Source organism: Lissotriton helveticus (genome assembly GCF_964261635.1).
Source record: "Lissotriton helveticus chromosome 1_1 unlocalized genomic scaffold, aLisHel1.1 SUPER_1_unloc_55, whole genome shotgun sequence".
NCBI lineage: Eukaryota > Metazoa > Chordata > Amphibia > Caudata > Salamandridae > Lissotriton > Lissotriton helveticus.
Window position 1 is genome coordinate 288,348 of NW_027611698.1, and position 144,179 is coordinate 432,526.

A 144,179-nucleotide genomic window follows, 5' to 3' on the forward strand; every position below is an offset into this window, starting at 1 on the left:
AGCGTGCTTGCGCTATATAGGAAAAAAACGTGCACGCGTTGCATTGCTTTCAATGGCAACGCGTGCACATTTGACGATTCCCTTGCGGGAGTGAGCTTTGACACCATATGTTTGTAATTAACTTGTAAACATATGGTATCCCTGCTCGCTCCCGCAAGGGAGGAAACCAGCGCAGGCCCCCTCCTCTCCCCCCTCCCCCTGCTGCCTCCTTTCAGCGCGAGGCACGCGTGCGCTTGTTTTTCTTGTACTGAATAAGTGTAAAACTTACACAAAGTCTGCCTGGGCACTGAAATGCGCTGTTCCCAACACTAGATGCAATAATTTGCACTTCAGAAGATTAGTGCTCATCTCTTACAGGCACATGCATCAAGCTAGGATTTTGTGAGTCCTTAATTGCGATTATTGAGGAATCGCAATTAAGGACTCGCAAAAGCCCATGCATGTAGAAATCGCTATAAAAATAGCGATTCCTACACATTCCTGATTTACGAGTCGCAAATTGCAATTCGCAAATAAGGAATAGCTTCCCATTCATTCCTATGGGCCTACAGGCCCATAGGAATGAATGGGAAATTGCATGCGCAATTTGCGAGTACCAAATTGCTCATCCAATTTCAAGGGTGCAAGGGTGTCAACAGGACACCCTGTTGCACCCCTGAAATTGATCTGTGCAGTGCACACACATGTCCCAAGGACATGAGTCTGTGTAACCTACAACTTTGAAAAATGCACCTAGGTGCATTTTTCAAAGTTTTTGCAAATTACCATGAAGTTCAACTTCATGGTAATTTGCGACCCGTAGTAGCGAAATCGCTACTTCAAAGTGGTTCTTACATTGCATTTAACGAATCGCATTCCTTAAATGCAATCACAATTTGAGAACTCACAATTAATTGCGAATTCTCAAATTGCGAGAGCCTTGACCCTTGATACATCGCAAAAGCGAATTTTGCGATCACAAACAGCTGATGTTTGCGAATCGTACCGTTTGCGATTGCAAAGAGCTTTGATGCATGTGCCTGTTAGTTCTCAGAGACTATTCTTATTGGACACCACCTCATGCGAGAACAGACAACCCTCTCTGTCCTGCCTGTATTTGTTTTTCCTCTTGTTAACTTTTTTCCAGTTGTAGTCCCCTGACAAGATCAATCCATATTGATTTCTTTATTTGTCTTCACAGTGACAGTCTGCGGTATCCGTCTTGCGGCGGCGTTTGTTTACACACAGTGCTACTGCAAATATCTGATGTAAATCTACCAAGCTCTGTATCCAGTTCCGTGGATTTCCCACTTACATGACCAAATGACTGTGATGCGAAACTTCCGCGAGGTAATAATTATGATGAACATATTTAAAAGCACAATAATTCTGATTGTCACAGTAGCTGCACTCTATTGCAAATTATTTGCAACTGCAGTTATGTAGCGCTGTTTAAACCATCTTGAAATGCCGAAGCGCTATGATGGACCACGACTAAGCTCACTGGGATTAACATGAACTTGATTCTCGGCCCAAGGCGGATAATAAACTTGCTCCTCAGGCCCCTCCTTGCCCAGTGGCATGCACACTGAAGTTTAAAAATGCAAACTTGAAAAATCCCCCAGATGCTGTACATACGAAAACATCAGCATTTCTAAATCACTTTAAAATATCCTATTAGCTCAATTAAATCTGCCCCCCCCAAAAGCTTGGTAAGGTAGAAACGCCAAAGTACAAGGCAAGAACATTGGCCAACTGTTGCCGAAAGTGTCCCCTCCTCCCCCGCTTTCCCTGTGGCACCACCGGACCCACTAGGGTGCTCCCCCCAGCTGTGCAGCTCAGCTGCCTCTCCCCTCTGTTGCTGCAGGAGGTTCATCCATCGCAGGCTAGAGAGGGGTGCCGGGTTCTCAGGGTGACATCTCCCGGCCTGACACCTTTGCACCTCCATCTCAAATGTACAACAACAGCCTCTATGTGCTAGGCTCTGCAGGTATGTGCATTGACAGGGGGTGCAGAAGAGGGGCTGAAGAGACCAGGGTAAGGTGGCACAGACCACTTTAATAGTAGCGGCACCGGTGTGGCACTTTATAAATCACAGCAGCACGGCTGCCCTCACTATCCTCCTCGCTTGACAAACGTGTGCGTGAGTGTGTGCATGGTGTCCTGAAACAGCATGAAGCTTGCAAGGTGCCCCACTCAAAACGACTCTCTTAAGAATACGATTCAAAAAGGGGGGTGGTGATGGACAGAGTATCTGAATTAAGCAGAACACTCCTACCCAGTCAAAAGATCAGGGCTTGATCCATCACCATTTTTTAGCTCACTGCACCATCCCAGCTCATAACCTGGCTACATGCAAATTAGTCTGGCCCTGGCCCAGTGCATCATGGGAACAGGGCAGACCAAACTACCAAGCCAATTCTTTACTGGAAAGGAAACAAGCTTCCGGGGACCGGTTTCTGGCATTGCAGCCGTCTTCGGCCCGGATTGCTTGAATCCTGATGGTGCAGTGAGCAAGGGACTCACATCTGAGCATACCCTTCCACACTTGTGGTGGCTAAAACGATTCAAAAAGGGGGGTGGTGATGGACAGAGTTAGACTAATTTGCATGTAGCCAGGTTCTGAACTGGGATGGTGCAGTGAGCTAAAAAACGGTGATGGATCAAGCCCTGATCTTTTGACTGGGTAGGAGTGCTCTGCTTAATTCAGACACTCTGTCCATCACCACCCCCTTTTCTGAATAGTTTTTGGCCACTATAGGTGTGGCAGGGTATGCTCAGACATGAGTCCCTTGCTCACTGCACCATCAGGATTCAAGCAAGCCGGGCCGACGACGGCTGAAATGCCAGAAACCGGTCCCCGGTAGCTTGTTTCCTTTCCAGTAAAGAATTGGCTTGGTAGTTTGGTCTGCCCTGTTCCCATGATGCACTGGGCCAGGGCTAGACTAATTTGCATGTAGCCAGGTTCTGAACTGGGATGGCGCAGTGAGCTAAAAAACGGTGATGGATCAAGCCCTGATCTTTTGACTGGGTAGGAGTGTTCTGCTTAATTCAGACACTCTGTCCATCACCACCCCCTTTTCTGAATCGCCTCTTAAGAATACGGCAGCACTTCTTTGGAATGTGATGCCAAAGGTACCCAGCTTCTAAGAGCTACACAGAACAGGCATTAGTTAAAGCTGCACCCAGTTTAACTCATTCCGCTGACCTCAGAAGGATGAAAGACGGAGCTCACTCTACCGGGGTTAGAATATGTGATGGCAGATTGCAGCAGTTGTGTCACCCACTTGTCTACCCTTCAGAGAGCAATACAAGAAGCCAAAGAAATAACAGCACCTACACAAACAGAGTTTAGGGGGCCTGCAAGCATGGTTTTCCATGATATTGTTTATTTAGCTTCCATAAATACATTTTATTGCACTGTAAAATATTTCTCTGCAAGGGCATTTTTCGCATCTGAGACCGGTTCTCAGTTCATCAATTTTATTTCAAATGGACTCGCAGCAGAGCATTTTATAGCAAAGCACCTAATGAAGCGGTATGCTTCAAGACATGCCGCCATCTTTGTCCTTTCAATTGCTCTAAAATGGCCTCCATCATCCCTGACCGGGACTCTTCTCTGTTTTATCTGCATCTCGGCACATTTTTTTGCTAACCATTCGTCGAGCTCTGAGCTCTAATAAAAGCGGTCAATATTTACTGGAACTTATAGTCCTGTTTGATAATGGAATACACAAGACTACAAGTCCCAGAATTCAAACCAAACAAGCATTGGCATAGTCAATAGGTCTCGCCTTTGAGACCTTATAAGTGTTTAGCCATGCAACAGTTGATGTTGTTGCACCAAGGATATTGTGCTGCATAACTAAATACTTATAAGGTCCCAAAAGCGAGACCTATTGGCTATGCCAATGCTTGTGTAAAGTGTGGTGAGGTGGGTCTGATGGGGCACCGGAATGGATGGCCTTCATGGTTGTGGCAGCCTCGTTTCTGGTGATGGCGTTCCACATGGCCAGGGTCCATTCTTTGGCTGAGATTAGAAGCCTGGCTGCGAGGTTCAAGGGGTCATGTCGAGGGTTGATGTTGTCATATATGGATGTGATCTTGCTCCAAAAGGATTTACAGAGATTGATGCGGGGGTCTTTGAATGAGGGATGTTGCTGGTGGTGGCAGCAGGCACCTTGAATTCTGTGATGATGGTGAGCATTTCTTGGCTGCTGCTGTTGTTGGCTTAGATGCGGTTGGCATGGGCTGTTCATTTGGCATTTCAGACTTACTGTTGTCTTGGCTCATTCACCACTTGCTTTCCAGTTGCTTAAAAACATCATGTGTGGTTGAAGACCTTGAACACAGACTCGAGTTTCTTGTGATCAGCAAAGGAAAGGGGATGGGAGCAAACAGCACGTAGGAGCAAGAAATGACAGAATGGCTAAACAATGTGGGACAAAGGTCAAATGTTTAGCTGCTGTTCACAATGCAGGTTACAGGTTAACAACTGAATGTTATTTGAGACCTCAGCTCATGCAGCTAAACATAATAAATGTTTTTGGCTTTGTATCTCTTCCTAAGATGGTATCAGCATCTTCTCTATCGTTTAGCTGCTCCTTTTTGTATCTCTTGGTGAAAGTCCAATTCCTATTTATCGTTGTATCTCTGGTTGAACATTTGCCTTATTGTGTCTTTTACTATGTTGTGCTGTGTCTGATTTCTAACCTGATCCAGCTCATGCCTTAACTGCTTGGCCTTACTACTTCAAGAGTCATTTACTCCAAGGAAGCAGCCTGGTCATTCGGTTGAAGTGCTGTAGCATTGGTGTCCCTGCGGAACACTGTACCTTCCAGTAATACTGCCCCATCACCACTGACTGATCACAAGACCTCAAGAAAAGGCATCTCCCGCCCCTGTATTTGACAGCTCCTGCCTGAGAGTACCCAGGTGGAGTGTCCAGTAGAGTGTTTTCAGCTGTTTTGGTCAGCACTTCCTCCTGTCAGAGCTGATGCACCATGTGATATATTTCCATCTTTGGGAGTCTCAGTCCCCCTGAAGTAGCGGCTTGGAGTTTGGACATGGCCAGTCCTGGGGTCTCACCTTGCCACAAGTATGTTTTAATGGCTGCGTCTATTAGGCATATTTCTGATGCCGGGACCAGTATAGGCAGCATTCTGAAAATGTAGTTAAACTTCGGGCTACCACCATGTTCGCAGTTTGGACTCGTCTCCCATAGCGAGAATTGCGGCTTGCTCCATTTAGTGAACTCCCTGTGCATTTGATCAGTCAGTGCAGTCATATTGTCTTTGATCATCGTTGGAACATCGGTAGTAATCAATACTCCATGATATTCCATCCTGGAGGGGATTTACTAAAATGTTTGTGCAAGGAGGGCTTCCCTTTTGGTATCAGATCATCAAGGGTAAGACTTCATTTTAGTCCAGTTCATTTTGTACCTAGAAAACGCTGTAAACTCTGATAGGGTGAACATCAGTGCTGGCAGTGAACGTTCTGAAGAAGCTAAACTGGGCATCTCCAACCACCCAGGCCCAAGTCAGGGCATTCCTTGGCTTGACTGGGTACCACAGGAGGGTTGTGAAGGGATATGGGTCCATTGTGTCTCCCCTCACAGAACTCACCTCCAAGAAAATGCCCATAAAGGTAAATTGGACAGTTAGTTGTCAAAAGGCTTTTGACACCCTGAAAGAAGCAATGTGCTCAGCACCAATTCTGAAGGCTCCAGATTATGCCAAGCAGTTCATAGTGCAGACTGATGCCTCTGAGCTAGGGATAGGAGCGGTCCTATCCCAGACCAATGATGAAGGCCAAGACCAACCGTTGATAAGTAGAAGGCGTCTCCCCACGGAGCAGCGTTGGAGTGCCTTTGAGAGGGAGGCCTTTGCTGTGGTTTGGTCCATGAAGAAGTTGAGACCATTCTTGTTTGGTACTCACTTCCTAGTTCAAACTGATCACAGACCTCTCGAATGGCTAATGCAAATAAAAGGAGAAAATCCTAAAATGTTGAGGTGGTCCATCTCCCTACAGGGAATGGACTTTGAAGTGGAACACAGACCTGGGACTGCCAATGCTAATGCTGATGGACTTTCCAGGTTCTTCCACTTACACAATGAAGACTCTCTAGGGAAAGGTTAGTCTAATCTTCTTTCGTTTGGGGGGGTTGTGTGAGAACATGCCCTCTTTCTTGCATGGTATGCCCCCACTGATGAATTGCTGATGTTCTTTGACTGAGTGTGCCCTGGGATCATGCTAATCAGGTTCCCAGGGCCTATGTTTCTTCCCTAAAACTGTTTTGAAGCCTAACCCCAATTGACATCTCTGGCCACATGTCAGCCCGTGGTAAATGGTACCACAGGTACCCAGGGCACTGTGACCAGAGAGGGCCACTAAGGGCTACAGCACTTATTGTGCCACCCTTAGAGGCCCTGTACCCTGACACTCACACACTGCCCTTGCAGGCTGCGTGTCTTGGTGTAGAACAAAGTGAAGAGTCGATATAGCACACATCCCTGTGTGCCATGCCCACAAACCACAACCCTGGCATAGATCAGTCACCCCTCTAGCTGGCTGCCCTATGCCAGTGGTGAGGGTACAAGTGCACAAGCCCTGTGCCCCTACAGTACCCAGGGCCATTCCTGGGCATTGTAAGTGCAGTGCTGCCATTAAGAGTATATGGTGCTAGGAGTTTGTCATCACGAAATCCACAACACCATAATGGCTACACTAAATACTGAGAGGTTTGTTACCAAACTTCTCAGCACATAAAACCCACACTGATGCCAGTGTGGGATTTAATGTAAAATGCACCAAAGAGGGAATCCTAGAGATGCCCCTGAAACTCAACCAACTCCTAGTGACCTGACTGAGTGGCTGCTTAGGCTGCCACCAACAGACATGTTTCGGGACCCTTGGGTCGAGAGCTTGCTGCTCTCGGGGACCTGAAACAATGCACATCATGGGACCAGGTACCAAGCCTCCTCCCCAGGATGGGCAGGGTTCACGAAGGAGAAGATTCAAAGGCATACCGCCTTTGTGAGCCTCTCCAGACAATTTGCTGCTATCAGCAACTGGTCCCTAGTGGTTCTAACCCCCACTTTGGGCAGGAAAAACAAGTGAGGAAGAGGGGTGTTGCCAACTCCACCCCTCAGGTGGGGGAAGCGGGTTGAAGCACCGCCTCGAGTCCTCGACATCTTGAGGATGGGGGACCCAGCCAACCAGGGACAGGCTCCAGCGGCCCTCCCTCTGGAGAGTGGCAGAATAGGGGGTGTACCCACCCCAGGGAATGGACCCAATGGTCCATGCCCTTTACCTACCTGTAATATCCCTAAATCTAGTATTAAGGGGGCACCCTGAACCTCGCTTCCTCAGATCTAGAAACGAGAAGAAAAGAAGATAAGAAGAAGGACCTATGAGACGTGTAGAGCTAACAAGAGGACAGCGCCCACTAACTTGCCCCAGTCCTACAGGCCTGTCTCCCCTCGAACCTGCTCCTGCAAAATCCCGGTGTGTCCTGCAGCCAGTAACCTCAAAAACACGGAGGACCTGCCTGCCTACACTTCAAAGACTGAATCTCCCGTGAACACTGGACTTGTTCAAACAGCAACCCCTGGCAGCAGTCAGGGACCGTAAATACAGCCCACTCTGCACCCGCCGAACCAGGCCCGAACTCGAGTGGAAAAATACCACAAGGAGGTCACCCCGTCAATCCTGACCCGAGATCCGGTGACCCCTGACCTGCCTCAAGCCTCCAGCTGACGAAAGCAGCCTAAATCCAGAAGGCCCCCTTAAACGCGACCAGGAGCTGGTAGAAGATCCGACCCCGGAATTCACCCCTGCACCCGACGCCCCGCGACCTTGTGTGCCCAAACCGACGGTGCCTAACCAATCCTTAACTTCCCAACTTACCTCTCCCAGTGGTGGACGCACCCAGAAGACCTTCGTCTCCCTGCCTGAGGTTCTCCATAGAAAAAACAGGGCGCCCAACGTCGAATCAGCACTCTGCACCCGGCCCCAGTGCCGCTGAGGGTGCACTTTTTGTGCTACTTTGTTTCCCCATTTGCCCTGACCTTAACCCTAGGAGCTTTGCTCTCACAACCCAGTGACCTGCTTGCCAGCAGCCACCATCCGGAGACCCCCTGTCCCCCTTTGGATAACAGTGGGCCTCAACACTCTGCACCCCGCTGCCCCAGTGCCGAGGGTGTAACAACAGTGCAACACTGACCATGGCGGACACCTGCGTCTAACCCCAGAACCTTAACTCCCACAGTCGATTACTTACCTATCGACTGTTAACCTGTTTTCTCTCCATAGGATAACATTGACACTTTTTCTCCAAAAAGTTTCTAAGTGTGGAGTTTTGAAACCTAAAAATATTCTTTAAAATTCATGTGAATAACCAAAACGTATTTACGTACCTGTTTCCAGGAAAAGTCCCAGTGCTGAATCTAGGTATCCAGCTTTGAGTAAGAAAAGTAACGTAAAAAGTAACTTACCTGTAATTTACTGAAAAAGCATATTCATTTCAATGTACTGTATTTGCTAACTGTTGCATCCTTCTGCATACCCTGCATACCCTGTAAATCAAACAAAGTACAATTTCTATTGCATTTTCAAACTGTTCTATATCCAGTAACTTATTACTGAAAAGTATTTAATGCATACCTGTGCCATGTTTATTTGTCATTTGCTGACTGAGTGTGTACATCAACTGCTTAACACTGTCCTCTGATACTGCCTTACTGCTCGACCAAGCTACCACTTTAGAGAGTAAGGTTCTATCTAACTTTAACCTCTGCCTACCTCTGGGTTCACTTAGTCTCTATACACACTATACCTCATTTTATTGTAGTATATATAGAGCCAGTTTACTACAATATGGCATTGAGTTTTTTTGCTACAAGTGATGGATGGCACGGAAGTCTCTGTAAGGTTCGCTTCCAGAAGCATGAAAGATTTGGAAATACAATATTCTGTAATAGAAAGTGAAATGTTGGAATGTTTGGGGTGTCGGCAAGTGTAAGACATATCTCTTGGGAAGAAAATTTAGCTTGCGGACCAATCACAGACCACTCGTTGCTATTTTGTATCCAAATTAAGATCCTCAGCCAGATTATCTATCAAATGATTGGAGATTTAGTGTGCTTCATATTACAGGAGGAAAGAACATTAGAATGGACTTTCTGTCTAGGTTACCATTAGATTTGTGTTAAGTAGATTTACAGGAAGAAATTGAGGCATGTATCATTGCATACGTTGAAAATTTGGTCATTTGTTCTAAAATATGATGGAATTGTGTGATCGGTTGAGGGTGGATACTGTATTGACCAAGGTCATGAATTTTGGGAAATTTGGGGAGCTGAGGGAAAAAACTTTGGAGACTTCTTTGCAATCTTATTACAAGGTGGCGGATGAGTTATCTTTGGAAGGAGGATTGTTGGTAAGAGGTGATAAGTTAATTCCACAAGGATGTTTCCAACAAAAGATTTAGGAGACAACTCATGTATGCCATCTGGGTATGAGTGCCACTAAGCGCAGGATAAGAAATGATTTCCGGTGGCCTGGAGTGGATGTGGAGGTAGAAGGATTAGTGAGAAATTTTGCACCATGCTGTTTGAGTGATAAACATTTGGTGACCTCTGTGCCTTCTGCTGTGCCTGTTTCATGTCCTGGTAAGGTGTGGCAGAGAGTTGTGGTTGATTTTTTTCCCCGACCCTTTTCATGTATTACCTTCCAATATAAGACACTTTATTGTCATGATGGATCATCTTTCCAGGCGGGTGGAAGTACGTGGTATAGCCGAACCCAACACAAACTCTGTGATTCCTTTTGTTTGTGAAGTGTTTGCTAAAGAACGGACTCCCGAGGAGCCGCTCACTGACAATGGATTTCAATTTACTTCTTCCACCATGACAGAGATTTTAGGCAAGTGGAGAGTGAAACATTTCCGCACGCCAATGTACCACCCACAGGCCAACTAAAAGTGGAGAGATTCAACAGGTTTCTAGTGGAGTGTATCCAGAGCGCAGTGACATCCAGAGTTGACTATAAAGTAACTACCAGAGATTTAGTGTGGGCTTATAGATCTACACTTCATTTGATCACTGGTAAAGCACTTTTTAAACTCATGACGGGGAGAAAAGAGATGTCCCCTATGTTTCCCTCATTTGATCTCTGGTAAAGCAGCTTTTACACTCATGAGGGGGAGGAAAGAGGTGTCCTCGTTGTGTCCTTTTTGAAGATGGAGGTGATGGGTCAAGGCTGTGATGAATGTCTACAGCAAGTGATGATGCCGGGAAATTGAGTGACAAACTGTGTTGGGCGGTGTCAGAGGGACGCGAGGTGTAAGGAAAAATATGTCCAGGAGGTCAAATTCGCAATGAATGATTTGGCACGTATCAGGAAGACCCCATTTTGTTAAGAAAGGCATCTTCGAAATTTCGAGATGCTGTTAGAGTCATCGAGGTTAGAGGCATTGCTGTTTGTGTTTCGAATGGGCAATGGTGAAATATGACAACAGTTGCTACAATTGGAAAATGTGATAATGAAAGTGAAAAAACATGTAAGTGACAAACAAGTATCTGTTGCAGAGAATGGTGCAGAGTTCTTGGTTAAGAAGGAGTTCTCATATTATCCAAGTACCTAAAAGATAGGCTCCTCTTACATGTTGAGTGGCATCTGGTTAGTTTTTCATATTTACTTTGGGTATTGCTTTTTTCTGGTTCTGTGGGTTGACTTCTTGTCCTGTTTTGTGTGCGGTAGTGTCTCTGTGGCTCTGTGCGTGTGTGAGGTGTTAAAAAGGGGAGAAGATGTGTAGCCTCTGCAGATAGGATGCCTTAACTGTCTATTGTTATATGATGTAATACGGCAGTGTACAGACATTGGTCTTGTTGGTGTTCTGTTATGGAATTTCTTATGTGATGGTTTGAATAGTGTTACAGATGCAAGGATTCACTGGGCCTTCTACAGCTGTGTAACTGGCTCTTCTGGAACTTCTCAGAACTCTAACCCCCACCCCGCCCCCCCACTTTGTGGATTGGAGTTATTTTCACATGGTTTCTACCCCTCTGTTTTGGGGGTTCTTGCCTGTCCTCCCCCATGGCCTCTGCCTGTTTGCCGCCACTGACCCATACAGTAAATAGTGGTGGGAGGGTAGAGTATATTTGTTTACGAGTTCCACAAAGTTCCTTTGTTTTCCACCTGTTACCAGCTCCATAGAACTTTCATACCCTTTCTCCCCAACGACCTAGATCAATATCCCTCATGCAAGAGTTGTAGTAATGCCGACAGTGTAAGGTACTTCGCACACGGAACACTCATTTGTATTCGCTTCAAGACCCAGGCCCAGTGAAATTGCTGGGTATCCAGCAAGAGACCTGAATATTTAACGCCTGTATGAGCATTAGGGCTAATCAATCTGGCCTATAGCATGGTACTGGCGGAGAGAAAGTGGACGACAGTCGCTATCACACCCCCCCATCGACAATGTCTTCAGTAAGCAGGCCATTTCAGGTGCGCCACCAGACAATAAAGCTCCAAGTCAGGGACCTCTAACCCACCTCCATCAGTGGGGAGCCGTAGTTTGGTTAATGCCAGTCTACGACTTCCTGTGCCTTATATGAGGTATATCAATAGGCTGTTCATCTCCCAAAAGATGAATTTTGTGAGCAAAATTGGGCGAGCTGCGAAGTAATGCAAGAGCCTGGGAAGGAAAACGATCTTTGCAGTGTGACCTGCCAGCGACTGATAGAGGAAGTGTTAGCCAGAAATTTATGGATATCTGTAAAAATCAGTGCCAGTTGAAGATTACTCAAGATCGGCCAAGCTGTGGTAAATACAAATGCCCAGGAAGCACAATGTGACTGGTTCCGAGCAGAGATCCTGCCTCATTTCTCGCAGAATAGCGGCTGTTTTCGGACCATGTATCGGGAATGCATTTGACTTATCCATATTCACCTGGACTCCCGACATCTGGCTAAAATCCTCCAAAGCTCTAAATGCGCGGTCCACATTTACATATTCCCCACGCTCTCCTTCTACATCCCCAACCGCCAGCTATGCTCCGCCAATCTCTCACTCGCCACCGTTCCGCGCATCCAAAGAACAACCACCAGTGGGAGATCCTTCTCCCACCTCGCCGCCAAGACATGGAACACCCTCCCACTGAGCCTATGACAGACCCAAGACCTGCTGACCTTCAGGAGGATACTCAAGACCTAGCTGTTCGATCAGTAGTGCCCCCCCCAGCGCCTTGAGACCCTCGCGGGCATGTAGTGCGCTTTACAAATGATTGATTGATTGATTGATTGGTACACTTGTAGATCATCCCCATATAGGTGGGGTGTTCATCAATCACTATTCCTCGATAATGATGGATGGTGTAGAGTATCAGGGCAAAAGGTTCAACAGTCAAGGCAAATGGCACTGGCGACAGCGGGAAACCCTGTGTGGCATCAGCCTCTACCCTACAGGGTGCTGATATCACACCCCATTTCGGACCGGAGACATCAGGGCCAAATATAGCAGACGTGTCCAGGTGTGGAAGCCATTCTGCAGTCCCATGCTGGCCAGTGTAGCATCAAGAAAGTGTCAGCGCCGATAGTCACATGCTGTCTCTGTGTCAGTGCTGATCACTAGTGCTTTAGGATAGTCCACTAATGGGGTATGGAGCATTAGGCAAATGTTAGGGATCAAACTGCGTTTAGGTATAAAACCCATTTGATCCGTGTGAATAAGATCACCTGTATGGTTGCCCAGTCCCCAACAATTTACTAAGTAGTTTATAATCTACATTTAATATGGAGAGCAGTCGGATGGTATCTTATCACTCTACCCTTTTTGTGGAGTGGAACAAACAGGGACTTTCCCTTCATTGATGGTAGTTCCCCCACTGTTTTTGCTGCATTATACAGTGTAGTCAAGACTGGGACAAGCGAGTCTGCACAAGATGCATAAAATTCCAGGGTCAAGTCATCTGAGCCTGGTACCTTGCCCAGGACTTTACTCACCCCCTCACCTCCTGGATTGTGATGTCACCTCCTAGGGATGCAGCCACTACCTGTGTCATTTGCTTCGTACTTGCCGATAGAACATAATCCTGCACTGGCTGGGTTGGGTCCACATCAGAGCACCCATAGATGTTAGAATAATAGACAGCAAAGGCCGTCTTAATCTCGGCTTACCTATAACGCTGGTCACCCTCCCCTTGTGTGTATCTGCAGTATTTGGGGACCCTGTCTATCAGGATTGAGCATCCACACTAGTAATCTGCTGGATTTATAACATTCTATGTGTGCCCTAGTTTTATATATGCTCACTATTCGTATGCCGTGAGTCTGTCCACTAGTTTTAGGAGTTTTTGGCTTTCTGCTCTCAGTCTGTCATGCAGCACCTGTTCTCCCTCTGTCGGTAGATCTGGTTTTATTAAGAGGTGCTCCAAGTGTTTGATCTCAGTATGAAGCGGAGACCGAGTCCCTACTGCTGCTGAGATGCTTCAACCAAGTACCGCTATTTTGAATGCCTCCCTCTCCGCTAGTGGGGAGGAAGTCGTACACGTATTTTCATTAAAGTAATAACTGATTACGTTCCCTAGGGTAGATCTGAAGACTAGGTCCTCAGCTTCGCAGTATTGAGCTTCCATGTAGCAGTGCGGGGTCTGGACATCTCCCAGGCCAGAATCAGTAATAACGGATGGTGGTCGCAGTATTTTTCACCAGATATTTGACCCTTCTAGCTCTTGCATGTACGCTAGCCGAGCATAGGAAAGCATTTAAGTGTACTGATAGCTTGTGTGTACCCAAGTAATAAGAATCGAAGCCGCCCTCCGAAGTTAAGGTTCTCCAGGTATCAACAAATCCTCAATCGTTAATCCAACATCGAAATGCGTGGGCAGTTTTATGTAGTGGAGATGTGAGCAGTGGGGTTGTGATCTTTCTAAAGTGACACCAGCCAAGCAGTTAAAATCTCTTCCAAGTAACATAGGGTAATGATGTATTCGGGTGACGAGAAAATTAGGGAGAATAGGAATGATAGTTTGGCCCACATTGGGGGCATAAATATTCACACAGGCTATGCCTTTGCCATCCAGTTTACCTGTTAATATTACGTAGTGACCTTCTGGGTCTATGATCTCGATCTGTGGGAGAAACAGTGAAAGAAGGAAACAAACCAGCACCCCCTAGTAAAGGCGGAGTACATGGTGGCAAAGATTTACCCCCCTTCATCGCTTTTGCAGCTCTTGGCCCACAAAGCAGTTCTGTTTGAGGTATCTGTGAGGGATGATGCAGATATACCACCTGCAGTCCCAGTGACCACCCACAGTTGTTGTTTCAGGAGTACCCAATTGATGCGTTCCAGATCTGTGGCAGAATGATATGCTTGATGTGAGAGCTAATGTGCCATATGATATATTTCCATCTTTGGAAGTCTCAGTCCGCCTGAAGTAGCGGCTTGGAGTTTCGACATGGCCAGTCCGCGTGTCTCACCTTGCCGGAAGTATGTTATAAGGGCCGTGTCTATTAGGCATAGTTCTGATGAAAATACCAGTATATTAAGCATGCTGCAAATGTAGTTAAACCTTGGACTACCACCATGTTCCCAGTTTAGACTCGTCCCCACAGCGACGATTGCCATTTGATCAATTTAGTGAAATCCCTGTGCATTTGATCAGTCAGTGCAGTCATATTGTCTTTGATCATCATTGGAAATCAATACTTCTAATATTTCATCTTTGTGTCGATTTACCGAAATGGATGTGCACGGAGGGCTTCCCTCGTGGTATAGACCATCAAGGGCCAGACTTCACTTTTGGTCCATTTCCTTCTGTACCTGGAAAATACTGTAAAGTCTGATATGGTGAACGTCGGTGCTGACAGCGAACGTTTTGGAGAGGGTAAAGTGAGGAGTATGATGTCCGCATACAGCTTAGTTTTCAGGTCGCCGGCTATGATTTCAGTTTCCCAAATGTCTTTTGTGCAGCATATGGTGAATGTGAGGGGCTCTATGGCTATCAGGAAGAGTGCCACGACCAATGTGCTTCTTTCTCTCCCTTTCCCTTTTGCCCTTCTCCACTTCTTTTCTTGCCTGCCATCTGTTTGTTCTCATCAAAGTGCGCACTTCACATTATATGTTGTATGCTTGCTCAGAATTGAGATTTCCCTAAGTGTAAATATTCAGAAAAGCTCAACTAGTATGCATTTCCTCCCTTGCTTTATCAGCATCCACATTAAACACAGTTATAAAAGGACTACACTTCCCAGAGACCATTGGAATTCATGACTACAGAAAACTGCACCTGGTGCACCGTCATGGCACACTAGATCTCTTAGTTAATCCTCCCATGCGTACAGCAAGTCCTCTTCTCTGATCATAGGCATTGAAAACAAGATGCATAGGCTTTTCTGTTTTCAGTTTCTATAGGTTCTAAATTGTGTTTTTTTCAGTACTTTGCTAACTTTAACTTTTTTTTGCTCTATAAAAAATCACAGGGCAAGTGAGTTTATTTCCATCTCTTGCTTGTCCCTAATTTCTAATATCCATCTATCTCCTCCTTACAATTATTTTTTAATTTGTTCTTTCAGGTAATGTTTCAGTGTTTTGCTCACCTCCAAACCTTTCGCATTTCCTATCGATCTCTTTCCAGCAGTCTTGTCCCAGGATGTGCAAGATGGAGGTATGTTTGCATCTTATTATCTCATAAATATTTGATTGCATGTTTTATTCTTGTCAAACGTCAACAAGAGAAAACTCTTTGACCAATATTGGTTGCAGGGACCATCAATTACATAATATATGTGGCAGATGTAGAGCACATCATGGTTGAGAAGCATTTCCAGTTACATCAGTGTCAGAGCTAGATCTACTAACCCCTTCCAAGCCTTGGACATAACGGTTACGTCCAAGGTTGTGGTGCTCCGGTGCCATGAATTGAACCATTACGTCCAAGGCCCACTATTTTGAAATCCAGCTGCCCAAGGCACTTTTTTCCAGTATACTGACAATCGGCATGCATGGCGTGCTGACTTCCTTATAGTGAAAGTGAAATTAGCTGATCGGTTCATTTCATTTTCACTGCCTATATGCTCTTGGCACCGCAAGAGGGCGATCCCCTAGCAGGGATCCACCACTAGACACCAGAGAGGGGGGATTGGCTCATTCGTCAAGGGCCTTTGCTCCCCCATAATAATTTGGCCATATTCAGTCTTTCTGCCCCCTCCCCCCGGGGAGGTGGGGCGGAAGGCACACTATACACCAAGGAATCTTTTTATTTTTTACTTAGGGGTGCGGACTTCCAAAAATGAGCATTATAATGCCCCCAACTGTCACAGAAAGCTAACTAGGCTCCGGGGATTATTGTCTTTTTTCTAATAATAGAGAGGTGAAGGCTGCCCACAATGGGCATGTCTATGCCCATACCCCAAACGCAACAGTGACAGTCTGCTTGTCCCTCTGGGAGGTAGATGGGGATTGTTAGACCTGCCATCCTTGGCGTGGGTCTCCCTTCCCATTTTCATTATGACTCCTACGTGTATGACCTATTTTTGTGCTGGACAAGATGCTCTGAGCACTGTGCAACTGCTGATCAGTGCCACAGTGCAAGTGCTCCTTCTGATAAATATGACATCTTATATTCGTATCTGACCCAGTGAAACTGGTAGAGATCCCAGACGAGTTTCCCTGAACTCAGGAGTTCGTAATGCATTCTTTTAGGGGAATGATTTTTAGACTCGGAGCTTGGAAATAGCACTTTTAGAAAGTGACTATTTTCTTACCCAAACCTTGCTGTGTGCTGCCGAAGATGTGTAGTCAGATGTCTGGGAAATGTGACAGGGTCTGGGCCGTCTCCAGAGCCTGGTGTTAGCTGGCTGCATTTAGATGGGAGGGGTGGCGTCGTTTCTGTTGAGCATCCTGCCTTCCACAGTGCCGGCCCCACTTCCCGCTGAGCGTCTGGCGACCCTGCCTCCCTTTTTCAAAGGAAAGAGGTGTCATCTGGCAGGAAACACCCACAACAAGGACCTAGGTACCGGGGAACCCCCTGCCGGATCAAACAACTTCAAAAGACCCCTATTGCCCTACATATAGGGGCCTTTTTGGCTGTAGATTAGATTGATTTGGACTAAGAAGAACCCTGCTGAATTCGTCACGGCTCACACCCTACGAACCGTACCTCCTGTACTCATCGCATCTTATCTGTTGAGCCCTGCTGACATTGTCGTGGCTCACACCCTACGAACCGTACCTCCTGTATGCATTGTATCGCATCTGACAAGCCCTGCTGACTTTGTCACGGCTCACACCCTACGAACCGTACCTCCTGCACGCATTGCAACGCATCTGACGAGCCCTGCTGACTTCGTCGCGGCTCACACCCTACGAACCGTACCCCCTGTACGCATTGCGTCACATCTGACGAGCCCTGATGACTGCGTTGCGGCTCACACTCTACGAACCGTACCCCCTGTATGCATTGCAACGCAACTGACGAGCCCTGCTGACTTCGTCGCGGCTCACACCCTACAAACCGTACCTCCTGTACACATTGCAACGCATCTGCGAGCTCTGCTGACTTCGTCGCGGCTCACACCCTATGAACCGTAACTCCTGTACGCATTGCATCGCATCTGACGAGCCCTGCTGACTTCGTCGCGGCTCTCACCCTACGAACCGTACCCCCTGTACGTATTGCATCGCATCTGACGAGCCCTGCTGACTGCGTTGCGGTTCACACTCTACGAACCGTACCTCCTGTATGCATTGCAACACAACTGACGAGCCCTGCTGACTTTGTCGCGGCTCACACCCTACAAACCGTACCTCCTGTACGCATTGCAACACATCTGCGAGCTTTGCTGACTTCGTCGCGGCTCACACCCTATGAACCGTACCTCCTGTACGCATCGCATTGCACATCTACAGCCCAGCAGTATTTCAGCGTGGCTCGTACGCCACCTACCGACATCTACAGCCCAGCAGTATTTCAGTGTGGCTCGTACGCCTCGAGCCGAACATCAAGTACGCCTCGTACCAACGTCTACAGTCCAGCAGCTTCTCATCGCGGTTCCCCAGAACCGACTCGTACTATCGAACACATCGTACCAGATGATTCCACATCGACTCCATGTCGACTGTGAGTATCCGAGTCGCCCCAGCCACTCGAAACCGAACTGAACTGAGTCTTGTTGCAACGCACTTACAATCATCTTTTTCTGCTAACTTATTGTAGATTCTTTTTTACAGTTATTGGCCTGAGGATAAAGATTTTATAAAGAACACTATATTTTCATATACAACTGGTGTGGTGTCCATTTGTAGAGTGTCAAGATATTACTGTACATGGTCATAAATGCGTCATGCCTTTCCTCGAAGATAAGTCTAACCGCTCGGTAACACTACTAAGGGGGTAACCTTCTACCCTAACTAGAGGAGGTGGGTCCCTGCTTGGACTGAAGTAACTACCTCTGCCAACCAGAGACAGCCAAATCTAACAGGGATTATTACCCCCGATCAGCCCCCCAGGAGGGCAGAAAGCCCACTAGACGCCAAGGTTTTTTTTCCCTCTCTGAAAGAGGAGTGGGGGCTTCCCAGAATGGGCATGCTAATGTCTGTACACCCCAAAACTAAAGGGACAGTCTTTCTGTCCCTCCCTGGGGCAGATGGGGGTTATTACCCCTGATCTCTGCCCCCCGGGGGAAGCCCACTAGACACCAGGGATTTCATTTTTATTAGAAAAGAGAGATGGGGGCTACCCAAAATGGGCAAAGCCATGCCCCCACCCACAATTATAAAAATGGAAGTCTTTCTGTCCCTCCTCAGGTTTAATTGAGGGTACTAGCCCCCGCTATGCCCCCATGGGGGCAGAAAGCCCACTAGGCCCCAGGGATTTCTTGTTTTTAATATGTATGCCAATGCCCCCACCTCCAAACAAAAAATGGGATAGTCTTTCTGCCCGCCTTCAGGGGCAGATGGGGGTAATTGCCCTTGATTTGCCCCCGGGGGCAGGAAGCCTATTAGACACCAGGATTTATTTTAATAAAAGATAGGTGTGATGCTAATGCCCCCTCCCCCAAAGGGGCAATAGCCCCTGATCTGCTCCCTGGGGGGCAGAAAGCCCACCAGGAACCAGAGAAATGTTTATAGGCTTAGGCTGGGCCGGTCCCCTTTTTGTGTGAACAAATCTTTGCTGCTTCTGTCCCCCTCCACACTCCTGGGGGCAGATCAGCAATATTTTTAGGCTAATCTGCTGAAAACCTCTAGACACTAGCTTCTGTGTGTGAACTGGAGTGCAGCTGATGGTCGGTGTTTTCTGGCGTTTGGCTGACTGTGTGTGAACCTGCATTTTGCTGGTGGTGTGTGTGGGCTTGCGCTTAGCTGGCAGTGTGTGTGCACTAATGCTTGGCTGGCAGTGTGCGTGGATTGTTGCTTGGCTATCGGTCTGCATGGATGGACCATGTCTTGAGGTGTGTGTGTGGACTACAGCTTTACTTGTGGTATGTGTGGGCTGTCGCTTGGCTGGCGATGTGCGTGGATGTTGTGTTGCTGGTGGTTTATATTGATGGTGTTTGGCTGCTGGTGTGCATGGATGCCGCATGGTTGGTGGTGTGCATGGATGGTCCTTGGCTGCTGGTGTGCATGGATGGCGCATGGTTGGTGGTGTGCATGGATGGTCCTTGGCTGGTGGTGTGCATGGATTGTGCTTGGTTGGTGGTGTGCATGGATGGTCCTTGGCTGGTGGTGTGCATGGATGGTGCTTGGCTGGTGGTGTGCATGGATGGTGCTTGGCTGGTGGTGTGCATGGATGGTGCTTGGCTGCTGGTGTGCATGGATGGTGCTTGGCTGGTGGTGTGCATGGATGGTGCTTGGTTGGTGGTGTGCATGGATGGTGCTTGGTTGGTGGTGTGCATGGATGGTGCTTGGTTGGTCGTGTGCATGGATGGTGCTTGGCTGGTGGTGTGCATGGATGGTGCTTGCCTGGTGGTGTGCATGGTTGGCGCTTGGCTGGTGGTGTGCAAGGATGGTCCTTGGCTGGTGATGTGCATGGATTGTGCTTGGCTGGTGGTGTGCATGGATGGTGCTTGGCTGGTGGTGTGCATGGATTGGCTCCGCTGGTGGTGTGCATGGATTGGCTTGGCTGGTGGTGTGCATGGATGGTGCTTGGCTGGTGGTGTGCATGGATGGCGCTTGGCTGGTGGTGTGCATGGATGGTGCTTGGCTGGTGGTGTGGGTTGCGTGAAACCTCCAGCGTTTTGCTACCCAGAAGCTCCTGCAAAACGTCAATTTAGATAAAAAGTCACACTTTCCTCACATTTCTGTGTGGAAAAGTTGTGGGATCACCGTGCCGGCACAAATTTCACACCACCCAGCGTACTCCTCAGTTTCCTGATAAAAATGATACCTCAATTGTGTCGGTGCCCAAAACAGAGAACCTAAAAACGTATAAAAATTAAAAGCTGAGGGGGTCCAAAGACCGTCCAAAAGGGCTGTTTTTTTATATAAGTTATTAGGCTGACTCTGCTTTGGGCACCCACACAAGTGAGGTATCATTTTTATCAGGAGACTGAGGAGAACGCTGGGTGGTGGGAAATGTGTGCCGGGCAGTGATCTCACAAACTTGGCACACAGAAATGGGAGGAAAATGTGACCTTTTGGCTAAATTTGAGATTTGCAGGGGATTCTGGATAAGACAACTTTGGGAGATCCATGCATGCCACACATCCCTGGACTCCACCAGGTGTCTAGTTTTCAGAAATGTCTATGTTTAGTAGGTTTCCATTGATGGCATGCAAGCCAGGGCCCAAAAACGCAGGTGCTACCAATCTATCACAAAACAACCTATTTTTGCGAAGGGAGTTTTTTACCAAGCCCTCACACACTTCCTACCACCCAAAGTTCTCCCAGCTCTCCTGATGAAACTGCTACCTCACTTGTGTGGGAAGGCTAAGGGCCTGCGACAGGGAGTGTCCCAAAACACATTGTGAAGACATCAAAATTATTTATCACAAAATTACCTTGTTTTGCAATGTGGGCATCTGCATTTTTGGTCCCTGGCTCTGTGGCTATTTAGGGAAACCTACCAAACTCAGACATTTCTGAAAACTAGACACCCAGGGAGTCCAAGGATGTGTGGTTTGCATGGGTTCCCCAAAGTTGCTTTACCCAGAATTCCCTGCAAATCTCAAATTTAGCTAAACAATTAAATTTTTCTCACAGTTCTGTGTGGGTACACCATGCTGGCACAAATTTCCTACCACCCGGCTTTCCTCTTGGTCTCCCAATAAAAATTATGCCTCACTTGTTTGGGTGGCCAAGGGTCTGCGACTTGGAAAGGACAAAAACGTAGAGACTGAGGAAATAGCACAGCAAGCTCTAAGCACCCTATTTAAAAAAAAAAAATTTTAGGCGATTGTGCATTGGATACCCAAACAAATGAGGTATCATTTTTATTTTTTAAGGGGCACTCTGGGTAGTAGGAAATTTGTACCGGCATGGTGATCTCAAACAGAAATGTGAAGATAATATAATTTTGATTAGCAAAATTTGAGGTTTGTAGGGGATTCTTGGTAAGAAAACATTGGGAGATCTACGTAAGCCATACCTCCCTGGACTCTCCCAGGTGTTTTTTTTTTTAGAAATGTCTGGGTTTGGTAGGTTTCCCTAGATGGCTGCCAAACCTGTGACCAAAAGCACAGGTGACTCCCTCGCGAAACCATATCTTTTTGTGATCAATCATTTTGAAGTCTCCACAGTATGTTTTGGGCAATTTCCTGTTGCCTTGTTTCCCTTCGTGCCGGCTGAACTAGGGTCTAAAATCCACAGGTAGGCACGTTGCGAAAGAAGGGTCTGTTTTCCTTGCAAAAGATTATGTGACCACATTTCTTTTATTTTGGGCCATTTCCTGTTGCGGGCTCTAAACCTACCCACATAAGTGGGGTAACAATTTTATCGAGACACTTGGTGGAATGCTGGGAGGTTGGAAGTTTGTGGCTCCCCACAGATTCCAGAACGTTCCATCACAGAAATGTGAGGGAAATGTTTTTTGTTTTACAAAGTTTGAGGTTTGCAAGGGATTCTGGGTAACAGAACCTGGTGATAGCCACACAAGTCACCCCATCCTGGATTCCCCTGGGTGTCTAGTTTTCAAAAAATATCCATGTTGCATTTTGACCCATTTCCTGTCACAGGCTTTAGGCCTACTCACACAAGTGAGGTACCGTTTTTATCGGTAGACTTAGGGGAACCCAGAATAGTAGAACAAGTGTTATTAGCAGCTGTTTTTCTAGGAATTTCTGCCTTCGAAAATATAACACAGTTGGTAAAAAAGACATTTTGAAAAATGCCCCTTAATTCACATGCTGGCATTGCTACCCACAAATTCAGAGATGTGCAAATAACCACTGCTTCAAAACTCCTTATCTTGTTCCCAATATGAGAAATATCTACGTTTCTTTGATACCTATTTTTCTCTCTTTATATTTTACCAAATGAATTGCTGTCTCCCCGGTACACAATGAATGACCATTGCAAGGTGCAGCTCATTTATTGGCTCTGGGTATCTCGGGTTCCTCGTGGACCTACAAGCCTGATATATCCCCGCTAACATAAGGGTCCTGCAAACATAACGGTATATTGCTTTAAAAAATCTAACATAGTTAGAAGTTACAGGTGAAAATGTAGGCACAAATGACTGTTGTTTTGAACTAATTTTCAATATATTTTAGTTCAACTGTTACTTTCTATAGGAAAACCTTGAAGGATCTACACAATTCACCCCTTGCTAAATTCAGAATTATGTCTTTTTTTCATAAATCTATAGCTTTCCGGGATCCATTATTGGTTTTACACCCATTTCTACCACTAACTGGAAGGCGGTTGAAAGCACAAAAAATAGGAAAATAGCTTATTTCCTAATAAAATGCCAAAACCTTATAGAACATTTTGGTTTTCTGACAAATATTTGCCTGTTCGTGAAAGCTGGGAAGATCATGATTTTAACCAAAAAAGGGAGTGGCACAGGGGGACAAAAGGCCTGGCAGCGAGGGGGCTAAGGTAAAGGGTGACCACAGGGCAAGGAGGATGGTGAGGACTATGAAACAGGCCAATCCTAATAGCAGACAGTGCGTCAATAAAACAATACATTATAAGGAAGTAGGATGTAAGGAGGAGGCTGCCGGGGACACTTAAGTGTAGAACAACATAATGTCTAATCCACGCAATCTGTCAGCCCGGCTCCCGGCCCCACTGTCCACAGGGGACCAGAGATCACATGAACAGGAGGGTATACATCATACTTGGGTACAATTGTACATGCACCAACTCACACAGGCTGCAATGTAGTCAGAGTTTGGAGGGTCCCTTATGGGTGGCATAACACATGGTGCAGCCTATGGGGGTCCCCTGGAGTTCCTTGGCCCCAGGTATCTAGTACCATATACTAGGGACGTACAAGGGTACATCAGCAGCCAATTAGGAATGTACCAAAGTACTCACCTTAGCCAATTTAGGAAGGAAGCACAGTGACTGGGGTCCTGATTAGCAGGATCTCAGTCAGACTAGTCAGGAAAAACTGTATGACACCAGGAAAAAGTGGGGGTAACAATGAAAGCAGATCCTACTTTCCCACCCCCTACCCCTTCTCCCCACCCCTCTAGAGAGTAGCATGGGTAGTGTGTTGGTCTCTGCTCGGGCACAGTGCAGGGGAGTATGCAGCCACCTCTTAGTGTCCGGCACAGAGGCCGCTTTCCAAGACATTGCTATTCGTCACTTGAAAAGTACGTATGCAAGGTCTTTGAACCTGTGTAAGTGTTTGCCCCCTCTTTGCTTTAGGGTGAAGGCCTAGCAGGCAGGATTCAGGGGTAGTTGACAGTGTATGGTCTGTGAGTTCTGCTATGGTGGCCGTAACCTCAAGCCATGACACCTGTAGTGGTGGGCACTCCCACACCATATGTTAGAAGCCAGCGTCAGCCAGTTTACAGCACGGACACTCTGGTGTCAAATCAGGAAACGCGCTCTTGATACGGTGGGGGTAGAGTTAACTGTAATGTGTAGTTAAATTGAGTGAATTGGAATCGAGGGTTCCAGGACACTTGGCTAACATGTTGTAGCGCCTGTATGCATGACTTGAGCGGTTGCGGGAGCATAGCGTTCATCTAGCCATTGCAGTCCCCCGTGTGCAGCTGGTGAAATGTTGATCGTCAGCATTTAAAACACCTTCTTGTTGCTCTGTTTTGGAAGTTTGTGGCTCCCCACAGATTCCAGAACTTTCCATCACAGAAATGTGAGGGAAATGTTTTTTGTTTTACAAAGTTTGAGGTTTGCAAGGGATTCTGGGTAACAGAACGTGGTGAGAGCCACACAAGTGCCCCATCCTGGAATCCCCTGGGTGTCTAGTTTTAAAAAAAATGCCCATGTTGCATTTTAACACATTATCTGTCTGGGGGCCTACTCACACAAGTGAGGTACCGTGTTTTTAAAAAAAAATATTTCTTTTTATTGAAGAAACAAGAAAAGAAGAAACAATAACAGGTGGCTTACAACGCGGAGTGAAAGGATCAATAATATACATACAGGGCATATAGACTGAGAATCATCAATAAAGTCTGTTCACGAGTTACATCAGGTATGCGGCCGTATTACAATCAGGATAGTCAAACCAACGCCTACCACCAACCCCACCTCCCCAGGAAAACAGGATAAACATTGAGTAACAGCCCAGAGTAGAAGGGAGGGGGAAGGGTGCAGTAATAAGAAGGTTACGAAGTTATAGCCGCATACCGAACACAATGATAAATTACGCAACAATTGGCTAACTCACGCAAGTGATCTCTCCATCAGAACCCGTCTACCCCATAACACAAATCCGCTACTCAATAAGACCACCTATACCAGGATTTTGAAGGATTTCAAACAGAAAAACTACATATACTAACTAAACAAACACCCCTCCCCCCACCCTGCACCCCTGCATATGGCTTGCACCCTATCCCCAACTAGCAGCGTGCCTGTCGCCCCATCTAACTAAGAACTAAATACAGACCTACATCTCAGTACGGCCCCCCGGTCCACCCCACCCCCCGCCAGAACCAGGAATCCCCGTAATAAAATACACAACTCCATTAAGAAGCAAATTTAAAGCTGGGAAAAATCCCGGGATCGCACCAAAGTACAACGTAGTGGTTCACACACCCGGAGGCAGGGTGGAAATTCAGGATCTGTAACAGGATTATCCGGCGGGGGACGGAGTTCGGCGGAGCCGGGAGCCTAAGCGGCCATCTTGGTTGCAGGCGTAGTTCCTCCTCCTGAGGTACCGTTTTTATTGGTAGACATAGGGGAACCCAGAATAGTAGAACAAGTGTTATTACCAGTTGTTTTTCTACACCTTTCTGCCTTCCAAATGTAAGACAGTGTGTAAAAAAAGAAGACATTTTGAAAAATGCCCCCTAATTCACATGCTGGCATTGCTACACACAAATTCCGAGATGTTCAAATAACCACTGCTTCTAAACTCCTTATCTTGTTCCCAATATGAGAAATACGTAAATTTCCTTGATACTTATTATTCACTCTTTATATTTCACCAAATGAATTGCTGTATACCTAGTACACAATGAATGACCATTGCAAGGTGCAGTTCAGTTATTGGCTCTGGGTATCTCGGGTTCCTCGTGGACCTACAAGCCCGATATATCCCCGCAACCAGAAGGGTCCTGCAAATATAACGGTATACTGCTTTAAAAAATCTAGCATAGTTTGAAGAAGTTACAGGTGAAAATGTAGGCACAAATGGCTGTTGTTTTGAACTCAAATTCAATATTTTTTTATTTGAACTGTTGCTTTCTATAGGAAAACCTTGAAGGATCTACACAATTGACCCCTTGCTAAATTCAGAATTATATATTTTTTTCATAAATCTATAGCTTTCCGGGATCCATTATTGGTTTTACACCCATTTCTACCACTAACTGGAAGGCGGTTGAAAGCGCAAAAAATAGGAAGATAGGCTATTTCCTAGTAAAATGCCAAAACTGTGTAGAAAATTTTTGTTTTCTGACAAATGTCTGCCTGTTCCTGAAAGCTGGGAAGAAGGTGATTTTAACACCACAGGCCCTTTGTTGATACCATTTGCAGGGAAAAAAACTGACGCTATCTTCTGCAGCACAATTTTCCCATGAAAGTTTTTTTTTTGCTGTATTTTGCCTAATTCTCTCTCTCCTCCAGGAGAATCCACAAACCCTGGGTACCTTTAGAATCCTCAGGATGTTGGAAGAAAAGGACGCTAATTTATGTGGACAAAAAGGTACGGGTGCCTAAGCGCAAACCCCCCGAAACACCCAAAAAAGGGAGTGGCACAGGGGGACAAAAGGCCTGGCAGCGAGTGTGCTAAGGTAATGGGTGATCACAGGGCAAGGAGGATGGTGAGGACTATAAAACAGGCCGATCCTAATAGCAGACAGTGCGTCAATAAAGCAATACATTATAAGGAAGTAGGATGTAAGGAGGAGGCTGCCTGGAACACGTAAGGGTAGATCAACATAATGTCTAATCCATGCAATCTGCCAGCGTGACTCCCGGCCCCACTGTCCACAGGGGAACAGAGATTGCATGAACAGGAGGATATACATCACACTTGGGTACAATTGTAGATGCACCAACTCACACAGGCTGCAATGGCATGCCTGTGGTCTGAGTTTGGAGGGTCCCTTATGGGTGGCATAACACATGGTGCAGCCCATGGGGGTCCCCTGGAGTACCTAGGCCCTAGGTACCTAGTACCATATACTAGGGACTTACTAGGGTACACCAGCAGCCAATTAGGAATGTACCAAGGTACTTACCATAGCCAATATATGGATGACTGGGGTCCTGATTAGCAGGATCACAATCAGACTAGTCAGAAAAACTGTATGACACCAGCAAAAAGTGGGGGTAGCCATGAAAGCAGATCCTACTTTCCCACCCCCCCACCCCTTCTCCCCACCCCTCTAGAGAGTAGCATGTGTACTGTGTTGGTCTCTGCTCGTGCACAGTGCAGGGGAGTATGCAGCCACCTCTTAGTGTCCGGCGCAGAGGCCGCTTTCCAAGACATTGCTATTCGTCACTTGAAAAGTATGTATGCAAGGTCTATGAACCTGTGTAAGTGTTTGCCCCTTTGCTTTAGGGTGAAGGCCTAGCCGGCAGGATTCAGGGGTAGTTGACAGTGTATGGTCTGTGAGTTCTGCTATGGTGGCTGTAACCTCGAGCCATGACACCTGTAGTGGTGGGCACTCCCACACCATATGTTAGAAGCCAGCATCAGCCAGTTTACAGCACGGACACTCTGGTGTCAAATCAGGAAACACGCTCTTGATACGGTGGGGGTAGAGTTAACTGTAATGTGTGTAGTTAAATTGAGTGAATTGGAATCGAGGGTTCCAGGACACTTGGCTAACATGTTGTACTGCCTGTATGCATGACTTGAGCAGTTGCGGGAGCACAGAGTTCATCTAGCCAATGCCGTCCCCTGTGTGCAGCTGGTGAAAGGTTGATTGTCGGCATTTAAAACACCTTCCTGTTGCTCTGTTCTTCAAACAATCGTTAAAGATTGGCTGAGGTGGAGTGCTCAGTGCTGTGTTATTGGAAGCCAGCATCCTAATTTCCGCTACTATATCTCTGAATATTACTGAGCTATAAATGTTTTATTTCTGTCTGATCTGGGCCTGCACCCGCTCTACATGTCATAGAGGTAAAGCTGCTGTGGAATTAGCACACATGCTGCTGGTTTCAGGCTTTTCGATCACAATGCAGTAACAATTTATCATTCCCACCGCCTCACCTATCACTCGTTGACTCTGTCCCTGCCTTGGACCCGATAGGGAGCTCTGTTTCTTTTTGGTTAGGTTTGTGCTGTACAAATACCACATGCATAGCACCTTTTTCAAAGGAAAAACACTTTGGTGACAGCAAACGTTGCTGCTGTAGAACGCAGTTGAGATAGTAAAGAACCTTGGTGGCATGCAGCACGCTTTGGATCATTTGGGGTTGCATTTCACACTGTGAAATACTTTTATTTACATTGTTGAGCTGTGCCAATGGCATTTTGTGTGTATTTGAAAAGCAATGCTAATCATCTGGCCCTTTGTAAAAGCTGTGTGGGGGCTGTGTACTTGCCGGGCATGTGTGAGAGTCGCAGAGGGCACTTTATCTTTATCTTATGTGCAAGCTGAACGGGAGGGGAGGTGGGGTTGGGGTAATTTTTAAAGATACCTTGAAGATGAGGACTATTGATATTGATGTGGTTACTGGACTGGAACTATTCGGCATGACCAGTACAAATGATTCTGGTCTTATTTCGACGGGGATTATCTGTTACAGACCCCCCGGGGCTTTTAGTGTTCAGCAGCAGCAATCACTATTGGATACCCTCACTAATATGGCAGCCACGCATCATAGATTAGTAATTTTGGGTGATTTTAATTTGTGGTTAAATGGCTCTCTCGACTCTGGTTTCTATAATGCACTTCACTCCTGTGAAGGTCTTGGCCTCTTTCAGCAGGTCTCCAAGGCCACTCATAACGCTGGGCATCTTCTTGATTTCATTTTCTCAGAAACCCATCTTCTGCACATTGGCGAAATTCTGCCTATGGAATGGACGGATCACTTTCTGATTAAATTCTTTGTTAACTTTAATACCCTTAATACTCAGGTATCTCACTCCGCAACAGAATATATCAGTAGAGATTGGAAGGCTCTCACAGGGATGAGGGGTTCTGATATTGTGTTCAAGGTCAGGGATTGTTTCTCATTAGACAAGCAAGTTGAGGAGAATTATGCCTCTCTGTGTCTGAGGTCACCTCGGCCTTGGACTCTTGTGCCCCCCTGAAAAAACATAGAAGTAGGGGCAGAGCCTCGGCCCCGTGGTTTAACGATACTTTGAAAGACCTGTAATTAGCGTGCAAACAGGCTGAGAGGAGATGGAGGAGAGGCTACAAGGAGATGGACAAGCTCCTGTGGAAACTCAAAATTATGGATTATAAGAAGGAGATCAGAAGGTCTAAGGCTGGCTATTTCTCTTCCTTAATCTGCAATGCCTCTAACAGCTCTAGAAACATTTTTCACATCCTGAGCAGTCTTACTAGCCCTGACTATTCTAAGAATGTGATACCCCCCTCTCAAGAACTCTGTGAGAACCTGGCCAGGTTCTTCCAGGAGAAAATCCAACTGATCATTGATGATCTGGAGGGTGGCCATCAGGCAGCAGGGAGTGTAGTCTCAGGCTATGAGCGTTGACGCCCCTGTGGTGAGTGACTCTGAAGGTGTGGATATTAGCACCGCTTGTCAGGCTGCTAAATATCTATCTGAGTTTGTGCTTCTGGCGGCGGAGGATTTCAGTAGGGTGGCATGGGGTATTTCCTCCGGTTCTCCCTTGGACCCAGTATCACACAAGATTTGGAAGGAGTTTGAGGAAGAACTGTTTCCAACTCTCCGCTTGATCTGTAATCAGTCTTTAGCCAGTGGTGTGGTCCCTCCCCAATGGAAGCAAGCTCTGGTGACACCTCTGCTGAAGAAGTCTTCTCTTGATCCAGAGTGTTGTAAGAACTATAGGCCTATTTCCTTGTTGCCGTTCCCGGCCAAGATTGTGGAACGTGTGGTCAGTAACACTCTTTCCAGGCACCTGGAGCAACATAACTTGCTGGAGGAGGTGCAGTTCGGATTTCGGCCAGTCCACGGTACCGAGACGGCCTTGGTGACCATTATGGATGACCTTCAGAGGTGGGCAGACAGGGGTCAGGCAGCAGTGCTGATCCTGCTCAACCTGTCTGACGCCTTTGATACGGTCAACCATGAGATCCTGCTAAGAAGATTGAGCGAGGTTGGGGTGAGGGGCTGTGCCTTACGATGGTTTCGGTCTTTTCTACAGGACAGACAGCAGGTGGTGTCACTCCCTCCTTTTCAATCTGCCTTCTCCAATGTGTATTATGGTGTGCCACAGGGTTCAGCAATTAGCCCTATTTTATTTAATATTTATTTGAAACCCCTGATTGCGGTCATCAAAGTATACAATATTGACATCGTAAACTATGCTGACGACACGCAGCTGATTCTCTCCTTTGAGGGAGAGGACTCGACGTCAGTGGATGTGTTTCACAACTGTCTGCGGGACACAGCCCGTTGGCTTAAGGACAACTCATTACAATTTAATGCAGGGAAGACTGAGGTGATTTCCTGCTCAGTGAGCAGGATTCATCATGTCATTCCTTGCAATTTTTGGCCCTCTGGTAATTCAACCGCAGTTCGGCCTGTAAAAACGGTCCGTAACCTGGGCATTATGTTTGACAACAAACTTACTATGGAAGCTCAGGTTACAAAAATGACAGCTTGCTGTTTTGTGATCATTAGATCCCTGCAGAAAATCTTCCCTTTGCTACCTCCTCAGGCGCGTGCGCTAGTGGTAAGGTGTCCGATTCTCAGTAGGTTAGACTACTGTAATGCCCTATTGCTTGACTCCCCGAAGTTCCTTTTGGACAGACTACAGAGGATCCAGTCAGCAGCAGCCAAGATAGTCCTAGGGCTGCCTAGAAAGTCCTCTACATCTACGGCCTTGGAAGAACTGCACCGGCTTCCTCTGAGACAGAGAGTTCAATTTAAATCTCTCTGCCTTGTCTTTAAAGCCCTTCATGGGATGGGTCCTGCGCTCACGCGGAAAAAAATTGATTGGTATATCCCTACAAGAAGGGTCTGCTCCTCATCAGCGAGACTGATGAAGGCACCGAGGTTTAGGAAAGTCAGGTCAGGGGGTAGATCCTTTGGTGTGGCAGCGGCCAAACTGTGGAACGAGCTCCCGTGGGAGATCAGACAAATTTGGGAGCTCCTCCCTTTTAGAAGAAGTTTAAAAACCTGGCTGTTCCCCAAGACTAAGGGCCAGATGTAGGAGCCCTAATACCGGTCGATAACGGCCAAATTCGGCCGTTACGACCGGTATTTGGGTTTTGCAATGGAGGGGGCTTAAAATTACAGAATCGGTATATTTACTGATTCGGTAAAATTACCGATTCGGTAAATTACCGAATCGGTAAATATACCGATTCTGTAATTCTAGATGTAGCTAGCACTTCAAAGAGTGCCACAGGCCCTTAAGAGTCGGTATTTTACCACACAATACTATTGTGTGGTAAAATACCGAATTCAGGTGTGCATGCACATAAGTGCATGCACACCTGTGCCATGTGACATACAGACATGCCCTTAGGGCCTGCATGTGTGCCACATGTCACACAAGCCTGTACTTGGGGTGCTAGAGTGTGTCAAAGTGACACCCCCTGCACCCTTGCAGGATTCGGTATTTACCGATTCGGTAAATACCGATTCGGTATTTCCAATTGATTCCTATGGGCTTCAAGGCCCATAGGAATCAATGGGCAATACCTACATCTGCCTCCTTCTAATTTACCGATTCATAAATACCGAATCGGTAAAATTGGGTATTTATGAATCGGTAAATTAGAATTACCTACATCTAGCCCTAAGTCGCCTGGCCATGTATCCGACACACCTGTACTCTGAGTTGCTTAGCACCAGGATGCCTGCAAGGTGACAGTGCTCTTTATAAGCTGTATAAATAAAAATAAATAATAAACAGTGTGTGCTGTTCTGGTGCATTCTCCATCTTGTGGAAAGAATGAGCGCACCTCAGTATTGTTCCATTAAATGTGGCAACGGTGGTTTGTACAGGTGATGTTGAAAAGCTTGAGTAGGAGGGGAGACCCATGAAAGGTCATGGGAATTGCATGGTTGTAAAATCTTGTTCGCAGGTTTTGTGCTGGAAAAGGAATGTTGAAAGCAGGTCTATGCATGTGAGGTGCAGGTGAATACATTTAAGAACAGGCCCTACCTTGTATGGAGGGCAGGAGAGGTGCAGGGTATATGAACAGAGCAGTTTGACGTAAGAGATGTTTTTAAGAGAGTGTTTGGGGTGCTTGGCATGGTCCAGGGGTGAAAGGGCGATAACAGGCTTGACTTTGGCGCACCATCTCTGCTCTTGCTACGCTGATGCACAACAGCTGTCTACTAGTAGGCCGCCAGGCTAGTGTGCTATCTCGAGCTCTAAAGTTAGAGGTGAGACAACTAAACAACAGAGCAGCCCAGCTCAATCTGCTAGTCCATCCGTGGAACTCCCTCCCCTGTAGATAATACTGACAAATATTTGAGAGAAGTAAAACCACAAATTAAGTTACAATCATTAAACTGCTGCTCTACTGCATATTGTGGGTGTAGTGGATGAAGCCAGGCACCTCTGCGAGCAGCAATATTTGATTTATGGCACAACATCCTGATGTCCACCCTGCTGTCGCAAGTCTTCCTGATCCATCTCACATCTCTTACTCAAAGAGCTGTTCTTGTTTTAACAAAACCTTGACCATATGCATCTACCTAAAGCTGTAACTAGTGTATGAGTGCTATGCGTGCGCCCTTTTTTTTTACTAACTTACTCATGAACACCTTTGCTGAAATAAGTAAGATGTGAAAGTCAAAGCACCTTTTATGTAAATTTCTGTGTATGGTTAAATATGCCTTCATAAGTTTCAGAAATGGTAATTAAGAGATATTTATACAATCAATTAAAAATTGTGTATGCACATTCCGTTATGTTTCCCTTTAAGTAATTTTAAATCTCTTTACATCCAACAGAAAACAATCTTTGATTGTACGAAATGTTTCAAAATGAGGAAGATAACACTGTAAATCTGCAAAGACGAAGTCCGAAATATTGAGTTCCAGTATTCAGGAAAACATAAGTGCCATCAGAGACAGCCGAACCTGAACATAAACTGAGACATCCTGAAAGAAGAGACAAGGGACACGAGAAATTCAGTGATTCCACGAGTCTCAGCTGTGCACCTACATGCCTCAAAACAAAGAAATAACCTCTAGGAAATTAAGACAACACTGATAAACCTCCTCTTGTGTAAACATGTCCAATAACAGCTTTGATCATGAGGTTAGTATGAGGTGGTTACAGCAGTGCTCTGCTTCCTTAAATAATACCAGGCCACCATTCAGTGCTAGAGGTGTATTGCAAACTGTTTCCGACCAATCCACAGCAACCATTGAAAAGCGCAACGGAGTGGAGTCAGACAAGTGAAGGTTAAAAGAAATAGGGGTTCAGCTGTCTAAAATACAGAGCACTGTTCCACTGTGCACCGGCCAGAAGGACAATGAATCTTTACCCGCAAGCATGCAGAACCATTATCCAGTCTAAAGACACAATCGCCCTCGAAGAAGCCTTACACACGTTATGTGATTGGAAAATAGTTGATGACCATTGCACTTTATTCTTTAATCGTAAAACAAACGTGCAAAATACGACTCATACAGGGAATGCAAGAATAACACAAGTGCTTTATCAGTCATGTTGGCCCTTCAGGATGTACAGTCAATGGATGTAAACAAGTATATACCAGAGCAAGAGACGCTAACCAAGAGAGAAGTCTCAGACACATGCAGTGAGAGCTTTAGTTTGTCATCAATATTAAAACCCCATCAGCAAGCACACACAGGGAAAAAACTATTCAAATTCACTGAATGTGTAAAGAGCTTTATTCAGTTATCAGGCCTAAAAAGACATCAACGAACACACCCAGGGGAAAAACCATATCATTGCACTGAATGTATGAAGAGGTTTAATCAATTATCACACCTAAAACAGCATCAGCGAACACACACTGGGGAAAAACCATTCCAGTGCAGTGAATGTGGAAGATGTTTTAGTGATTCATCAGCATTAAGGAGACATCTGCGAACACACACAGGGGGAAAACCATTCCAGTGCAGTGAATGTAAGAAGAGGTTTAATCAATTATCACACCTAAAACAGCATCAGCGAATACACACTGGGGAAAAAACCATTCCAGTGCAGTGAATGTGGAAGAAGTTTTAGTGATTCATCAGCATTAAGGAGACATCTGCGAACACACACTTGGGAAAAACCATTCCAGTGCAGTGAATGTGAGAAGAGGTTTATTCAATTATCAGACCTAAAACAGCATCAGAGAACACACACTGGGGAAAAACCATACCAGTGCAGTGAATGTGAGAAGAGGTTTATTCAATTATCAGACCTAAAACAGCATCAGAGAACACACACTGGGGAAAAACCATTCCAGTGCAGTGAATGTGGAAGAAGTTTTAGTGTTTCATCAGCATTAAGGAAACATCTGCGAACACACACAGGGGAAAACCCATTCCAGTGCAGTGAGTGTGGAAGAAGTTTTAGTGATTCATCAGCATTAAGGCAACATCTGCGAACACACACAGGGGAAAAACCATTCCAGTGCAGTGAATGTGGAAGATGTTTTAGTGAATCTTCAACATTAAGGATTCATCAGCAAACACACACAGGGGAAAAACCATTCAAGTGCAGTGAATGTTTGAAGAGCTTTAGTCGATTATCAGACCTAAAATACCATCTGAGAACACACACAGGAGAAAAACCATATAATTGCACTGAATGTGTGAAGAGGTTTAATCAATTATCACACCTAAAACAGCATCAGCGAACACACACAGGGGAAAAACCATTCCAGTGCAGTGAATGTGAAAGAAGTTTTAGTAATTCTTCAACATTAAGGATTCATCAGCGAACACACACAGGGGAAAAACCATTCAAGTGCAGTGAATGTTTGAAGAGCTTTAGTCAATCATCACACCTAAAACAGCATCAGAAAACACACACAGGAGAAAAACCATTCAAGTGCAGTGAATGTGAGAAGAGGTTTATTCGATTGTCAGACCTAAAACAGCATCAGAATACACACACTGGGGAAAACCCATTCAAGTGCAATGGGTGTAGGAAGAGCTTTATATATTTATCAAGCCTAAAACGGCACCAGAGAACTCACACTGGAGAAAAACCATGCCAGTGCAGTGAATCTGAAAGTAGTTTTAGTGAATCTTCAACATTAAGGATTCATCCGCGAACACACACAGGAAAAAACATTCAAGTGCAGTGAATGTATGAAGAGCTTTAGTCGATTATCAGACCGAAATCACCATCAAAGAACACACACAGGAGAAAAACCATATAATTGCAGAGAATGTTTGAAGAGGTTTAGTCGATTATCACAACTAAAACAGCATCAGAGGACACACACTAGGGAAAAACCATATCATTGCCATGAATGTAAAAGTAGCTTTAGTGAATCATTAACATTAAGAAAATATCAACGAATACACACTGTAAACACCATTCAAGTGCAAGGAATGTGACAATGGATATATACACATGTGAGCAAGGGCTTGCGTAGCCCGGAACGCGTAATGCACTTTTTCCAGCTGTATCTACCAAAATAAAGAAAACCTGTAACTGATCCTGTGGTCCGTCTCCTGTGTGAACGCCTCGCTGGTCCGTGTGGATTGGAAGTGGCGTGGAGGAGTTTTCGTGTGTATATATATATATATATATTCACTGAAAAAACCATAGGTTATAGACCATATATAGTTAGGAATTAGCATTTACAAAACCTTGAAAATTCACTGAAAAAAACCATAGGTTATAGACCATATATAGTTAGGAATTAGCATTTACAAAACCTTGAAAATTCACTGCAAAAACCATAGGTTAGAGACCATATATAGTTAGCTGGACATTTTATTGACATAAAACCAATGAAATTCCATATATAGTTAGTTGCACTAACTATATATCGCGCACCCGCAATCCACTGCTGATGATGTCACATATTACATCATTCATGACATGGTCAGTGACATCACTGATGACATCACTGATGACATCTCAAATGACATCACTGATGACATCACTGATAACAACATCCAGTGATTTTTTGTTTCTATAAAGTTTAAATATGTCTTACATATTGAAGAATGAGTGGATGTGTAAGTGTCTGGACGAAGGATTTAGTAGGTGCATGACTGACTGTATGAGTGAGTGATTAAATGTGTCTCACTGAGTGCATGGGTTAGTGACTAAACTGTCTTAATTTGTGCATCATTATGTCTGTTGTTCTGTAAACTGCTGCATGTGTTGATCAGTAGCTATATGAGTAACTATATGGGTTATTGATTGATTGCCCAAGTATTTGTATGGGAGACTGAGTGTGTGTGTGGCTAGCTGGGAGGTGTGTGACTCTGTGCAGATCAATCTGTACTTGTATCAATGATTGTATAAGAAGGTAAGTATGTGTTAGTATATGTTTGAAAATGTAAGGTGCTCTATGTTTAACTGTATAGACAAGAAAATGGAAGTCTCATTGATTCTTTACAGGACTGACTAGGTGTGTGAGTAACTCCATGGATGAGTGGCAGACTGTGAGTGTCTGTATAGGTGTATGAGTGCATATGATAGTGTTGTAAAGATGAGTGATTGTATGTATGAATGATTGTATGGGTGAATGAGTGAAGGTGTGTGTAGACGTAGCAATCAGTGAGTGCGTATGTAGTAACTAGTATTGGTGTGTCAATGGTTTCAAAAAATATACTCTTTTTAACACTGGGTGAAACAGAGGTTATATTAAAATGTGAGGAGATGCATTGTATTGTCACATGAATGATATCATCAGTGATGTGGTCATTGATGTCAAATGAGATGTCATCAGTGATGTCATCAGTGATGTCATTTGAGATGTCATCAGTGATGTCATCAGTGATGTCACTGACCATGTCATGAATGATGTAATATGTGACATCATCAGCAGTGGATTGCGGGTGCGCGATATATAGTTAGTGCAACTAACTATATATGGAATTTCATTGGTTTTATGTCAATAAAATGTCCAGCTAACTATATATGGTCTCTAACCTATGGTTTTTGCAGTGAATTTTCAAGGTTTTGTAAATGCTAATTCCTAACTATATATGGTCTATAACCTATGGTTTTTTCAGTGAATTTTCAAGGTTTTGTAAATGCTAATTCCTAACTATATATGGTCTATAACCTATGGTTTTTTCAGTGAATTTCAATGGTTTTTTAATAGCAAATATCATAAGCTGTCGAATGTCAAGTACGTGGTAAGTAAAAACATTTTCGTGTTTATGCACACTGATCTGCTTTGAATGCTGCCCCTCACCCCTCATTTCTATTAGGAGTACTCTCTCTGCAGATAGTGAAGGGTAGTTAACGCAGCCCTTTGCCCCCTTTGTAATCCGTCGTGCCTGCTTCTCTCTCCATTTGATTGATTGTTCTCTTTGGTTCATTCTCTATTTACAAACAAGCACAGAGTCGCAATACTCTGTTTAGTCTTTGCAGATAGCGAAAAATCGTGTAAAAAAACAAAAGGAATCGAACAAAATCAGTAGGCCACTAATGGGATCTCTTTTTGACCTCGCTAAAATAGAAACATTAGGAACAACCTGTTGAAAATAGCAATGCGTATGTACATAAGCGGCGTTCATTTGTGTTCACAGTACCCCTTGTTGATTGTTTCAATCGAGCATTGAATTGTTCGAAGTTGGTTCTCTTAAGGATCTTCTCTGCCTGCAAACGAGGAAGAATAGGAATATTCTCTCTCCCTTTGCAGATAGTGAAGGGTAGGTAACGCAAGCCTTTAACACGTCGTACCTATTTCATTCCTCATTGATTGATTGATTGTCCGAACATTGACTGTTTGGGAATTAGTTCTTTTTGGAGGTATTCCCTGTTTGCAAATAAACGTAGGAAAATCTTTGCAAGTAGTGAAAGGGTACGTAATGCAGACCTTTCTCCCCCGTTGTAATCTGTCATGCCTATCTACTCCCCACTGATTGATGCACCTGTTTCACCCGGACCATTTACTAGAGATACGTCATCTGGCCCGACCAGAGAGCACCCCTAGTGAAAAGGACATATGCAATAATAACGAAGTGATCACTGTATCCTGTTAACAGAAACTTTAGCATGAAACAACCTGGAAAGAAAAGAATAGGAAAACGAAAATCAGTAGGCCACTGATGAACATGAACTTTTATTAAACAACGAACAAAGAAACGATAACATAACGTAATGATAAAACCTATTAATGTCCTAGAAACAAGAAAACGTTAAAATATGCCAGTGGTGAGAGACCAGAAAAACAGTAAGAGAAACCAAATCACCCCTCGCTGTCCCACCGCCTGCCACGCCAAAAAAATCGATAGACTAGGGAAAATGCAAGTCAGTAGAACATCCGCCCCCACTCTGGAAACTTCCAAGGTGGGGCAGGGTTGCGGCTACGCCCAGCCGGGAGCAGCCCATATAAGGCAGGTCCTGCTGCCACGCCTCGGCCAGGATATCCTAACGTAGGGTGTAGCCGGAGGAGAGGCCGAGGCCAGCGGGACCCGGCCAGGGGATTGCCTTTACAACGCTGAACAGTTGCAGGGGGGGGGAATGTCTCCTCGACCCTCCCCTCTCTCTCCCAGTCCGGCCGCGGTGGCCCTTGAGAGTTGCAGGTACTCCCGCCACATGCTCTTCCGGTCCGGCCACCAACGGTCGGGGGGCCGAGGACGACGGGATCCGGCTGCAGCCAATAAACCAAGAAACCCGTTCATGGGGCCAGAGCCAGGGGCGTCCGGCCGACATCTACCGGAAGCCCGGCCCGAAGACGGACGGGACACTTCTTCTTTCATGAATAATGGCTGCGACAACACTGGGGGGGATGTCTTGCACATGCCTCCGACCCCCCCCCCCCCTCGTCCTCATCGCCTGGTCCGGCCATAACAAATCTCAAGCGAGACGCCGTGGGGTGCACTGGGAGGGAGAGACGGTGCGAACAGGCCTCTCCCGCCTCCCCAGGTGGAGGCTTCCCAGCTGCACCCTCAGCGCTCCAGGCGCCCGGAAAAGGGTTCTTCCACTGTGGCCATGCTGCAACGTCTCGCCCGGCAGGGTGGAGCCCGTCCGCTCATTTGACCCCGCGATCGCCAGTAGCTACCGAACTCTCAAAATGGCGGTCGACCTGGCAAGAGCGGGCCCAGCATAAAGAAATGGCCCGGTCACTGCTTGACTCCACCACCGTAGTCCTCCACGACCTTGAAGATTCTAGAGGAGCCGCGGGAGTCTCCGACCCCCGATGGGGAATGACTGCCATGATCGCCCGTGGAGTGACGAAACTGTATCCGCGGGACGTCGGCGCTCCCATGCTGGCGCCAGCCTCACTTTGAATTACTAGAATCCTGCAGACCTCAGTTCCGGTGAAAGCACAGTGTGACCCGGTAGGAAAAATTGTTGCACCCCCTCCCCTTTTTCACTGATAGTTCAAACCACCGATCCTTTCCTTTGCCCTTTTAACTGAACTTTGGACTGCCTCCCCCTCTTTTACATTTTCTAGAGAAAACAAAACTTTAACCACTACATTAGCATAGCAGTTGACACCAGAACTGTTTTCAAATTTAAAACCAACAACATCTTCAACAAAATCCTTTTTGTTTCTGCTGTGACCCTGCTACAGCACAGGCATTGTCCCCAGCAGTAATTCTGCGATGCCGGTAAGAATAGCTGTGGTGCCTACTGGACTCACTCACCCCCGCGGCGCCCCACGCCGTTATTTGCTGGGCGGCAACTTACTAGACATCACTTTCGTGCCATCTAGATTTCAGCGCGTTCTGCTGCCTTGGAACTATTCGCACAACAGACCGCTACTGACAAGAATATTTCATTATTGGTGCTGTCAATTTCAATAAATCTATTGGATAATTCAAAAGAAATTGCCACGGTCTCTTCGTTGTTTAAATGTTTTTACTGTTTTTGTTTTGTTGTATATATTTATATGTTATTAAAGTTTTATATTCCTACTACTTTGTTGGAGTGCTACATATTTTTAATGTGACACATAATTGTAAAAACTTTGATGTACCAAGAGTCATTCCTGGAATCTTCCGCTTCAGGCTCGGTCCCCTCCCCAATCACAATACAGGATGGTTTTCAGATAGTAGGAACACGTGTGGTGTGACGGATCTCATCGGGTGTGGGCCTTGATCTACTATAACTCCTTTGAAGAGGGGTGATTCTTTACAGCTGGGGCCATAAACTACATCTGCAGGGCTAGCTGATAGCCTGGACAATCGGACACAGAGGAAGAGGAGTGTCAGAGGGTGCGGTAGTGAATAGGGCGAAAGGGAGGTGTCGGGCGGGCACAGAGTGTGATTATCAGGGAAGAGCAGCGCAGATGGGGGGAGGTTTATTGCCCATGCATAAGACAGAGAGCGGGGGTGACCAGTGCCTGGGGAAGATGCTTGCGAGGGTGAGGAGCCATGCTACGAATCGACAGCGTGCAGAGAGTGGGTCTGGTCAAGACATCTAAAATGGCTGCCGTGCACCACAAAAGTGTGGCATTTCAAAAAAGGCAAGATGGCGCAAACAATGTTTTTCAACACTTCCTCATTTCCTTCGAATCGAACGTTAACAGACGTTGGGGCATATTACCAAAGTTAAGCGATATTTATCGCTAACGATGCTTACCAACGAATTTTTTACCGCTAAGCATCGTCAGAAATTATCGAAGATAAACCTTGCTATTATCAAGGTTTATCGCAAATGCGATAATAAACGGCCGCAATGCATCAATATCGCTAAAAACTCAGCGATATTCATGCATTACCGAGCTAATGCTCTTAGCCATTTTATCCACCTCCCATTGGATAACATGGCTAAGAACTGCTCAGGGCAGGTGTTACTTTTTGGAGATATTCGCGCTTAGCGCGAATATCTCCAAAAGGAGATAGATATCTTGCATGTTGTAATGCAAGTTATTGTGGTATATGGAACTCATACCATAATCTCTCAGGAAAGCAGAAACTGATCCTTTTGGGACCGCCTAAAAAGGCCTAGGGGGTGAGGAGTACTCTACTTTGCCCCCTTTTCACGTTCCGAACTATTTTATTTTACTCTCTTCTGTAATTACACAAAATAGCAGCGATAGGATGCATCGGAGACACACAGGGGCATATTACCAACAACTAGCGAAAATTTTTGTCTCTAACTTGTTTAGAGACAAAAATTATCGCCGCACATCGGCGATTTTTATCGCAGATAAACCTTGCTATTAGCAAGGTTTATCGCAAATGCGATAAAAAACGGCCGCAATGCATGAATATCGCTGAAAAGTCAGCGATATTCATGCATTATCGAGCAAATGCTCTTAGCCATGTTATCCACCTCCCATTGGATAACATGGTGAAGAACTGCTCAGGGCAGGTGTTAGCTTTTGGAGATATTCGCGCTTAGCGCGAATATCTCCAAAAGTTGGTAATAGGAGATAGCGATGTTAGCGACTGTTTCCAGTCGCTAACATCTTGGCACGCCCACTTTGCATGTCATTAGTGATAAATATCACTGACATGCAAAGCGGGGCCCAAGATGGTCGCTATCTCCTATTAGCTGTCACTAACTGGTGTTAGCGACAGCTTGGTAATAGGGAGATAATTTTATCTCCGCTTTCTTGGCTTTTAAAGCCAAAAAAGCGGAGATAAACCCCCTTGATAATATGCCCCACAGTGAGAGAAAGGAGGCCGGAGATGAAGAAGAGATGTCAAATACACATTGGAGATAATATAGTGGCAGAAGGGAAGTAAATATGAGTAAACTTACCATGTAACATAAAAATGTTGCACTCTATACTATAAGTCTCATTTTATACTACAATCACTTCGCTACAACCTCAAAAATTAAAAATAAAAATGAATAATGTCTCAAACAATTTTTGATTTCTAAATATAAATTTATTCTTCAGATTTTTCTAAATTTGAAAGAACTAGTAACATGTCCTCATCAGCAATGTCCTCATGAAAAGTCTGCAATGATGATTCTTGTAACTCTATGGTCTCCAAACATTCGATAAATTCGCCATCAAGAGATTGATCAAAAAAATCATTCAAGTCATCTCCTCCTTGTGACAATATTTCATTATTGGTGCTGTCAATTTCAATCAATGTAGTGGAATCATTCAAGTCATCTCCTCGTGACAATATTTCATTATTGGTGCTCTCAATTTCAATCAATGTAGTGGAATCATTCAAGTCATCTCCTCCTTGTGACAATATTTCATTATTGGTGCTGTCCATTTCAATCAATCTAATGGAATCATACAAGTCATCTCCTCCTTGTGACAATATTTCATTATTGGTGCTCTCAATTTCAATCAATGTAGTGGAATCATTCAAGTCATCTCCTTGTGCCAATATTTCATTATTGGTGCTGTCCATTTCAATCAATCTAATGGAATCATACAAGTCATCTCCTCCTTGTGACAATATTTCATTATTGGTGCTCTCAATTTCAATCAATGTAGTGGACAATTCAAAAGAAATTGCCACGGTCTCTTCGTCGTGAGCCATTTTATTTTGAAATTGCTTGCTGTAAATTGCAGAAAAAAAAAATCACTTTCATTTATCGTTTTTAGTAATACATAATATAAAACTAACTTTATCAAGTATTTAGTATAACAGAAGGACTGCAAATAAATAACAGAAAACATTTTTCAAATTATCTTCAAGTGTACAACATAGTTCCCCTTACAAATTAACAACTCACCTTTTTAAAAGTAGGAGAAGTGTTAGTACTGTGTAAATCAAACACCAGAAATTCACCACCAAAAATTCCTCACAAATGTACCTCAGACAGTAGTATCACAAAATGGCTGTGGTTTCCTCTCATTTGAAATATATACATAACCAATTAACTTTCATCACACACAAATACAAAACCAAACTAACACTTTAATTGGTTCTAAATTTCAACACTTTCAAATGTGTTTTCCCCATGCAATTTTCCATAGGACATTTACATACGTCTACAGCCTGAATGGCTGAACGGAATTACACCAAACTTGGCAAAATGGTACATCAAACCTAAGAGGTCAGGAAGGATCTACTATGCCCCCTTATGGTCATTTCCCCCTTCGCTTTGGCCTCCTCTTGTCTCTCAATCCTACCGAGAGACAAGATGGCGGCCGCTACGGACTGTTTGGAATGTTGACAGACGCCGGAGAACCAATCAGCTTCGCAAAGCTCCGTAACGCGAAAAGTACGCGAAGCGGAGCGCTGTTACAGATATATATCTTTTTTTGAACGTTAATTTCTCAAAATCCACTGGAGCACATATATTGAGACCTAGCAAAGGCACATCGGGCTACCAGTCCCTAATATTTTGCCAAGTTTCGTGCAAATCCATTCAGCCGTTCGATTATTATTATTATTTATTTTTTTGCCGCGCGGGGCCCTTTTAAAACCTCCACATCAAATGTAGGGGGTCAGCGAGGATCTACTATTCCCCCTTATGGTCATTTGCCCCTTCGCTTTGGCCTCCTCTTGTCTCTCGATCCTACCGAGAGACAAGATGGCGGCCGCTACGGACTGTTTGGAATGTTGACAGACGCCGGAGAACCAATCAGCTTCGCTTCACAAAGCTCCGTTGCGCGAAAAGTACGCGTCCTGGAGCACTGCCCGGTCCGCTGTTACAGATATATATCTTTTTTTAAACGTTAATTTCTCAAAATCCACTGTAGCACATATATTGAGACCTACAAAAGGCACATCGGGCTACCAGTCCCTACAATTTTGCCAAGTTTCGTGCAAATCCATTCAGCCGTTCGGGCTAAAAGTGAGGCCAACCGCCCTATGGAAAACTCAATGTTAAAAACACGTTTTGGGACCCCCCTTTTTTCTCAGCCCCCCCTTGACGAACCCCCCCCAAATTTTCAAGGGCTGCTCAGAAACAAAATGTGCCATTTTCCTGAAAATTTCAGCCAATTCCGTCCACAAACGCCAAAGTTATTAGACATAGAATTTTCAAAAATCCCATAGAGAAAAAATCCTAACTATATATACCTACTGGCGACCGCCAGTAGGTAATATATATATATATATATATATATATATATATATATATATATATATATATATATCCACTCGATCCTCCCGCTGAACGAAGGGACGACAAGCCACACCAGCCAGGTACGATTTAGAATTTCTTTATTGGGCACAAAAACAGACGCGTTTCGAGCACACGGGCTTTTGGTCACATGACCACCACGGACATTTTGCAAGCAATATAGTGAGCAAAATAATAACAAGGGAAGAGAGACTCTGTGTTTAACGCCACACAGAGTTCCCAAATGCGCCATTACAAAAATAAATTAATGTAAAAGGAACATTGTGTTTAACAGTGTAGGGCACATTTCCAAGGTGTGTGGTATAAAGCAGCAAATTACATTAATGTTTACATTTGAAGACAATGAAGGGTATAGTACCCCAATTCCATACTGCGTTCAAAGGAACTTAAAGAACATGGAGGAGACAATGTCCGACTGGTGAAGAAAACGATTCATAAGTGACAGACAGTAGATGCTGAGTAGTAGAACAAAAAGAATTATTAAGTGAAAAAGAATAGTAAGTGATAAGAAAGGAAGGAGAGAGAGCTCTAATCCGGTCAGGTATAGTACCCATGACGAACCCGTCTTGCATGCTATTTAGCTAGCCACTACTCCCATATCCTTATATATCCTAATTCCTTTCTACGGTCAGTACTCTGAGAGTGTCACATTTGAAAGCAGAGACTAAAGAGACTAGTGGTTGTAAACTCTACGGCCTTCGAAAATAATGTACTCTTTACCTACAGAGTATCACCCCTTCTACTCGTTTTACCGATGGGAAATCAATATTGAAATGTGGTATCTATATTAAGATTCGATATAGATCCGTGCTCATATCTCTAGTGTATATAGTTTTGTGGATTGCGTTGTGCTCGTAACAATATCTTCTATCCGTGATATACATTTGTGCTCCATTCACAGCCAAGTTTCTAAAAAAGATAAAGATAAGAAAAATAAGGGGGGGTTTTATTACTATTCATAAATATTTCAGGTCAAAAAAGGCATCAGAAAACACACACAGGAATCATTCAAATGCAGTGAATGTAGAAGTAGATGTTATGTATATATAAGTACTGACCAGCAAACACACACGTGAAAAGCCATGTCATTGCAGTAAATGTGTGAAGATCTTTTGTCAACTTTCAAAGCTACAAAGACGTCAGCCTCTCTTCAGAAGAGTGCAGGATCAATAATGACGGTTGCAGAGCTACAACTGTGTGACAGCCAGGCCGAGCACTTCACTTCAGAAGAGTACAGGATCAATTATGAAGGTCACGGAGCTGCAGCTGTGTGATAGCCAGGCCGAGTACTTCACTTCAGAAGAGTGCAGGATCAATTATGAAGGTCACGGAGCTGCAGCTGTGTGATAGCCAGGCCGAGCACACTTCAGAAGTGTGCAGGATCAATAATGAAGGTCACAGATCTGCCGCTGTTTGATAGGCAGGCCTAGTACTTCACCCCAGAAGAGTGCAGGATCATTAATAACGGTGACGGAGCTGCAGCTGTGTGATAGCCAGGCCGAGCACACTTCAGAAGAGTTCAAGATCAATAATGAAGGTCTCAGAGCTGCAGCTGTGTGATAGCCAGGCTGAGTACTTCACTTCAGAAGAGTGCAGGATCAATAATGAAGGTCTCAGAGCTGCAGCTGTGAGATAGCCAGGCTGAGCACACGGTGTCTGTTCACCAGATACAGAATATTAATGAAAGTCTCCAACCTGCATGCTGTGTGATAGACAGGGTGAGCACGCGGCTTCTCTTCAGGAGTGTGAGGAATCATTTATAAAAGTCACTGATAGTTGACACTGTTTGTGTGATAGTTAAGCAAAATCACCATTTTACATTCTTGGACGACGATTTGTTGATGGCTAATGGAGCTCAATTTTGACATGATTGTTCCACAAAAGAAATGAAAAAAAAAATTGATTGTATAAAAAATAATATAAAGGTAGAACCAATCACGATGCTATAAAATGTACACAATAATGAGTACGTTTTACATATTAAAAAGAAAGGCATGTGTTTAAGATATGTAATAGAATAAAAAAATGATTTGGATTTTGGCATTTTACTGCTGATTGTAAAGAAATGATATTGCGCCCCTAAACTCAAGATAATTTGTGTTGTTAGCATGGAGTCTAGCAGAGGTGGCATTAGAAGGGGGCCCTGTCTCGACAGTGTGACTGCTGTCAGCATGGAGTTTGGCATAGGTGGCATTAGAAGGGGGTCCTGTCTCGACAGTGTGACTGCTGTCAGCAGAGAGTCTGGCAGAGGTGGCATTAGAAGGGGGCCCTGTCTCGACAGTGTGACTGCTGTCAGCATGGAGTTTGGCAGAGGTGGCATTAGAAGGGGGTCCTGTCTCGACAGTGTGACTGCTGTCAGCAGAGAGTCTGGCAGAGGTGGCATTAGAGGGGGGTCCTGTCTCGACAGTGTGACTGTTGTCAGCAGGTAGTCTGGCAGAGGTGGCATTAGAAGGGGTTCACGTCTCGACAGTGTGACTGCTGTCAGCAGGGAGTCTGGCAGAGGTGGCATTAGAAGGGGGTCCTGTCTCGACAGCGTGATTGCTGTCAGCAGGGAGTCTGGCAGAGGTGCCATTAGAAAGGGGTCCTGTCTCAACAGTGTGACTGCTCTCAGAATGGCTCTGCTTTCGGTGTTCACATGACTGACAAGGTTTCTTTGAGATGGGACTAGCTCTTGTGTGTTAATAGAGAGATAAGTGCTACTTGTGATACAAAGACCTGGGCTTCACTTCTTTCAATTCAGTCATTTTTGTCCAACCAATGTATCATCTCTTAGGAAAGTTAAAAATATGTCTGTGGCTTGGCACTCCTCTTGTTAACAATTCATAAAAATGTCATAAAATGTTCAGTACTTGTAAGTATTCTGCTACAAGAGGGATGTAGACATAGATTTGTCATATTCCAAAGAGACTTTTTTTAAGGGTCTTATTTAGTGCAACTTTATATACTGGGTGTTAGATTGTGTTATATCTAGACCACCGTATCTGTGATGGACGTGGAATAAAGGAGCCAAAGTACAAAGAGTTTCTCAGAAAGCTGTGAGCACCTTGTAAGGGTGAACAGTTATAAAGCTATGGTTATTTAAGGGTTGGCTTTTTGTCGAAATCTTTATGCCACAATCATATCCAGAATGTCGGTCTTCCTGTGTCCAGGACTAACCGATTGTTTCAAGCTTTTTTCATAGTATGGAAGGAAGGCTGTTCCTCAAAGCCCCTATAAGAACATACGGTGCTAAAGTTCGAGCAAAAGCAATCTATGGCGCCCTCCGCTGGTGTTACTGAGCAGCACCTGCTTGAACTGTTGTCGTATGTAACTTGTAAAAGAGAATTATGTGGGTTCCTCTGGTGAATAATCATGCCATAGTCCTATGGAAGCTTAACTTTAAATGTATAATTGACTATAATGGAACTGAAAGCCCTCCTGGACTGGGCCAAGATAGGGATAAGTAAGTAGTCTGTACTGATGATTGTCTTTATTACCTGATGAGCTCGAGTGTGGATGATTGGCACAAGGATCGCTGTCATCACACAGTTTATCCAGCTCAAATCTGTGTAAGGAATTGTGTTAAAATGTCCTCATTTTGTGCACATATTCACTCCAGTACTTCTAAAGCCAGGACACCAATATCTAAATATTAATACAATTGAATATAATTACTAGGGAGGCCGAGTCATTTAGAAATTTTAGAGAACCAAAACATTTGACACAAAAAATTGTGATATGAAAATGATTGTATTTGGTTCTTTTGATTGCGTAAACCTTTTTCTGACCCTGGTTCACTTTAAAACAGGTGCTAGCTGATATACCTATAAAGCTGGTTTGAGATACAGGCTAGCACACTAGGTCAATGTCCGGTAGACTAGGACGAGGTCACTTTCAGAACTTGGAAATTAAACCTTTAGGTACTGTAAAATGCTAGAAAGAGCATAGCACAGCCACAGAGCCAGAGTTCCATCCACCATGGCACTTTTGGTATGGAAGGCTTTGCGAACCAATGATATTCAAGTAAAGAAAGATGACTCCCTACCTGTCCTGTATGACATGGTGGGTGTTCACCGAGAACTGGCTTCTCAATCTAGGTGGAGAGTACTGGGGATGCTCGAACTAATTTAACCCCTTGCATGCTGATGACGGCCCCCAGCCGTCATGCACTACAGTGCTCGTGTGCTGATGACGTCTGGGGGCCGTCATGACCGCACCCGTGCTGAAATCTTCAGCACAGGAGCAGAATTGCGGCAGCATGGAAGCGGTTAAAAGGTAGTTTGGTTGATGAACAAGACAGCTGTCCCTAGTTTTTACTGCAGTGTACAGAATAAAAAGGTCATACATATCTGAAACACCTAGTTGCTGACTCTGAGGGGACGGATAAAATGATAACAAAGCAACAATTTGCCAACAGTTATATATTGAGATACATTTTCACTGTATTAAAGCCCTTAAAATGAAAATTATTTTTTTAAGAAACCTAGTGTGAGACTCTAACTTTCCTCCTAACCTCAGATGATCTGGACGTTCTGTAGTAATTGGCAAACAGTATGACACAAACAAACTGTAGAGGTTTAAGTCAAAAAGTGACTTCATTAGCCGAAAAATTCCTATCACCCATAAGTTGGAGGATGCTGCTGGGAACGTATTTCCGCAGGTTTGATTTAACTAGCGGCGTGATTAACCTTGGAATCTTTTTAGTCAGTTTGTGTATCTTTGAATGTTTAATCAAACTTGTAATCAGTTTTAGATGTAGGATGTATCTTATACTTTTGATCCACCAGTTCCTTGTTTCCTACCAATGTTTATGAATTGATTAGTTGATTTTAAAATGCATTTCAGCTGTTTACTTGTTCTTCTGTGCTATTGCTGTAGCAATTTTGTGAAATATTATTTAATTCCTAAATAAATCTTGATTCATTCATTCATTCACATTCTGTCAGCTCTTATGTGATTTTTTTTAGGATCAGAGAATGCTTGAAATGTATGTCTAGGGCAGGGGGCCTCAAACTGGGGGTGGGCCCTCCTAGGGGGGCCGGAGATGATCCCAGGTGGAGCGCTAGACTCTGATCAAAGGAAGCATTATGCTGATAACAGTGCTTTGTTTTAAGCTGAAAATAATGAGCGGCAGTAAGCTTCTCTCCCATGGGTCATCACGAACATTTTTTGTCGTTTATATCCTAGCTAGGAGTATGTGTCAAAAGGGACGGGACTCCACTTCAAATAAACTCACTGTCGGTACTTGTATCCGTTATTAGAACATTGGAATGTCGGGAGTTCCATTGAAGCAGCTCCGGGCTTGTAATGGGTGGTATAAGTCCATAGCTCCAACATATGATGTTTGTCTTCATGTTTTCTCTTTTTAATTTAGAACATTCTATCCTTAGTGGGTGGAATGTTCTAATAGCCTTATAGCCCTTTTGCCTTGGGATATACCGCTTGTTAAAGGCCCTGAAACCGTTATAGTCCCAAGACGTAGGCCCTCGGCAGTGGGCCATAAGGCTATATTAAAGCCTTCCTGACCAGAATAGTATGTTTGGCAATCATGTGTTTGATTGCATTCTTAAAACAGTACTTAACTGCAATGTTTAAATAAGTCTAGACATATTTAAACACTGCCAACTGAATAGAATAATTTTGAAAAATTCTGAGGGGAGCCCGACGATCGCTGTGGGGATGGGGGCGTGGCATTAAAACATTTTAAGACCACTGGTCTAGGGTGTTCCTCATCGGAGAGGTGTGAGGGGCCTGATGTAACACTGTTGGTTAGTCAAATCTTAAAGGAGACGGCACAGAGACTCAAAGCCGATGGATTTCAATGTCGAACCTGTTCATCACCACTTAATCATCCCCACCATTGCAATAAGTGCCTAGATCAGGCCCCCTCCTCCCATGTCCAGATGTGCTGCCAGCTGGGTATATTCAGCACAGGTTTGGAAATCAAGGTTTGAGATGTAAAACATGAAAGTAATAGAAACGTGTAAACTTTACAAAGGCACGGTGATGGTGATGCCAAGCCCTGTGTGACACTGTTAGTACTGCTAGCAAGAGTGTGTACATTTATCTGCTAACAGCGCCGCTCCATGGCCAAGGTCAGCCGTCCCTCATCATATCTGCAAACCCACCCTATTCTAGACCCTCTCCAGCAGGCCCTGTAGGCAGCTGGTGAGTGAACACTAAACTCTCTCTCATAAACCCACTGTGAGAAGTTGGCCTGGTAGGGGATGTTTCCAATTCTGGAACCACCTACTACCTGACCAAACAATCCCCTTATGGTGTCTGGTTGTAAGTCAACCTTATTAGACAAGCTATCCTAGGGGTAGCATGGACTAAGCAGCCTAAAGGCTTAACTTAAGAGGTCGTGTTAAGCGAGCTGTTTTACCACATACAATCCTGTAATACCAAATGAAAGGACACCACACAAGTATATATTATAAAAATATATGTGTTTATTACTAAAAACAATCCCCAGTATTCTTTATGAATAAAGGGGCACAAGCGTTAAATCAAAAGCACTGTTTAAACATACAAGTTGCACAATTATGGATGAGGGCGGGTGGCCACTCAAACCATATACTAAACAAGTGGTATAAGAAAGGCCACTCGAGCAGTGGTTAGGCCTAGGGCCTAGGGAATCGCTGGGAGCAGTCAGGACAAGCAATGCTGAAGTCGGGAATGGCCCTCGGGATTCGGGAAATGTGCGGAAAGCGCACGCATGCACCAATGTTAACCAATGGTGCGTAAAAGTCAAAGAGTTAAAGTTTAAGGACACTTCCGCTGAACCTAGAGGAACAAAACTTAACACACAGACCCTAGAGGTGTGCACCAGTGTGGGAACACCGGCGGAGCAAAGTTACCTCACCCACAGGAAGTGGGTGCACAGGGTCGAAGTGGCGTCGGGTTTTGACACGCAGGCTCTTGGTGCTTGGAGCTGAAAGGGCTGCAGGCAGGGTGAAGACGAAGTGTCCGGTGGAGTCCAAGGGTGGACTCAAGTTGTAGAGTACCTGAAAGCAGAGGGGACAGAGTCTGGGTCACTCAGCAGTGACCAGGGTGGAACCAGGACGGAACCAGGCAATGTCGGGCGCAATCAGGTGGTCGTCGAGGAGCTTCTCTCCGCTGTCACGTGGGCTCTGGGGCATCTGCGACGTCCAGGAGCAGGTCACGATCTGTCCCACGCAGGCTCTCACCGTCGGTGCAGTCGGCTTCAAGTTTGGAGCAAACAAGCCTTGGTAAGAGCAATCCACGCAGGATCGGAAGATTGCTTCTCACTCGGACCAGGAAGGTCAGAGTCGGGGCTCCTTTTCAGGGGAGCTGGTGTGGATCTGGAGCAACCAGAATCACAAGTCTTCTTAGGTAGTTCGTCGGCACAGGGACCACAAGCCAGCTGGCAAGTGACCGGGCCAACGCGTTGAGCCAAATCGTGCCAAAGGGCCCCACGCAGCACTCGTCGAGTGTGGAGGGCTGAACTTCGGCTCAGGAGTAGCTCAGGGTGGGGGCTTCTCAAACCCCGGTGCACAGCTTCGAGGGTCACTCGTGGGCTGCACGGTCAGCGTCTCGTGGTCACTTCAAGATGGCGTGCCCCACGCTTTCGGTCACCTCCACGGGTCTCAGCTTTGCAGGGACTGTGGATCGGGCTGTTAGAAGCTGGGCAGGCTTGATCTCGTCGATCTCAGTCGCTCGAGTTCCGGCGGGAACTGCAACTAAGTAGACGTCGAGGGCTGGATGGTGCCTGCTGCTGCAGGGTGGTCACTCCTTGACCACAAGGGAGATTCTTCGGGCTTCCACGTTGAGATGGAGGGCGAAGGGTCCAGAATATCGTTTCAAATGTTTCTTCCAGGAAATCTGATGTGCATTGGCACTGCTCCCACTCTTATTCGAATCTGGTGGGCGTGATTACCTGCTAGGTCCCCTCCTATGGGTGGGACCCAGGAAGTGGGTGGATACACCCCCTTCCTTTGATCCAGGCCGCCCTGGCACGAGGGCTGGAGTGCCCCAGAACCGGTTTGGCCGGATTATGCAAGGGGCAGCCTTGTGCGCCCCAGGCAGTGTCTGGTTTCTTTCAAACCTCCCTGCTACAATACACTATCTCCTGTCTGGAGGGCGGTGACACCCTCCTGTGACAGGAAACCCTTTGTCCAGGACCCCCTTGACTGAGTTTCGGTCAGCTCCAGGGGTCCAGACATTTGTCTGTGGCAGAGGCATCCATTTTGTGGATCTTAAGGCCTTTGGAGAAATCAACCGCATTAAAGTGAAGTAACATGTCTTACCCCTCTAGAGGGGTGGAATGCCATCCCCGTCGCCAGAACTGGCGAGGGGATGGTATTCCAAAGCGTATGACACCTTACACGACATGTTTTGATAAAGCCAAACCAAAGTTGCTAAATAACCGCGAGGATTATAAGGCACTTAATAGTATATGGTATGGCATTATCCTGAAACAGCTTAGGGATTTGTTCCCGACGGCTGCAGACAGGCTCAGCTCATGCTAGAGCTCTATCTCACATAAAAACCATGCACCCAGCCTCCAGGATTGGTGAGGCCTGACTATAGGAGTGGCTCACAGGTTTACATGTGTCCAGATATAGGTTTAGACATAGGTATACTATATCTAAGCAAGGAGTGTGTACACCACCTTACCCCAGCTGAGTGATCAGCCAGTTGTGTCAATTTAAGAACCAGCCAGGGGTGGCAAAAGATATGCTGCAGCCCCTGGTAGGCCTTAGTGGCTCCTGTGCCCTGTGCACCTATAGTGCATTCTACAGGGGCTGACAAGAAGTCCATTTCCAATTGGTATGTGCCTATAGCACATGTGTCATTAATTTAGTGAGAGAACAGCAGGCTGGGGGTCTGATCAGCAGGCCCACAGCCTCAGTAGTCGAAAACCAGTGAAGCAAAAAGCAAAAATTTGGGGTGACCATAGGATAGCAGACCCTACTCTCCTACACAACCCCCCCCCAAACGCAGGGACATTAAACTAACCTTGACCAGATAAGTCTTCATGTTCTAAGTGGAAGTACCTGGAGAGACCATCTGCATTACCATGGTCAGTCCCTGGGCGGTGCTCCACTGTAAAGTCCATCCCCTGTAGGGAAATGGACCACCTGAGCAGTTTGGGATTTTCACCCTTCATCTGATTAAGCCATAAGAGGGGCTTATGGTCTGTTTGCACCAGGAAGTGAGTTCCAAACAAGTAGGACCTCAACTTCTTTAATGCCCAAACCACAGCAAAGGCCTCCCTCTCAATGGCTGACCAACGTTTTTCTCTTGGGGTTAGCCTCCTGCTAATGAAAGCAGTTGGCTGGTCTTGACCATCTTGATTAAGTTGTGAGAGTACAGCTCCCACCCCCAACTCAGAAGCATCTGTCTGAACAATGAACTGTTTGGAGTAGTCAGGACTCTTTAGGATAGGTGCAGAGCACATGGCCTTCTTCAGGTCTTCAAATGCCTTCTGACAGCTAACTGTCCACTGAACCTTTTTTGCATCTTCTTGGATGTCAAGTCATTTAATGGTGTCACTATAGACCCATAGTTTTTCACAAACTTTCTGTAATACCCAGTCAGGCCCAAGAAGGCTCTGACTTGTGTCTGGGTAACTGGAGGAGCCCAGTCCTGTATGGCCTGGATTTTGCTTTCCAGTGGCTGAACCTGGCCTCCACCTACTAGGTGGCCCAGGTATACAACCTTACTCTGCCCTATCTGGCACTTTGTGGCCTTGATAGTTAGGCCTGCCTTTTGCAGGGCCTCCAAAACTTTCTTCAGGTGGATCAGGTGATCCTCCCAGGTGGAGCTAAAGACAGCAATATCATCTAGATAAGCTGCACAAAAGTCATCCAACCCAGTAAGGACTTGGTTCACCAACCTTTGGAAAGTGGCAGGTGCATTCTTCAACCCAAAGGGCATTACCACAAACTGATAATGTCCACTAGGGGTAGAGAATGCTGTTTTGGCTTTTGACTCCTCAGCTAGTCTGATTTGCCAGTAGCCAGCTGTCAGATCAAATGTGCTCAGAAACTTGGCAGAAGCCAATCTGTCAATGAGCTCATCTGCTCTTGGAATGGGGTGAGCATCTGTCCTAGTGACAGCATTGAGACCCCTGTAATCCACGCAAAACCTCATTTCTCTCTTACCATCTTGGGTATGAGGTTTTGGCACCAGGACTACTGGGCTGGCCCATGGGCTCTCTGATGGCTCAATCACTCCAAGCTCCAACATCTTTTGCACCTCAGCCTTGATGCAATCCCTGACATGATCAGGTTGCCTGTAGATCTTATTCTTGACAGGCAGACTGTCACCAGTGTCCACAACATGGGTACACCAGTCAGTTTGGCTGGGTGTGAGTGAAAACATTTGCCTGTGAGCCTGCAAAACTTGTCTGCAGTCCCTCTGTTGCTGGTCAGTGAGGCTGCCTGCCAAGGCTACTCCATCAACTGAACCATCATCAGGGTTCTGAGAAAGCAGGTCTGGGAGAGGGTCACTCTCTTCCTCCTGTTCCCCATCTGTGGCCATGAGCAAGCTCATGTCCTCCCTGTCCACAAATGCTTTCAAGCGATTCACATGGATTACCCTGTGAGGGCTCCTGGGTGTTCCAAAGTCTACCAAGTAGGTGACTTCCCCTTTCTTCTCAATAATAGGATAGGGTCCACTCCATTTGTCTTGGAGTGCTGCTGGAGCCACTGGCTCCAGTACCCATACCTTCTGTCCTGGTTGGAACTCTACCAGTACAGCCTTTTGGTCATGCCAAGCTTTCTGCAATTCTTGGCTGGCCTCCAGGTTTTTGGATGCTCTTTCCATGTACTCAGCCATCCTGGAGCGGAGACCAAGTACATAGTCCACTATGTCTAGTTTGGGCTTTTTGAGAGGTAACTCCCATCCTTCCTTCACCAAACACAATGGACCTCTCACAGGGTGGCCAAACAAAAGTTCAAAAGGGCTGTAGCCAACCCCCTTCTGTGGGACCTCTCTGTAAGCAAAGAGCAGGCAGGGTAAAAGAATGTCCCATTTCCGCCTGAGCTTCTCTGGTAATCCTTTTATCATGCCTTTAAGGGTCTTGTTAAATCTCTCCACAAGCCCATTGCATTGTGGATGATATGGGGTGGTAAACTTATAGTTTACTCCACATTCCTTCCACATTGCTTTTAGATAGCTGGACATAAAATTTGTCCCTCTATCTGATAGTACCTCCTTAGGAAAGCCCACTCTTGAGAAAACTGCAATGAGGGCTTTTGCCACCACAGGTGCTGTGGTGGTCCTTAGGGGAATAGCCTCTGGGTACCTGGTGGCATGATCCACTACCACCAGTATGAATCTGTTCCCAGATGCTGTTTGGGGGTCCATTGGACCCACAATATCAATTCCAACTCTCTCAAAGGGGACCCCCACCACAGGTAGTGGTATTAGGGGGGCCTTTGTTGTGCCACCTGACTTACCACTGGCTTGGCAAGTGACACAGGAGCGACAAAACTCCTTGACATCCTCTGACATGTGAGGCCAGTGAAAGTGTGGAACAAGCCTGTCCCACGTCTTGTTCTGGCCTAAGTGTCCTGCAAGGGGAATATCATGGGCCAAGGTAAGAAGGAACCCCCTAAACTGCAGAGGTATGACCAACCTCCTGGTCATGCCAGGCTTGGGGTCTCTAGCCTCTGAGTAAAGGAGTCCCTCATCCCAATACACAGTATGGGTACCTTTAGCATCCCCAGCAGCCTCAGCAGCAGCCTGCTGTCTGAGGGGTTCAAGGGAAGGGCAATCTAATTGAGCCTGCCTCAGGTCTGCCCTTGAGGGTCCCCCTGTCCCCAGGAACTCAACCTGGTCAGGTTCAAGCTCCTCAGAGACAGTCTCCTCTTGGACTGCAGAATCAGTTTCCTCTGAAAGCTGATCCTCAACCTGGGGCAAGGTGGAAGGCGAGGCCTTTCCTCTCTTGCTCCTTCTCTTGGGTTGTGGCTGGTCTATTGTCTCAAGATCCACCACTGGTTCAGGAAGGCACTTCTTAGCCTGAGCCCTTGTCATGGCAAGGACATGCTCTGAAATCCCTAGCATTTCTGCATGAGTCCTGTACTCCACTTCTGACCATGCTGAGCTTTCAAGGTCATTGCCTAACAGACAGTCTACTGGTAGGTCTGCACTCACCACAACTTTCTTTAGGCCATCAACCCCTCCCCAGGAGAAGTTCACAACTGCCACACTATGGGAGGTAGTGGAGTTGCTTGCATTGGTTACTAGGTAGCTCTCTCCTAGTACAATCTGTCCAGGGTCCACAAAGCCAGGGGTCACCATGGTGACACTAGCACATGTGTCCCTGTAAGCTTGAGCCAGTTTCTCATTTATTAAGGGAGTCTGCCTGTATTTGCCCAGGTTAGTGGGGCTTACTGCAGTGGGCAACTCAATGTCCACATCATACAGGAGAACTGCCTGTGTAGGGACTCTGACTAGGCCAGATCCTACTTCAATACCCAGGGTCAACCCAGCTACACCCTTGGACTGTGTTCCACCACTGCTTACTGTACTTGGGGTTGCAGTTGCTTTAGGAGCTGTAGTGGTGGGAACTGGATTTGCCTTGGTGCACTCACTGCCCCAGTGTGAAACTGATTTGCAGGTATTACACCAAGGTGTCTTTGGACCTTTGTTCTTCTTCTTCTTGTTACCAGTTTGGGAACCACCCTCCTTACTATTAGTTTGGGGGCCTGAAGACTTCTGGTCTTTTTCTTTATCTTTCTGATTCTGATTACCACCCTTCTGGTCTGTTTTCTTCTGGTCACCACCTTGGTTCTGGGGTTTCTGCTTAATCCTTGTTCTGACCCATTTGTCTGCCTTCTTTCCCAATTCTTGGGGAGAGGTCAGATCAGAGTCAATAAGGTATTGATGCAACAGCTGGTTTGTACAGTTATTAAGGATCTGTTCTCTCATCATAAGATTGTACAATCCTGTATAGTCTGAAACTTTACTTCCCTGTAACCAACCCTTCAAAGCCTTAGTGGCACACTCCACAAAATCAGTTCAGTCTTGAGTCTGTGCTTTCTGGGTGTCTCTGAACAACAACCTGTATTGCTCAGTGGTTAGGCCATACCCTTCAATGAGAGCACTCTTCAAAACAGAGTAGTTTTTGGCATCCTCAGGTCTAACTGTGAGGAGCCTGTCCCTCCCTTTCTCAGAAAAGGAGTACCACAAAATTGCAGCCCACTGATTCTCAGGAACCTGCTGTACCATGCAGGCTCTCTCAAGAGCAGTCATCCATTTGTGGATGTCATCCCCTTCTTTAAAGGGGGGCACAATCTTGGTCAGGTTTCTATTGTCATAGGCCCTGTCTTTTTCTCTTGGAAAATTGCTGCCACCAGTGACATTTAAGCCACTTAATTTCTGCTCTCTTGCCAAGGCAAGTTTAGCTTGAGCTAAGGTAAGCTTAGCTTGACTCAGGGCTACCTCCTCTCTCTCTATCTGGAGTCTGACAGCCCTCATTCTAGTCCTATGCTCAGCTTTCTGAGAAGCACTCATGCCTCTCTCTGATTCTCTGGAGGCACTAGAAAGATGAGAGTCCCCTGAGGGAGATCTCACTCTTCTGTTGCCTGGGAGAATCACATGTTGGGTTCTGGGGAGGTGCTGGCCCTCTCCATTCCCCAGTAGGTCCAAGTTGGCCTGGCTAAGCCTACCAACTGGAACCTGGCTACCCTGATCCTGTACTTCTAAGTCCTCAACATCTGAGTCCTCATCCAAGTCATCATCATCCTCCTCTTCAGGGGGATCAACTACAGGGGGGTTCTCTCCATTTCCTGTGTCTAGGGAAGCTGCTTTAGCCTTCTCTAAGTCATCCTGTTCTAGGATTTCTACCAGGATTAGGCAGGTGGGGCTTCTGCCCCTTTTTAACCCTCTTGCTTTGCACAAGGCAATCAAGTCTCTGCGGGTTAGTTTGTCATATCCAAAAGTTGCCTGGGTAGGGTCAACTGTCACAGGAGCAGACCCTGAGGCTTTTCCTGTGTCAGACATGGTTACTAGTGAGGTGTAAGTGGTGCACTTACCTACACTAAGTGTTTTCCTACTGTACCTTGCTAGTTAGTTGTAGTCAGGGTGTGCTAATCCCTTCAACCTACAACTACTAAGTTCAGTAGAACTTAATATGCTAAGCTTTTGATTTTATATGTACCTAGAGGTACTTGATGTGATCTTTCAATTTGATATAAAGATTGCAATGGTAAAACAACAGCAAGCTCAAATCCCACCGCTGCCACCAATGTGAGAAGTTGGCCTGGTAGGGGATGTTTCCAATTCTGGAACCACCTACTACCTGACCAAACAATCCCCTTATGGTGTCTGGTTGTAAGTCAACCTTATTAGACAAGCTATCCTAGGGGTAGCATGGACTAAGCAGCCTAAAGGCTTAACTTAAGAGGTCGTGTTAAGCGAGCTGTTTTACCACATACAATCCTGTAATACCAAATGAAAGGACACCACACAAGTATATATTATAAAAATATATGTGTTTATTACTAAAAACAATCCCCAGTATTCTTTATGAATAAAGGGGCACAAGCGTTAAATCAAAAGCACTGTTTAATGAAATGAAATGAAATGATTACGCTCTTGTATAGCGCACGACTACCCGTAGGCATCTCGGCGCTTGCTTAGGGAACCCGTCCTGGTATTCCCCAGTGAGATACCCCGGCAGGGTGTCCACAAGGTGAAAGCCAGGCATCCCACCGCGAGGGGCCGAAGTGGAGATTAAGCAAGCTATTGCCCAGAGTCGCAGAGTGTGACCCCGTGAGCTGAGTAGGCACCGGAACGAGAATTATCGAGTCCGTGGAATTTTTGAGCCCGAGACCCGCCGAGGCGAGGAATCGAACCCTGGTCCACGGCTAATCTCAGCTTCCGGGTCTGCCGCCTCTAACCACTGAGCCACGCTTCTTCTTTAAACATACAAGTTGCACAATTATGGATGAGGGCGGGTGGCCACTCAAACCATATACTAAACAAGTGGTATAAGAAAGGCCACTCGAGCAGTGGTTAGGCCTAGGGCCTAGGGAATCGCTGGGAGCAGTCAGGACAAGCAATGCTGAAGTCGGGAATGGCCCTCGGGATTCGGGAAATGTGCGGAAAGCGCACGCATGCACCAATGTTAACCAATGGTGCGTAAAAGTCAAAGAGTTAAAGTTTAAGGACACTTCCGCTGAACCTAGAGGAACAAAACTTAACACACAGACCCTAGAGGTGTGCACCAGTGTGGGAACACCGGCGGAGCAAAGTTACCTCACCCACAGGAAGTGGGTGCACAGGGTCGAAGTGGCGTCGGGTTTTGACACGCAGGCTCTTGGTGCTTGGAGCTGAAAGGGCTGCAGGCAGGGTGAAGACGAAGTGTCCGGTGGAGTCCAAGGGTGGACTCAAGTTGTAGAGTACCTGAAAGCAGAGGGGACAGAGTCTGGGTCACTCAGCAGTGACCAGGGTGGAACCAGGACGGAACCAGGCAATGTTGGGCGCAATCAGGTGGTCGTCGAGGAGCTTCTCTCCGCTGTCACGTGGGCTCTGGGGCATCTGCGACGTCCAGGAGCAGGTCGCGATCTGTCCCACGCAGGCTCTCACCGTCGGTGCAGTTGGCTTCAAGTTTGGAGCAAACAAGCCTTGGTAAGAGCAATCCACGCGGGATCGGAAGATTGCTTCTCACTCGGACCAGGAAGGTCAGAGTCGGGGCTCCTTTTCAGGGGAGCTGGTGTGGATCTGGAGCAACCAGAATCACAAGTCTTCTTAGGTAGTTCGTCGGCACAGGGACCACAAGCCAGCTGGCAAGTGACCGGGCCAACGCGTTGAGCCAAATCGTGCCAAAGGGCCCCACGCAGCACTCGTCGAGTGTGGAGGGCTGAACTTCGGCTCAGGAGTAGCTCAGGGTGGGGGCTTCTCAAACCCCGGTGCACAGCTTCGAGGGTCACTCGTGGGCTGCACGGTCAGCGTCTCATGGTCACTTCAAGATGGCGTGCCCCACGCTTTCGGTCACCTCCACGGGTCTCAGCTTTGCAGGGACTGTGGATCGGGCTGTTAGAAGCTGGGCAGGCTTGATCTCGTCGATCTCAGTCGCTCGAGTTCCGGCGGGAACTGCAACTAAGTAGACGTCGAGGGCTGGATGGTGCCTGCTGCTGCAGGGTGGTCACTCCTTGACCACAAGGGAGATTCTTCGGGCTTCCACGTTGAGATGGAGGGCGAAGGGTCCAGAATATCGTTTCAAATGTTTCTTCCAGGAAATCTGATGTGCATTGGCACTGCTCCCACTCTTATTCGAATCTGGTGGGCGTGATTACCTGCTAGGTCCCCTCCTATGGGTGGGACCCAGGAAGTGGGTGGATACACCCCCTTCCTTTGATCCAGGCCGCCCTGGCACGAGGGCTGGAGTGCCCCAGAACCGGTTTGGCCGGATTATGCAAGGGGCAGCCTTGTGCGCCCCAGGCAGTGTCTGGTTTCTTTCAAACCTCCCTGCTACAATACACTATCTCCTGTCTGGAGGGCGGTGACACCCTCCTGTGACAGGAAACCCTTTGTCCAGGACCCCCTTGACTGAGTTTCGGTCAGCTCCAGGGGTCCAGACATTTGTCTGTGGCAGAGGCATCCATTTTGTGGATCTTAAGGCCTTTGGAGAAATCAACCGCATTAAAGTGAAGTAACATGTCTTACCCCTCTAGAGGGGTGGAATGCCATCCCCGTCGCCAGAACTGGCGAGGGGATGGTATTCCAAAGCGTATGACACCTTACACGACATGTTTTGATAAAGCCAAACCAAAGTTGCTAAATAACCGCGAGGATTATAAGGCACTTAATAGTATATGGTATGGCATTATCCTGAAACAGCTTAGGGATTTGTTCCCGACGGCTGCAGACAGGCTCAGCTCATGCTAGAGCTCTATCTCACATAAAAACCATGCACCCAGCCTCCAGGATTGGTGAGGCCTGACTATAGGAGTGGCTCACAGGTTTACATGTGTCCAGATATAGGTTTAGACATAGGTATACTATATCTAAGCAAGGGGTGTGTACACCACCTTACCCCAGCTGAGTGATCAGCCAGTTGTGTCAATTTAAGAACCAGCCAGGGGTGGCAAAAGATATGCTGCAGCCCCTGGTAGGCCTTAGTGGCTCCTGTGCCCTGTGCACCTATAGTGCATTCTACAGGGGCTGACAAGGAGTCCATTTCCAATTGGTATGTGCCTATAGCACATGTGTCATTAATTTAGTGAGAGAACAGCAGGCTGGGGGTCTGATCAGCAGGCCCACAGCCTCAGTAGTCGAAAACCAGTGAAGCAAAAAGCAAAAATTTGGGGTGACCATAGGATAGCAGACCCTACTCTCCTACACCCACCCTATTCTAGACCCTCTCCAGCAGCACCTGTAGGCGGCTGGTGAGTGAACACTAAACTCTCTCTCATAAACCCACCCTATTCTAGACTCTCTCCAGCAGGCCCTATAGGAGACTGGTAAGTAAACAACAGACAGTCCCTCTGTCAGTTCCAACTTATTACAACCCTCTTCAGCAACACCTGTAGCAGACATGGGGTGAACACTTCAGGATAACGCAACAAAACTAGGGCTGCTGATCGACCCTGATCGCAGGCACAGAGCTGATGGTCCCTGAGATCCACGAGGACTAGTTTGATCCCGCGTGGGGGCAGAAACTTCACCGGTTCCTGTCCAGAAATGCTGAGTGCTCACAAGGGACAGACAGACCTTCTTCTGGAAGATCATGGGCGTTGAATGCTTATGACCGATGGCCCTTCAAAATAATTTACTGACAGTACATATGCCACTAGTACAGCGGCTGGTGTCAAACTCTTGAATGGGGAAGAGTCATTTCCCCTAAACCGCTGCAGTTGAGGTGACCCTAGGAAACCTCTCAAACTTCACGCAACTTGGTTTCCACTGGTACTTTTGGTATGGCACCGCCAAAACCTCCTTTAGGCTTACTTCAGGAAGTAGTGGGTTTGAAACTCTAACTTGGATTACAGTCCCGCTTTGTGTAAGTATTTATTTATTTTGTTTTTATTTTGAAGGTTTTATATAGCGTGAACCAGACTCTTGCGAGTATCAGAGCGTTTTACAGGTCATCAATAGAAGGCAAGATATAGTATACAAAGACACAACCAATAAAAGATACAGTCATATATACAGGCAAAAATACAGTAAATAGTCATAGAGTTCACATGAATTTAGCCATGAGGATATCTTTCACTTCTCTTTTGAAGGAGGCAGTGGAAGGGTTCATTCTTGTTTCACTGGGCAAAGCGTTCCATATCCTCGGAGCCATACCAGAAAAGGACTGGTTATAAGTTTTGTTCTTGGCAAATCATTGAGTTGACAAATCTGAGACCGATCTCTCTTCTCCCTTTTATAGGGAAGCTTGCTGAGAGGCATGTGAATCAGCATCTGTCTAAATTTATTGAACACGCAGGTGTACTGGACCCCTCCCAGTCGGGCTTTAGGCCCAGGCACAGTACTGAGACTGCCTTGCTGTCTGTCGCTGACAATCTCCAGAGGCTACAGGACAAGGGCTATTCCGTTGTTCTGGTGCTTCTGGACTTGTCAGCGGCGTTTGACACTGTGTCACACGACATCATGACCTCCAGACTAGTTGACATCGGTCTGGAAGGCAAGGCCCTGGCTTGGCTTAGGAGTTTTTTCAGCGAACGCACCCAGAGAGTCATTTTGGGACCATATCAATCAGAGGAGGTGGTGATCTCAAAGGGGGTGCCACAGGGCTCTTGTTTGAGCCCCACGTTATTTAACATCTATGTGGCCCCCCTAGCTAACATCATGAGATCCCACGGATTCATTCCGGTATCATACGCGGATGATACCCAACTCCTCTTCCCTTTTAAAACAATGACTCCTGAGGTGCGGGACTCCTTCGCCCGAGGGATGAAGGAGGTGTCCCGCTGGATGGCAGCTAATTATTTGCAGTGCAACGTCTCCAAAACGGAGGTTATGCTATTTGGAGAGGCAAAAAGGTTGTGGACCCCGGACTGGTGGTCTCAAGATCTTGGCCCGGTCCCTGTGCCCAAAACCGTGGTAAAAGACCTGGGAGTCAAACTGGACCATGAGCTTAACCTCACACAACAAACTAATCAAGTGGTGGGCTCATGCTTCCATGTCATCGGGCTTCTCAGGAGAGTATTCCCCCTGCTACCAGATACCACCAGGAGAACGTTGGTCCAGTCGCTAGTTTTAAGCAGGCTGGACTACTGCAACGGGTTAATGTTAGCTGCCAACGAGGGCATCTTCGCTAGATTGCAGGTTGTGCAAAACACGGCTGCACGACTGGTTCTGAATGTCCCGCCCCGCACTCCCTCAAAACCACTGTTGGCCAAACTGCACTGGCTTCCGGTTAAGCAGAGGGTGATGTTTAAGATCTGCTGCGTCATCCACAAATGCTTGACTGGAACTGGTCCGGGTTACCTCACTGAGAAATTTATCCCTTATGTACCGTCCAGATTCCTGAGATCAGGAGATCAGGAACTACTATGTGTTCCCAGGGCCATGAAGGCAAGAAAGGGGGGAAGAGCCCTATCGGTAGCGGGTCCAAAGTTGTGGAACCTACTCCCGAAGGAAATTAGAGTATGTAGGGAACATTTCCCTTTTAGGAAAAAACTTAAAACATTCCTCTTCAAATCTCTAATTGACTGATCTCTTGCCGATTTCATTAAAATGTTGACGAGTTTTTCTGTTCTCTGGTTGTGGCCTAAGGCGCGGAGATATTCCTTCGGGAATCGATTCACAGCGCCATACAAACCTGAAAATAAAAAAAAAAATAAAAAAAAATAAATAAATAAATAAATTGAAGTTGTAGGAGAAGAGTCGTGGCACTCCTGGAGGCTCTGCTGCCCTCAGAGAGCACCAGTTTGTGAGCTAGGTATGGGGGGGCGTTGTGGCAGAGGGTCTTGTGCGTCATGGAAGAGATTTTTAGATGAATTCTGGCTTCAAACGGTAGCCAGTTGAGGGCTCTCAGGTCTTGGGAAATGGGAGCGTTTCTCTTAGAACCAGTGAGGAGTCTCGCAGCTGAGTTGATCGTGGCTCTTAGCGGGGCTGTTGATGACCTTGGGAGCTAACATAAGGTTACTGCTCCATATTCCACGCGGGGGATTACTAGGGCTTGAACTGCTTGTTTTAAGTCGTATGCGGGCAGAAAGGGATTCAGTTTTCGAAGGGTTTTTAGATGGAAGTTGGCTCCTTTTGTTGAGGCGCTAATGTGTTTCTGCATATTTAAGTTATTGTCCAGCGTTTCCCTAGAGATTTTGCTTAGTCGACTATGAATGGTTGTCCATTGAGAGCTGTTAGGTGCTTCATCCAATCCATGATAGTGTGAGTTTTGTTTGCGATTAAAATGAATTCCGTTTTGAGGGAGTTAAGTTTCAGATGGTTTTCAGCCAGCCAAGTTTTTTTTTTTTTGTAGTGTGGAGTTGAGGGGTTTGATGTCCTCCAGTGAGTGTATTTTTATGTATATTTGGGTGTCGTCTGCATACATGTGGAAGTGTATCTTAGTGAGGCTGAGGCGATCAGTAAGAGGTTTCATTAACAGGTTAAACAGGGTGGGAGAGAGGGAGGAGCCTTGTGGAACTCCCAGTGTGACGGGCATGGGGATAGACAGGAATTGGTTGACCTTGAATCTTTGGGATCTATTTTGGAGGAAGGAGGCGAACCAGTTAAATACATTTCCAGACATTCCCATTCTGTGTTTCAGGAGATCCAGCAGGTTGTCGTATTTGAGGGTGTCAAAAGCTGAAGACAGGTCGAGTGGGATTAGTAGACAGGCTTTATTTTGGTCGAGGATTTTTAGAGCGTCATCTAATATATGTGTCAGGGCTGATTCGGTGCTGTGATCTGCTCTGAAGCCTGATTGAAATTGGTTCAACAAGTTGAATCGATCAATGTGATTGTTCAGATGTATATTAATGCATTTTTCCAGGAGTTTGGCTAACATAAGGATGTTAGAGATCGGACGATAGTTATTAGGGTCCGAGGGGTCCGCTGTAGTTTTCTTAAGGATAGGCGAGGCCCGCCCAGTTTTCAGGATGTCTGGAATGGATCCTTGAAGGAGGGATGTGTTAATGATCTTGGTCCAGAGGGGTAGTAAGAGACGAATGAAGTTTTTTAGGTAGTTCGCAGGGAGCGGGTCAGTGAAGTGATTGGAGGGTTTCAGCGCGTTTAGTGTCTTTAATATGGTGTCTTCACAGTAACTGTTGAAGTGGGACCAAGTTGCCTTGTTTTTAGTTTAAATAATGGGAGGTTATTCGCAAGAGCACCAGCCAGGGGCAGTGATGGACTCTTTTTCAAGTCTGAGATGGATATTAGGTCCTTGAGTAGATCTGATTTAATGGATTCTGTCTTAGAGGCGAAGAAGGAGGCAAATTCATCACAGTTGGGAGGAGAGAGTGGGCTGGCTTTGAGGACATTAGGTAGGCTCTTAGTTGTGCTTTGATAAGATCGAATAGCTTTTTGGGGCGGTTCTTGGCTAGATCTAGTTGACATCTGAAGAAATCGGTTTTGGATTTTCTGATCTTTCTAAAATAAGCGTTTCTGGAAGTTCTTAGAAGTTTGAGGAGGTCGGCTGAGGGTGTAGCTCTCCAGCGTCATTCAATTACTCTAAGCGAGCGTCTGTCAACATTCAGTCTCCCATCATACCATGGTTTTGAGTCTTTTGCGGATGTTCTTTTCAGTTGCAAAGGGGCCATTTTGTCTAGCAGGTTGTTCATGGAGTGAATAGCCCTAAAGTTGTAGGGTGCATCACAGGGTTAGCATTAGAGTTGGAATAGGAATGTCCCTTGCATTTATTTCGGAGTTTAATTAAGCTCGCACTCGACCCAGAGGTATCGGGATCATAGTGCTTTATATGAGCACCAGTTGCATTACAGATGGACAGATTCATTTTTGTTAGGCACGGGGATATTGAATGATTTGCCCAGAATCACAGGATGTCTCATGTGATGGAAGGAGTACTGTGCCTGAATGTAGCTAAACCAGAACCCTTAAATGTACGAGATCAGGTTTGCTCAGTTTGACTTCTAATTATTATAGCAGCGCTCCAGCATTTGACAGCTCAGAAAGCTATGAAAATGTGTGACTGCATTTCATTACAGTGATGCAGACCACCACATTGAAATGCGTTAGTCTAACCCCTGATGCGTGGTACTTGGCAGGCCTGTTCCCCTCAACGCAGGAATCCTTGCACTATGGTACAAGGCTGCCTGCATTGGCGCTAGGCATCTAAATGTAGCATCAGCACAGGGAGATATGCAGGGCTGCACCGTATTCTTGTAAATACAGTACAGCCCTGTATTTCGGAAGAGGAGAGCGCGGCGTTAAGCCAAGGAGGCCAACACCGTGCTCCGCCACTTGATTCTAAATATGCCCCTTAATGTCACCAGCCTGACCTATTTCATCAAGAGACAGAAAATCCTCTTATTTCGGGGGATGCACCGCCTTGATGTAGCATTGCTCCAGGAAACGCACCTGTCACCTATTGAACATGATAAACTCTGAAGGGACTGGATGAGCACGGTACTACATGCCAGCAGGATCCTGACTACCCTTACACACCCACCTACTCCTTTGGAACATAGGGAGAGTGGGTTGGACATCTTATTACACATACCCCGGGGGGTTTGCATACTGCAGACATGGCAGGACCCCTGGGCAAATATATTTTTGCCAAGGTTCAGATGCTCAGTGTGTCTTTGTGTGTGGGCTTTATCTACGCCCCGGCGGCTGATCAAACTCCTGCTCTTTTTTGGGACAGCCGGGTATTCATGAGGGGGGTGCTGGAATATGGCACCTTGACAAGTCCAGAAACCATACGACCAGGTTCATCCTCTCTGACATTATTGATGATCATTCCTTGATGGATCCATGGTGATTGATGCACCTGAGGGACGCGGACTATACTTTCACCTCCTGCGTCCATTGTAAACGTTTACGCCTTGATCCTCCAAACAGTACCTCTGATCATGATCTTCTGGAACTCGACCATAAACTTCGATTGTTGCAAACCCCTCAGGCCCATTGGCATATGTATACAGCATGGTATAAAGCCCCTGAAAACAAGCACAGACGGTCCCAATATCTGAGCCAGTACTTGGAGGAGAACATTGGGTCCACGTCCTCTGCACAGGTGTAGTGAGAGGGCAGGAAGGCCTTTTAGAGGTAATTTGATTAATGATTTGGCTGCCTATAAGTGCCACTGTGAGGCATAATAGCGTTGGTTGACTGACCTTGCGTTTCACCTGGCTCAGACGTATAACGCATTGCTGACACCTGCTGTTCTCAAGGAGCTGCTTGGGGCTAAGTATGATCTGAACTCCGATTACACAGTGGAGGACCAGAGGGATACGATCTGCTGACGATATAGTAAGGGACGGTGAGTTGGCCCCCTTTGCTACTCTCATGCGTGATTATGGGCTGCCACAGTCGCATCACTGACAGTTCCGACAGCTCATGCAGAGCCTGCCACAAATGCTGGGTGCTCCCCCTTACGATCTAGAGACTGACCCAATGTTGCATTATATCGTGATGAGGAAAGGATTCAAGGACACCATGGTGGGATTGTATGTTACAGCTGTGGACAGCCTTTTGTCGAGCACCACTGCCCACACTTTATGCTGTTTGTGGGAGCAAAAGGCTGTGCCTCTCACTGTCTGAGCAGGACGGACACGACTTTTGGAAAGATCATGGCAGTTTCCTCCAGGAGGTCAGGTTGAAATTCAGTTATTTCAAGTTCCTACACCACTGGAACTGGACGCCGGAGTGGATCTATAAAGCACATACGGCAGACGATTCCAAGTGCTGGAGGTGCTGAAGGTGTGGTGCACTCGCCTGTGACATTTTACATTTCCTGCGGACTGTACAGTGCTTTGTTCTACTGGGGCTCCGTTTGGGATACCTTGATGACCAACCTAAGGGTGGCACCGCAATTGATGGCCCCTCTGACCTTGCTACACAAAATGTCAGCCTTCCAGGATTTAACCCACCACTGTAAGAGTTAGCTGGCTATGGCCTTCATAGTGGTAGTTGGCTTTTTGGGGGCGACCATGGGGCTTGGCACCCTGACATTTTTTTTTTCTGTTCCCATGTCCCTTCCCCTCGTGTTCTCCCTCATCCTCCTTCCCTGATCATCTGCGGGATCTCCTGAGCCACATCACCTCTATCTAGAGGGTTTATTTCATGTATTGTTTTTCCTGTTTTCAATGTCTTCTCACAAGTTCTAGTTTACACAGTATCTTGGACTCTGCTGGATTGATAAACTTCCATCCCTGTAATATGCTCATTGTATATGAAAAATCAATAGAGAATTGAGGTATTTAAAAAAGACACAGGGAGTGGTGTCACTTAACATTTGACTTTGACAATTCTAAAGGAAGAGACATTACTGAATTTATAGACATGATCAGCACACATGTAAAGTGATAATATTGACAACCAAGTCTCACTAAAATAGACATTCAATTTAACATTCTACTGAACTGTGTGCAGTACTCATGCTGAAATATGAGTAAAGGTTTGCCACCAAAATGTGGGACAGACGGTCTGCTCTGTGCCGAATAGTCATGTGTGAAGTTCTAGTTAATCCCCATAGTTTGGAAGAATGAGCCAGGTTTGAGTCAGACCTCAGTACGACCACCAAATGTGTTGGTGTCACTCGTGATGAGTGAGGCTTGAGGGCTCTGATATATGCACGTCCAAACTAATGTCATTGTCGAGGCACTCAAGGTTGCTTGCATGACAATGCTACAAAGAGATGATGCACTCACTAATCAGAGGTGTATTGATGACGAGTGTACTGTGATATAGGGTCCTATGTGAAGGAGTAGAATATTTTAGAGTATTGAAATGCCCCTTCCCTGTTCCTCAGACCAGTAATACCCACTCATTTTTATGATACAATGCAAACTGTGTGAGAAATTTCTGGTTCATACTTGGTTGCCCTATTTTAGGAATAATTGTTTCAAAGATAAATTGCTTCAATTTTTGTCAGTGAATCTTTGTTGAGAGAGGATGGTGGTTACTGTAAACAAAACTGCAAAGCCTGGAAGCGGCCGCTATCTTAATATTTTAGGAGACAGTTGTGCTCTTAAACCAGAAACTCAAAACCTACAATTCAGTCTTGTTTGAGGATATAAAACCGAATTAAATATAAGGAATAAGCCACAGACACAGGAACATTAGAAATAAGCTGTTCCTTCAATTGTCGCTTTGACACATGACCTATGCTCATTGTCACTGATCTGGTGTCTTAAACTCCATGGTATTTACCTCTGTTTACTTTGCTATCTAGCACGTTGGGGATTTGAAAAACTGCAAATACATTTTTTAAATGAATAAATAAGCTGCCTAGTTTAATTGGAAAACTGACTTATATTCTGATATATTCTTTGAAATACAGATATATTCTTTGAAATACAGACTGTCTCTTCCAGTTGTCGCCTTTCTGTAAATACTCTTAAGTTCTTTACATCAGTGTTTAGAAGATGCTCGTCTGAAGTGAAGCTATAAATACTTTTTTACAGCTGCAAAGTGTGAGGCCCTGTACTTGAACTGTCTGAGCCCTAAAAACATTCACATCAGTGACATCTGAAATCCCAGCTCTTTACAGGCACCAGTGCTTGTTTGTGTGAGCCTGGAGGCGCTGGTTCCTTCAGCGGCCACCAGAGGGCGCTCCTCATCTGCTGATGAAATCCACGGAGCTGCACATTGCATGAAACGGAGAAGGGTTTCCTCTTCCGGGTCAGCGGCGGCAGAGACAGCACCAGCAGCGACGGTGACATCACTTCCGGCCTCTCCTGGTGTGTCCAGCTTGCTGCAGAGGAGGAAGGAGCCCTGTCTGGTGGGCAGATACCTCCATCTACAGACCCCCACAGCCCGGACAGGTTTCTGCTCAGGTAGGAGAGCTGCTAACTCACTTAGCTGCAATTTATGAATCCATGGATCAGATTTCCTCCGACCTGGCATTCACGGTGACATCAGGAGAGCTCAGCAGGGGCAGAGGAAGTGAGGCCTGTCCCGGGGGTGCAGAGGAGGAGAGGCCTGTCCAGAGGTGCAGAGGAGGAGAGGCCTGTCCAGGGGTGTAGAGCAGGTGAGGCCTGTCCAGGGGTGCAGAGGAGGAGAGGCCTGTCCAGGGGTGCAGAGGAGGTGAGGCCTGTCCAGGAGTGCAGAGGAGGAGAGGCCTGTCCAGGGGTGCAGAGGAGGTAAGGCCTGTCCATGGGGTGCAGAAGAGGTGAGGCCTGTCCATGGGGTGCAAAGGAGGAGAGACCTCTCCAGGGGTGCAGAGGAGGTGAGGCCTGTCCAGGGGTGCAGAGGAGGCGAGGCCTGTCCAGGGGGTGCAGAGGAGGTGAGGCCTGTCCAGGGGTGCAGAGGAGGTAAGGCCTGTCCAGGGGTGCAGAGGAGGAGAGGCCAGTCCATGGGTGCAGAGGAGGAGAGGCCTGTCCAGGGAAGCAGAGGAGGAGAGTCCTGTCCAGGGGTGCAGAGGAGGTGAGGCCTGTCCAGGGGTGTAGAGCAGGTGAGGCCTGTCCAGGGGTGCAGAGGAGGAGAGGCCTGTCCAGGGGTGCAGAGGAGGTGAGGCCTGTCCAGGAGTGCAGAGGAGGAGAGGCCTGTCCAGGGGTGCAGAGGAGGTAAGGCCTGTCCATGGGGTGCAGAAGAGGTGAGGCCTGTCCATGGGGTGCAGAGGAGGAGAGACCTCTCCAGGGGTGCAGAGGAGGTGAGGCCTGTCCAGGGGTGCAGAGGAGGCGAGGCCTGTCCAGGGGGTGCAGAGGAGGTGAGGCCTGTCCAGGGGTGCAGAGGAGGTAAGGCCTGTCCAGGGGTGCAGAGGAGGTGAGGTCTGTCCAGAGGAGGTGAGGCCTGTCCAGGTGGGCAGAGGAGGTGAGGTCTGTCCAGAGGAGGTGAGGCCTGTCTAGGAGTGCAGAGGAGGTGAGGCCTGTCCAGGGGTGCAGAGGAGGTGAGGCCTGTCCAGGGGTGCAGAGGAGGTAAGGCCTGTCCAGGGGTGCAGAGGAGGTGAGGCCTGTCCAGGGGTGCAGAGGAGGTAAGGCCTGTCCAGGGGTGCAGAGGAGGTGAGGTCTGTCCAGAGGAGGTGAGGCCTGTCCAGGTGGGCAGAGGAGGTGAGGTCTGTCCAGGGGTGCAGAGGAGGTGAGGCCTGTCCAGGGGTGCAGAGGAGGTAAGGCCTGTCCAGGGGTGCAGAGGAGGTGAGGCCTGTCCAGGGTGCAGAGGAGGTAAGGCCTGTCCAGGGGTGCAGAGGAGGTGAGGTCTGTCCAGAGGAGGTGAGGCCTGTCCAGGTGGGCAGAGGAGGTGAGGTCTGTCCAGAGGAGGTGAGGTCTGTCCAGAGGAGGTGAGGCCTGTCTAGGAGTGCAGAGGAGGTGAGGCCTGTCTAGGGGTGCAGAGGAGGAGAGGCCTGTCCAGAGGTGCAGAGGAGGAGAGGCCTATTCAGGGGTGCAGAGAAGGCGAGGCCTGTCCAGGGGTACAGAGAAGGCGAGGCCTGTCCAGGGGTGCAGAGGAGGAGAGGCCTGTCCAGGGGTGCTGAGGAGGAGAGGCCTGTTCAGGGGTGCAGAGAAGGTGAGGCCTGTCCAGGGGTGCAGAGGAAGAGAGGCCTGTCCAGGGGTGGAGAGGATGAGAGGCCTGTCCAGGGGTGCAGAGGAGGAGAGACCTGTCTAGGGGTGCAGTGAAGGTGAGACCTGTCCAGGGCTGCAGAGGAGGTGCGGCCTCTCCAGGGGTGCAGTGGACGTGAGAAGAGGTGAGACCTGTCCAGGGGGTTGGAGAGGAGGTCAGGCCTGTCCAGGGGAACAGTGTCTCTCTTCGGGCCCTGTGCTAGCGCCCCGAGGCTCAGGGCGGAGTCAGAGGCGCTGTATGGGGGGGAATGAACTCTGGGCTCCTCTGTCCTTAATATGAATCCTTCACTGAGAGGCCTGTCCAGGGGAGGGGCAGAGGAGGAGAGGCCAGTCCAGGGGTACAGAGGAGGAGAGGCCTGTCCAGGGGTGCAGAGGAGGAGAGGCCTGTCCAGGGGTGCAGAGGAGGAGAGGCCTGTCCAGGGGTGCAGAGGAGGTGAGGCCTGTCCAGGGGTGCAGAGGCAGTGAGGCCTGTCCAGGGATGCAGAGGAGTTGAGTCCTGTCCAGGGGTGCAGAGGAGGAGAGGCCTGTCCAGGGGTGCAGAGGAGGAGAGGCCTGTCCAGGAGTGCAGAGGAGGTGAGGCCTGTCCAGGGGGTGCAGAGGAGGTGAGGCCTGTCCAGGGGTGCAGAGGAGGTAAGGCCTGTCCAGGGGTGCAGAGGAGGAGAGGCCTGTCCAGGAGTGCAGAGGTGGTGAGGCCTGTCCAGGGATGCAGAGGAGGAGAGGCCTGTCCAGAGGTGCAGAGGAGGAGAGGCCTATTCAGGAGTGCAGAGAAGGTGAGGCCTGTCCAGGGGTACAGAGAAGGCGAGGCCTGTCCAGGGGTGCAGAGGAGGAGAGGCCTGTCCAGGGGTGCTGAGGAGGAGAGGCCTGTTCAGGGGTGCAGAGAAGGTGAGGCCTGTCCAGGGGTGCAGAGGATGAGAGGCCTGTCCAGGGGTGGAGAGGATGAGAGGCCTGTCCAGGGGTGCAGAGGAGGAGAGACCTGTCTAGGGGTGCAGTGAAGGTGAGACCTGTCCAGGGCTGCAGAGGAGGTGCGGCCTCTCCAGGGGTGCAGTGGACGTGAGAAGAGGTGAGACCTGTCCAGGGGGTTGGAGAGGAGGTCAGGCCTGTCCAGGGGAACAGTGTCTCTCTTCGGGCCCTGTGCTAGCGCCCCGAGGCTCAGGGCGGAGTCAGAGGCGCTGTATGGGGGGGAATGAACTCTGGGCTCCTCTGTCCTTAATATGAATCCTTCACTGAGAGGCCTGTCCAGGGGAGGGGCAGAGGAGGAGAGGCCTGTCCAGGGGTGCAGAGGAGGTGATGCTTGTCCAGGGGCAAAGGAGGAGAGGCCTGTCCAGGGGTGCAGAGGAGGAGAGGTCTGTCCAGGGAGCAGAGGAGTTGAGGCCCGTCCAGCAGGGCAGAGGAGGAGAGGCCTGTCCAGGGGCAAAGGAGGAGAGGCCTGTCCATGGGGCAGTGGAGGTGAGGAATGTCCAGGGGACAGAGGAGGTGAGGCATGTACAGGGGGCAGAGGAGAGGAGACCTGTCCAGGGGCAGAGTAGGTGAGGCTTGTCCAGTGGGTACAGAGGAGGTGAGGCCTGTCCAGGGGTGCAGAGGAGGTGAGGCCTGTCCAGGGGTGCAGAGGAGGTAAGGCCTGTCCAGGGGTGCAGAGGAGGTGAGGTCTGTCCAGAGGAGGTGAGGCCTGTCCAGGTGGGCAGAGGAGGTGAGGTCTGTCCAGAGGAGGTGAGGCCTGTCCAGGTGGGCAGAGGAGGTGAGGTCTGTCCAGAGGAGGTGAGGCCTGTCTAGGAGTGCAGAAGAGGTGAGGCCTGTCTAGGGGTGCAGAGGAGGAGAGGCCTGTCCAGAGGTGCAGAGGAGGAGAGGCCTATTCAGGGGTGCAGAGAAGGCGAGGCCTGTCCAGGGGTGCAGAGGAGGAGAGGCCTGTCCAGGGGTGCTGAGGAGGAGAGGCCTGTTCAGGGGTGCAGAGAAGGTGAGGCCTGTCCAGGGGTGCAGAGGATGAGAGGCCTGTCCAGGGGTGGAGAGGATGAGAGGCCTGTCCAGGGGTGCAGAGGAGGAGAGACCTGTCTAGGGGTGCAGTGAAGGTGAGACCTGTCCAGGGCTGCAGAGGAGGTGCGGCCTCTCCAGGGGTGCAGTGGACGTGAGAAGAGGTGAGACCTGTCCAGGGGGTTGGAGAGGAGGTCAGGCCTGTCCAGGGGAACAGTGTCTCTCTTCGGGCCCTGTGCTAGCGCCCCGAGGCTCAGGGCGGAGTCAGAGGCGCTGTATGGGGGGGAATGAACTCTGGGCTCCTCTGTCCTTAATATGAATCCTTCACTGAGAGGCCTGTCCAGGGGAGGGGCAGAGGAGGAGAGGCCAGTCCATGGGTGCAGAGGAGGTGAGGCCTGTCCAGGGGTTCAGAGGACGTGAGGCCTGTCCAGGGGAGTAGAGGAGGTGAAGACTGTCTAGGGGTGCAGAGGAGGAGAGGCCTGTCCAGGGGTGCAGAGGAGGAGAGGCCTGTCCAGGGGTGCAGAGGAGCAGAGGCCTGTCCAGGGGTGCAGAGGAGGAGAGGCCTGTCCAGGGGTGCAGAGGAGGTGAGGCCTGTCCAGGGGTGCAGAGGCAGTGAGGCCTGTCCAGGGATGCAGAGGAGTTGAGTCCTGTCCAGGGGTGCAGAGGAGGAGAGGCCTGTCCAGGAGTGCAGAGGAGGTGAGGCCTGTCCAGGGGGTGCAGAGGAGGTGAGGCCTGTCCAGGGGTGCAGAGGAGGTAAGGCCTGTCCAGGGGTGCAGAGGAGGAGAGGCCTGTCCAGGAGTGCAGAGGAGGTGAGGCCTGTCCAGGGGTGCAGAGGAGGAGAGGCCTGTCCAGAGGTGCAGAGGAGGAGAGGCCTATTCAGGGGTGCAGAGAAGGTGAGGCCTGTCCAGGGGTACAGAGAAGGCGAGGCCTGTCCAGGGGTGCAGAGGAGGAGAGGCCTGTCCAGGGGTGCTGAGGAGGAGAGGCCTGTTCAGGGGTGCAGAGAAGGTGAGGCCTGTCCAGGGGTGCAGAGGATGAGAGGCCTGTCCAGGGGTGGAGAGGATGAGAGGCCTGTCCAGGGGTGCAGAGGAGGAGAGACCTGTCTAGGGGTGCAGTGAAGGTGAGACCTGTCCAGGGCTGCAGAGGAGGTGCGGCCTCTCCAGGGGTGCAGTGGACGTGAGAAGAGGTGAGACCTGTCCAGGGGGTTGGAAAGGAGGTCAGGCCTGTCCAGGGGAACAGTGTCTCTCTTCGGGCCCTGTGCTAGCGCCCCGAGGCTCAGGGCGGAGTCAGAGGCGCTGTATGGGGGGGAATGAACTCTGGGCTCCTCTGTCCTTAATATGAATCCTTCACTGAGAGGCCTGTCCAGGGGAGGGGCAGAGGAGGAGAGGCCTGTCCAGGGGTGCAGAGGAGGTGATGCTTGTCCAGGGGCAAAGGAGGAGAGGCCTGTCCAGGGGTGCAGAGGAGGAGAGGTCTATCCAGGGAGCAGAGGAGTTGAGGCCCGTCCAGCAGGGCAGAGGAGGAGAGGCCTGTCCAGGGGCAAAGGAGGAGAGGCCTGTCCATGGGGCAGTGGAGGTGAGGAATGTCCAGGGGACAGAGGAGGTGAGGCATGTACAGGGGGCAGAGGAGGTGAGGCCTGTCCAGGGTTGCAGAGGAGGTGAGGCCTGTCCAGGGGGCAGAGGAGAGTAGGCCTGTCCAGGGGCAGAGTAGGTGAGGTTTGCCCAGGGGTGCAGAGGAGGTGAGGCCTGTTCAGCGGTGCAGAGGAGGAGAGGCCTGTCCAGGGCAAAGGAGGAGAGGCCTGTCCATGGGTCAGAGGAGGGGAGGCCTGTCCAGGGGGCAGAGGAGGTGAGGAATGTCCAGGGGCAGAGGAGATGAGGCCTGTCCAGGAGTGCACAGGAGGAGAGGCCTGTACAGGGAGCAGAGGAAGAGAGGCCTGTCCAGGGGACAGATGAGGTGAGGCCAGTCCAGGGGGGCAGAGGAGGTGAGGCCTGTCCAGGAGGCAGAGGAGAGGAGGTCTGTCCAGGGGCAGAGTAGGTGAGGCTTGTCCAGTGGGTACAGAGGAGGTGAGGCCTGTCCAGGGGGCAGAGCAGGTGAAACATGTCCAGGGGTGCCGAGGAGGTGAGGCCTGACCAGGGGGCAGAGCAGGTGAAACATGTCCAGGGGTGCAGAGGAGGTGAGGCCTGTCCAGGGGTGCAGAGGAGGTGAGGTCCGTCCAGGGGGGCAGAGGAGGTAAAGCATGTCCAGGGGTGCAGAGGAGGTGAGTGTGAGAAGTTGGCCTGGCATATGCTGTCCACTAGTTATAGTGGGACCCATGGACCAGTCCAAACAACCCTTATTGATGATAGATTAAAGAAAACCTTTATTGAAAGCTGTCCTAGTGGTAGCTATGGAAAGCAGCCTTCAGGCTAAGTCTTGAAGGAATATAAAGCAGCTTGTTTTACCAGTCTATAATCTCTTAAATGACCAAATGAGAGCTACACCAGGTATATATATAAAATACATGTATTTATTCTAAAACACACCCCTTAGTCTCTTTATGAGGCTATAAGTCAAAGTACACAAGTTACAAGTCAAATATTCACAGTAAATAGCACAGTTTTCGATAGGCCCCGGGGGGGACCAAACCATATACTAAAATAGTGGTATAGGAACCACGACTTGACTGTACACAAGGCCTAGAGCCTGTAGAATCGCTGGGCCCCTTCAGAACCACCCAAGGTAGTGACACAGGGAACCCACGGGGAATGCGTTCAGTGTGGGAACACAGCCGCAAACGCCGTTAGCTTCTATTGGGAAAGTCACTGTTGGAAATTAAAAGTTTAAGGACACTTAGGAGTTGACTAGGAACAAACCCTTTTGACTTAGATGGTTCTAGGGCTAATACCCACGGGAGCACCGGAGTACTCGAGTTACCTAACCCAGGAAAGCCGGGAGCATAGGTGCCAAATGGTGTTGGGTCGCGTCGTTGTTTTCAATGACGAGTTGCTGCAAAGTGCTGCTGCAGGGAAGAGGAGAAGTGTCGGAGAGATCCAAGCCTGAATCGAAGATTATAAGAACCTGAAAGCAGAGGGGACAGAGTCTGGGTCACTTGCCAGTGACCAGGGGCACGATAGTCGAATGTCCACCGAAGTCGGATGCTTTAGGTGAGAGAGGGAAGTTTTACTCTTCAGCCACGAGGACCAGGAGGTGTCGATGACAAACAGGAGCTGGATTCGAGCTGTCCTACAAGGTATTGGTGCCCGGATTGGACACAACAAGCCTTGGCAACAGCAACCCATGCAGGAAGAGAAAAATGGCTTCGGAGTGGACCAGCAAAGTCCAGGGGACTCACCAAGCTATGGAGAGTAAGGGCACATCTGGAGCAATCAGGGAAGCCCAAAGAAAGTTACAGCTGCCTTCTCAGGGACCCACAAATCAACGGACAGGGGATCGCGAAGGTACCTCGAGAGGAACCAAAAAATAGTCTTAGTTTAACGTCGTATCGCAACCATAAGTTGGTGGTTGTGAAGCGCCGATTTAGTTAGAATGTTAAACACTCTGAGAGCTACATCTTGTTAATGTTAGAACAAGAGGTGACACGTAAAATTAAACATTCTTCCTAATGTACTTATGTATGCGGCTCAAAAACACCAACTGGCTATAGTATGCCCCCTTAAAAAACAAAATATTTAAAAGTTGTCATGAAGACATATAACGATGTTAATGTTATCGCAAACTCAACATTAGAAGAATCTAGAATTCCTGAGTCGTGCTACCACCTCAGCATTAGCATTATTTTTTACCTTGTTCCACTCTTAAGAGAATCTTTCACGATGCCACCATGTATCTTCGATGCCGAGTATGCTTGTGCGAAGAAGTTTCCCAAACTAGTTTAAATACTGGAAGTGTAAACAGCGGGTTCACGTTGTTTGTGAATTCACTCCCTACTCTCATGGTGTAAACAGAGAGGAAGGACTAGCGTTCTATTCTAACTTGGCGGCCATTCTAACTACACCGGCTCTTCACATCCACCAACTTATGGTTGCGATACAACGGTAAACTAAGACTATGATGCTCACAATATGCTTCTTTTCACGTAGCATAAGAAGGCAGATTTTGGTAAGTATGGCCCAAATATGCAGATATTCATTACAAACAGTATACTGCATGGGTTTTCGTGGCATGGCTTTTGGGCTAGGATACTTCATTTCGATTGAGTTGTCAATCTGCATGTTCATTAAGCAAACTATAATATTTAAACAACAAGTCAGTTGCTCTGAAGCCTTTTTAATAAAGAATAGCAAGGACTTTGTTGCTAGCAATGATCAGTGACTTAAGTAGGAAATACGTTTCCAAATAAGCATTATTTAGTGATTTCACATTTTTGCAGCACTAAGAAGATTCTTACTGGAAGAAATAGAAACCAGTGAAATCCGTTCGGAATCATAGACGCTACCACACCTGAAACCCATTGCGGTTTGGAATTATCACCGCATATTAAGTAGGTCCATTTTAAAGGCACTTGTCTTAAACCTAGTCTCAAACATTGAATTTGAAATTATGGATTGATATATACAAATCTTTCTGCTTGTTTTACAGAATCAGTTCTCATACAGGAGATAGGTATTTATATAACCTCAAATAAGACTTGCTTTTAGTGTCTAAATTTCACTTACTCACATCACTATTTTATTTTACCTATTCAGTGCACGCTTCAGATTTCTTTTAATATGACCCTTAGCCCTCGTAATGATTCACACTTCTCACGATCACTCTAACAGCGGAAAGTTCTCACTTCGTTTTGTATTGAGAGTTTTAGCTGGCTCTTACTATCCTAAGCGCACTTACTTGGTCTCTCCATCGTTATTAGGTTCAGAGACCTACTGTTTCACAGAGGTATATTCTGTGTTATTGTGTTGTTGGATTTTTGTATTGATTTCTTATCCCACCACAAGCATGAGTTACACTTGATTGGTGACTTTCCCAATACTGATATAGTATGGTTTGTTTGTTATCAATGGGACAGTTTTTTCCCAATATATAAACTGGTCTTTTTGTGTCTTTTTTCTAAAACACACAGCCTTGATAAAGTCGCGGGACGACCTCCCGTTTGCGACGAAACACGTGTTGGCTGTAGATAATTTCTGGGAAGACTTGCACATAATAAAGTGACCAACAACGAAGAAAGAAGACTAATCTTTTGCGCATTATTTAATGTTGAATTTGTGGAAACGTGTTACATACTTATGTTACTTTATAAGTGAGACGTGTGCTAAGGAGTGTCATTTGTTCTAGAAGCCAGAGGCCTATCCTGAGGAGTGGGGTGGTTCTCCTCACCTTTTAGCACCGTCAAACACTGGGTTCCTTTAAATAATGTGTGTAATTATTTTATGTGGCGCTTTGTTACCTAAATCAAATACCACTGCCTGGCTTTATCTACTCTTAAGTGCATTATAACTTTGCGGTAAATGCTAACTTTGGACTGGCTGCATGGAAATATGTCGTGTTTGGTGTCAAACACCTTGGAATCATACCCCCACTCCAGCAACTGGTGTGGGAGTTTGATCCCACCCTTCTAGAGGGAGAGACATGACATCACAGATATACCCTGTGCCAGCTTAAAAGACCCCTGGCATCACAAAATGGATGCTGCAGCCACAGACACAGGTCTGACCTCCTGCTGCTGACCGAAACTCCAGCAGGGGAGGCATTGACAATAGTTTTCCTGTCACAGGGAGGTGTAACCACCTCCCAGACAGGCTTTTGTGTATTGGGGCTGGGTGGGAGCACTGCAAGAGTGCTTTGAAGTCTGCACTGGGGGCACATTTGGTGTCCCTGTGCATTGTCCAGTTCAAACTAGCACCAGGGGGTACCCGCCCCTGCTCTGGTGCAAAACTGAACAAAGGAAATTGGTGTAGCCCCCCCTCTTTCCAAACCCTTCCAGAGGTGGGTCCCTAGAGCTAGTCCAACCCATTCCTTGGGTATAGTTAAGGAACCTCTGTAACCAGAACTTTAGATATCCCTGGACGACACACTGAAACTGAATCCTGGACCTTACGATGATCTGTTCAATGCCAGATGATTGAAGAATCTCCCTTGGAGTAAAGGAGTTACTCCCCTGCTTGGCAGGCACTAAAGACGCATCTGACCGGTCTGCATCTCTGAAGCTCCCGCCAGACGCCAAAGACTTTGCAACACCAGAGGTGGATTTCTAGACTTCCCCGAGGCTGATCTGAGTCCCCAGAAAAGCCGAGACCTGTAGCCATCGTGGGTAATGTGGAACCGGAACCCCTTTACACCATGCACATTTGCAAGTACATCAGTTTCTCGACGTTCTTCGAAGCTGTGCTTTGGATTACTTGTAGCCCGACCCCAAGCAGAGGATCCACTGAAGATTTCTGGCCTACCCACTCTGAGTGAAACGAGGACTGCCATTTTGTGATTCAGCTCGAGGTACCTTTACGATCCCTTGTCCGTTGACTTGTGGGTACCTGAGAAGGCAATTCTGGTTTTCCTTGGGCTTCCCTGGTTGCTTCAGACGTGCTCTGACTCTCCATTGCTTGGTGAGTTGCCTGGACCTTACTGGTCCACTCCGAAGCCATTGTTTCCTTTCTGCATCGGTTGCTGTTGCCAAGGCTTGTTGTGTCCAATCCGGGCACCAACGCTGCAGCGTTTGACATCCTTTGTGGGTGAGCTTGAATCCTGCTTCTGGTTGTCGTCGATGCCTCCTGGTCCTCGTGACTGAAGAGTCAAGCTTACCCTCATCTCACCTGAAGTACCCGGCATCGGTGGGCATTCGACTATCGTGCCCCTGGTCACTGACTAGTGACCGAGACTCTGTCCCCTCTGCTTTCAGGTTCTTCTCATCTTCGATCCAGACTTGGATCTCTTCGGACACTTCTCCTCTTCATGTCAGCAGCATTTTGCAGCAACTCGCCATTGAAAACGACGATGGGACGTAACACCATTTGGCACCTATGCTCCCGGCTTTCCTGGGTTAGGTAACACGAGTACTCCAGTGCTCCCATGGGTGTTGGCCCTAGAACCATCTAATTCCAAAAGGGTTTGTTCGTAGTCCTCTCCTAAGTATCCTGAAACTTTAAATTTCCAACCACGACTTTCCCAATAGAAGCTAACGGCGCTTGCGGCTGTGTTCCCACACTGCGCTCGTCCCCCGTGGGTCCCCTGTGTCACTACGTTGGGTGGTTCCGAAGGGGCCCAGTGATTCTACAGGCTCTAGGCCTTGTGTCGAGTCAAGTTGTGGTTCTTATATCACTATTTTAGAATATGGTTTGGTCCCTTCTGGGGCCTATTGTGCTATTTACTGTGAGTATTTGACTTGTAACTTGTGTACTTTGAGTTCTAGCCTCATAAAGAGACTAGGGGGTGCGTTTTAGAATAAATACATATATTTTATATATATACCTGGTGTGGATCCCATTAATTCACGAGATTATAGACTGGTAAGAAAGCTGCTTTACATTCCTTCAAGACGTAGCCTGAAGGCTGCTCTCCATAGCTATCATCAATAAAGGTTGTTTGGACTGGTACAAGGTGCCCATTATAACTAGTGGACAGCATATACCAGGCCAACTTCTCACATTGTCCCTGTGGCGGCAGAGGAGATGAGGCATGTCCTGCAAGGGTTGGGGTTGCAGAGGAGATGAGGTCTGTCCTGAGGGAGTGCAGATGAGGTGAGGCCTGTCCGGGGGTGCAGAGGAGGTGAGGCCTGTCCAGGGGGAAGAGGAGGAGAGGCCTGTCCAGGGGTGCAGAGGAGGTGAGGCCTGTCCATGGGTGCAGAGGAGGTGATGCTCTTCTGGTGGGTGGTTGCAGAAGAGGCCTGTTCTGTGGTGTGGTGCCGTGCCGTGCCGTGCAGAGGAGGTGAGGCCTGTCAGGGAAGGGGGAGCTGCAGACGAGGCCTGTCCAAGGTAGCGCAGAGGAGGTGAGGCCTGTTCAGAGCTGGGGGTGCAGAATAGTTGAGGCCTGTACAGGGGGGTGCAGAGGAAGTGAGGCATGTCTAGTGGGGTGCAGAGGAGGTTAGGAATGTCGAAGGGGTGCAAAGGAGGAGAGGTCTGTCCAGGGGTGCAGAGGAGGTGAGGTCTGTCCAGGGGAGTGCAGTGGAGGAGAGGCCTGTCCAGGGGGGTGTAGAGGAGGTGAGGCCTGTCCAGAGCGGGGGGTGCAGAATAGTTGAGGCCTGTACAGGGGGGTGCAGAGGAAGTGAGGCATGACTAGTGGGTGCAGGGGAGGTTAGGAATGTCGAAGGGGTGCAAAGGAGGAGAGGTCTGTCCAGGGGTGCAGAGGAGGTGAGGTCTGTCCAGGGGAGTGCAGTGGAGGAGAGGCCTGTTCAGGAAGGTGTTGAGGAGGTGAGGCCTGTCCTGTGTTTGGGTGGTTCAAAGGAGGTGGGGCCTCTCCAGGAGGGATGCAGTGGAGATGTGGCCTGTTCGGCCAGGCGGGGGGGTCGAGAGCTGAGTTTAAGTTTCTTAATTGTTGTCCCAAGAGATTTGTGGAATGATTGTAAGTTGCTTGTAAACTGGCCAATTGAAGATCCACAGAGTTAAGTCCCTCAAAATATTTTATTATATAGTATAAGAGATTAATGCAGAGTTACAGACAAAATTGCAAAGGCAAAGACCGGGTAAAAGAGGTCGCATCTTTTAGCGTTACATCCAGAGGTTAGTTCACATATCCAGCAAAATGTGAGGGGCTGCAGACCAACATTCCGGTAGCGATTTTGTTTTACGCAAAGTTCTGTAGTGAGAATTTTGTTACTAAGCTGAAAAATATCTAAGAAAAAATAATGAGCGCTCAGACAAAAATGTTCTAAACGGGTGACGAAAGTGGTTCTCACGGATTGTATTCTCGTTTTGATTCTGGGTTTGTTACTGGTGTGAATTTGGATATACACGGCGTTGGTGTGCAGAATAATGATGTTCAGTATGTGCAAGGAGGAAATGTTGTTCCCCTGGTCAGGGCCAGATTGGGAACCCAAACCAGGCCTGACAATTTTGCCGGACCAGCTCCCTGCCTCTTTGGTTGCTGGGGGTGAAATATCAGCAACCAGAACAAAACCAGCCCCCAGTAACAAATACGTTTCCCAGCACTGAAGAATCAGCCCCCACTCTTCCAGCCTCCCGGGGAAACACCCGAAGCCCGTTACGGCCAGTCTGGCCCTGCTCAGGGTGTAGGTTTTACTGACAGTGGCAATTTAAATACCTCAAACACAAATAGTGTGCAGAATAAGATACGCTTCTTGCGATGTGTAGTAAATAGGTCCACGCTTGAAGGTAGTTTTCATGTAGTTTTATTGAGCAGATAAGTTAAGTCAGGTACAAGCTCAATAGGAGACTTAAGGGACCTAGGGGAGACCCCACCAGGAGCTCCTATCCAGGTGCTCCCATACAAACTGTCACTCTCCAGTCAGAGTACTAACATTCTGACTGCTGCATTTATGAACATTCTAAAGATGGTAGAAATGCATCACATTGGGAATTATAGGATATTACATATCCCCCTTTCTTATATAAAATTTAAAAGTTAGAAACATTATTTTAGAAACAGAGAAATGAAATCAAGAAAAGTGAGCACAAGAAAGAAAGAATTAGTGAAATAGGAATATTCGTCAGGAGTAAAACAACAAGAGGAAAGTAATAAGAGAATTGAAGAAATATGTGAGAATTAGGAATTTAACAAAAGAATGGATTTAATTATTCTAACCATCCTCCTTTCTTAAATAGCAGAAAAGAAAAGAATAGATTAAATATGAAAAGCAACTCCATGCACACTTACTGGCCAGAATAGGAATGAATGGAGAATGAACATTTTTGAAATTATAGAATTCAGAAAAGCAGAAAAGAAGAATAAGTATAAAAGAAGATGAGGAACAAAAGGAAGAAACCTCATCTAAACACCATTAATCTAAAACAAAATACAAATTAGTAATGTAAAGGTAATAGTGCAAGAAAAATTTTCAAAATACGATAACACAGAACATATTTAGCAATAAGTGCATGGGAGCACCTAAATAGAACTAAACTCAAGCTAAATATGATATTAATACAAAATCTCATTTGCACAGTGCATGAGAATAGAACTTACAAGTGTTGCAAGTATTAAGACACTAAACTGTGAAAATACACAGCAGAAATGAGTAGAATTTAAAACAAGAAAAGTAAATAAAACTTTAAACTTTTCAATAAATTCCATCAAAATAAACACCAACAAAATCTATATGAGGTCCATGTGTGGACTAATGTAGTGCTGTTAGAAATTAAAGGACTATAATCCTTAGCAAAACACAGAGAAACAAAATTTGGAGCAATCTTTGTATAGACACTATACTTATATGTGCACAGTTATGAACTAAAGGGAAAATAACTCTATACAAACCACAGACAAACTAGGACCAGTGGAATCTGTGTATTGACAACTGACGTGCACAACAGAAAACTAAAGGGACTAAAACCCTACCTAAGACAGAAAATTTATTTTAGCGAGGTATGTGTGTGCAAACCTAAACTAAAGGGACAGGTAGGGACCTTTAGCAAACAAAAGAACTTGTCCTCTCAAAATGACATGTTGTATTACAAGTACAGCCTGAAGTGTAAGAGATACACAGCTGTATGTTTAAACTTGGATTGGATACTACTTTAAGTTACACTAATTAAAGTGCACTGAAAATAAAGTCATTGCAGTCACAAAACAATTGCCTATAAGAATAAAAGTCACACTGTGAAATGTATAAATTACAAAGACCAGGCACATAAAGGGAGGGACTAGTGAAGGAGTGTGCGCATCACCCTTCACAAAGAATGAACCAAGGTAAGGAGACCAGCTCCCACATACCACTACCCATAAAACTATTGTGCCACAACTGGACAAAAAAAAAACGACATTTCACCTAACGACTATATACACAGGCTATTGATGACAGTGAACATAATAAACAAATACATCACCAACCTAGAATGATAATGAATTAAAGCTAAAATGTTGTGAAATAAAATAAGAATGACACCTGCAAAAAAATGAACATGTTAAAAGTAAGCCGGTGAGTGAACTCTCTCACCCGAAATGATAATTGTCTCCTACGTCGATCTTTCAGTTTAGGAATGTCAAACACCCACGGTAGAAAACATGTGCTCTGAGTCAATTTTAATGTAAATGTTAATGTCTTCGTTTGTTAAATTAAACTGCTTAATGTACAGAAGGTATCTCCGTGCTCTCGATGACTCCACAGACATCCAAGTGTAAATATTGAAAACTTGACATTCAAAGATGGTGGCACGTTTTCTGACGTTAGGTCGGATGGCTCCCAGTGCGTCAGCGCAGCAGAGCGTCTGACATCAGTCCGAAGAATGCAGTGACATCCAGAGGGATCCGAAAAACTGTGCTGCATGGCTCGAGGACAGGTAAAGATACGCAGTGTTTATTTTTGAAAATAGCAATTAAACTGTCAAAGTTGCATGTGACTGGCAAAGCTATTAAAAAATGCTAAATATCACTGAAAGTCTCGATAATAAGTACAAACTTGTACCTTGTTTAGTTTTAAATGTCTCGGACAAAATAAACTCAGGGTTGATTTCAATCTTAACAGACCTTGACGAAAATAGAATATAAAGTTCTGCATAGACGTCGTGAATGAATATAACTTGCCGCTAATGACATTAGTGAAAACAACTGAAAGAATTCTTGTAGTCTTTAAAGTAGCACATATCATCTGGGTGAAAGTGCGCAGCTGGTAAAGTGGAAGTCTGACTAAGATTTAAAGCGTCCATTAATCTGATTCACGAGTGGCACATCCATCGTGACTGCTTAATTTCAGTTACTAAAAGTAGGAGCATTACAAATAGACAGTCAGTAGCCTTCCCACTTAGCCACTTATTCCTTGCATGTTTGCTCGAGGGTTGTTTAGTAAAATGTTCAATCTTTAAACACTCGACTGTTAATTATACCAATATTCCATTGATGTTGAAAAACGCTGCTGGAAGAGCTACAGTCAGAGAAGAGACTCACCAGACACTTGAATAACTGGCAGATTGATGCAAGCGACCGGTTATTTTACACATATCCTTCTTACTTTGAAAACGCTGCCAGTTATTATTAAGAGCAAAGGCATGTTGCTAGAAAGGCTTACAGAGAATAGACTCACCAGACGCTTGAACAACTGGCTGCTGTGGGTGACGGTGTCAGGTCACTGGTGGGGTCTCAATGCCAGTTGTGGTGCTTTGTTCAACTTCAGAAATTCTTGTGCTATAAACTTGCTTGTAGTCCTTGTAGAGGTGAGGTGACAAAGAGGTAGGTTCGTAATTAGGATCGTCGCCAAAATAATGTAGTAAATAGGTCCACGCTTGAAGGTAGTTTTCATGTAGTTTTATTGAGCAGATAAGTTAAGTCAGGTACAAGCTCAATAGGAGACTTAAGGGACCTAGGGGAGACCCCACCAGGAGCTCCTATCCAGGTGCTCAGCCCATCCAAACTGTCACTCTCCAGTCAGAGTACTAACATTCTGACTGCTGCATTTATGAACATTCTAAAGATGGTAGAAATGCATCACATTGGGAATTATAGGATATTACACGATGTTTGCTGGAATCTGGGAAAATGGAACATGAATCAGATGGCACAGAATGGGATGTCACCATCAATGGTCCCAGCCCAACTGGCCTCTGTGTCGAGCATGCAGAATCAAAGGCAGATATATTGGAACATGCCTTCAGTCCCGATGGTCCCACAGCCCAGTGCAGAATAGAACGCCAAATTCTCAACAAATTCAGTATTTCAACAAAATCCTTCAGTGAATAATAAGGATTTCCCACAACTTCCTCCTGCACTAGGAGTTTCTACTGGACTGAATCAGACACAATGACGATGCCTGAGATGGGAGAAGGATTGCATGCTTGGTGCAGTCCTAGAGGTCACCCAGAGTGGCTCTTTTGTAGAAGAAGTAAATGGGAATCCAGCATCACTTTTAATCAATGAATGTGCCTCCCGTTCCACAGTCAGACTGACGGGAGCTCCCAACTCACCCCTCTTGGGAAAGGAGTCCAAGTTGTAGGCATTTCTAACAAACAACTAATAAGCTGTCAGCAAATATTCCTGTACAAATTGGGTCAATGATGAATGGCCAGAAATGTATACTGTGATTAAGATCCAGTTATTATGTTAGGGAATTACCTTGTAAAATGACTTGTGGCTTTTTAGGGAAGAGTCACAATTAATTATTCATTTTGTAGGTGTGGTTTATTAAATTACATTTTGTTGTGCCATGTTTTCATGAACATTCATTGATTGCTGTCATTTTTACCTCATCGTGAACCATGTCAATAATGTGTTCTCTCCGTCTAAAAACTTAAGAACTTTTCCTTAATTCCTAAATGAACAGATTCTATATCAGTTTGCTATTTGATATTATAAAAAAAGTTTTCTTATATCTTAGCACACATTTGTTGTGTGTGGTCTGTCTGTTGACTTTACAGCTAGAGTTATTTCTGAGTCTGGCTTTTCATATACTTTAGAGGTTACCTTTATGTGATCCTCCTGCAAATATTATGATAATTATTTCTCTGACTGAGTAACCATGTTTATGCCTTCATTAATTATTTGAAACCTTTAATATAGCTTTGAAGCTTGTTGTAGCTCCAAAGGCAAGGGCCTTTACCAGGGAGCGGTCCTTTAATGGGCAGTATTGCCTGCTACGGCTGACTATAAGGTCATTACGCCGTTTGCCCCATGAGGGCAGAATGTGTTAATCAATAAAACAACGGTGTCCCAGACACCGAGGGGGTTGAAACACCTCCTGTACTCTGAAACCTTTGTTTCAAAGCTATTGCTGTGAATGTTGAACAGTTAACAGCCGCATGCGGGACCACGCTGGTTAATTGTTGAACATTCACAGCAATAGCTGTTAATGGAGGCTGAAGTCAGACTCTGGTTCTCCCTGTGCTCGGTTGTTTTGTAAATCCAGGACGGTTATTTGTAAAACGTGATGAAGTGTGATTGTCGTCTGATGCAAAATTATTTCTTTACTTCCTTTCAAGGTATTCTGTGATGACAGGCAGTGCAGCGTGGCTGCCACCCTTGGGGGAACAAAAAAAATAATTGTCAGGTAAGGATTCCTATAAATCTATGTTTCCTTTTCCCCTGTTTCTTCTTTCTCTCTTCCCTTTCTTGATCTCTGTTTTTTTTGTCTCTTTACTTCAACTTTTGACTCCCTCAGTGCACTATTCTTGTTGTTATCAAACTTCTGATAATAATATGATGGAGCCACATTCCACTCTTGGAACATGTTGGGGGTGCAGTGCAGGCCCAGTTCCTTTTTAGGTCAGTTTTGCCCAGCAGTTCCTTAACTATTATCACATTTTTCTCCTCCTCTACACCACGTGATGGTGGTTCACCCTGATTAGAGGTGCCGCACTGTTGCGCTGTTACTGCGTTTAGAAAGTGACTGTGATTTTTAAATTTTATTGAATCATTGTGTGCGTTCTAATGGGGGGAATGTTTTTAAAACTATTATAATTGCTTACTTGTGTGGGGTTACTGCATTCTTTCCAGGCACTCTTCTGCTTTTTTCTTCATCTCGGAGAGAGGGGTGGGGGACTTGTGGGGGTCTTTTGCTCCTTCCCCGGTCCACCACGGCTCGCCAATTGTATGGAGGGAAGTGAGTGTTTCACTCTTGCTGCTCTATTCCACTTCCTGTCCCAGATCGATGGGCAGCGCTCTAGTTGTTCCTGACTGTCCCAGCTATTTAATCTGAATGCCAGGCCGAACGCGCAGTGAACGCACGCAGCAGGCGCGCCAAAGGCACGCCTGTCTGTGTCAAGTTTATGCCTTGTGCCAGGGACGCTGTCCTTTTTGTTGTAGACCATGGTAAGCCCCTTGTTTACCCTGAGAGGAAAGCTCTTGGAGCTTCAAGGATAGAAAGATAGAAGGATGTGCACTGCAGGTCGATGAACTGTGAGCATTAGGCTATATGAGTGTGTTAACTGTAAGACAGTCATTCCATTGGGGGTAGCTAAAAAACCCAAGGGGAAACGTGTCAGCTCTACCCTTACCCATGAAACAGTCCTTTTCGGGCCTACTCCTGAACGCCAGATCTCTGATTAAACATAGAGCAGAATTTAATGATTTTGTCTCCTTCCGTAGGCCTGATTGGGTATTTATTACTGAAACCTGGTCTAGAGATTGCTCAGGGCCTGACCTAGTGGAGGCCATCCCCTCAGGGTATGCTCTGTCCAGACTTGATAGAGGGGTTTGGGAGTCCTTTATATAGACACCTTCTCGTGCTTCACTGAGGCCCTCACCACTCCCTCAGATCCCTAGCAGGCCCTATATTTCTCCTTGAAGATCCTACCCACTGATAGTTTTGTGGGAGTGGTCACCTACCGGCCTCCCGGACCCAGAGGAATGTTTAATCAGGACTTCAGCAATCAGATTGAGCCTTATTTGGCTAGATCCAATGGCACTCTTTTGGGTGATTTTAACTTCCATTTGGAAAAAACACTGTGCTATGGAAACTATGCACTCCTGTGGCCTTCCTCAGCTGGCGAGGAGGCCCTCATACGGCGGGACACATTATGGACGGGATATTCTCTAAGGATCCGAGGATAGAGGTGAATGATCCCATCCCACTCTCTTGGTCTGATCATTACGCCATTCCATTTTTTCTGCCAATTGTAGAATGCCACCCAGATCCCAATTTTAAAAACAGGGTGGAGATGAAGAGAAACTGTAGCCACGTAAATAAGAAGGGTCTTCTAATTAAGCTTTGCAATTATTGCTGTCTCCACCACCTGGATGTTAACTCAATCTATGATGATTTTTCCAACTGGCTCTTAGCGGCTCTGGGCTCTCTTGCCTCTCTTAAGGAGCATTATGTGGCCAGAAAATGCCCTTCGGCGCCCTGGTTCACCGAAAGGTTGAGAAACCTTAGGCAGGAATGGTGACAGCAGGAAAGAATATGGTGCTGTGAGCTTATCCCAGCCGAAAGGGACCTGCATAAACTCAGATTGAAGGAATATAGGCTAGCTATTAATGAGAAAAAGGTTATCTACTATTCCAAGATGACGGAATCCATCAAATCCCAGAGGGAACTCTTCACTGTGATTAATTCGCTCCTAGCCCCCTCGGCCTCTGACAACACCGAGGTCTCCCAGGAGCTATGTGATAAAAAGGCATGTTTTTATACTGACAAAATCAAGGACATATATTCCTCCCTGGAGATATCCAATGTCGGAGGGTCAAAGGCCGATCGTCCTTCAGATTCTCTGGTAGCTCCTCCAAAGGATTGCCGCTTGAGCGCCTTTCCCCCTATCCTTCAAGAAGACACGGAGCGGATGGTAAGGGGAATTAGATCTGGCTCCCCTATGGAGCCCTGTCCCCTGAAGATCCTGAATCTAGGAATGGAGGCTATTGTTCCTACTTTGACCGTAGTTCTTAATGCCATTATTACTTCTGGCCAGTATCTCACTGCCTGGAAAACGGCCGTGGTTAAACCTCTCTTAAAGAAGCTCTCTCTGGATCCGGCAGAACTAAAGGACTACAGTTCAATTTCCTGTTGCCTGTCCCAGCTAAAATCTTGGAAAAACACCTGAACCACCATCTTAGCACCTATCTGGAGGACCATCAGTTGCTCGATGGCTCACAACATGGGTTCAGAAGTGAGCACAGTACCGAGACAGCGTTAACCGTTGTTTTTAACAACATTCGACAACAGGTCGATGCAGGTCACACCACCTTACTGACCCTTCTGTACCTAACGGCAGCCTTCGATACCATCTCTCCCCTTAGATTGGCTGGGAGGCTCTGGGAAATAGGGATTGAGTGCTCCGCCCATAATTTGCTTACATCTTTCCTTACGGAACAGGCTCAAAGAGTTACGATGGGTCAATTCCTTTCTGCTCCTAAACGGCTGTTCTGTGGAGTTCCCCAGGGATCCTCATTGAGTCCCACCCTTTTAACCTTTATGTAGCCCCGCTTGCCAGGGTTGTACGATCTTTTGGTCTAGAAGTGTTGTCCTATGCTGATGACACTCAGATCATGATTAGCATCACTGAGAGTGTTGAAGCTTCAGCAGCAAATTTTAAAGGCTGCATGCAGGCCGTAGCTGCATGGATGGCAGAGAACTATCGAAGACTCAATGATTAAACCCAGAAAGCAGGTTGAGGCTGCCTGTTAGACTGCAATTTAACGAGTTCAAACTGTTTTTTAGGTCTATTCCTGGCATTGTTTAGCTATTTCCTAAAGTCGTTTGCTTTTGAGCTATGTGTGTGTTTGTTGTAAATGATTCTTAGAGATCTCAGGTGCTGGAGGTGTTCAAGCGAGGAGGAGAATCTCCATGACCCTTCACTCAATGTTAGATTGCATCTTTCAGCGTTGAGACTACCATTGTACCAAGGCTCGGAGTCTTTGGTGGATACTCTTTTTGGTTGGATGGGTTCCATAGAGTCTAGAATGTTTGTCATTGAATTAGTGTAATGATCAGTAAGGTCCTGGACATCTGACATGTCGTCGGAGGGGGAAGGATAGATGTCAGTTCATTCAGGTTTATGTTTCGAGGGTTCTTTTTCCAGTGTCTGTTTTCTTTTATTTTAACCTTTTATTAGGACAGCGATTCAGCGATGAGCAAAGTGATGCAGTGATGGTCTGTCCAATCACATGGAATGATAGATTCAAGTTGAATGGAATTAGCTTTAGAGATAATTAGATCCATGGTCGCTCCATGGTTCTGGGTAGGACTTTTGCATATTTGGATCAAGTTTAGATCAGCTAGGAAGGTTTTTAAGCCAATCACTGATTGGTCATCGGGTCATTCCAGTAGAGGTTGAAGTCACCAAGGAAGATTTGGGCGCAGTATACACCGGAGTTGGTTGTGATGATTTCCATAATTTGTTCATCGGATGGGAGGTTATCTCCTGGAGGGTGGTAAAACACATGCAGTTTGTATCGAGGCCTATCTTTACTCAGGATATCGATGCCTAGATATTCACAGAAGATGAGAGTAACGGTTTGTGCTTGCTTCACAGAGAGATTATTGCAGTGAGTACAGGGGTTACCTCCACCAGGTCTGTTTGGGCGATCTAATCTGATGATGTCATAGCTGGGCGGTGCTAGAATGTTGAGCGTTGATGTGGAGGAGTCATTTAGACAAGTTTCAGTCAGGACTATATGGTTAAGATCATAAGTAAGGATAAGGTCAGCAATATCCACTGCGTGTTTAGATGCCGATCTGCAATTGAGTATCGTACGTTTCAGGTGGGGTATGACGACAGCGGAGGCAGCCTGAGTGATGGGAATTTGCTTGAAGTTGGAATTGTTACCTGCTCTGAGATTGGGCCTAGCATCTCAATGTCGATTCGACTGAAGGAGGAGGGAGTAAATATTGTTGCCCGATTGGGTATCTTTCATCCTGATGGGTCGGGGGGAGGTGTGGGGGTGGGGAAACGTCTTCCAGGTCAAATGAGGAGACGTTGCGATTGCTGAGATCCCATTGGATGTGCAGGGTGACATCCGTCTAACGTGATTGGTAATGGATTGTTAAAGGGAGTGTCTATTCTTACTTGTCGGACAGGTGGGACACCAACAATTAGCGAGCTCGGATGTTAGGGATATTAGGCTTTAAACCTCAGCCTTAAGTTGATGAAGCTCCTGAGATATCTGTGAGTTTGGTGTCATTAGTAATGTGGGAACAGGAGGTCTTGATGTGGGCCAGGAGGCCAGGTGAGACTGCTCCGGTTTATGGTGTTAGGGAGAAGCTGAGTTGAGAGAACCCGGCGAGGGTGGAATAGAGATGGAGTCATGATTGAAGAGTGGGGGTGTGGGACTCATAAGCTGATTGATAAGTAGATAGGCACCATGTTATTGATCATGTTAGGGGGTTCCGAGATAGCAAGTATAGGAGAGTAGGATCTGCTTACTATGGTTACCCCTACTTTTTGCTGGTGTTTCACTGTTTTTCGACTTTAGTCTGGCTGGGGCCCTGCTAACCAGGACCACAGCCTAGCTGCTTCCTCTCTACAATGATTGCATGTACTTTAGGTACACTCTAGATTGGTTACTGGGTTACCCTTGTGAGTCCCTAGTATATGGTACCTTAGGTACTAATGGCATAGGTACCCCAGAGGCCTACCAGGTGCTGAAGCATGTATTATGCCACCCCTGGGAGCCTTCCAAAATGGTACCACAGGTCTGCTACTGCAGCCTGGGTAAGGTGGTGCATGCACCCATGACTAAGATATAGGTTACCCATTTCTACCTTTAAACACTGACGCATATAAAACTCCTATGGCAGGCCTTATCAATCCTAAAGACAGAGTGCTTGGTTTTGTGTGAGAGGGTGCCCATGCATGATCAGGACCCCTCCCGCAGCTTTCGGAATGTTTTCCTTGAAGCTGTTCTGTGATGCAGCCAGGCCATATACTCTTGAATGCATTATAACCTCGCTTGAAATGCTAACTTTGGAATGGCTGCATGGAAACAGCCATACAAACCCTTTGGAATCCTACCTCCCTCCACCAGTCCTGGTGGTGGGGGTTGAATTCCACATTTATAGAAGGAGAGACATGTACACACTAACCTAACCGGTAATAGTTTAAAAGAGCCCCAGCATCACAAAATGGATGCTGCAGCTACAGGCACGGGTCTGACCTCCTGATGCTGGATGAAACACTGGTATGGGAGGCCTGGACTATAGGTTTCCTGTCACAGGGAGGTGTAACCACCTCCCAGACAGACTTTAGTATATTGGGGCTGGGTGGGTGCATTAATATAATGCTTTTCGGACTGTGATGGGGGCACACTTGGTGTCCCTGTGCATATCCCAGTTCAAACCGGTTGCAGGGGCACTCAGCACCTGCTGTGGCACGAAACTGGACAAAGGGAAAGGGGTGTAGCCACCCCCCTCCCTGGATCCTCCCATAGATGGTTCCCCAGAGTATGTCCAACGCCCTAACTTAGTATAAATATAGGAGCCAAGTCCTTAGGACTACAGATTACACCTGGACGAAACTCTGCAACATATATCCTGGACTTCGACATTCTACACGACTAGAAGACGGAAGAATCTCCCTTGGGGTCAAGGAGTGACTCCCCTGCTCAAGAAGGCACCAAAGAAGCAACTTGCTGGTCTGCATTTCTGAGGCTCCCGCTGGACCCTGAAGTATTTGCAACTCAGGACATGGACTTCCTGACTTCTCAGAGGCCGACACGAGATCCCAGCAAAGCTGAGACCTGCATCCCTCACGAGTGACGTGGGACCGGAACTCCTGGACACTGTGCACATTTGCTAGTGCATCCACTTCCCAAGCTTTCCCGAAGTTGTGCATCGGGCTACTTGTGGTCCAAGCCCCGAGAACCATTTGCACCGAAGATTGTGAGCCTACACTCCACGAGTGTTCCGTGAGCCCGCTGCTAGCATTTCTGCTCGAGGCCCCATAGCGATCCCTGGTCCATCGACTGGTGGGTCCCCACGAAGGTAACTCTTCTTTTCCTTGGGCTTCCCTGATTGCTCCAGACTTGCCCTGATTCCCCTCCAAAGAATAAGTCTGCACCAAAGCCAATCTCTACTTTCTGCATGGGTTTCTGTTTCCAAGGCTTGTTGGGTCCAATTCGGAAACCGACACCACAGTACTCAACATCCTTTGTGGGACAGCTCGAATCCAGCTCCTGGTTGTCCTCGATGCCTCCTGGTCCTCATGGCTGAAGAGTCAAGCTTCTCTTCCTTTACCTGAAATCAGCAGACATCGGTTGGCATCTTCTCATCGCCTTCCTGGTCATAGGCAAGTGTCCCAGACTCTGTCCTCTCTGCTTTCAGGTTCTACACATCTCTGATCCACCCTTGGATCCACCCGGACACTTCGTACTTGGTCGCCTGCAGCATTTTTAAGCAGCTCACCATTGAAATCAACAACGAAACCCGACACAAAAAGACACCTATGCACCCGGCTTCCCTGGGTGAGGTAACGCAAGTACTCCGGTGCTCCCGTGAGTGTTGACTCTAGAACCTCCTAGTTCTAAAGGGGTTTGCTCCAAGCCCTCTTCTAAGTGTCCTTAACCTTTAAATTTCCAACCGCGACTTTCCCCATAGAAACTAATGGTGATTCGCGGCTGTGTTTAGAGACTGCACTCTTCCCCCGTGGGACCCCTGTGTCACTACCTTGGGTGGTTCCTGGTGGCCTCAGTGATTCTAAAGGCTCTAGGCCTTGTATCTATGTCAGTCGTGGTTCTTATACCACTTTCTTAATATATGGTTTGGTACGCCCCTAGGGCTCAACGAATATTGTGCTAATTTACTGTGTGCTAAATAAGTTTACTGAATCTACTTTTGCCTCTAGCCTCATAAAGAGACTAGAGGGATGTGTTTAGAATAAATACATATATTTTATATATATACCTGGTGTGGTTCTCCTTTCATTTGGCCATTCATGAGATTATAGACTGGTAAAACAAGCTGCCTTACATTCCTTCAAGACTTAGCCTGAAGGCTGCTCGCCACAGCTACCACTAGGATAGCTTTCTATATAGGTTGTCTTTAAACCTACCATCAATAAGGGTCATTTGGACTGGTGCAAGGTGCCCACTAGAATAGTGGACAGCATATGCCAGGCCAACTTCTCACAGCAGGTGTCATGGTTTGGTCCAGAAAGGGTATCACAGATGCATCAGTGCTGACAGCGGGGGCATGTTCAGAGGTCAGGGGCAGAGATGAGGTGAAGGTGTTAGTATCGAGTCAGTGTATTTCAGTGGTCGCTGCTCTGGGGGTGTGATGAGGGCTCAGGCTATTATGACGAAAAATGTTGGTTGAAACAAGCTGCAAGGGTAATGGTAAATGAATGCTGTTGGGTAATCTGATGAAGGTGGATAGGGAGGAGGGGAAAGGGGTGAAGCAATACAATTAGTGGGGAGAGGGGAGGATACACAATGAGGTACCCATGGGATGACTAAAGGGATAGGATGAGCTTGGGTCAGAGAGGAAACCTACTTTATCACAGAGAGTTTGAGAGGAAAATTTCATCAAGTAATTCTAGGCTGCATTCAGATGCTTGGATGAGGATAATCCAATTATTATAAATGTAGACGGTTGCCTCTGTTCGGAAAACGATAGAGGGAGTTAGAGAGAGTCTGAGACCGTGGGGGGCTTTAGTGGATGCAGTGATCCAGAGCAGATAGCAAAGGGCTTTCCTTCATTGTGCTGGTCTTTTAGTGTAAAAGATAAGGTCACTTATGGTAGCTCCTTTATTCGTGCAGACATAGAGGTTTGAAATAAGGGTTTCTGGGTGAAATTTGAGAAGCCTGTGTTTGAAGTTCTTGAAAACGCTTTTAGGTAGTTTAGGGGAGGTATATGATAGTGTAGGAATTACAGCCGTCTGGAACCAGTTTGGAGACTAGTGATCTTCGAGAAAGGGAATCCGTGGCTAAGGACACCAAATTTCCAGAGTGGAAAGAGGGGAGGGACCGGAGTACTACATGCTCACATGGGGGGAAGCCGAGGGGAGTTGAGGAGAAGGGGGTATGGTCAGATGAAGGAAGGAAGGGATGGAGCAAATCATGGGGTGGCTGGAGGAGAGTTCCATGTCACTGTTCTACAAAGACAGCCCATTAACCCCTTCGACGCTCATGACGAGCCCAGCTCGTCATGTAGGGCCCATTGATTTCAATGGAAAGTCAATGGACCTACATGCATACCCCTTAGCAGCCAAGTGGTTAAACAGCAGCATCAGACAGAAGATGTCAAGACTGAAGAAGATACTCTTTCTGTTTTGGGCTTCCCAACGTTATATGCATGCAATTTCTAGGTGGAAATCAGCAAATCCTGAAGAGAGTGCCCAGATGCGAATATAAAAAAGGGAAGTTGAAATATATTAGGTCAAACTAGATTTTGCAATTAGGAAGATAGAATCCTGATTAGCGGGATAGGGGGGATGAGGTGAACAGTGGCCTAGGATGAACCTAGAAATTCGATAGACCGAGCCAGTCTGGAAATCTCAGCAGAATTAGTAAACAACATCATTCTATAATGGCCGCCACCTTGGAAATATTTATAAGCTATAGAACATGATAGTCCTTCTTACATGTCCATAAGAAGGACATGCTAAGTCCTATGTCAATATCTAGATTTCTAGAGGCAGCGCCATTTTAGATTGGGCAGGAACGATATATGGGGAGAGGGTCGATACATGATGCAGGGCCTACAAGGGCCAGATAGAGCCCCTTTACGCCACAAGGGCCCAAACACAATCAGCGCACAAAAGGCCCCCTTAATCAGGCCTCGAGTAAACAGCGAGGGGAATCCTCCTGAAAAAAAGTTAGTAGTGAATGAAACCAGTCACCTCCATGAACAAAATATAGATTCCTGTCGAGCAATCAAAATTCTATTGCTGTTTATCTCAGCAACAGCAAAACAAATATAAAAATCAGTAGATCAAGAGTATGAAAAATTGTGAACACTTCCTCAACTCGTAAAGTGTTAAAGCACCAGGATCAATGTCTGTACAGGGGCTTTCATGCACCAAATTCAAAGTACATCAATCCAAAGTCAAATAGAAAATGTCAATCCAAAGTTCTGTTCTGTCTCACGAGTTCTTTATTCACTCGAAGAATTCCAAAGTTCCACGTTAATAAATTTCAAAGCAAAATTTCAAGATTTCACAACTTCCAATGTGCATCAGCACCAGCCAACACGTGTTTCGTTGGGCATTTATCAATGCCAACCAACTTCATCAGGGCTGCAAGCCAAAATAATACAGTATGATAATCAAGTATATGCTCAAGATTATAGGTTCAATTTAAGAGAAGTTAATTCAGGTTACAAAAATTCACCACCTAGGTGAGAGCATAAACACAGCACCCTCTTAATAGTGACACATCTGATGTACATTAAGTGGATCCCAGTGAAAAAACATAACACACAGAAAAAACATTCTGTCCTTGTGCCAAATTCATTCCACCTAATTTAATTACCTTATTCCATTAATATTTGTCCTTAAATCTTTAGCAGTTTCGAGCTCTAATCTGGCTCTGCAAGCAACAATTCCTGGAATGACATAGGGAGGCTCTAAACAATGTCACCACAATCAGCAAGAACCATATTACTTAGGTCCATCTACATCTGTTAGGCCATGCACGACCAAGAAATTAAATAGTGAAACTAATCTCAATATCTCGAGTGAATATGTTCACAACTTAAAAAACGATAAATATCAAGGTATACCTCTCTCCGTTCTCACTCGCGTTAATATCTGATGCCACAAGTTATCTCACGTTAGTCAGTCTGTCAGAATAAATCAGAACATGCCTCTGTTATTTATCTTGCTATATATAAGAAACAATAGCGGTAATATTAGTTCGCCATACTCTGTCTTACCTAATCTTGCACCCGTTAAACATCCCGCACTCTCGTTCCGAGATGAGTCCGGTATACAGGGTCTATCAAAGAAGAGCCATTAATTATGAATCTCCTGTCAGTAAATATACTTAGTGTAAATAGCGGTACAGAGGATAACTCTTACCTATATCCCTCTGTCGTGATATATTTAGTAATGACTCCTCATGTATCAACAACCGGCGTGTGTGGTAGCCGCCATCTTTCTAAAGTAGTACCAGTGAGGTACTATCGGGCCAACTTAAATTGTCAAATGGCAGCCGCCATCTTGAAGCATGTTCGTTAAACACGTTAATCTATTTTAATATAATGTATTTGCCCCATTGTATTTAGGCATAAAAACCTATCAATATATCAAGAATAACGACATTATTGCTCCATATGTCGAATATCCCATTTGCTCAATGTCTATTATATTCGATCGCGGTAGCCAGTTTCTTACCGCCATCTTGTGACGGGTAGTATTTGTAAGAGGGAAGTATACGGTCGCTAGGCTACTGTTCTCCATCCACAAAATTCATATCAAACTACTTATTCAAAAGTATTGGTATTTATGTGAATAGACTAAATAGTTATTAAAACCATATGCCGAATTTATCACAACGCTATAATAAGGATCACATAGGTCAGATTTCCGCCGCCATCTTGGAATGGTTGGGATTATCACTAATCTATAGAACGAGATACCTATCACTAACTACTGTAATCCAATTCATAAAAAGGGGGGTCACGATTCCGTATATTTTGGAAGTATCATCAAATTCAGTTAATAGGTCATAAATTCTGCAAAGTGTACAAATAACTTGTAACTTGTGGGGATACCACAAATACTAACAATTTTTTAGTAGAGGTTCAGAGGTTCAAAAGAGGAATCCGAGATACAGGAGGGAGATTTGGCAATGCACAAACAGGAAGACAAGGAGAGGGAGCCGTGGCAAACGCAGGAGAAGCGGTCCCGGGGATGAGGGAGAGACTGAGGTCATGGAGGAAATAGATACCAGTTCTAAAGAAATTGAAGTGATTAACCTTTCATCTGTTGAATTGTCTGACAGTATGAGTAATGTATTAAAGAAAGGTTTGGGGTATTGTCCTACCAAGAATATTGATTGGTATTCAACTAAAATTGATGTGTATAAGTTTGTACGTTTACTAAAACTAAAAAAGTTCTTTTCTTTGAAAGATAACGTAAGGACAAAAACACCAAATAAACCATTATTGACTGAGATTACTATTCAAGACCTGTGTGACACGAAACTATTATTGTCCCTGACTGAATCAGAAGATGACCCTGTAACTATGAACTCTCTTTTTAGAGATCTTGAGATTAATCCTGGTTTAACATCTCCTAGTGGGTTTAAAGATAAATCTAAATGGACGCCACAACTGTCTTCCGGTAATGTTATCGATGCCTTTTACAAAGCAGTTACTCTGGATATAGACAATTTAATTAAAAGAGAAGGACAACAAAATAAGAAATTTCAACGTGACAATTTGAAAACAGATGAAAGGGAGGCACTACGTCAACTTACTGATCACCCTGAATTAATAATACGCAGTGCTGATAAGGGTGGCAACATTGTTGTTATGAATCGTATTGACTACAACAATGAAGTTTTGTCCCAACTTGGAAATGATAAATATTATGAGAAGGTAGCTGTTAACCCATTGGAAAGGATTAAAGGTACAATCAATACAAAACTGAAAGAGTGGTATGATAAAGGTCTTTTGGATAACGATGAATTTCAGTATCTTAAGATACAATCCCCTAGGGCCCCTTGTATGTATTGTTTACCCAAAATACATAAGGACAGACAGAAACCACCGGGTAGACCGATAATTTCGGGTATTGGGGGGCCCACGGAGAGATTATCCCAATTTGTTGATTCATATTTAAGACCTTTTGTTTATAATTTACCGTCACACATTGAAGACACAAAACATGTCCTGAACATTATGAGTGATGTAGTGTGGGATGATGATATGATTCTAGTAACTCTGGATGTGGTATCTTTATATTCAAATATAGACCACGAACAGGGCATCCTAGCAATTGAGAGTTTCCTGAATAAAAGACCAGCCGAATATTTAGATCACACCTCTATGTTATTAGAGATGACCAGAATGGTTCTAGTAAACAACTACTTTCTCTTTGAATCCTCCTGGTACAAGCAAAAGACTGGGACTGCGATGGGTTCTAAATTTGCTCCGTCCTTCGCGAACCTCTTCATGGGGAGGTTGGAGGCGGAGTGGATTTGGGGCCCTAGGGGCAGTCAATGGATAGACCATATATACTACTGGGGAAGGTTCATTGACGACTGTTTATTATTTTGGAGAGGCACTACTGATGAATTGAAGATGTTTCTGGAATTTTTAAATACTAATGACCTTAATATGTCATTTACCACACAGTATGATAAAGTGAAGCTAACCTTCCTTGATATTGAATTATTTGTGGAGGGTAAGAAACTTAACAGTCGCATGTTTCGTAAAGAGACTAGTTGTAACTCTCTTTTACGAGCGGACAGCTGCCACCCTAAGAGCCAGATCAATTCAATCCCATATGGGGAAATGATTAGAGCTAGACGAAACTGCTCTAGTGATACTGATTTTGACAAAAATATTAGGGATATGAAGATGAGGTTTAAGAACAGAGGTTACTCGAATAGGGTCATTAATCAGGCTGTGAATAGGGTACATAAACTTGAACGATCGGTGACTCTTAAACCTAAAATTAAGAGGGATACGGTTACTGATAACCAGACTATCAGGATGATAACTAATTTTGGTGTGGGGAGTAATAAGATTTTTGGTATCATGAAAAAATACTGGCATATGCTCTATGCTGATAAAGATCTTAAACCTTACCTTAAAGATAACCCAAGTATTACTTTTAGAAAAGGAATGACGATTGCTAATATTGTCAGCCCGAGTTACCCTAAACCCAGTGTTCACCCAGGATACAGTGAATGGTTACGTGCCCGTCCCAAAGGCTTCCATTACTGTGGCAACTGTAGTTCATGTTGGTGGGCACGGAGGAAAGTTTTGACATTCGAATACAACGATACAGGTACTCATCACATTGATACTTTTATTAACTGTGATTCTAATTTTGTTATCTATGTCATTGCCTGTGCCTGCGGAAAAATTTACGTAGGGAGTACTGTAAGGAGGCTTAAAGATAGGATGGTGGAGCACTATCGGGCACTCAAGAATGGAGATACGAGATACCCGATAGCGTCACATTCTATACAAAACAGCAATGATAAGGAGAATCATAAATTCTCATTCCATGGTATTGAACAGGTGGTACTTGATAAACGTGGAGGAGATAGAACACTGAAATTAAGACGGAGAGAGGCACGCTGGATTATGGTCCTTCGGGCTGTAGAAGAAGGACTTAATATCGACACAGAACTGCAATATTTCTTAGGAGATTAATCAAGTTCATTGTGTAACAGTATTTGATTTGGCTCTTGTTTGTTTACGTATGGCATTAATACAGTGTTACAACTGAAAATTTTATTACCTAATGAAACCCGGGTACTTCAAATGTTTATGCCATGACCCCTTTAGATTGATAATGTTTGAATTCTATCAGGTTTTAACATAGGAGTGACGCGGGACGCTCAACACTCTGTCACCACATAACCAAACAAGTTATTTGTACACTTTGCAGAATTTATGACCTATTAACTGAATTTGATGATACTTCCAAAATATACGGAATCGTGACCCCCCTTTTTATGAATTGGATTACAGTAGTTAGTGATAGGTATCTCGTTCTATAGATTAGTGATAATCCCAACCATTCCAAGATGGCGGCGGAAATCTGACCTATGTGATCCTTATTATAGCGTTGTGATAAATTCGGCATATGGTTTTAATAACTATTTAGTCTATTCACATAAATACCAATACTTTTGAATAAGTAGTTTGATATGAATTTTGTGGATGGAGAACAGTAGCCTAGCGACCGTATACTTCCCTCTTACAAATACTACCCGTCACAAGATGGCGGTAAGAAACTGGCTACCGCGATCGAATATAATAGACATTGAGCAAATGGGATATTCGACATATGGAGCAATAATGTCGTTATTCTTGATATATTGATAGGTTTTTATGCCTAAATACAATGGGGCAAATACATTATATTAAAATAGATTAACGTGTTTAACGAACATGCTTCAAGATGGCGGCTGCCATTTGACAATTTAAGTTGGCCCGATAGTACCTCACTGGTACTACTTTAGAAAGATGGCGGCTACCACACACGCCGGTTGTTGATACATGAGGAGTCATTACTAAATATATCACGACAGAGGGATATAGGTAAGAGTTATCCTCTGTACCGCTATTTACACTAAGTATATTTACTGACAGGAGATTCATAATTAATGGCTCTTCTTTGATAGACCCTGTATACCGGACTCATCTCGGAACGAGAGTGCGGGATGTTTAACGGGTGCAAGATTAGGTAAGACAGAGTATGGCGAACTAATATTACCGCTATTGTTTCTTATATATAGCAAGATAAATAACAGAGGCATGTTCTGATTTATTCTGACAGACTGACTAACGTGAGATAACTTGTGGCATCAGATATTAACGCGAGTGAGAACGGAGAGAGGTATACCTTGATATTTATCGTTTTTTAAGTTGTGAACATATTCACTCGAGATATTGAGATTAGTTTCACTATTTAATTTCTTGGTCGTGCATGGCCTAACAGATGTAGATGGACCTAAGTAATATGGTTCTTGCTGATTGTGGTGACATTGTTTAGAGCCTCCCTATGTCATTCCAGGAATTGTTGCTTGCAGAGCCAGATTAGAGCTCGAAACTGCTAACGATTTAAGGACAAATATTAATGGAATAAGGTAATTAAATTAGGTGGAATGAATTTGGCACAAGGACAGAATGTTTTTTCTGTGTGTTATGTTTTTTCACTGGGATCCACTTAATGTACATCAGATGTGTCACTATTAAGAGGGTGCTGTGTTTATGCTCTCACCTAGGTGGTGAATTTTTGTAACCTGAATTAACTTCTCTTAAATTGAACCTATAATCTTGAGCATATACTTGATTATCATACTGTATTATTTTGGCTTGCAGCCCTGATGAAGTTGGTTGGCATTGATAAATGCCCAACGAAACACGTGTTGGCTGGTGCTGATGCACATTGGAAGTTGTGAAATCTTGAAATTTTGCTTTGAAATTTATTAACGTGGAACTTTGGAATTCTTCGAGTGAATAAAGAACTCGTGAGACAGAACAGAACTTTGGATTGACATTTTCTATTTGACTTTGGATTGATGTACTTTGAATTTGGTGCATGAAAGCCCCTGTACAGACATTGATCCTGGTGCTTTAACACTTTACGAGTTGAGGAAGTGTTCACAATTTTTCATACTCTTGATCTACTGATTTTTATATTTGTTTTGCTGTTGCTGAGATAAACAGCAATAGAATTTTGATTGCTCGACAGGAATCTATATTTAGTTTCTATCTTGGAGTCTCCAAGATTACTTAAGGAAGTTTGGTAACCTTCCTTCCAGTCTTGTAGCAGTCTGTTGGATAACTTTGTGATTACAATTTAGCCTTACTTATAGCTGAGCGCCCTTTGTCCTTGTTGCCTCCCCTTTTGTTAGCACCTCCATGAACAATATGATTTGCTGTATGGCACAACATCCTGATGCCCACCGTGCTGTCTTGCGTCTTCCTGATCCATCGCTTACTCCAAGAGCTGTTCTTGTTTTAACAAAACCTTGACCATATGCATCTACCCAAAGCTTTAACTAGTATATGACTGCTATGCAAGCACACTTTTTTTTGCTAAGTTACTCTATGAACACCTTTGCTGACATAAATAAGATTGTGGCATGTTCAAAGGAACTTTTATGTAAATATCTCTGTATGGTTAAATATGTCTTAAAATGTCTTCATAAGTTTCAACAATAGTAATAAATGAGATGCTTTTACAATCAATTAAAAATTGTATATGCACATTCCGTTATTTTCCATTTAAGTAATTTAAAACTCTTTACATCCGACAGAAAACAATCCTTGATTGCACAAAATGTTTAAGAATGATGAAGATAATACTGTAAATCTGCAAAGCAAAGTCTGAAACATTGAGTTCCAGTATTCAGGAAAACATAAGTGCCGACAGAGGCAGCCGACCCTGAACATAAACTGACAGATCTTGGAAGTACCGTCAAGGGCAATTCAGTGATTCTACGAGTCTCAGCTGTGCACCTCCGTGTCTCAAGATGAAGAAATGACCTCTAGAAAATTATGACAACACTGATCAACCACTTCTTGTGTAAACATGTCCAGTACCAGCTTTGATCATGAGGTGGTTACAGCAGAGCTCTGCTTCGTAACGTGATATCAGACAACCATTCAGTGCTAGAGGTGTATTGTAAACTCTTTCAAGCGATTCCAAAGCAACCAGCGAAAATCAGAGTTAACTGAAAGTTAAAAGAAATGGGGGTCTGCGATATAAAATACAGAGTACTGTCCCAGTGTGCACCGACCGGAAGGACAATGGATCTTTACTCACAAGCTTGCAGAACCATTATCCATTCTAAAGACACAAGTGCCCACAAAGAAGCCTTACACACGTTATAAGTGTGGCAAGTATTTTGTGATCTTTGCACTTTAGGAAAGCAAACGTGCAAATACCACACACATACATGGAGTGTGAGAATAACACAAGTGCTTTATCTGTCATGTTGGCTGCTCAGAAAGCACAGTCAAGAGATGTAGAAAAATACATACCTGACTCAGAGACACCAACCAAGAAAGAAAAAACACACACTTGCAGTGAATGTGGAAGTAGTTTTACGGAATCATCTAAACTCAGGAGTCATCAGCGAACACACACAGGGGAAAAGCCATTCAAGTGGAGTGAATGTGGGAAGAGCTTTATATATTTACAGAGTCTAAAAAGGCATCAGCGAACACACACTGGAGAAAAACAATATCATGGCAGTGAATGTCTAAAGAGCTGTAGTCAATTATCATAACTTAAAAAGCATCTGAGAACACACACAGCGGAAAAAGCATATAATGGCAGTGAATGTGGAAGTAGTTTGAGTTCCTCTTCAGGATTAAAGCATTATCAACAAACACACACGGGGGATAAACCATATCATTGCAGTGAATGTCTGAAGATCTTTAGTCAATCATCACACCTAAAAAAGCATCAGAGAACACACACAGGAGAAACACCATATCACTGCAGTGAATGTGGAAGTCGTTTTAGGAATTCCTCAACATTAAGGAATCATCAGCGAACACACACAGGGGAAAAACCATACCATTGCAGGGAATGTGGAAGTAGTTTTAGGAATTTGTCAACATTAAGGTATCATCAGCAAACACACACAGGGGAAAAAATGTTTAAGTGCAGTGAATGTGTGAAGAGCTTTAGTCGATTAACAGACTTAAAATACCATCAGAGAAATCACACAGGGGAAAAACCATACAAGTGCAGTGAATGTGTGAAGAGCTTTTGTCGATTAACACACCTCAAACAGCATCAGAAAACACACACTGGGGAAAAACCACACCATTGCAGTGAATGTGGAAGTAGTTTTAGTGAATTTTCAAGATTGAGGATTCATCAGAGAACACACACTGGAGAAAAACCATTCAAGTGCAGTGAATGTGGAAGTAGGTTTAGTTACTCTTCAGGATTAATGTATCATCAACGAATGCACACAGGGGAAAACCCATTTAAGTGCAATGAATGTGGGAAGAGCTTTAGTCAATCTGCACACCTAAAACAGCATCAGAAAACACACACAGGGGAAAAACCGTTCAAGTGCAGCAATTGTGGGAAGAGCTTTATATATTTATCAGCCCTAAAACACCATCAGAGAATAAACACGGGAGAAAAACCATATAATTGCAGCGAATGTGTGAAGAGGTTTGGTCATTTATCAAGCTTAAAAGTGCATCAGCGAACACACACAGGGGAAAAACCATTCAAGTGCAGTGAATGTGGGAAGAGCTTTATGTATTTATCCGCCCTAAAACTCCATCAGAGAACACACACAGGAGAAAAACCATATCATTGCAGTGAATGTGTGAAGAGGTTTAGTCAATTATCAAGCCTTAAACTGCATCAGCGAACACACACTGGGGAAAAACCATTCCAGTGCAGTGAATGTGTGAAGAGGTTTAATCGATTATCAAACCTAAAACAGCATCAAAGAACACACACAGGGGAAAAACCATTCAAGTGCAATGAATGTGGGAAGAGCTTTATGAAGTTATGGAACCTAAAACTCCATCAGAGAACACACACAGGAGAAAAACAATATCATTGCAGTGAATGTGTGAAGAGGTTTAGTCAATTATCAAACCTAAAACAGCATCAGAGAACACACACAGGGGATAAACCATTCAAGTGTAATGAATGTGGGAAGAGCTTTATGTATTTATCCGACCTAAAACTCCATCAGAGAACACACACAGGAGAAAAAATATATAATTGCAGTGAATGTGTGAAGAGGTTTACTCAATTATCAAGCTTTAAACTGCATCAGCGAACACACACTGGGGAAAAACCATTCCAGTGCAGTGAATGTGTGAAGAGGTTTAATCGATTATCAAACCTAAAACAGCATCAGAGAACACACACTGGGGAAAAACCATTCCAGTGCAGTGAATGTGTGAAGAGGTTTAATCAATTATCACACCTAAAACTGCATCAGCGAACACACAAGGGAAAAGCCATTCCAGTGCAGTGAATGTGTGAAGAGCTTCAGTCAATCTTCAAACCTACAAAGACATCAGCGAGTACTCCACCATCACTGAACACACAAAGAAATAAACATAGAGCTTCAGTGAATTTGGTACTAATTTAAGTACATCAACAACAAAACTGACCCATCTGTGGATGTACACTGAAGGAAAAAAAGTGCAGTTATTGTGAGATGAAGGAATTACAGAAAATTATAAAATTACAATAATGCGGGACATTCAAATACCAGCTCATAAAAAGCAGTTGATAGAAGACAAACCTAGTATGAAAGAAGAAAAACCTACATATTTGAAAAATATCAAATTGTCTATTCTCTGCTATCGTTTATTTCCCTACATTTAGGAAAAACATGAAATATCTGGAAACCCATTGGGAGCCTAGCACTGTAGTGTAGTTCCTATATTCCCAATAGGCTCTGCGCATTGGGATAATATATCCTATAGGTTAGACGTAGGACTGAGGTCGACTAGGTCTCTATTAAATATTAAACTTAATTGTGAGTGCCAGCTAGCTCAGAGGTCACTAGAAACTTTCTCGAACAAACAAGAAGGGATTAGTTTATGACAACCGCTTAAAACATGACAACTTTGTTTCCAAAGAATAAGAAACGTATCTCTAGAGTTGCGGAAACAATCGATAGTTATTTCACTCAGTCAATCGTGCATGCTTCGTTTCACCAGAGGTGCAGAGAAATAGAGGGACGGGCGTTTTCAATAAAAAGGTATTTATTGAACAGTCTTCTTTCTCAAGCAGAAGAAATGAACTGCTACAATCGTAAGACTGGTTGCAAAGTACAATGCGTACAGTACGAAGAGTATTATGAAATAATACTGTAGAAGCATGGTATGGTTTCTAAGCCATAAAATACATACATTAATAAATAAAGACTAAATGTTCTCAACTGGTGCTTCTAAAATACGCCTACCCCTGTGTACCTAACTTAGGTCTAGTACAAGGGAAGAAGTAAGTAAGGTGTAGCCTAAGTTTTAGTATTCTCTGGAAAGAATCTATCCAAGAATTCTCTAAGGGTCTAATCAGCTCCGTACCTTGGTTTAGAATGTAGGAGACAGGGTATCTCTCTCTCTCAGGACTCGATTTACCAGCAACCCGCAAGAGTAGCCTGGAAACACTGGGGCTGGATTTCTCGGCAGGAGAAAAGACAGAGTGTCTCAGTGCGCCCGCTGGAGGGTCGATTTCCTTCGGCACTTGCTGTAGCGAGCTGCGTCGGGCAAGTAGATAGTCGAACTGCTCCGTGTGTTTGCTAAGGCAAATGTGGGCATATTTATACCTTGAAGGTGCTGAGCTTTGCCGTAAGGTTGGACATAATAACGTCATCAAAGACTCGGTTCTTTGAAAACTCCATGATTTCTAGGATAAATTAATATTCAAGCAAGGGGAAGTCCCTGACTGCTGAAGGTGGGTTTCTCCAGGAAATCGTTGTGGATTTTCAGAATTAGTGGAAGTAGCCCTGCCGTATTTGGACTGCATGAGCTATGTCTAAATATGGTTAGTATTTCTATGCCTATATAAGGATAGGGTGATTTACACCTATATAAGGGCATGAATCGGGAAAATTACGCTAGGGTCCTAAAATGCTCCACAACAGCACAAAGTGGACTAAAAGTAAAGAAATATTGTTTGTTTTTATTCTGTGAGAGAGTTTTAACTAAAGAAATGCAAGCACACCTGACCATGCTACCTGTAAAATCAACACCATGAACAATTCTTGGACTAAAAAGGGTATTTTCAGCTAATTATGGAGATTAGTGATAACACATAAACCCATCACACTCAAAACAATTTAACAAGCACAAAATGAAGATTCATCAGAGCTGACTGTGGTTTTGGTCATTTTATGCATCATTAATGGTTCTGGGACAGTGGCCAGAGAACTGTGTAGAAAAGCAGAAGTGAAAGCAGGTGAATGTGAGCTGCAGCTCTCTGGGTTAACCCTCGCAGTGCATGACATTTACCTCTGAAGCAGGAGAATGTGAGCTGCAGCTCCCTGGGTTAACCCTCGCAGTGCATGACATTTACCTCTGAAGCAGGAGAATGTGAGCTGCAGCTCTCTGGGTTAACCCTCGCAGTGCATGACATTTACCTCTGAAGCAGGAGAATGTGAGCTGAAGCTCTCTGGGTTAACCCTCGCAGTGCATGACATTTACCTCTGAAGCAGGAGAATGTGAGCTGCAGCTCTCTGAGTTAACCCTCGCAGTGCATGACATTTACCTCTGAAGCAGGAGAATGTGAGCTGCAGCTCTCTGGGTTAACCCTCGCAGTGCATGGCATTTACCTCTGAAGCAGGAGAATGTGAGCTGCAGCTCTCTGGGTTAACCCTCGCAGTGCATGACATTTACCTCTGAAGCAGGAGAATGTGAGCTGAAGCTCTCTGGGTTAACCCTTGCAGTGCCTGACATTTACCTCTGAAGCAGGAGAATGTGAGCTGAAGCTCTCTGGGTTAACCCTCGCAGTGCATGACATTTACCACTGAAGCAGGAGAATGTGAGCTGCAGCTCTCTGGGTTAACCCTTGCAGTGCCTGACATTTACCTCTGAAGCAGGAGAATGTGAGCTGAAGCTCTCTGGGTTAACCATTGCAGTGCTGACATTTACCTCTGAAGCAGGAGAATGTGAGCTGCAGCTCTCTGGGTTAACCCTTGCAGTGCCTGACATTTACCTCTGAAGCAGGAGAATGTGAGCTGAAGCTCTCTGGGTTAACCATTGCAGTGCTGACATTTACCTCTGAAGCAGGAGAATGTGAGCTGCAGCTCTCTGGGTTAACCCTTGCAGTGCCTGACATTTACCTCTGAAGCAGGAGAATGTGATCTGCAGCTCTCTGGGTTAACCCTCGCAGTGCATGACATTTACCTCTGAAGCAGGAGAATGTGAGCTGCAGCTCTCCGGGTTAACCCTCGCAGTGCATGACATTTACCTCTGAAGCAGGAGAATGTGAGCTGCAGCTCTCTGGGTTAACCCTCGCAGTGCATGGCATTTACCTCTGAAGCAGGAGAATGTGAGCTGAAGCTCTCTGGGTTAACCATTGCAGTGCTGACATTTACCTCTGAAGCAGGAGAATGTGAGCTGCAGCTCTCTGGGTTAACCCTTGCAGTGCCTGACATTTACCTCTGAAGCAGGAGAATGTGAGCTGCAGCTCTCCGGGTTAACCCTTGCAGTGCTTACATTTACCTCTGAAGCAGGAGAATGTGAGCTGCAGCTCTCTGGGTTAACCCTCGCAGTGCGTGACATTTACCTCTGCAGCATGAGAATGTGAGCTGCAGCTCTCTAGGTTAACCCTCGCAGTGCATGACATTTACCTCTGAAGCAGTAGAATGTGAGCTGCAGCTCTCTGGGTTAACCCTCGCAGTGCTGACATTTACCTCTGAAGCAGGAGAATGTGAGCTGCAGCTCTCTGGGTTAACCCTTGCAGTGCTGACATTTACCTCTGAAGCAGGAGAATGTGAGCTGCAGCTCTGTGGGTTAACCCTTGCAGTGCATGACATTTACCTCTGAAGCAGGAGAATGTGAGCTGCAGCTCTCGGGTTAACCCTCGCAGTGCATGACGTTTACCTCTGAAGCTGGAGATGTGAGCTGCAGCTCTCTGGGTTAACCCTCGCAGTGCATGACATTTACCTCTGAAGCAGGAGAATGTGAGCTGCAGCTCTCTGGGTTAACTCACAGTGCATAACATTTACCTCTGAAGCAGGAGAATGTGAGCTGCAGCTCTCGGGTTAACCCTCGCAGTGCATGACGTTTACCTCTGAAGCTGGAGATGTGAGCTGCAGCTCTCTGGGTTAACCCTCGCAGTGCATGACATTTACCTCTGAAGCAGGAGAATGTGAGCTGCAGCTCTCTGGGTTAACTCACAGTGCATAACATTTACCTCTGAAGCAGGAGAATGTGAGCTGCAGCTCTCTGGGTTAACCCTCGCAGTGCATGACATTTACCTCTGAAGCAGGAGAATGTGAGCTGCAGCTCTCTGGGTTAACCCTCGCAGTGCTGACATTTACCTCTGAAGCAGGAGAATGTGAGCTGCAGCTCTCTGGGTTAACCCTCCCAGTGCGTGACATTTACCTCTGAAGCAGGAGAATGTGAGCTTCAGCTCTCTGGGTTAACCCTCACAGTGCATGACATTTACCTCTGAAGCAGGAGAATGTGAGCTGCAGCTCTCGGGTTAACCCTCGCAGTGCATGACGTTTACCTCTGAAGCTGGAGATGTGAGCTGCAGCTCTCTGGGTTAACCCTCGCAGTGCATGATATTTACCTCTGAAGCAGGAGAATGTGAGCTGCAGCTCTCCGGGTTAACCCTCGCAGTGCATGACATTTACCTCTGAAGCAGGAGAATGTGAGCTGCAGCTCTCGGGTTAACCCTCGCAGTGCATGGCATTTACCTCTGAAGCAGGAGAATGTGAGCTGCAGCTCTCTGGGTTAACCCTCGCAGTGCATGATATTTACCTCTGAAGCAGGAGAATGTGAGCTGCAGCTCTCGGGTTAACCCTCGCAGTGCATGACATTTACCTCTGAAGCAGGAGAATGTGAGCTGCAGCTCTCGGGTTAACCCTCGCAGTGCATGACATTTACCTCTGAAGCAGGAGAATGTGAGCTGCAGCTCTCTGGGTTAACCCTCGCAGTGCATGATATTTACCTCTGAAGCAGGAGAATGTGAGCTGCAGCTCTCTGGGTTAACCCTCGCAGTGCGTGACATTTACCTCTGAAGCAGGAGAATGTGAGCTGCAGCTCTCCGGGTTAACCCTCACAGTGCTGGCATTTACCTCTGAAGCAGGAGAATGTGAGCTGCAGCTCGCTGGGTTAACCCTCGCAGTGCTGACATTTACCTCTGAAGCAGGAGAATGTGAGCGGCAGCTCTCTGGGTTAACCCTCGCAGTGCATGACATTTACCACTGAAGCAGGAGAATGTGAGCTGCAGCTCTCTGGGTTAACCCTCCCAGTGCGTGACATTTACCTCTGAAGCAGGAGAATGTGAGCTGCAGCTCTCTGGGTTAACCCTCGCAGTGCATGACATTTACCTCTGAAGCAGTAGAATGTGAGCTGCAGCTCTCTGGGTTAACCCTCGCAGTGCATGATATTTACCTCTGAAGCAGGAGAATGTGAGCTGCAGCTCTCTGGGTTAACCCTCCCAGTGCGTGACATTTACCTCTGAAGCAGGAGAATGTGAGCTGCAGCTCTCTGGGTTAACCCTCGCAGTGCTGACATTTACCTCTGAAGCAGGAGAATGTGAGCTGCAGCTCTCTGGGTTAACCCTCGCAGTGCATGACATTTACCTCTGAAGCAGGAGAATGTGAGCTGCAGCTCTCTGGGTTAACCCTCACAGTGCATGACATTTACCTCTGAAGCAGGAGAATGTGAGCTGCAGCTCTCTGTGTTAACCCTCGCAGTGCATGACATTTACCTCTGAAGCAGGAGAATGTGAGCTGCAGCTCTCTACGTTAACCCTCGCAGTGCATGGCATTTACCTCTGAAGCAGGAGAATGTGAGCTGCAGCTCTCTGGGTTAACCCTTGCAGTGCATGACATTTACCTCTGAAGCAGGAGAATGTGAGCTGCAGCTCTCCGGGTTAACCCTTGCAGTGCTGACATTTACCTCTGAAACAGGAGAATGTGAGCTGCAGCTCTCTGGGTTAACCCTCGCAGTGCATGACATTTACCTCTGAAGCAGTAGAATGTGAGCTGCAGCTCTCTGGGTTAACCCTTGCAGTGCGTGACATTTACCTCTGAAGCAGGAGAATGTGAGCTGCAGCTCTCTGGGTTAACCCTCGCAGTGCATTACATTTACCTCTGAAGCAGGAGAATGTGAGCTGCAGCTCTCTGGGTTAACCCTCGCAGTGCATGACATTTACCTCTGAAGCAGGAGAATGTGAGCTGCAGCTCTCTGGGTTAACCCTCGCAGTGCATGACATTTACCTCTGAAGCAGGAGAATGTGAGCTGCAGCTCTCTGTGTTAACCCTCGCAGTGCATGACATTTACCTCTGAAGCAGGAGAATGTGAGCTGCAGCTCTCTGGGTTAACCCTCGCAGTGCATGACATTTACCTCTGAAGTAGGAGAATGTGAGTGGCAGCTCTCTGGGTTAACCCTCGCAGTGCATGACATTTACCTCTGAAGCAGTAGAATGTGAGCTGCAGCTCTCCGGGTTAACCCTCGCAGCGCATGACATTTACCTCTGAAGCAGGAGAATGTGAGCTGCAGCTCTCTGGGTTAACCCTCGCAGTGCTGACATTTACCTCTGAAGCAGGAGAATGTGAGCTGCAGCTCTCCGGGTTAACCCTCGCAGCGCATGCCATTTACCTCTGAAGCAGGAGAATGTGAGCTGCAGTTCGACGGGTTAACCCTCGCAGTGCATTACATTTACCTCTGAAGCAGGAGAATGTGAGCTGCAGCTCTCCGGGTTAACCCTTGCAGTGCATGACATTTACCTCTGAAGCAGAAGAATGTGAGCTGCAGCTCTCTGGGTTAACCCTCGCAGTGCTGACATTTACCTCTGAAGCAGGAGAATGTGAGCTGCAGCTCTCTGGGTTAACCCTCGCAGTGCATGACATTTACCTCTGAAGCAGGAGAATGTGAGCTGCAGCTCTCTGGGTTAACCCTCACAGTGCATGACATTTACCTCTGAAGCAGGAGAATGTGAGCTGCAGCTCTCTGTGTTAACCCTCGCAGTGCATGACATTTACCTCTGAAGCAGGAGAATGTGAGCTGCAGCTCTCTACGTTAACCCTCGCAGTGCATGGCATTTACCTCTGAAGCAGGAGAATGTGAGCTGCAGCTCTCTGGGTTAACCCTTGCAGTGCATGACATTTACCTCTGAAGCAGGAGAATGTGAGCTGCAGCTCTCTGTGTTAACCCTCGCAGTGCATGACATTTACCTCTGAAGCAGGAGAATGTGAGCTGCAGCTCTCTGTGTTAACCCTCGCAGTGCGTGACATTTACCTCTGAAGCAGGAGAATGTGAGCTGCAGCTCTCTGGGTTAACCCTCGCAGTGCATGACATTTACCTCTGAAGCAGGAGAATGTGAGCTGCAGCTCTCTGGGTTAACCCTTGCAGTGCATGACATTTACCTCTGAAGCAGGAGAATGTGAGCTGCAGCTCTCTGTGTTAACCCTCGCAGTGCATGACATTTACCTCTGAAGCAGGAGAATGTGAGCTGCAGCTCTCTGTGTTAACCCTCGCAGTGCGTGACATTTACCTCTGAAGCAGGAGAATGTGAGCTGCAGCTCTCTGGGTTAACCCTCGCAGTGCATGACATTTACCTCTGAAGCAGGAGAATGTGAGCTGCAGCTCTCTGTGTTAACCCTCGCAGTGCGTGACATTTACCTCTGAAGCAGGAGAATGTGAGCTGCAGCTCTCTGGGTTAACCCTCGCAGTGCTGACATTTACCTCTGAAGCAGGAGAATGTGAGCTGCAGCTCTCTGGGTTAACCCTCGCAGTGCATGACATTTACCTCTGAAGCAGAAGAATGTGAGCTGCAGCTCCCTGGGTTAACCCTCGCAGTACTGACATTTACCTCTGAAGCAGGAGAATGTGAGCTGCAGCTCCCTGGGTTAACCCTTGCAGTGCATGACATTTACCTCTGAAGCAGGAGAATGTGAGCTGCAGCTCTCTGGGTTAACCCTCGCAGTGCGTGACATTTACCTCTGAAGCAGGAGAATGTGAGCTGCAGCTCTCCGGGTTAACCCTCGCAGTGCTGACATTTACCTCTGAAGCAGGAGAATGTGAGCTGCAGCTCTCTGGGTTAACCCTCGCAGTGCATGACATTTACCTCTGAAGCAGGAGAATGTGAGCTGCAGCTCTCCGGGTTAACCCTCGCAGTGCTGACATTTACCTCTGAAGCAGGAGAATGTGAGCTGCAGCTCTCTGGGTTAACCCTCGCAGTGCTGGCATTTACCTCTGAAGCAGGAGAATGTGAGCTGCAGCTCTCTGGGTTAACCCTTGCAGTGCATGACATTTACCTCTGAAGCAGGAGAATGTGAGCTGCAGCTCTCTGGGTTAACCCTTGCAGTGCTGACATTTACCACTGAAGCAGGAGAATGTGAGCTGCAGCTCTCTGGGTTAACCCTTGCAGTGCATGACATTTACTTCTGAAGCAGGAGAATGTGAGCTGCAGCTCTCTGGGTTAACCCTTGCAGTGCTGACATTTACCACTGAAGCAGGAGAATGTGAGCTGCAGCTCTCTGGGTTAACCCTTGCAGTGCATGACATTTACTTCTGAAGCAGGAGAATGTGAGCTGCAGCTCTCTGGGTTAACCCTTGCAGTGCTGACATTTACATCTGAAGCAGGAGAATGTGAGCTGCAGCTCTCTGGGTTAACCCTTGCAGTGCTGACATTTACCACTGAAGCAGGAGAATGTGAGCTGCAGCTCTCTGGGTTAACCCTCGCAGTGCGTGACATTTACCTCTGAAGCAGGAGAATGTGAGCTGCAGCTCTCTGGGTTAACCCTCGCAGTGCATGACATTTACCTCTGAAGCAGGAGAATGTGAGCTGCAGCTCTCTCGGTTAACCCTTGCAGTGCATGACATTTACCTCTGAAGCAGGAGAATGTGAGCTGCAGCTCTCTGGGTTAACCCTCGCAGTGCATGACATTTACCTCTGAAGCAGGAGAATGTGAGCTGCAGCTCTCTGGGTTAACCCTCGCAGTGCATGACATTTACATCTGAAGCAGGAGAATGTGAGCTGCAGCTCTCTGGGTTAACCCTTGCAGTGCTGACATTTACCTCTGAAGCAGGAGAATGTGAGCTGCAGCTCTCTGGGTTAACCCTTGCAGTGCTGACATTTACCTCTGAAGCAGGAGAATGTGAGCTGCAGCTCTCTGGGTTAACCCTCGCAGTGCATGACATTTACCTCTGAAGCAGGAGAATGTGAGCTGCAGCTCGCTGGGTTAACCCTCGCAGTGCATGACATTTACCTCTGAAGCAGGAGAATGTGAGCTGCAGCTCTCCGGGTTAACCCTCGCAGTGCATGGCATTTACCTCTGAAGCAGGAGAATGTGAGCTGCAGCTCTCTGTTAACCCTTGCAGTGCTGACATTTACCTCTGAAGCAGGAGAATGTGAGCTGCAGCTCTCTGGGTTAACCCTCGCAGTGCATGACATTTACCTCTGAAGCAGGAGAATGTGAGCTGCAGCTCTCTGGGTTAACCCTCGCAGTGCTGGCATTTACCTCTGAAGCAGGAGAATGTGAGCTGCAGCTCACTGGGTTAACCCTCGCAGTGCATGACATTTACCTCTGAAGCAGGAGACTGTGAGCTGCAGCTCTCTGGGTTAACCCTCGCAGTGCTGACATTTACCTCTGAAGCAGGAGAATGTGAGCTGCAGCTCTCCGGGTTAACCCTTGCAGTGCATGACATTTACCTCTGAAGCAGTAGAATGTGAGCTGCAGCTCCCTGGGTTAACCCTTGCAGTGCATGACATTTACCTCGGAAGCAGGAGAATGTGAGCTCCGGCTCCCTGGGTTAACCCTTGCAGTGCTGACATTTACCTCTGAAGCAGGAGAATGTGAGCTGCAGCTCTCTGGGTTAACCCTCACAGTGCATGACATTTACCTCTGAAGCAGGAGAATGTGAGCTGCAGCTCTCTGGGTTAACCCTCGCAGTGCATGACTTTTACCTCTGAAGCAGGAGAATGTGAGCTGCAGCTCTCTGGGTTAACCCTCACAGTGCATGACATTTACCTCTGAAGCAGGAGAATGTGAGCTGCAGCTCTCTGGGTTAACCCTCACAGTGCATGACTTTTACCTCTGAAGCAGGAGAATGTGAGCTGCAGCTCTCCGGGTTAACCCTCGCAGTGCATTACATTTACCTCTGAAGCAGGAGAATGTGAGCTGCAGCTCTCTGGGTTAACCCTCACAGTGCATGACTTTTACCTCTGAAGCAGGAGAATGTGAGCTGCAGCTCTCTGGGTTAACCCTCGCAGTGCATGACATTTACCTCTGAAGCAGGAGAATGTGAGCTGCAGCTCTATGGGTTAACCCTCGCAGTGCTGACATTTACCTCTGGAGCAGCAGCATGTGAGCTGCAGCTCTCCGGGTTAACCCTCGCAGTGCTGACATTTACCTCTGAAGCAGGAGAATGTGAGCTGCAGCTCTCCGCGTTAACCCTCGCAGTGCTGACATTTACCTCTGAAGCAGGAGAATGTGAACTGCAGCTCTCTGGGTTAACCCTCGCAGTGCTGACATTTACCTCTGATGCAGAAGAATGTGAGCTGCAGTTCTGTGGGTTAACCCTTGCAGTGCTGACATTTACCTCTGAAGCAGGAGAATGTGAGCTGCAGCTCTCTGGGTTAACCCTCGCAGTGCTGACATTTACCTCTGAAGCAGGAGAATGTGAGCTGCAGCTCTCTGGGTTAACCCTCGCAGTGCTGACATTTACCTCTGAAGCAGAACAATGTGAGCTGCAGCTCTCTGGGTTAACCCTCGCAGTGCTGACATTTACCTCTGAAGCAGGAGAATGTGAGCTGCAGCTCTCCGGGTTAACCCTCGCAGTGCTGACATTTACCTCTGAAGCATGAGAATGTGAGCTGCAGCTCTCCGGGTTAACCCTTGCAGTGCTGACATTTACCTCTGAAGCAGGAGAATGTGAGCTGCCGCTCTCTGGGTTAACCCTCGCAGTGCATGACATTTACCTCTGAAGCAGAAGAATGTGAGCTGCCGCTCTCTGGGTTAACCCTTGCAGTGCGTGACATTTACCACTGAAGCAGGAGAATGTGAGCTGCAGCTCGCTGGGTTAACCCTCGCAGTGCTGACATTTACCTCAGAAGCAGGAGAATGTGAGCTGCAGCTCCCTGGGTTAACCCTTGCAATGCATGACATTTACCTCTGAAGTAAGAGAATGTGAGCTGCAGCTCTTTGAGTTAACCCTCGCAGTGCTGACATTTACCACTGAAGCAGGAGAATGTGAGCTGCAGCTCTCCGGGTTAACCCTCGCAGTGCTGACATTTACCTCTGAAGCAGGAGAATGTGAGCTGCAGCTCTCCGGGTTAACCCTTGCAGTGCATGACATTTACCTCTGAAGCTGGAGAATGTGAACTGCAGCTCTCTGGGTTAACCCTCGCAGTGCTGACATTTACCTCTGAAGCAGGAGAATGTGAGCTGCAGCTCTCCGGGTTAACCCTCGCAGTGCATGACATTTACCACTGAAGCAGGAGAATGTGAGCTGCAGCTCTCCGGGTTAACCCTCGCAGTGCTGACATTTACCTCTGAAGCAGGAGAATGTGAGCTGCAGCTCTCCGGGTTAACCCTTGCAGTGCATGACATTTACCTCTGAAGCTGGAGAATGTGAACTGCAGCTCTCTGGGTTAACCCTCGCAGTGCTGACATTTACCTCTGAAGCAGGAGAATGTGAGCTGCAGCTCTCTGGGTTAACCCTCGCAGTGCATGACATTTACCTCTGAAGCAGGAGAATGTGAGCTGCAGCTCTCTGGATTAACCCTTGCAGTGCATGACATTTACCTCTGTAGCAGGAGAATGTGAGCGGCAGCTCTCTGGGTTAACCCTCGCAGTGCATGACATTTACCACTGAAGCAGGAGAATATGAGCTGCAGCTCTCCGGGTTAACCCTCGCAGTGCATGACATTTACCACTGAAGCAGGAGAATGTGAGCTGCAGCTTTCTCCGGTTAAACCCTTGCAGTGCATGACATTTACCTCTGAAGCAGGAGAATGTGAGCTGCAGCTCTTTGAGTTACCCCTCGCAGTGCATGACATTTACCTCTGAAGCAGGAGAATGTGAGCTGCAGCTCTCTGGGTTAACCCTCGCAGTGCTGACATTTACCACTAAAGCAGGAGGATGTGAGCTGCAGCTCTCCGGGTTAACCCTCGCAGTGCATGGCATTTACCTCTGAAGCAGGAGAATGTGAGCTGCAGCTCTCTGGGTTAACCCTCGCAGTGCTGACATTTACCACTAAAGCAGGAGAATGTGAGCTGCAGCTCTCCGGGTTAACCCTCGCAGTGCATGGCATTTACCTCTGAAGCAGGAGAATGTGAGCTGCAGCTCTCCGGGTTAACCCTTGCAGTGCATGACATTTACCTCTGAAGCAGGAGAATGTGAGCTGCAGCTCTCTGGGTTAACCCTCGCAGTGCTGACATTTACCACTAAAGCAGGAGAATGTGAGCTGCAGCTCTCCGGGTTAACCCTCGCAGTGCATGGCATTTACCTCTGAAGCAGGAGAATGTGAGCTGCAGCTCTCCGGGTTAACCCTCGCAGTGCATGACATTTACCTCTGAAGCAGGAGAATGTGAGCTGCAGCTCTCCGGGTTAACCCTTGCAGTGCATGACATTTACCTCTGAAGCAGGAGAATGTGAGCTGCAGCTCTCTGGGTTAACCCTCGCAGTGCTGACATTTACCACTAAAGCAGGAGAATGTGAGCTGCAGCTCTCCGGGTTAACCCTCGCAGTGCATGACATTTACCTCTGAAGCAGGAGAATGTGAGCTGCAGCTCTCTGGGTTAACCCTCGCAGTGCATGACATTTACCTCTGAAGCAGGAGAATGTGAGCTGCAGCTCTCTGGGTTAACCCTCGCAGTGCTGACATTTACCACTAAAGCAGGAGAATGTGAGCTGCAGCTCTCCGGGTTAACCCTCGCAGTGCATGACATTTACCTCTGAAGCAGGAGAATGTGAGCTGCAGCTCTCCGGGTTAACCCTTGCAGTGCATGAAATTTACCTCTGAAGCAGGAGAATGTGAGCTGCAGCTCTCTGGGTTAACCCTCGCAGTGCTGACATTTACCTCTGAAGCAGGAGAATGTGAGCGGCAGCTCTCTGGTTTAACCCTCGCAGTGCATGACATTTACCTCTGAAGCAGGAGCATGTGAGCTGCAGCTCTCTGGGTTAACCCTCGCAGTGCTGACATTTACCACTGAAGCAGGAGAATGTGAGCTGCAGCTCTCCGGGTTAACCCTCGCAGAGCTGACATTTACCTCTGAAGCAGGAGAATGTGAGCTGCAGCTCTCTGGGTTAACCCTCGCAGTGCATGACATTTACCTCTGAAGCAGGAGAATGTGAGCTGCAGCTCTCTGGGTTAACCCTCGCAGTGCATGACATTTACCTCTGAAGCAGGAGAATGTGAGCTGCAGCTCTCTGGGTTAACCCTCGCAGTGCATGACATTTACCTCTGAAGCAGGAGAATGTGAGCTGCAGCTCTCTGGGTTAACCCTTGCAGTGCTGACATTTACCTCTGAAGCAGGAGAATGTGAGCTGCAGCTCTCTGGGTTAACGTTCGCAGTGCATGACATTTACCTCTGAAGCAGGAGAATGTGAGCTGCAGCTCCTGGGTTGACCCTCGCAGTGCATGACATTTACCTCTGAAGCAGGAGAATGTGAGCTGCAGCTCTCTGGGTTAACCCTCGCAGTGCTGACATTTACCTCTGAAGCTCTGATGTAGAACAAATGAGGACACGAAATTCTTCAGCCATGAAAATTATGATTACGTTTTAACTGTGAAACTATGTGACAACAATTGAATTGATGTTACTCTTTTGGTCTGTCCTTACGATGTAGCAATTCTTATACAATTATGTTAAAAATTAGACAGTGCATCTATATAGAAATAGGCACTGGATGAATGTGGAAGTATGCCTGTATATCTTCAGTAGGAACCATGTACCAACTATGTGCTGAATATTGATCATCTCCTTCGCAATTGCATTGCAAATGCTTTTTTGATAAACGGTTGGTGCAAATAAACATATATTTTTGAAAACTCATTATACTTGGCTGTTCACAATTTGTCTTTTCCTAATTTAAAGGTCCACTTTGTTATTAAATTTCCTAAATGTTTTTTTCACACTTGAAGAAAAAATGATGATCATAGTCCGAATTTCCGTCGACGAGCCGTACTCGTCAGCACATTACACAACCTCGCATTTCATTAGCGACAAAAAAGTTAAAATCTCAAAGAAACCTGGTCCTACGCTTGGCTAGGAAAAACCCAGGCAACAACTCGTCTCTCGGCAGGTCGGGTAGGATCTCCTTTTACGCCGATGATATTCTCCTGTACCTAGCCAACCCTCGATCCTCAATTCACAGGTTATTGCATATTCTTGCCCTCTTTCGACAGTACTCGGGTTATATAATTAACTGGGACAAGTCATTGATTTATGTCCTCAGTGGAGAGCCCCCACGTCTTCCCCCAGGCTGCAGCGCCGATATAATCACAGGCGGTTTCCGCTATCTGGGCATTTGTGTCACGAGGAATGAGGACATTTTCTATCAGAAGAAACTCCTAACTCCCCTGCATCGCCTCTGGGCTGACGTGAAGCACTGGAAGACACTGTCCCTTACTCTATTGGATAGAGCTGCCCTATTTAAAATGAAGTGGTATGCTCAGACGTGAGTCTCTTGCTCACTTTGCCACTGGATTCAAGCAAGCCGGGCTGAAGACGGCTGAAATGCCAGAAACCGCTCCTCGGAAGCTTGTTTCCGTCCAGGGAAGGCATGGCTTGGCAGTTCGGGCTGGACTGTTCCCATGAGGCACATGGTCAGACTGATTTGCATATGGCCATGTCTGAACTGGGGTGGCAAAGTGGGCTAAAGAACGGTGATGGATTAAACCCAGATCTGTTGACTGGGTGTGAGTGTTTGATTGGTTCAGATGCTCCGTCCATCACCACCCCCATTTGTACCACTTTGTTCGCCATATGTTTCCAGGGTATGCTCAGACGTGAGTCCCTTGCTCACTTTGCAACTGGATTCAAGCAAGCCGGGCTGAAGACGGCTGAAATGCCAGAAACCGGTCCTCGGAAGCTTGTTTCCGGTCCAGGGAAGGCATGGCTTGGCAGTTCGGGCTCGACTGTTCCCATGAGGCACAGGGTCAGACTGATTTGCATATGGCCATGTCTGAACTGGGGTGGCAGAGTGGGCTAAAGAATGGTGATGGATTAAACCCAGATCTGTTGACTGGGTGTGAGTGTTTGATTGGTTCAGAGGCTCCGTCCATCACCACCCCCTTTTATACCACTTTGTTTGCCATAAGTTTAAAGGGTATGCTCAGACGTGAGTCCCTTGCTCACTTTGCAACTGGATTCAAGCAAGCCGGGCTGAAGACGGCTGAAATGCCAGAAACCGGTCCTCGGAGGCTTGTTTCCGGTCCAGCGAAGGCATGGCTTGGCAGTTTGGGCTAGACTGTTCCCATGAGGCACAGGGTCAGACTGATTTGCATATGGCCATGTCTGAACTGGGGTGGCAGAGTAGGCTAAAGAACGGTGATGGATTAAACCCAGATCTGTTGACTGGGTGTGAGTGTTTGATTGGTTCAGATGCTACGTCCATCACCACTCTTATGGATTCAGCATACAGGATGGACGGTCTTAATATATCTGCGGGCAATTACGTACGAGCATTGTATGGAGTGCTCGGACATCTACCCAACTATACTCTGACCTCTACCACAGTTTCGACCTGGCATGCGGCAACCGCCACGCTGTGTTGGAAGGGGAAAATTACGCTGGTTATTTAATTTCTGGAATCGTGCAAATTGGGTATGCTCTAGAGTCATCCAGGGTTTGAAAAGTGGGATTTGATTGGTCTCTCCACGTTTGGGGACCTGTGGGCCAAAGGTGCGGTGGTTCCATTTGGCGAGCTACAATTAAAATACCAACTGCTTGAGGGGGAAACGTTTGGTTATCTTCAGGCAGGTAGTGCATTGTGTAAGGCAATTCCCGAGGGCTCCGATCTACCCGTCTCCTCGCCTCTGGAAGATAGCCTTCTAGACAATTATCTCCCGCATAAGGCCATCGCCCTGACCTACCGTAAAATACTTAATAATTCACCGGAGACTCTCGACAAACTACGCACAAAATGGTGCGATGACGTGGGAGACTTAAGTGACGAAGATTGGAGGAAGGCCCTGGCTTCTCCCCGGGAGGTGGCTGTCTGTTCCTGTTTCAAGCTCATACAGCTTAAAATACTTCACAGGGCCTATTATACCAGCGCGGTACTTGTTAAAATGGGTCTCTCTGATTCCCCACTCTGTTCCCGAGGCTGCGGTTCCACGGGCACCTTCTTACACCAGTGGTGGGACTGTCCTGTTCTTCAACAGTACTGGAGTGCGATTTTGTCCACCATGTCCCAAATATGCCATAAACCTATAGAAACCTCTCTTTGACTTTGTCTCCTAAATATTTGGTACGCAACTGACCTCTCTCGAACTGAACAAAAATGGGTTTTGCTGGGCTCTATAATAGCAAAACTCAACATAGCCAGAACCATTCCTCCAATGGTGCCCCAAAACAGGGACTGGGCGGCCGACATGGACTGGTGCATGCAGGCTGAAAGAGTGGTATAAGAGAGCAAGGGATGCCCAGGTAAATAGACAAAAATATGGGGCCCCTGGAACGAAAGCAGAGGTCTTCTGTGCACTCCCTTTGGTGATGGTTCCCCATTTAATATTGATAACGAGACACTTTAAGGTTTAATACCAGTGTGTGACCGAAATATTATTATATTGATTATAGTTACCTTATGTTTATTTCATGTGATTCGACTATCTTGACAACTGCTGTCTTTTTATGTTTTTGTATTCTTTTTATATTGTTTTTCGTTGCTTCTCTCAATAAAAAAGATTTATCAAAAACATAATAATGAAGGTCGTCGAGGTGCAGCCCTGTGAGAGGCAGGCCGTGCACGCAGCTTTATTTCAGAAGAGTGCGGGATCAATAAGGAAGCAGCAGCTGTGTGATAGCCAGGCCGAGCACACTTCAGGAGAGTGCAGGATCAGTAATGAAGGTCGCAGAACTGCTGCTGTGTGATAGCCAGGCCGAGTAATTCACTTCAGAAGAGTGCAGGATCAATAATGAAGGTCACAGAGCTGCAGCTGTGTGACAGACATACCGAGTACTTCACCCCCGAAGAGTGCAGGATCAATAATAAAGGTACAGAGCTGCAGCTGTGTGATAGCCAGGCCGAGCACACTTTAGAAGAGTGCAGGATCAATAATGAAGGTTGCAGCGCTGCAGCTGTGTGATAGCCAGGCCGAGTACTTCACTACAGGAGAGTGCAGGACCAGTAATGAAGGTCACAGAGCTGCAGCTGTGAGATAGCCAGGCCGAGCACACTTCAGAAGAGTGCAGGATCAATAATGAAGGCCACGAAGCTGCAGCTGTGAGATAGCCAGGCCGAGCACAAGGCTCCACTTCAGAAGAGAGCAGGATCAATAATGAAGGTCGCAGAGCTGCAGCTGTGTGATAGCCAGGCCGAGCACACTTCAGAAGAGTGCCGGATCAATAATGAAGGTCTGAGATCTCCAGCTGTGTGACAGCCAGGCAGAGTACTTCACTACAGAAGAGTGCAGGATCAATAATGAAGGTCACAGAGCTGCAGCTGTGTGATAGCCTGGCCGAGCGCACTTCAGAAGAGTGCCGGATCAATAATGAAGGTCTGAGATCTCCAGCTGTGTGACAGCCAGGCAGAGTACTTCACTACAGAAGAGTGCAGGATCAATAATGAAGGTCACAGAGCTGCAGCTGTGTGATAGCCAGGTCGAGCACGAGGCTTCACTTCAGAAGAGTGCAGGATCAATACTGAAGGTCACAGAGCTGCTGCAGCTGTGTGATAGCCAGACAGACTTCTGTTCACCATAGATGAATTATTAACAAAGTCTCCGACCCACATGCTGTGTGATTGCCGGGCTGAGCACAGGGCTTCTCTGCAGAAGAGTGACGGATCATTAACAAAAGTCAGAGCCTCCCAATGTCTGATAGCAAGGCCGAGCACAAAGTGAACAAAATCACCATTGTACATTCGTGAGTGACAGTTGTAGATGGTAGATGGCAGATGGCTGATGGAGCTGCATTTTGAAATGATTGTTCTAAAAGGAAATTAAAGGAAGCATTGGCATAGCCAATAGATCTCGCCCTTGGGACCTTATAAGTGTTTAGCCATGCAACAGTTGATGTTGTTGCACCAAGGATATTGTGCTGCATACCTAAATACTTATAAGGTCTCAAAGGTGAGACCTATTGGCTATGCGATTGGATGCAATTAATTGATTACTCAAACCCACAGATTAATAAGTATTATAAACATCCATTTTACATAAATGCACATCCTGGATAAACAGAAATGCGGCAGCGAACGTGATATGTCCGTGCTATGTTTGCCAGAGGCTGGAGTTTGGGTGTGCTGGGGTCCATGCACAGCTTCGTGGTACGGACTCATTGCACCTGACATTATCTGTTTACTTGTGTTCACAATAGTTGTACTTCAGAGAGCCAACCTGCCTTCAGGCTTCTGTCATGCCTGCATAGTCAAATCTTTCATTCAAGGCCAAACTCCCCTCATAAAGCACAGCACACTTCAACAAGTACGTCTTTAGAAGAGGAAATCACAAAATCCCACGTGTGTAATGAGTTCTGGAAATCTAAAATGTTGATAGCAATTGTTCCCCCTTGACAAAAAATAAAGAAAAAGAATGCTAAAATCCATCACCCACATTAAAGATAATCGCAAGGCTGCATTGCTGGTAGTGATATTTTAAACACACTATGGCCAACCAGCGTCTTTCCGGTTCCTACTTATAGAAAGTAGATTTATTTCAAGAAAACACTTCCAAGCTGTGTTTATCGGAAGCATTGCTAAGTGGTGCTATTCGTTTAGAGTATTTTCAAGCTGTGAACAGGCCCCAGACGTGAAGAGAGAGGGAGCAAGTGTGAACTGGAGGAGGCACAAGAGATGGGGGTGGAGAGAGAGGGAAGGGATTGCAATAGAGGAGAAGGGAAGTGGAACACAGGATGAGAGGGAGAGTGTGGATGAGTGACATCTGGGCACACACCTAGCGCCTCGAAGCCAGCAGCGGTGCAGTGCTTGGTGATGGCTGCACTCCCACGAGTGCTCAGCTGATACAGTGTGCTGTACGTGTGCTGCCTCTAGGCACTATATCTAGTGAGTGTTGCAGCTTCCATTGCAAACCGTGGTAATAAGGCTTTGTGCAGCGCCGAGAGAGCAGCTGTTATTACTGCAAGGCGCTGTCCAAACCTCAGTGGGGTCTGTGAGAGGGTACGACGAAGACTGCCTTCCATGCACTGCACGACTGTAACCGATGCCAGCATAGTGAGCTCTGCTGCAGCCTTTGTGCACATGAACACACATGACCTCCACTGACCCTCTTCACAGGTCGCCCGCTGTTCTTTAACTCCAAAGACAGCGTAGATACATTCTCACACACAGCAAGAGTTAGAAAGAGCGCACCGACTCAGCCCTCACAGCGCTACAGGCTGGCAGCCTGATTCCGAGTTTGCTGGAGGTGGATCATGCGCCAAGCAGCAGTGACTGGGCCTTTGAGCGCTATACATAGAGCAGACAGGACGTCCGCTGCCGTTTGGCAGACGCCCAGGTCCCTGCTTTCTGCAGTCTCCGCCTAGAAGACAGACCGTCGCTTTCTAAAGTTTATACCAGAGAGGAAAGGGGAACAGCCCTACGCTCAGTGTTCTGCTGAATCCAGAGAGACATGCAAAAACGGAAAAGAGAACATTGAAGGAGCAGGGAGAGATTTACACAAGGAGAACTAGGAAGAGGAAGAATAAATGGTAGATGGAACAAGCAATAGCCGCCTGGCCATGAAAGTGACACGGCCGTGCGGCGTGAAAGGGAAATGAAGAGCTGACGAGGAGGGAGAGGGAGGGGGTAGGCAGCAGCGCGGCGCAAAAGTGAAAGGGAAATGAACAGCTGACAAAGAGGGAGTGGGATGGGGAGGGGTTAGGCGACCGCGCAAAAGTGAAAGGGAAATGAAGAGCTGACGAGGAGGGGGGTTAGGGGAGGGGAATCACGCACGCACTGTAAGGCTTAATGAGCCATTACAGAAAGCCACATGGCAGCTGTGCACGCCGCACGCGCTTGTGCGTGTGACAGCAAGCTGGTGGCTGGCAAAAGAAGCACTTTTAAAAGCCAGCTTCTAAATGTCTCGCTGACAGCGCATGTGCGCTGGCTCAGCGAGACCTAAAAAGAGATTGATTGCACCATACAATTATATAGTTGGAATTGACACTATAGAATGTACATAATAATTAATAGATTTTACATGGTAACAAAATTGTATGTTTTTGGATATGTAATAAAACAAAAACTAATTTGGGTTTATAGTATTTGACTGCTGATTGTAAAGAATGAGATTGCTCCCCTACACTATCAAGATACTTTGTGCTGTCTGCAGGGAGTCTACAGAAGACACTCAAATGATGGAGAGAATGCAGAACAAATCAAACATTCATCCACAGTCAGGAGATCTGATTCAAATCCATCGTTCCTTTGCTCATCATGCCATCCCAGTTTAGATCCAGCCATATGCAAATCTGTCTTGACCCTGCTCCTCATTGGGAACAGTCCAGCCCGAACTGCCAAACCAGGTCCTCCCTGGACCAGAAACGAGCATCCTGAGAACGGTTTCAGCGTATCCCCACTCATCAGCCAGGTCAGGTTCAATTCAGTGGCAAAGTAAGCCCGGGACTCATGTCTGACCAAACCACTTAGGGCAAGAAAGCAAAAGACACACAAATGATGGACGGAATGAGGAACAAATCAAACATTCACCCCCAGTCAAGAGATCTGGGTTCAATCCATCCTTCTTTAGCTCACCATGCTATCCAAGATTAGACCCAGCCATATGCATAGTAGTCTTGACCCTGCTCCTCATGGGAACAGTCCATCTCGAACTGCCAAGCAAGGTCGGTCCTCCCTGGTCTAGAAATAAACATTCTAGGACCAGTTTTGGGGTATCACCCGCCATCAGCCAGGCTAGATTAAAACAGTGGCACAGTGAGCCCGGGACCCAAATCTGGGCATACCCGGTGCACTTAGAGCGAGAAAGCAAAAGACACACAATTGCTGGATGGAATGAGGAACAAATCAAACATTGACCCCCATTCAAGAGATATGGGTTTAATCCATTGTTCTTTTGCTCACTATGCCACCCCAATTTAGAGCCAGCCATATGCAAATCAGTCTTGACCCTGCTCCTCATTGGAAGCAATCCAGCCCTAGCTGCCAAGGCAGGTCCTCCCTGGACTAGAAACAAGCATCCTAAGATCAGTTTTGAGGTATCACTCCTCATCAGCCAGGCTAGCTTGAATACTGTGGCACAGTGAGCCTAAGACCAATATCTGTGCATACCCGGTATAATTAGGGCGAGTCTGCCACAGATGGCAGATGAAGGGGGTCCAACTTGACAGTGTGTCCCTGGACTGACAAGGCTTCTTTGGTTGGGATGGTACTAGCTCTCCTGTGTTGCTGGAAAGAGAAGTGCTACTGGTAATTCAGAGATCTGTACTACACTACTTTTAATTCATACATTGTTACCCAACCAATGCATTATTTTTTAGGAACGATAACAATATGCCTGTCGCCTGGCAATCCCCTTGTTAATAATCCATATAAATGCCACAAAATGTTCAGTACTTGAATGTATTTTGCTACAAGAGGGATGTAAATATTCAAAAAATACTTTTTTGTAAGTTTCCTATTTAGTGCAGCTTTATATACTGGGTGTTCGATCGTGATACAGCTAGACCAACGGTATCTGTGATGGATGTGGAATGAAGGAGCCGAGTACAAAGAGTTTCTCAGAAAGCTATGAGCACCTTGGAAGGGTGAAACAGATATAAAGCTAAGGTTATTTAAGGATTGAGTTTCATACCTAGAATGTTGGTCTACCCATGTCCCAGACTAACCGGTCATTTTAAACTTTTTTCATAGTATGTAAGGCTGTTTTTCAATGTCCTTGTGAGAACATACAGTGCTAAAAGTCTAGCAAAAGCAATCCATGGCGCCCTCCACTGGTGTTTCTGAGTAGGACCTGCTTGAGCTTCTGTTGTATAGAAAATTCTGTGGGTTGCTCTGGGGGATAATAATTCCATAGTCCTATGGGAGCTTATCTTTAAATGTTAATTGAGTAGAATGGAACTAAAAGCCCTGCTAGACTGGGCCAAGATATGGGTAGGTAAGTAGTCCATACGGAAGTATGTCTTTGTTATTGACAAGATCTGCTGAGATTCCAAGGAGATCATTTTGATAATCTTGTTGTCATGAGTGTAGATGATTAGAACATGGATCACTGACATCTCACTGTTTATTCGGCTCAAATATGTGTATGGAATTGTGTTAAAATGTCCTAATTTCGTGTGCATTTTCACACCAATACTTCTGAAGTCAGGGGACCATATTTATAAATTAATGCAGTTGAATACAATTACTAGAGTGAGGCTGAGTCATTTGGTAATTTTAGAGAGCCAAAACATTTGCCACCAATAATTGTGAGATTAAAATGATTATATTTGGTTTTTTTAATGGGTAAACCGTTTTCTGCCCCTGGTTCTCTTTAAAACAGATGCCAGCCGATATGCGTATAAAGCTGGTTTGATATACAGCCGAGCACACTAGGTCAAGGTCTGGAAGCCTAGGACGAGGTCACTTTCAGAACTAGGAAATAAAACATTTAGTTGGTGTTAAATGCTAGAAAGAGCATAGCTCTCCCATGGAGCCAGAGTTCCGTCCACCATGGCACTTTTGGTGTGGAAGGCTTTGTGAACCAATGACATTCAATTAAAGAAATACGACTTCCTGTCGACTTGGCTGCCTGTCCTGTATGACATGGTGGGTGTTCATAGAGAACTGGCTTCTCAAGCTAGGCGGAGGGCACTGGGGATGTTACAACTAATTTAAGAGATAGTTTGGTTAATAAACAAGACATCTGTCCCTAGCCTTCATTGCAGGGTACAGAATAAGGAGGTCATCAATTTCTGAAACACCTAGTAGCTGACATCGAGGCGACAGATCAAATTATAACAGAGCAGCAATTTGCCAACAGTTATGTGTTGAGATACATTTTCATTGTATTAGGGCCCTTAAAATGAAAACACAATTTTTTAAGAAAGCTACTCTGAGTGTAACTTCCCTCAGATGATCTGGACGTTCTGTAGTCATTAGCCAAAAGTATGAAACAAAAGTGAAACTACAGAGTTTTAGATCAGAACGTGACTGAATTAGCTAAAGAATTCCCATCACCCATAGATTGGAGGATGCTGCTGGTAACATATCTCCGCAGGTTTCATTTAGCGATCGGATTCTTTTAGTTAGTCTGTTTGTGTATCTTTAAATGTTTAATCAAACGTATAATCATTTTTAGACGTGGATGTGTGTAATCCTTTTGACGCACCAGTTCCTTGTTCCCTACCACTGTTTATAAATTGATTAGTTGATGTTAAAATACATTTTAGTCATTGATGTTTTCTTCTGTGCTATTGTTGTATCAATATCATGGAATATTCATTAATTCCGAAATAAATATGGTTTGAATCATTCACTCACATTCTGTCAGCTCTTCTGTGATTTTTTTATTTAGGAACAATGAATGCTAGAAATGTATGTCTAGGGTGGAGGTGTTCAAACTGGCGGTGTGCCCCCTTAGAGAGGCCTCGGGTGATCCTAGATGCGGCGCCAGGCTCTGGCCCAAAAAAACATTATACTGATAACAGTGCTTTATTTTACCTGGAAATAATGAGCGGCAGTAAGCTGCTCTCCAATGGGCCATCACTAACATGTTTTGTTGTTTATATCCTAACTGGGAGTATGTGTCAAAAGGGACGGGACAGCAAATGTTCTTCAAAACCCCCACCCCCACTTCAAATAAAGTCACTGTGGGTACTGTGAGAAGTTAGCCTGGCATATGATGTCCACTAGTTCTAGTGGGCACCTTGCACCAGTCTAATCAACCCTTATTGATGGTGGTTGTAAAGTCAACCTTATAGAAAGCAATCCTAGTGGTAGCAAGGACCAGCAATCATTAGGCTAAGACTTCTGTAGGCGAGTTAAGCTAGTTGTTTTACCATTTATAATCTCTTGAGTACCAAATTAAAGTCCACCACACAAAGTATATATCAAATATATATGTATTTACTCCAAACACAATCCCTCTGCACTCTTTATGAGGTCAGAGGTCAAAGTACATTACAAGAATCTTAATTAGCATATGATAAGTTGCACAAGTACAGTTCTGCCCTAGGGGCCTCCCAAACCATATACTAAAATAGTGGTATAAGAACCATGTGAGAGTTAGAAAGCAGGCCTGGGGCCTGTGTAATCGCTGGGGCTACACTAAACAACCAAAGGTTAGGAAGTAGGAGGTCCACGGGAGAAGCGTGCAGTGTCCAAACACAACCGCGGGTTACCACTGTCATCCTGGTGTTCCATCATTTCCCATATTAAGTAATTACACTATTGCTAAAAACTTTCTTGGCTTTCATAGCTTTGCCAAATTTTTTATATCCCTTATTAATCAAACCAGGTTTAAGGACCTTCATCCAATCACCAACTTTGAAATCGTGCACTCTAGTTTTCCATTTGTTGTCATACCATTTTTTTGTTTTATGTTGTTTCACTTCTACCCTCTTAGCAGTATCATGTACCCATTCCTTCTCGTGCACAATTTTCTTGCATTTTTCCCTGAACCACCATGGACATACGCTGGATGCAGGATCTCTCCCTTTAAGTAATTTGAAGGGACTAACTTCGGTGGTGGAGTGTGGGGTGATCCGATATATCCACAACCATTCCCTTAACGCACTCAACTAATTGCTACCTTGTTTGAGTGAATCAGAAACAAACAATTTTAGAACTCTATTGAAGCGCTCAACTTGTCCATTCTCACGTGGTTCATAAAGGGAAGTAAACTTATGCTTAATACTACAATTCTTGAGAAAAACACCAATCTCAGCTGATGTAAGTTGCACACCATTGTCAGAAATTAATGTAGAGGGACATACTTCACATGCAAAAACTTCTTTGAAAAAAACAAATAACAGCACAAGTGGTAGCCTTAGGGACAAACTTCTCTTCAGGCCATTTAGAGTGATAGTCAATAATGACTAAAGAAAAACGAGAATTCTCAGGGTCCAGATATGTCAAAAGCAACTTTTTGCCAAGGCTCCTCAGGCCATTTAACAATTTGTAGGGGAGGAATGTGTACCCTTAACATCTTTTCACTAGAAACACACTCATTACATTTTATGACTGCCCGGTCAATGAACCTAGCCATACCCGGCCACCAAATATGAATTCTGATTAGTTATTGCATAGCAGAAATACCTGGATGTGTCTTGTGGGATATCCTTAGAATGACCTCTTGTACTCCTCTTGAAGGAACACATTTCCCAGATTTGAGGATTAAATTGCCTTCAATTTCTAACTGCTCTGAAACATTGTAAAAAGGTAAACATTCTGACCTCACGTTAGTTTTCTTTGGCCATCCTGCCATAACAAATTTTTTGAGGTCACTCCACCTGTTATCATTCACTTTCCACCCAGAACTGCTCCGTGATTTCTTTGTACTTTGAAGGGACAACGTCATTAATGCTTACAACAAAATCAACTTCCTTAACTAAATTAACATCATCATGACTACAAGGTAAGCGTGAAAAAAAGTCAGCAGTGACATTTTTCTTCCCTGGAACATAATTTGTTTTAAAATGATACTCTCAAACCTAACCTTGAAGTTCTAGCTGTGGATTTCCACTCTTTTCCTGTGGATAGTATATTAACTAACGGTTTGTGGTCCGTCCTGAGGATGAACTTGCTACCCCAAACATAAATCCTGTAATGTTCCACAACCCATACACAGGCAAGAAGCTCTCTCTAAATCACCACACACTTGCTTTCTGTTTCATTGAGAGTCATGGAAGCAAATGCAACATGCCACTCATCCATACCTTCCCTTTGTGATAAAACACTTCCAAGGCCATATAAACTGGCATCAACTGTTATAATACATTCTTTCTTCATGTGAAAGGGTTTCAAGGTGGGTGCATTGACAACATCTTTTTTTATGCTCTCAAACACCTTTTGCTGTTCTTCTTCCCAATCATAAACAGCATTATGCCTTATTAATTTTCTTAGAGGTTCTATTTTAGTGGCAACATTTTCTATAAATGTGCTATAGTACTCACACATGCCTGCAAACAATAACAGCTGCTCATTGTTGTTGGGGGTAGGGGCATTGATTATGGCATCAACATTTGACTTTTTTAGGTACTACACAGACAATGTGTGTCCTAAGTATTCTACAGAGCGTTTGAATAATTTACACTTGTGAGCTTTAAAAGTGAGACCATGGCCATCTAATCTCCTGCATACTTCGTTCAAATGCATTTCATGTTCTTCTTCTTTTTCTGAAAATATTGATATGTCATCCTGGAAGTATTTAACATAAAAACCAATGTCTCTAAAAATCTGAAACATCACTCTCTGAAATACTGACGCAGCTGAAGTCAGGCCGAAAGGCATCCTAGTATACTGAAAAAACCCTTGTGGAGTAACAAAGGCTGTGTATTTTTTAGATTCTTCTGTGAGCTCTATCTGGTGGTAAGCAGATCTCAAATGTAACGTTGAAAATACTTTAGTACCTTCCAACATAGAAACTACTTCATTGATATTAGGTAGTGGGTGACAATCTATTACAATGTTCAATCAATCAGGGGCTTATAAAGTGCGCTACTCACCCGTGAGGGTCTCAAGGTGCTGGGGGGAGGGGGAGCAGCTACAGATCAGTCGAAGAGCCAGGTCTCGAATTCCTTCCTGAACGTGTGCAGGGTCGGGGAGCATCTGATGTTCACAGAGAGATCATTCCAGGTCTTGGCCGTGATGTAGGAGAAGGCTCTCCCGCTGTTCTATTTCTGTGGATGCGGGAGACCTCTGCCAGGGCGAGGTCGGCGGAGCGGGGATTCCTCTTGGGTACTTGGAAGGAAACTCTCTTGTTGAGGTATTTGAGCCCGATGGTGTTGAGGGATTTGTAGGCGTGGGTGAGGAGTTTGAAGGTGATCCGCTTCTCCACGGGGAGCCAGTGGAGGTCTCGTAGGTGTTGGGTCATGTGTTCATGATGCGGAGTCCTGAGGATGAGACTTGCTGCGGAATTGTTGAAATGAAATGCCCTTAAGTCCACACACACTCTAAGTTTTTGATCCTGTTTCCATACTAAAACCCACTCAGAAGACTCGATGCTTTCAATAATGCCCTCATCTGATAAATCTTTTAACATATCTCTTAGTTCATCTCTTATATTTATAGCTACCACCCTTAACTTTTGTTTAACAGGGCATGCATTTTCCTTCAAGACAATTTTATATGTAAAATCCTCAACCTACCCAATTTGTCACAAAATACATTGTTATATGTATTAATGAGTTTTGCTTCCTTATCAAAACAATGATCATTAAGATTAATATCTGCAATCCTCTCCATTAGTTCTTCACTCAAGGACACAGGTTCTTTGGACCGTGGGTTAAGAATTATTCCTAATTTTCACTGATCTTCACCAACCTAGTACATTCACTCCTCTCACAGAAATACATAACTTAATCTGCACACATCTTCCTTTGAAACATAACTGTACTTGAAAAAACCTTCTATATCAATTCTTGACCCATCAAAGCTTTCAGCACATATATCTGATTGTTGTAAATTATCATAATTACACACGTTGAGTAATTTTTCCTTAAAATATTGCGTAGTTATAATTGTCCAAGGTGACCCAGAATCGGCCATCAGTTCTAAATCAGTACCCATAAGGAAGATACATTTAGGAGATCTTTAGTCTTTATCAGGTTCTCTGTTTAAGATGGAAACAACAATTCCCTTGTTGGATTCTGGTATTTCTTGGACACAACTAACTTTGTTTCCTTCAGAAGTACTAGAAGTGTTACTCCGCATCAGGTTGGGATGACGCTTATTGGTCCTGCATACACTTCCAAAATGTCCCACTCTACCACAATATCTACATTCTTTGTTAATTGCAGGGCATCCTGGAAAAGACGCTATGTGGAATTTGCTTCCACACCAGTAACATGAGTGGTGGTTATTGAAAGTGTCATTCCTCCTGTATGTGTGACTGTTATTACATTTTTGAATAAACTTCCCTTTCGAGGTATCGTTTTTGGATTCATTCTTGACTTTGACAACACAAATTTCTTCCTCATTTGCAGTTTTACTGGACTTTTGTTTGACTATCTCCATCCATTTTTCTGACAGTTCATAGCTTTTGCTGTAGCAATTGCTTCTGCTAACTTAGGGGCTCCCATGACCCATATTTTTTCTTGCATCTTCTTGTTTTTTACATGTACGATAATTTGATCACGTATCATTTCATCAGTAATGCGACCAAAATTGCAATGTAAACTCAAAGGGCCCGATTCACAGAATGAACTTAAGACTCAATCCTAAACTGACTACTATTTTGGTATTCACAGAATGAACTTACTACTTTTCGTATTCACAGAAGTTAGGATTTTGTCTTAAGTTTGTCTTAAGACAGACTTAAGACAAAATCCTAACTTCTGTAAATACCAAAAGTAGTAAGTGCATTCTGTGAATACCAAAATAGTAGTAAGTTTAGGATTGACGCAAAGATATACAGAACTCATGCTATGAAAACATACAGCATGAAAAAGAGAACAATCAATACATCAAAGCTTTATTACAACAATTAAGTCTTAAAGCACATGCATATAATAGCTAAAACAATACATATATATTATACATGCTGGGGTACAATGCATGAACACAGAATGTAACATGGTACTATCCACAAAGTCTACTCAGTCCTGTGCATGTGCTTTCTGGTGTCTCTGAACGTAATCCTGTATTGTTCAGTGGTTAAGCCAAACCCATCAATGAAAGCACTCGTCAAGACTGAGTAATTATCAGCATCCTCTTCTCTAACAGTGAGGAGCTTATCTCTACCTTTGTCAGCAAAGGAGAGCCACAAGATTGCTGCCCACTGCTCCTGAGGGACCCTCTGTACTTTACAGGCCCTCTCTAGTGGAGTTATCCATTTGTGGATGTCATCCCCACTCTGGTATGGAGGAACTATCTTGTTCAGGTTCCTATGATCATGAGTCTACTCTCTAGTTCTAGACACTGTTGCTGACACCATGGGACTCTAGTCACAGTTTCTTCCTTGCTCTCTGAACTTCCAGGGGCTCTCTGTCAAGGGTAAACTGCTCTGGTCTGAGCCTAAGCCGAGATTTCTCAAGCTCAAGACGTTGTTACTCCCTATCCAAAGAGTTCCCCCTCTTATTAGAAATGGAGGTCCCTGTTGAATGTCCTGAGGCATTAGATTCTGTAGAGAAGGATCTAGACCACCTTGGTGTACTCAGCACCTTCTCAGGAGGATCCAAGGGCCATTCTTTCAAGCCACCTGTATTCTCCTCTGGGAGGTCTGACTTGTCCATGTGGGAGTCATCAGGCTCCACCTGGTTAGGGTTAGATTCTAGGGCAAAGAGGGACTCCCCTCTTGTCCTATCCTCATGCCCTGCCCCACCCACTCTTTCCTGTTCATCTGACCCACTAGTTTTTCTGAGGTCATCCAACAGTAACACCTCTAAGAGGCGTTGAGCGTTGGCTCCTTTCCCTGTCTTCAACTTTCTAGAGGCAAACAAAGCTTTCATTTTCTTGAAACGAAAGTTCACTGTATCTAGTAATCAGAGAGCCGCTGGTGTCTCCTTTGGAGGACATACAGTGTGGTGAGGTGTTGCACCTACCTAACCTAGTGGGAACTAAACTCTCTGAGGTTGGAGAATGGGTCTGCCCTTGACTTGCCCTTGACTTACCTAACCCTAACCCAGTAGAATGTACTTATTGAAATCTTTTATTATATGTGCCTAGTATTAGTGATGGTTTTACAATTAATCAACACAAGTATTTATCTGGTAAAACAATGCAGGAGACTTGGAAGATGAATGCCCTTAGATGTTAGGTGTTGCAGGATGGATGACAATGACGTTGACTCTGCAGCTGTGAGGACCAGGCAATGCTGAGGAAGACCAGGAGATATGCACAAGCTTTCCAACGAAGGATGTCTAGTGCTGAGGGGTCAGTGTCCAGCGGGAGCTACAACAAGCCTTGGCTTGCAAGCAAGCAACGCAGGAATCAAAGAAGGAGCAACATCGGGACCAGCAAGGTCCAGGGGACTCACCAAAGGCAGGAGAGTCTGGGCAGGCCCCGAGCGATCAGGGAGGGGCCCAGAAGAAATGAGTGTGACCCTCAAGTGGACTGACAGGCTGGAGGCACTGGAGTTGTGAGAGGACCTCAAGCAGCTCTCCAAAAGATGCAGGCCATGAGGCACACAATGCGGTGTGGCTGAAGATTCTGGTCACTGGAGGTGCTTGAGGTTGGAACCATTTCGAGCTCAAAGATCTTCTTGGAAAGAAGCCAACATGCCTTTCAAACTGCATGTTGGACGCGGTGCACAGGGGTTCAGTTATTGCAACCCCCACGAGGGATACTGGCCTCGAACTTAGTTAGAGGGCAGGGCAAGCCTCGGAAGCTGTGGAAAACCATGACCTGTGTTGCAGAGCACACAGCATCCGAAAAAGCTCAGGAACTGCAGAAAGGTCGACTTAGTTGCGGTGCCTGCAAATGCAGGAGAGAGACTCCTTCACTCCAATGGAGATTCCTTCAAGTGTCTTTGATGCGTCACCATCCTTGGAAGGTTCCTGTATGATGCACAGGCACAGAGAATGCAGCAGACTGAAAGTCTGGTCCACACGAAGTCCAGCGAAGTTCAGAGGGCCCCGACGGTAGAAGTAGTGTCTGATCTGAATCTTATCCCATGACGAATCTAGGGACCTACACCCAGGAAGCCCTTAACGACCCTAGGGACTGGGTTGGGAAGATTATGGGGATCCTCCCAGTGGAGGGTCTGGACAGGGGCAGGTTAATCCCATGTCCTTTATCCAGTTTCGTGCCAGAGCGGGAGCCAATGGCTCCCAGGACTGGTTTGAACTGGACTATGTATGGGACTCCAAATGTGCCCCTCATGCAGACTAAATGGCGCTGGTAAGCACACACACCCAATCCCAATCCACTAAATCCTGCCTGAGAGGTGGTCACATGTCTCTGTGACAGGATGCCTTTTGTTCTGCCTTCCCCTGCGCAAGCTTGGCTCAGCAGCAGGAGGGCAGAATCGTGTCCCTGGACGGCAGCAACCATTTTGTGTTGTCCGGGTCTAGAAGGCTGGTACTGGGAACACTGGGAGCCTAACGGAGGGCTCTTCCAGTGCTTGGAATTATACCTCCCACGCTGTTTATGGTGTGGGAGGTATTATTCCAACTTGTTTGATACCAAACATGATAGGATTCGTTGCAGCCGCTTTTGAGATGGGCATTGCGTAATTATGTGGTGCCCCTCTAACAGTATATGGCTGCATCCTGACAACCCAGGAGAATGGACTCCGTAGGCTGCCAGGGTGTCCTGCTCATGCTCCAAAAAAGGAGATTGGGCGCTGCTGGAAAACTATTGTTTAATAACACTACAGGACACCGATGCAAAATTATTTGCAGCCCATCTGCTAACAATCTTATCCGGCTGGGTAAAAAGGAATAGCATTCTTCCGCTAAACCAAACTGGCTTTATTAAAGGACTTGGTACATCTTCCAATATCCTGGCACTATCAATGTTAATGGAAAAAGCACTTGCAAACAAAGAATCACTATTCTTATGTTTTGTTGATTTTAAATCAGCTTTTGATTGTATCGAGAGAGATCTGTTAGGGAAAAAGTTACATGAACAAGGGATTCCCCCCCTTTAATATAGCTGATTAGTCTCCTGGATACAAAAACTTGGGCCAGAGTTCGTATTGGGAACGGCAGATCATTAACTGAGGAAATACCAACGCTAGGGGAGTGAAGCAAGGCTGTGTATTGGCACCTTTATTATTTCATCTGTTTTTAACTGATCTAACTGGAGCCTTGAACAAGATAAATGCACACCCACCCAAGCTTGCAGATAAACACATATCAAATCTGCTATATGCAGACGATGTCATCCTTTTAAGTAGAACTAAGGTGGGTTTGCAAAGGTTGATGACATGCATACAGGAGTACACAATAGAAAACAAAATGGTAATAAATGAATCAAAATCCAAAGTTATGGTTGTTTCAAAAAACGTGAGAAGGAAGTACAACACAAAATGGTTTTTAGGAAAGGAAAAACTGGAACAAATTAAGACCTATAGATATCTGGGAGTGGTCTTTGATGATAATGGTAACTTTAAACCCCAGAAATTGGATATCGCAAGGAAAGCGAACTCCCTAACAGGTGCATTTGGGATTATACAAAAATCCACCAGTAATTTATCCTACCAACCTCTACTTAAAGTTATATCTGAAACATTACTACCTTCCCTAACCTACGGTAGTGAGGCATTAAACGGAAAAGATGCACTAACAATAAACAAAGAAATCTCAAACACTTTCCGATCCCTTTTTTTGTCTACCTAAAAATGCTTTACAATCCGAAATTAGACTGGAATTCGGCTTGAATAACCAACTATATGCTTGAATGGGTAATGTAATTAAAGTATGGAACAGAGTAAAAAATGAAAAGGAGAATCTAATTTCACAGCTTTTATGGAAAGAAATAGAGGGCAATATCAAATCATCTGTTTGGAAATATCTTGAGAAGGCTTTGGATGAATTTGGGCTTGAGGGGATTTGGACGACTACTATTCCTCATGAATCTTTTTAAAAAATTGTGAATAAAACAACTGATCTTTTATCATTGATAAATGACAAAGAGTCCCTGGTTAAAAGGAAGCACGCTTGGTCCATAATAAATGGTTATAAAAAAAAGAGTCCGCAAGAATACTTGAATGCAGCTTGGACTTGGAAATATAAAAATATATTCATGAAAGCACATTTCGGAATACTACCCGGAGAATCTCATGCACTACCATGGAAAAAACTCAAAAATAACATATCATGTCGGTTGTGTAACACAGGAGAAGAAAACATTATACACCTATTGTGCCTCTGTCCGGAATTAAAAAACGAAAGACTAACACTGTTAAAAAGGTTATTCAATGAAAGATCAACAAGGACTTGTAGACAAGCACTGATCCAGTGTCTTTGCCCAGACGACATACCGATTAACTCTGCCTTCTCAAAATTCTTAGCATTTGCATGGAAAAAACTTGAACTTTTATAATATTAACTGTCATACCGTTCATATTTCTCTCTTCTATACTTTTAAACATATGAATTTACAAATTTAAAACAGTTTTATAATTTATGTGTACTATTTTAAAAAGTTTTATGCTTCATTTTTAAAATTATTTTCTTTTTATTGTATTATCATAATTGAAATGTTTATACTGTGCATTCATTCTTTGTAAAGATTTTAAATAATCAATCAATAAACATCATCATTACTGAGTTAAACATGCAGGAGCACCCTGTCACTTAGAACCTAGCACACTGTCTTCAGGATTGCAAAGGCCTGCTATTGGGGTGACTTATAGGTTTTAAGTGCAGTGACCCTAGATATAGGACTTTTATTTCTTTAGTAAGTGATGCAAGCACCAGCTTACACAGGCTGCAATGGCAGGCCTGTAACTCCATTTTGAATGGTCTCTCATGGGTGGCACAATAAATGCTTCAGCCCATGGGAGACCTCTGGGGTAACTTATCCCGGGGTACATGGGTACCATATACTAGGGACTTACAAGGGTACACCAGTATCCAATCTAAGTACTGAACAAAACAGTTTAGGGAGAAAGCAGAGAGACTGGGGTCCCGATTAGTAGGATCCCAGTCAGACTAGTTAAAACCAGCTTAGCATCAAGGAAAAAGTGGCGGTAACCATAGAAGCAGATCCTACTTTCCTCCACCCAGCATAAGAATGTAGTGTGCTCCCATCCGAAGTATTATTTCACTGTGCAGAGAGCACTGCCTCAAACAACAGCAGATGCTGATTTGGCGGGATCTGTCACCTCCGAGCAGACCACAGCCTCCCGAGCAATGGTCTGAGTGGCAGTTAACGTAAGACATGCTCTCCTCCAAGTAAATGTGCGTCTGTCACGTCGTGTCCTGTCGTGAAAATATCCAAATGGAAATGTTTCATTAAAAAAAGCTGTGTTTTTCCCCACAGTTGTAAGACCCTACTTCTTCAGAAACTTCTGCTGTCAAAAGATAAAAGTTTCTTCTTTGCCACTACATTTGGTTTTTTTCTAAAAGATACTCTGGATTAGAAACGTGCAACAGAAAACATCCTTCCCTATTGTAAGAGATCAGGCATCCCACTGACTACTATGAAAGAGAAAATGGAAAATAATCATAGATTTGAAGTGCTGTCAACTTAACCCCCTACAAAAGGCTTCATTCCTAAGCCCCATAATCGTAGCTTCCACGGGTCACATACAAGACCCAGTTTCTTTATTTTTTTACAATTGTATCTTTAACAAAAGGCAGCCAGTGCTATAACTGTTGAGAACAGCAATAAGGGTGGGTACACTTTACTGAAAAGCTTGTGTTGAGCATGAATGTTTGTTGTTTTGCAGCTGTTTTGTAAGGTTGTGTGTGGTTGTAAGTAACACCGTGTGCGAGACGTGGCAGTGCTCTGTCTGTGACATTATTAGGCAAGGGTTGTGTCCAACCTAAAGAGTGCAGGGCAACAATTTCATCTTTTTTTCGAAATCTATTGCATTACATGCAGATATCTGGGATAAAGTGTCACTCAAAGTGTCACCCACTTATTGAAATGTCACAAATGCACACACTGAAATGATGAAAATGTCACTCATCTGCAAACTGAAAACTTGGCAGCTTTGAATTAAATGAAACTATTTGAAACAAACCCGTTCCCTTCGGCCTACCAACAGTACAAACGCATGCCCGGGTCGTTAATATTCATGCGCCTTTTTGTATATTCGGACATTAGCACGTTACCCATCAATATATAAACAATTGTTTGATTTCTGTGATGCCTTACACCTAAGAATAGTGCTGGCGGCAACAACCCAGTCAAATACATACATGGAAGGGCAATATGGGTCAACAAAAGAAACAAAAAAGTTGCTAACCTATACACAAGAAAATATGTGGATCATATGTTGAAAAACAGGCTATAAAATACCATAGACAACAAATTAAAAAAATGCAGTGGATACCAATTAAAAACAAAAGATAGAAAGATATATAAAATCAATATTCAAACTTATATGTCAGCATCAACATTTTATAAAACTTAGACAATACAATTGCATATAGATTTAAAAACATCTCATTTTTGAAGTATATTATTATTAATTCTTATGGCTACAATTTATACATCACAAGAAAACTACAAAAAGGTTGACACAGCGTTTCAGTGAGATGTAACTCCTTCACCTTCTTCAGGACAGAGTTTTCTAAATAGAATTTCAATGTATTGAGAGTTTTACGTTACTTGATAGGAACGGAAGGAGGACTTTCATCCGTTTGGTTTAGAAAAAACAATAACCTTCATATTGCTAAATAATTCGTAGGAGCCACCGATGAAAAAGACGTGAATCGTATTAAAATTGAGACCACTTGCAAACTGGTCAGTACTTAGCATAACCAGTGCGCTGTGATTTTGGCTGTGTTCATTTAAAAATGGTTGTTTTCAATAATTGAGGATGCTGGTTAGGTTGCTTGGCAATAATAAGACATTGGGGGTAAAATCCGATGTGAGATCTACAGCCGCCCTGCTCCATGTGAACGTCTCCCGGGTCAGCCAAAACCACGGTGCTATAATACAGAAGCCACAACTCCTCACTGTGCCTACCAGGCGCTAGAATACAGAAGCCACAACTCCTCACTGTGCCTACCAGGCGCTAGAATACAGAAGCCACAACTCCTCACTGTGCCTACCAGGCGCTAGAATACAGAAGCCACAACTCCTCACTGTGCCTACCAGGCGCTAGAATACAGAAGCCACAACTCCTCACTGTGCCTACCAGGCGCTAGAATACAGAAGCCACAACTCCTCCCTGTGCCTACCAGGCCTGAAGTCTGTTTCTGTCTGTTTACACAGAAAATCTCTACAGTGATTGCATTCATCAATTGCTGTTCTATAAAGTAAACATTTCCCATTTGCCATTTCCCAGAATGCATATCCAATCAATTTCTTTAATTGGAACGATTCATCATCTTTCATTTATATGCGTGCATATTTTGTATGTAGTTGACTAAAAAAGAAAACGAATAAAATAGATTTAAAATATTTTTCCTTGTTTCTGTTCTGCTGTGAGACATAGGGTGCATTTATGCATTACGGTATCCGCAGCCTCGAATTTCACTACATATTTTTGACTGTCTTTAGTGCAGGGCATATTTCATGGAATGCTAAGAGCTTGGCCCTTGTACATGCCAAAAGCTGAAAGTTGCGTAACATCGTTCCTGGCAATTACAACATTAATACTGTTTATTTTGTGTGTGAAATAAGTAACCCTGGATTTTTTTTTGCATCTCAATCTGAAAAATAAATTAGGAGAAACATGCCTGTCTCCGAGTAACCATATGCTGCAGACTGTAACAAGGCAAAATGGACGTATTAGTAATTTAAATATAGCCTACATTTGAATTGATGAAATATAAAGCTAGATTAATTTTTGCCAGTGCTTTAAATGGGAGGAAATTAGTGCAGGTGCTCATTCAAATGTGGTGAGTGGGCGGGTCTTGGGGCGGGGCTTAGGTGAAGACATGCCGATACTTCTTGACTTCGATACTACTTGCAGCACCTACCAAATAACATGAGAAGTGTCTAACAATAAACAAACAAGGTTTGTTTACTCATTACACAACTAAAGCCAAACGAGGTGATATTTTAACATTTTCTTGTTTTGTAATATTTGCAACATCAATACTGTTAATTGCTGTTGCGTGGCACAATGCTATATATTCTCGAGCGACACAGAAAAAAACTAGCAGACGTGCACACACAAGCATACCCTACAGTTCCTTTAATATATTTTCCAAGAGTGTCTCTCTTCGCTCCCCCTTTCTCTCATATTTCTGTCACTCAAAAACAGTCACAGGCAAGCAGACAAACATAAACAGACACTTACACAAAAGAGTCAGGTGGAATTAAAGCCATTTGAGCCTCGTTACATCCCATGGCTTTCTTAATAGCACTGTCACCGGTCTGCCTCGATTTGTGTTTGCAACACAGCATGATGGCGAACACCCGGACGGTATGCAAATGAGCCCAAGCTGAATAGTTCAGCGGGGGCTCGACTCAGGTCTACAGAAGTGCCTTGGCTGTCAGCGAGGCCGCCAGCACCAGCGTTTCATGAGTACCAGTACTCTCCTCGGCAGTAGAGACGGGCCGGTAGTCAGAGTGATAAAACTAAGAAGTGCTGGTACTCAGAGTGATAAAACTAAGAAGTGCCGGTACTCAGTACCTGTGAGCACCGGCCCATTTAAAGCAGTGATTTTAGCTTGAATGAATTGGGAGTGTCCCATGTAAATTGAAAGTGTTCGATTCTCTGTAGGGTGTGCTCCTGCAGAATCCACAATAATAAATGGGATACCTACACACCATGCACATACGTTGTACTCTTAAGCAGCTTCATCTTGGGACTTGCTGAGCGATTTATTTGATCCCTTCTTTAGGCTCAGCAGATGCAGAAAATGATGCTCTTGTCTAGTTCCAGAATAACAACATGAGTGCCGCCCCCCAAGGGCTGCTCAGCTGTAGAATTTAAAATATCCTGTCTGCAGTGAGGCAAAGATCCCTGTCCTCAGAACACACGTGCCACATGCGGGTGAATCTGTTTTGATTTCAGATTCCACTGGGACGGACCCTAGCGGGCATGAATGAATGAATGAATGGACATGTGAAAAGCGCATGGGTACCAAAGGCCTCACACCGCTAGAGAGCGCATGGGAGTCTGTCTGCAGTGCTGGGAGCTGCTCAGGCGTGGGGCTGCAGG

At 45.9% G+C, this 144,179-nt stretch overlaps 1 protein-coding gene across 1 annotated transcript; it reads left to right on the forward strand.

Moving 5' to 3' along the window:
- Window positions 1-1,186: 1,186 nt before the first annotated feature.
- LOC144806235 (uncharacterized) lies at window positions 1,187-106,461 on the forward strand. The gene is given in 9 exon segments (XM_078672632.1): window positions 1,187-1,329; window positions 15,561-15,652; window positions 32,638-33,847; window positions 33,849-34,946; window positions 77,427-77,445; window positions 98,880-99,349; window positions 100,109-100,390; window positions 104,449-104,679; window positions 104,848-106,461. Coding segments are annotated over 7 exon segments (4,203 nt in total). The 5' UTR covers window positions 1,187-1,329; window positions 15,561-15,652; window positions 32,638-33,358.
- Window positions 106,462-144,179: the final 37,718 nt, after the last annotated feature.